Below are 144,179 nucleotides of genomic sequence, written 5' to 3' on the forward strand. Positions count from 1 at the left end.
AGGTAATGCTGGCCTCATAAAATGAGTTTGGAAGTTTTCCTTCCATTTCTATTTTTTGGAACAGTTTCAGAAGGATAGGTATTAATTCTTCTTGAAATGTTTGGTAGAATTCCCCTGGGAAGCCATCTGGCCCTGGGCTTTTGTGTTTTGGGAGATTTTTGATGACTGCTTCTATTTCCTTAGTGGTTATAGGTCTGTTCAGGTGTTCTATTTCTTCCTGGTTCAGTTTTGGTAGTTGATACATCTCTAGGAATGCATCCATTACTTCCAGGTTATCTAATTTGTTGGCATAGAGTTGCTCATAATATGTTCTTATAATTGTTTGTATTTCTTTGGTGTTGGTTGTGATTTCTTCTCTTTCATTCATGATTTTGTTGATTTGGGTCATTTCTCTTTTCTTTTTGATAAGTCTGGCCAGGGGCTTATCAATCTTGTTAATTCTTTCAAAGAACCAGCTCCTAGTTTCGTTGATCTGTTCTACTGTTCTTTTGGTTTCTATTTCATTGATTTCTGCTCTGATCTTTATTATTTCTCTTCTCCTGCTGGGTTTAGGCTTTATTTGCTGTTCTTTCTCCAGCTCCTTTAGGTGTAGGGTTAGGTTGTGTACTTGAGACCTTTCTTGTTTCTTGAGAAAGGCTTGTATTGCTATATACTTTCCTCTTAGGACTGCCTTTGCTGTATCCCAAAGATTTTGAATAGTTGTGTTTTCATTTTCATTGGTTTCCATGAATTTTTTTAATTCTTCTTTAATTTCCTGGTTGACCCATTCATTCTTCAGTAGGATGCTCTTTAGCCTCCATGTATTTGAGTTCTTTCCGACTTTCCTCTTGTGATTGAGTTCTAGTTTCAAAGCATTGTGGTCTGAAAATAGGCAGGGGATGATCCCAATCTTCTGGTACCGGTTGAGACCTGATTTATGACCTAGGATGTGATCTATTCTGGAGAATGTTCCATGGGCACTAGAGAAGAATGTGTATTCCGTTGCTTTGGGATGGAATGTTCTGAATATGTCTGTGAAGTCCATTTGGTCCAGTGTGTCATTTAAAGTCTTTATTTCCTTGTTGATCTTTTGCTTAGATGATCTGTCCATTTCAGTGAGGGGGGTGTTAAAGTCCCCCACTATTATTGTATTGTTGTCGATGTGTTTCTTTGCTTTTGTTATTAATTGCCTTATATAATTGGCTGCTCCCATGTTAGGGGCATAGATATTTACAATTGTTAGATCTTCTTGTTGGATAGACCCTTTAAGTATGATATAGTGTCCTTCCTCATCTCTTATTACAGTCTTTGGTTTAAAATCTAATTTGTCTGATATAAGGATTGCCACCCCAGCTTTCTTTTGGTGTCCATTAGCATGGTAAATGGTTTTCCACCCCCTCACTTTCAATCTGGGGGTGTCTTTGGGTCTAAAATGAGTCTCTTGCAGACAGCATATCGATGGGTCTTGTTTTTTAATCCAATCTGATAGCCTGTGTCTTTTGATTGGGGCATTTAGCCCATTTACATTCAGGGTAACTATTGAAAGATAGGAGTTCAGTGCCATTGTATTGCCTGTAAAGTGACTATTACTGTATATTGTTTGTGTTCCTTTCTGGTCTATGTTGCTTTTAGGCTCTCTCTTTGCTTAGAGGACCCCTTTCAAGATTTCTTGTAGGGCTGGTTTCGTGTTTGCAAATTCCTTTAGTTTTTGTTTGTCCTGGAAGCTTTTTATCTCTCCTTCAATTTTCAATGACAGCCTAGCTGGATATAGTATTCTTGGCTGCATATTTTTCTCATTTAGTGCTCTGAATATGTCCTGCCAGTCCTTTCTGGCCTGCCAGGTCTCTGTGGATAAGTCTGTTGCCAATCTAATGTTTCTACCATTGTAGGTTACATATCTCTTCTCCCGAGCTGCTTTCAGGATTTTCTCTTTGTCTCTGAGACTCGTAAGTTTTACTATTAGATGTCGGGGTGTTGACCTATTTTTATTGATTTTGAGAGGGGTTCTCTGTGCTTCCTGGATTTTGATGCCTGTTTCCTTCCCCAAATTAGGGAAGTTCTCTGCTATAATTTGCTCCATTATACCTTCTGCACCTCTCTCTCTTTCTTCTTCTTCTGGGATCCCAATTATTCTAATGTTGTTTCGTCTTATGGTATCGTTTATCTCTCGAATTCTGCCCTCGTGATCCAGTAGTTGTTTATCTCTCTTTTTCTCAGCTTCTTTATTTTCCATCATTTGGTCTTCTATCTCACTGATTCTTTCTTCTGCCTCATTTATCCTAGCAGTTAGCGCCCCCATATTTGATTGCACCTCATTAATAGCCTTTTTGATTTCTACTTGGTTCGATTTTAGTTCTTTTACTTCTCCAGAAAGGGTTTCTCTAATAACTTCCATGTTTTTTTCAAGCCCAGCTAGTATCTTTAAAGTGATGATTCTGAACTCTAGATCTGACATCGTACTAATGTCCGTATTGAGTAGGTCCCTGGCAGTCGGTACTACCTCTTGTTCTTTTTGTTGAGGTGATTTTTTCCGTCTTGTCATTTTGTGCAGAGGAGAATAGATTAATGAGAGAACAAAATGCTAGCAGGGTAACAACGTCCCCAGAAAATATACTCTAAACAAATCAGAAAAGACCTGAAGCAGTGGGAAAAGAAAGGGAAAGAGAGAAAAAAGAAAAGGAAAGAAAAAAAGAAAAAAGAAAAAGGTAAAGATAAAAACAAACAAAAGCAGTACAAAACAAAACAAAACAAAAACAGAATGTGATCAAATATGATCAGGCTGGATTATAGATCAGTGTCACACACTAGATTTTGGGTGTATTTTGGTCTGTTAAAAGAAAGTCCCTCCCAAAATTTTAAAGAAAGAAAAACTTATATATGTACAAAAATAAGGGTTGATATGATGAAGGGATGGAATATGACTGTAAAGATGGAAATTATAAAAAATTTTAAAAAAGGATTTGATAAGTTGTTTGAAAAAAGAAAGAAGAGGATTTAAAAAAAAAAAAGAAAGAAAGAAAAAAGGGAGAGAATGTGATCAGTCAGGGGAGTAGAAAAAAACCATACACTAGAGATTTAGAGTATATTTTGATCTGTTAGAAGAAACTATCTCAAGATTTTAAAGAGAGAACAACTTATATATATATGCCAAAAATACGGGTAACTACTATGAAGGGATAGAATATGACTTTAAAAATGAAAAATAAAAATGTTTTTTTTTAAAAAAGGGATTGATAAGATGTTGGTTGAAAAAGGGAAAAAGAAAAATTCAAAAAAAAAGAAAAAAGGAAAAAAGAAAAAAAGACAGTTAAAAAAAATAATTAACTTTGAAAGACTAAAGAATCATGGTAAAAAAGCCATGAATTCTATGTGCAGTGTTCCCCTAGCGCTGGAGTTCTGCCGTTCTCACTGATCGGTAAACTTGGTCTTGGCTGGCTGTTCTCGCTGATCTTCTGGGGGAGGGGCCTGTTGCCGTGGTTCCCAAATGTCTTTGCCGGAGGCAAAATTGCCCCGCCCTTGCCGGTCCGGGCTAAGTAATCTGCTCGGGTTTGCTCTCCGGAGCTTTTGTTCCCTGCGAGCTTTCCGTACAGCTTTGGAGGCGGAGAGTGAAAATGGCGGCCTCCCAGTCTCCGCCCCAGAGGAGCCGAGAACTCGGGGTCCCGCTCCTCAGCGAGCCCCCAGAGAAAGCCGTCAGTCACTCCCATCTCCCTGGTCTCCGGCCACACTCCGCGCTCACCCGGCCTGTGACCGCGCCTTTCTATCTGGCACCCGACCCCGGGTGGAGTCTCCAAACCCAGCAGATCCCCGCTGTGCGCTCCCGCGCCGCTCCTCCCGGGGGAAGAAGGTGAGTCTCCCCGGATCTGCCGCTTGTTGGGTCCCTGCTGGAGGAGCAGTGGCCCGACTGTGCCGCGGATCACGGTTTATAGCAACCCCGAGCTGAGAGCCCGCGCCTGGGCTCCGTCTCTGCAGCCGGCTTCCCCGCTCCGATACCTGGGAGCTCTGCCGCACTCAGGCACCCCCGGTCTTTCTGTGACCCTGAGGGTCCTGAGACCACACTGTCCCGCGAGGGTTCCACCCCCCACTTCGCCACCAGAGTGACGTCCCTCAGCGGAGCAGACTTCTAAAAGTTCCGATTTTGTGCTCCGTGGCTCTATCACTTGCCAGAAGCGGCCGACGGAGGCCCCTCCCCCGCCGTCTATCCTCCCGAATATCGCCTCGGATTCACTTCTCCGCACGTCCTACCTTCCAGAAAGTGGTCGCTTTTCTGTTCAGAGAGTTGTTGCTCTTCTTTTCTTTGATCTCCTGTTGAGTTTGTAGGTGTTCAGAATGGTTTGATCCCTATCCAGCTGAATTCCTGAGAGGAGACAAAATCCAGGTCTCCTACTCCTCCGCCATCTTGCTCCGCCCCTCCAGTCAAGTATTTGTTTTATATTCATTAGCTGATGAAGTCAGAAGAGTCATTGCAGCTCCTCAGGATTTTCACTCACTCATTTTTCAAATCATTAAATTCTACATTCCTATAGTCTGGTTTCCCAGCTCCTTGTTCACCTCTTTGCCGTCCATGTTGTAGGATTTCTGGGGATCGTCCCTATCCTATCCAGTTATGTTTGCTTGTATTTGCATGCCTGAGGTCATGTTTCTGAGGGGTCTATAGTGGCATAAAATACATGTTTTGAATGTCATCTTTCCCTGAAGTGGGGGTCTTTGGCTGAGAAAATGGTTTTACTGAGTAATAACTTATCTTTCAGACCCATCTCCATCTCCGAGTACTTTTTAGTTTATTCAGGATGTGTGCTTCTCTAACCTAGGGAAAGTGTGGAGAGCCTGATCCAGAAGCATTCCTATGCCCGCTCACCCATCCGTACCTATGGAGGAGAAGAGGATGTGCTGGGGGATGAGGTTCAGACAACACAGAATCGAGGTAAGACAGCTTCCAGGCTACGTAACTGCTGGGAGCAAGAGCACCCAGAACGAGAAAGAAAGGTAGGTGATGAAACTTGTAGTCCTCAGGGTGCGGTCTGCCCCCAGAGTATTTCAGGAGTCTCTTGAGGAAAGGATAGCCCCTGAGGCTGATTTCCATACAGTTCATTATTTTGCTTCTGAGTCTTAAGTGATTATTCTGCCTGATGGTTTCCTGTGGTTTTCTAGTGAAAGGACATCAAGCCTCTGAGTCAGGGCTCAGGAGTTACTTGTCCGTGATCTACCACCAAAGACCTGTTGGACTCTGGGGGGCAGTCCTTTAGTCTTTCTGAACCCTAATTTTATAATCTGAAAATCGGGGACTATATCTGTTTCTCTTATAAGATATTCTAGAAATATCTTATTAGGATCGATGACTAAAATGACTTTACTTTTTAAAAGATTTTGAGAGCGTGTTCACGCACATGAGCGGGGGTGGGGTGGGAAGGGACAGAGGGAGAGGGAGAAGCAAACTCCCCACTGAGCAGGGAGCCCAACATGGGGCTCAAACCAGGACTCTGTGATCATGACCTGAACTGAAGGCAGATGCTTAACCTATTTAACCACCCAGGCGCCCTGGAAAACACTTTTTAAAAGAAGATTTTCTTATTGAAGGGCATTATGTACAGGCAGTGGCCCCAGCGGTGACAGTAGGGGGATACTGAAAAATTCCTCTGTCCCAAAGACTCACAGAGGAGCACTTTGCACTTGGGAGTCCAGAGGGTGCCTAAACCTGGGCACAGGGATGTTTGTGTGGGGAAAGAGCCCTCTGTCATAATTTTATGACTCTTATATGGAATACCATAATCTGTCAAAATATAGGACATCTCTTCGCACTAAATCCAAATGGACTACTAGTAATTAATTATACAGTTGGAAAATTCAGTGTCAACTTTTGTTTAAACTTGTGGATGCTGTGATATAAGAAAAACTTACACTTGTAACTTGTCAAATATTTAATAAGGAATTATGGAATCTAGAAAAAGAAAAACATGCTTGTGGGTTTTCACAGTGCCTTTAGAAACCCAGTAACTTTGTTGAGGCTCATATGTCCAGCCTTCCTTATAAGGATGTTGTAGAGGTCAGGACAGATACCAGCTATTTGGAGCTCTTTTAAAGGGAATCCAGTTATTACTTCCAGGCAGGGTTCTAGTGTTTTGGCCATTCTCTGGGAGTATGTAGGCCATCTAATGAGTTAAGTCTTTTTCTGTTTAGTAAAGTCTCTCTTCCATATATGGTAGAAATGATATCTTACCTGGAAAGGTAGCTGTGACTCATGGTTGACATGCTTGTCTTTTTAAATTGCAGATCTATTATATTTTTAAAAAAATAAATCAATCCTTACAGATAATGTAATTCTTGATTCGCACACTGAAATAGAGTTTCTAGTCTAATGAGTTGTTTTTCCTTTCAGGGTCAGCCTTTACAACGTCTGATAATTTGTCTCTCAGCTCCTGGGTATCATCTTCATCCAGTTTTCCTGGATTTCAGCACCCCCAGTCCCTGACTGCACTTGGCACCAGCACAGCATCCATAGCAACACCCATTCCTCATCCTATACAAGGTTCATTGCCACCATACAGCCGACTTGGGATGCCTCTGACACCATCAGCTATTGCCAGCTCAATGCAGGGGAGTGGCCCGACATTCCCCTCATTCCACATGCCTCGGTACCATCACTACTTTCAGCAGGGGCCCTATGCTGCTATCCAAGGACTGCGCCATTCCTCTGCGGTGATGACACCGTTTGTATGACTCTTCTAAACCTTGGAGAATCCAGATCCAGAATGTGCAAATGGGTATGGAAATATGGGACAGGGTTGGGTGGGTGGGATGTGGGGTGTTAGAGCAGGAGCTCTCCAGGAGACATGGGACCTATTAAAGAGGAGAGCTGGACTCACAGTAAAACCTACTGCTGAGGGAGTGCACCACAGACCAGGAGTCATGTGTAGTTTGGGAACAGCTCTTGGGTTCGAGAGAGAATCAGTATAGACTTAGCCAGCCTAAATCCTGCAACCAATAGTATACTAACTTACCCAGGAAATTTCATAACACAAGGCAGATGAATTTTAAGGTGCATTATACCTAGCAGTTAAAAATGCTGTGTCAATGCAGTAATGTATAAAATCAATGTGTAGAGGTTTTCTTTCTGCTTTCCACAGGTCAAAAGAATCTTCAAAGAGGCAATATATATAACATACCAACCGTAATGCATAGTGACTAACTTAAGTCCATTTCTCCCTGTAGAAAATGAGAGCCAATAGAGAAATATTTGTAGTGTTGTAGCTTAAGCATGTTTAGTTTTCCTTTGTATTAGTTTGCTTGGGAAGGGGCTGAGATAATGCTGAAGCATCCTATTTTGTGGATGAATAGGCGGTAATGACTTCACAAAGTTCTTTTTGTCATACTGAAGGGCCAGTACCTGACAAGCTCTTTTTCCCTGTCTTGGCTTCTTTCTTCCTAATTCTCTTTCTTGCAATTACTTGCCATTTATGTAGGAAAAACCTTCTATACACAATTTTGAAGAAAGAGGCTCTATGTGTTACATTGTAAAACTGAGGTTTTATTTTTCTGGGCTGCATTCTAAGTGCACTACTGACTTACTCATGGAGGAACACTTCTAAAGCCTCTATGCGATGACACGTGAGACTTTCTCTCAGTCTGCAATAACAGAACGGTTGCCCTGTTCTGAAGGGAATTTCTCTGCCATGGGTACCAAAGGCCCCTTCATTTTTACTTCAGCTTTGGGAGATCTTTTGGATGGTAAAATGGACTGGGCCAAATTCTCATTTTTGGTAAATCTGCTTTGTTATTAGATTAGCTGTTAACCACTGATTGACAAGGATTTGTTAATGATCATTCTGAATGCCCATATAGCCACCATTTAACCTACGCTTACAAGTTGTGTGTCCATATATCTGGTTTGTCCTTCTTTCTTACTGTTCCATTCAGTGACTCCTTTACCATTTTTCTAGTCCATTATATGAAATTGTATGTCAACTCAATGACCCCCTGACTAAAACACTGGCAGTGCTTGTAAATCAATGTAAAACATTTATCCTCTTTATTTTGCATTCTTACTGTCTTCTTAAGCCTTCCTTTAGTGTTTAGTAATTAATTATATTTTAGCTATATATAATCATTATATTTGGGGGGCAACATATATCTAAGCATTTACAGTCAGGGTAGTATATTTGGCATTTTGCAACAGTTCGTTTCCCTAACAACAGAAATTTAGTAAAGTTTACAGTCCTTCAACTTTAGATTGCTATGAGATATAACTTGTCTTCTTTACAGTGTTCCCCAAAACTCTATTTTAACCTAATTTAGATTTTGTATCTACTTTGTTCTGACTGTAAAAGTACTGAATCTGTTAAAAGAGATGGGAAATATCACTGCTGAGAGTAGAGTTGGGAGTAAATGCAACATACTGATCACATCAGACTGCATGGAATTTTATTTGGTTGTTCTATTAGGCTTTCCCATACCAAATGCTTCTCCGGGGCATTTCTAGTCTAGGAGACGAGGCATAATGGCAGAGCCTGTCTATGTGATGCCATTGTTGCTGGACTTTGCAATGGTTTTTCTCCACTGTGGCCCCATAGTTTACTTATGGAGAAGCGTGGGCTGTGCCAACCGAGCATCTCAGAGTCCTACGGCAGACACCACAGGCTAATTTCTAACTTCTTGCATGTTATGCTACAGTATCCACAGGTAGTTTGTTTTCAAACACAGCATAAATAATGCGTTTCTTTAAAAAAGCAGCTATGACTAATGTTGAAGTATCCATAGAGCTTAGGATAGGGATTTGATACTTAATAGTTGGCCTGTTGCCAGTACTCCTTTTAATACACAGTACTGCTGTTTATAGCAGGAATAACAAAACTAGATGCTATTTAACATGATGCTACTTGATACTCTGGTAAATTACTGGTCTACTAAAGTGAATCTGTATCTGAATTTTCTTTTCGATGAGAATGAAAGGATCATTTTAATACTATTTAGACATTTTCCCCAGTTGACGTGTCTTAAAGTAGGTGTTTTATGTTTTTGTTAAATATGGTTTTACACCAGTATTTCCTGACTTCATAACTTGATTTTGTAATTAAGCAGAATAAGGCTAAAAATAAGTAGAGTGCTTAGAGAAAAGCAAAGACTAAGATACCAAAGCATGCTCTTCAGAAATAACACCTGAAATTCTAAATTGGATATATTCTTGAAATAAAAAGCACAGGGTACATGGAGCTTAACTTGATCAAAGTCACCCTAGCCATGAGAACCAAGGGTAGAAATTTACTCCAGCCTGGGTCTTTCTGAGCTATTCTGGTTGTTGATTCTTTCTTAACTCTTTGGGCATTTAAGATTTTAAAGTCTAAAGTCTATCCTACCAAAAGTAATTATTAGAACTAGATAGTTAGTGGAAAAGCCAATTGAATAATTAAGAGCATGAGTTACAGTATATTTGGAATAAATTCAGGGTTCCCCCCCGCCAAGTTATATTACAGTATCAAAATACATGGCTAATGTGCAGTGCTGCTAAAAAGAGGCCCTTTCAGAACTGCTTTATCTAACCTGAAGGGATTAATTCATATCTTAGTAGGTTCTGCAGACCTGATTTGTTTTTAAAACATTTATCAATAATGTTCAGTTATTTCTTTTACTTCTTTTTCAAGTCTTGCCCCTCCTCTGTCCACTCTTAGCAATATTATATAGGTAAAGTATATCCATCTTGTGTCTAATATATCACAAATTATTAGGTTACAAGTTCTATATTAATGAATTTAGGTTGCACTGCTGGTCCTTTTGAGTTTATAACAAAGGTTTGTTGTTCTTCCTAGTAGATGGGCACAGAATGGGAGGTATTAAAAAGATACTAAGAAAAACCCTGTGTAGAGCTCTACTATAGGAGTTACATTAACGTCTGGGGTATTCCAAGATCTTCCCTCCCTCACTCTCATCCACGTCTCTGTTATAACACTTCTCCAGCCACAACATCCCCAGCCCCCCATGCAAAAAAAGAAAAAGATGCCCTCCAAAAGCCCAAGAAAAAAGTATTTTTACTTTTATTTTATTTCTTTTTATTATGTTATGTTAGTCACCATACAGTACTTCATTAGTTTTTGATGTAGTGTTCCATGATTTATTGTTTGTGTATAACACCCAGTGCTCCTTGCAATACATGCCCTCCTTAAAAGTATTTTTAGAAGAAAAGGATTCCCCATTCCCATACTGCCTATGAATTTTTCAGAGAGATGTTAGGATATTTAACCCATTTCTAAATTTCATGGCTTTTCAGGCTGTCTTGCTAATATTTAAGCTGAATTATATTGAGAAAAATGAGCTTCAAATAAAATGGATAGAATGACTTTATCACCCCATTAAATATGCAGCCTAGCTTAGCCATGACTCAGCAACTAAAGTTCAAAAAACTCAGTTATGTAATATGCAGGGTCACATATTACAAGAAAAACAATATTTTAACTCAGTCTTCCATTGAGTAAGGAAACTATTTACATTATTAAACATGTATGGAATTGATAATTATTACAAACAAAACAATATTATACCCAAAGAAAGCACTGGACAGAAAAGATTTTCAGCTGGCTCCTTTAGACAGCTTGGATGGAGGAATGGATTTTACATGTTTTTATATTATTTCAGAATGCAAGCATTTTATGTAAACAAGCAAAAGGAAGGTTAAAAATTCTTAAACCTTTAGAAAACCATAAAATAATTTCTTCACTAATATTCCATGCCAATTATAAAATATTCTAATATTTCTCTTTCTTCAGCATGCTTAAATATGCAAAGGTTCATTTATAAATATTTGATAGGCAAATAATCCATAAGTATTTTCTGGCCCTTCTTTCTCTGTCCCTCCCTCAATTCTAATCCTCTCCCCTGATAATAAGAAAATAAAAACATTGGTAAAATAATACATCTGGACAAAAAATACAATTTGTTGTATTTTACTTCTGATACATTAAAATATGTATTCAGTTTTTTCCTTATTTTCAGAAACCTAAAAGAATGTCTTTTATTTCCTAAAGGATGATTTTGGATATAGCCTCTTTAGTAGACTCTATCACAGTTCTATTGTTTGCTGTGTTCATTTGCTTAATGAATTGCGTGAGAACAGTCACTGTAATGAAGTGTGTGTGTTGGGGGCGGGGGGAAGGGCATGGGAAATGTTTTATGAAAAAGAAGTTATAAGCCTAATACTATGAAGTAACATCTAATGAAGTTCTTTTTAAGTGCAATATATTTATTTCTGCTAGAAATGTATTATCAACATTATGTAATATTTGAAGCATTACATGTTATTTGTAAACAGCTTAAAATTATATATTACCCAAAATTGTACAGAAGTACAAATGTGTGATATTAATTTCTTTCATTAAAAATGGCGTGTTTTGATATATATGCACACATTTACACCTTTCATTATCTTACACACTTGTTTCATGACTTTTGGTACCTGTTTGCTCACTTGGGAAAAAAATGGATTAGGTAAGATTAGGGGTCATAGCTGGCCACTCCCAGACCAGACACAGCCAACGGGATTACTATACAGAGTTTGATTTTTGTCTTTTTTTTTTTTAAAGATTTTATTTATTTATTTGACAGAGAGAGACACAGCGAGAGAGGGAACACAAGCAGGGGGGAGTGGGAGAGGGAGAAGCAGGCTTCCCGCTGAGCAGGGAGCCTGATGCGGGGCTCAATCCCAGAACCCTGGGATCATGACCTGAGCTGAAGACAGACGCTTTAATGACTGAATCACCCAGGTGCCCCTGGTTTTTGTTTTTAATTGTATTTGGAAGCCTATAGAGAAGACATTGCTCTCAAGTCCCCACTGGTTCCCGTTTTCCTACACCTAATCCCCTTCACTCATTTACTCCACCTGATGAGTTCTTAGAATCATGGGATTTTGCACCTCTCTGTATGGAAAGATACTGAAGACTCCATAAAGCTTAAAGCTTACCGCTCATTTCAGCCATGAACTCTTCGATGCGCTGTAATGGTATTACACAAAGTAGGCTGATACAAAATAAGATTAGCCAATTTCAGTCTTAATCCTTCCACATGACAGTCCTTCAGAATATTTGACATTATCATACCTTCTGCTTTCAGAAGTCTGCTCTATTATCCTTAATTTTTTGTGCATGCCAAACACCAACCTTTTAAAAATCTTTTATTTGGAATAATTCCAAGCTGACAGAAAAGTTGCAAGGATAGTATAAAGAACACTGTATACTCTTTACCCAGATTCACCCATTGTGAACTTTTTGCCCCATTTGATTTATCATTTGCATTCACACTGAGGTAGTGCATGTACTACCCCCTACACACACGTAATATATACAAATTGTTTTCCTCCATTTGAGAGTAAGCTCCACATATCATGCCTCACTATCCCTAAGTAATTCAAAGTGCACTTCCTAAAACCAAGACAATTCCATTAAATACCCACAGGAGAGTTAGCAATTTGGGGACATTTAACAGTGGTAAAATGCTGTGATCTACCATCTGTATTCCAATTTTGTCAAATGATCCAATGATGTCCTTTGTGGCATATTTCTTCCTTCAGTACGGATCCAGTGCAGGAGCACATCTTGCATGTAGTTATCATGCTTCTTCAGTCCTTTAAACTGGTACAGTTCCTTGGCCTTTATGTCTCTTTCATGGCAAAAGAATTCCTATTTTTCAATGTTTTATAACTTACTACCATTCTTAGTTATCTTAATGCTCAAATCACCCCAGTATGGTCATCAGGAGCCCCTCAAGTTGGCTCCTGTGTCCTTTTGACATGCCCTAATTGACTTTTTTTTTTTTGCACTTCAGTTTCTGGCATAATACATTAAGGCTCATCTTGTACCCTTTCTGGAACCAGCCATTTCTCCAAGGAATTCAGATTCCTTTTAGTTGAGGAACTATATTAGAAACCAAAATCTGGGTGCCAGATGTGCTCATTGGGGTATATTTGTGTCCAGGCCCTCTCAGACAACAGAACTGGGAATGTATATGTATATAAGCACACACGCCTGTGTGTGTGTGTGTGTGTGTGTGCGTGTATACAGCATGTATAAGACATCATGAGTTTATGCTGCTATCTCCAATTCCAGTGCACTCCCATAGGGGACTTTTTCCCTTGCTTTGCCCCATTCCATAGCTGTATGTGTCTTCTTCCACAGTGAGACACCCCTGGTTCCCAACCTCAACATATTTACTCAATTCTACCATATGCCCCAAATAATTTCATATTGCTTCACTCATAAAACTGCAATAAACAAACCTTCTAAAAAGAGTTCAGATTTTGTTTGCAGTTGTTCCCTGCCGCCCCACCCCCGACTAAGGGAATACAGTCAAGTCACATATTTAGCAGTTACTTAGATTAGTTTCTTTTTTATCCTACTGTATGGTTATGTCACTCATTCATAATACAACTGGGTTCATTTGTTCAGTTTCTTACAGGTTTTTTTTTTTTTAATAATAAATAAATAAATTTATTTATTTAGTAAGCTCTATACCCAACGTGGGGTTTGAACTCATGATCCCAAGATCAAGAGTCACATGCAACCAAGCCAGCCAGTTGCTTATAATTTTAAGGATTTTTTCCTTTTCATTCTTACTGATTTTTAAAAAAATATAGAACACTAACATGCTTCCAACAAAAAAGTCATAGGACTAATAAGAAATTATATCAAGGTTATGGGATGCAAGATTAATATAAATAAATAAATAAGTATATTAATATAAATAAGTAAATTGTTTTCCCATATATCAGCAATGAACAATTAAAATTTGAAATTAAAAACATAATACCATTTATATCAGCACCCAAAAAGGGAAAAGAAAATACTGAGGTATAAATATAATATGTACAAGATCTATATGAGGAAAACTATAAAACTCTGATGAAAGAAATCAAAGATCTAAATAAATGGAGAGATATTCCATGTTTGTGGATAGGTAGACTCAATATTGTCAAGATGTCAGTTCTTTTCCACTTGATCTATAGATTCAACATAATCCAATCAAAATCCCAGCAACTTTTGTAGCTATCAACAAACTGACTCTATATGGAAAGGCAAGAGACCCAGAATAGCCAACAAAATACTGAAGAAGAACAAAGTTGGAGGTTGACAATACCTGACTTCAGAACTTACTATAAGCTAAAGTAATAAAGATAGTATGGTATTGGTGACATAATAGACAAGTAGATTAACAAACAATAGAGAGTCCAAAAAATAATCCTTGTACCTTGGTGTTGGGAAAATGGTGCACCGCTTTGGAAAACAGTTCATCAACAGGTTAAACATAGAGTTACCATATGGCCCAGGAATTCCACTCCTAGTCTACACCTAGGAGAAATGAAAACATATGTCCACACAAAAACTTGTACATGAATATTCATGGCAGCATTTTTCATAATAGCCAAAAAGTGGAAACAATTCAAACATTCATCAACTGGTGAATGAATAAAATTTGGCATATCTATACAATGGAATATTTAGGTATAGAAAGAAATGAAGTACAGATAAATATTACAACATGGATGAACCTTGAAAACCAGGTAAAAGAAGCCAGACACAAAGAACCACGTATTGTATGATTCCATTTATATGAAATACCTAGCATAGGTATAGTGATAGAAGGCAGATTAGTAGGTACCAGGGGCTGGGAAGGAAGGAGGAATGAGAATTACTGCCAATGGATATGGGGGTCTCTTTTGGGGGTAGTGAAAACATGGAACTAGTAGTGATGATCACACAACCTTGTGAATATACTCAAGTCACTGAACTCTATAATTTAAAAGAATGTCTTCTATGGTATGTGAAGTACAGATCACCGTTACTTTAAAACATAATAGAAAAAGCCATGCAGCAAATCTTTTATTTCCATTTTTAGTGCCCAACTTGTCAACTTTGAGGACTTCCAGGGGAGTAAATCTTACATACTTGTGAGTTAAGAGTGGGCATTCTAGAATCTTCTCTCTGCCTCATTTTTTTTAATCTGTAAAAGAAGGATAATACTGCCAATTTGATAACATTGTATGGCCTTAAGCCCTCCATTTATATTAATTTATTTTTATCCCCTCCTGGTTTTTTTCCTAGAAAGAATCGTAACTAGTTCTTTGGACTCCCTAGGTGGGGAAAAGATGATATAAATCATTCCCTCTCTACCCTGAGCCTTGATATGGCATTAATTGCTACCTTTTATAGGGCATTTGCTATATCTATGCACTTTATATACATTATCTTATTTAATCTATGAAACAGCTCTCTGAGGTAGGAACTAGTATTATTTCCATTTGAGGTATGAAAAAGCTAAGGTGTAGAGAAAATTAGTGCTCAGAACCTAGATCGGTGAGATAGCCAGGATTCAAATCCTGTCTGTACTCATAACTGAGATACTGTGCTAACCCCTCAAATATTTCTAAATTTTAAGAAATTTTTTTGAAAGTCTACATTGCCTTTACCGAACCCATATAAACAACCTTAATCAAGAAACATAAAAGCTGCATAACCCTAACAAATTTTCTCTTAGTAGATTACATAATTGTCACTGGTAAATGTCTCAAGAAGAATTTTAGATGATGGCAAAGAACAGAAGGGAAATTATCTTTTGGGGATAGGTCAATATCTATGTGAAAGCAGGACTCTGCTGCCCAAAGCAAGAGTCTGGTGGTCTTGATGTAAACACTTATTACTCATTTAGGGATATTTTTCCTTCTCCCTTATACTCCAGTTCCAACTTAGTTCTGCTAGAGCAAAGAAATAATTAGAAAATAGGAACAATGAAGCCCACTATACTAAAAGACTGGACAGCAGTGGAATCAGGGAGGAATCAGAACAGAGGCCAGAGATGGAGTTGAGGCCAGGTTGGGGCTGGGCTGAACAGGTTAGAGAGAGATAGGCTTAGCTCATCTGGATTGACAGTGAAGTGTAGCAACCGGAGTACAGGATAGGGATAAACTTGTGGGGTAGACTGCAGAGAGGAAGACCCTCAGGGTGGAATCCAAACGCAGCTGGATGCAAATGAGGAGAGAAGGGAAGCAGTGGTAAGAAGAGAGCTGGGTACAGGGCATTGTATGACCCAAGAGCCATATTTTTCTTGCTACTTAAGTATATGCACAAATACTAATCAGAATCAGATAAAAGACTCGAATAAGGCCATGTAGTCCAAAGTCTTTATATTCCATAGTCAGGGAAATAAAAGCTAGAGAAGTAAATTGCCCAAAACATACTGGGCCCAGTACAGTGATATTTCTAGACTATGTCATAATCAAAGTTAAATCAATCTAGGATATTATGGGATATAAAACAGCACACAGATGCCTTATATATCTTTGCTGTTTTGCTATGTTTTGCATTTAATCTGCCCACACATATTCTACAATTCACTCCTTAATATAGTCTAAGACTTTTGTTCATTAATATTGAATGTAGTAATTCTTTTAATTGTTACTTCGGTGGTAAATGAAACTAATCTTGGTATTTTTGGGTTTGTACATGGAACTATCATCATTCGTTTCATGGAAAAATAGATTTTGGGGGGTGTGGTATATATGTGTGTGTGTGTATATGTATATATATATATACACGTATGTAGTTGTGTATACATTGCTTAAGTCATTTAATGATTACTGAATACCTTTCTTCTCAAATCAGTGTGTACATACTATGCAATTAGGCAGTCTCCCCATGTGGTATGGGTGTGGGTGAAGGAATTTTCCCAATTAACTTGTGGATTATCCCCTTCCTTTGAATGAACTATGCCTATATAAATCTATCAAGGGCAAAGTGATCTCATTTCATCTAGTATAGGCTTGGTAACAACTGACCAGAGTATGGGTGGCGGAAGGAGCTCCAGTTTTTAAAAGGAGAATAAGCCCCTTGTGGACATAGAAAGTAGACTAGAACTCCTAGAGATTCCAGCTTATCGTAGGTACCTTTCTCATGTGGATGAAAAGGCAGCCGCATGCAAAGCACTACATACGATGTGTTTACGTTCAAGCTGTATGCTTCACTGCACCTGGTGACTTTCCATTTTCTCCTATGAAGGAGCACCTGCATCCAACTAGAATTAAAGCAGGATCTATAAAGTAAATCAATAGCAGCAAACATACTATTTAAAAATGAATCAATCCAAGGTGTGTAATGGTTTTAGACTGAAGTAGTTGTTTTATAAAATACACATGTGCAAAAACATTTCTTTTAGTGGAGGCAACCTGCGAAAAGATCTTTTAACATATAAAACAGACCAATTAGAAAACACATAGTCACCAAGAAGCACATACCTATAGTTTATCCTATTTTTTGGAGACAAAAACAGAGATACATGATTAAATAAAAAAGTTTTTTCATCTTTGCAAATTTATAGGAAGTCCTACAAAAATATAAAAAAAGAGTCCCATTTGGTTCACTCTTTTAAAACTTCTTAATTGAAATGAAGAAATCACTAAATAAAATGGCTCTAAAAGAATCTTGGACATGCAGTTCAATTACAGTTGACATAATTATGAGATCCTAAAAACTCTGCTACCACCTTTGGAACTATCTAATGGTGATAGGCTAGATACACACTTTGACGCCAATTCCAACTCCTTGTACTGTCGAAGGGAAAAAAAAGTACTTTAATGTATGAGAAACTGTGAAACAACACAGATGAAAACCCATCTTTTATGCAGAAAAGTATCAATTAAAGTGAAATTAGTATGTTAAGTTATCAAATTATAGTGGAAAATATAACTTTTTCAAAATGATGGTTCACTGAACTACCTCTCTTTCCTGATCCATATAACCAAGCTACATATAGATGTAACTTAGCTATCCACTTCAATTTATATCTATTTGTGTAAAGTTAAAACATTTAAATTTGATAAAAAAAAATTACTTGAATCCATTTAAGCAGTCATTATTATTTCAAAAACCAAATGTTGGCCATAATGAGTATCTTTAATTATTTGATATATGAAATATGCAACATAATTATTTTTATGTGGGATTAAATTTGGAGTTCCCCTACGTTTCATATTTAGTAAACTGATTTATTACAAGAACAATGATTTTTTTTCTTTTTAAACCTACCTAAAAAAAAATTTTTTTAAATTCTGATTTACAAGTCATTATTGCCATCTGCTGGTTATTTTGTTTCACTGCACTTTTGGGTAAAAATTACCAATTGCTTTACTAAGAGACAGAGAAAACAGATGAGTTTTAGATACAGACTGAATTAGAAATCTCTATGTAAGAGAAACAATTTGCTAAATCCCGAGGCATATTCACTTAAATAGAATATAATATGCAAGAATATATTGTATTATATCAAATTATAATGTGTTATTTTACTTGTCAGTTCATCATAGAATAAATATCAGGCATACTGATTTAAGTTATTGTCATTAATAAGCATGTAGCTAAAATACAACTCAAATAACTGTCTGTTCAAAATAACTAAGTAGGGGTGCCTGGGTGGCTTAGCCAGTTAAACGTCTGCCTTCAGCTCAGGTCATGATCCCAAGGTCCTGGGATAGAGCCTCGCATTGGGATCCCTACTCTGCAGGGAGCCTGCTTCTCCCTCTGCCTCTGCCTCTGCCTCCCTCTCTCTCTATCTCTCTCTGTCTCTCATGAGTAAATAAATAAGATCTTAAAAAAAAAAACCCAAAATAACTAAGTAAAATAAGTGACTGCTGTTGGAAGTTATAGAAAGATGAAAATGTGCCATGATTCTATTCAGACATGTTTTCCCTCACATATACAAATCTATTCCTTTTTTTTTTAAGAGAAACTAGTTTTATTTTATTTAATTTATTTATTTAAATTTTATTTTATTATGTTATGTTAATCACCATACATTACATCATTAGTTTTTGATGTAGTGTTCCATGATTATGGACTCTGAGAAACAAACTGAGGGTTCTAGAGGGGAGGGGGGTGGGGGGATGTGTTAGCCTGGTGATGGGTATTAAAGAGGGCACGTATTGAATGGAGCACTGGGGGTTCTTAGTAAGAAAATGCATAATTATTTATGCAACTGTCTCTCAGTTTTTTTAAGTTAACTAATGAATCTAGCACTCATATTACTGTCTAATAATAGAACTATACAGAAATATAATTTAATGAAAAAGAATCCAGGTTAGCAAAATATTAATTGTGAGTAATACTGACCAGTATACTTTTAATATGGTCAATCTAGAGCAAGATATAGGAACATTTTTTTAAATTAAGCATGTATTTTGTTTTAGGTGCTTTAGCATTTTTCAGGTGAGAAATTTTAGAGTGGCTAAGTTACTAGCTCAAGGTCACACCACAGTAATCTTCCACATATGAGTCCACTATTTAAAAGATTTAAAATGGAACCTGGCATATAGTTAATTATGTGTGGCTATATGCCTGAATCATATACATCCTGCTTCTTATACCTTAAACACTATATCATGAGTATTTTTCCATATTATTAAATATTCAAATGACTTTAGTCAATTTAGGGATGCTTCACTGCATGAGTGTTCTATAATGTATTATTTGATGTGGAGGTTATTTCTAATTTTCACCAATAGAAATAATAATACAATGAACATTCTTATAAAAATTATTTTTTAAATAGAAAAAGTGACCAGATTAGTACTTTCAAGGGCTAAACCAAGGGTAAGAATATGTTTTATTCTGTTAGTGCACTGAGTGATCCAAGAGGCGACTGGAAATTCCAGAAAACAAATAAACAAACTGACCAAAAAGTGTAACATAGGAAATAGGCAAAATAAACTGAAGGGTAGGAAACCAAAATCAGAAAGTTCAGTTCAGAACTGTATAGGAAAATGGCACTGAAAATGACGTCTGGTCAACATTCCAGTAGCAGCCACTCCTTCCTTCCCACAAAAATGCCCACCCCTCATGAAAAAAACATAAAGTGTGTAAAATCACCTGAATAATCTATTAACAAGGACCCTCAGAGTATCTTAAAAGTATTCAACAATATACAGCTTAAAAGAAACACACCTATTAAAATCACAGAGAGTTGAGGGATAAACAGATTCATCGGGCAATTTCTAATTTTTTTTTAAAAAGCACACATAGCCATATTAATCTCAGGTAGAGTAGGGTGTAGAATTCAGCCAACTTGAAATGTCTATGGGAAAACAGAAATTTCACAAATTGACCCCAGAAGAGGTAGACAATGTAAATAGACCAATAATCATGAAGGAAACTGAAAGATTAAAGAAAAAAAGAAAGGCTCCTAAACTAGATGTTCTAATGCAAAAAGGTGCAAATCTACCCAGTTCATTTTATGAATCTAATATAACTCTAATAAAAAATAATCATAGCCTTTCACTTACTGTTCTCAAAAATATTAAAATACATAAAAATAAGGTATTTTGAGTTTGCATATTTATTCAGTAACATATTTTTATCAACCACCCATAAATACCTTTCATTTTAAACTGGTTATTGGACAATTTTTAGCTGTTAAAACTTGGGCAAATTACTATAGCCCTGATCCTCAGTTTTCTAATTTGAACAAAGTTATTGTATGAATTAAATGAGAAAATATTTTAAGCACCAAACAGTACCAGCAATGTAGAAATTCTCCCTGAAAAAAAAACTTATGAAACAACAAATTAATAACAGTATTTATTGAATTTAAATAAGTGACAAGATGAATACTATGGTCAATAGTTGCTTTAGACCTTTAGAGAAGGGGGAATTAATGTGGGCTGGGGCTTGGAAGGTGAAAGAATTCAGATGTGCAGGGAGAAATGGATGAAAAAGCTAGGGGACTAGGGAATAGCTTTCTGGTATGAGTAAAGGGATAGTTACAGAGTCTCATGCTTTGCACCTCACTCAAGATTACTGGAAGATCTGTGTACAGAGAAGTGGAAAAGGCAGATTGGGGCAGGTTATTGAAGGCACTGATGCGCAAGCTAAGGAGTTTACATTTCATTTGTGGGTTATGGGAACCATGAATATTTTTGAGGGATATTGTATCAGGAAAATTAATCTGACCATAATGAGCCATAGATTATTACATGGGGGAGGTGGGGATGAGGGAGTTCAAAACAGATGGGAAGTGAAGCGGTGTGGACTCCAGCGGTGCCAGAGGACATGGAAAATGTCAATGAACCCCGTCCATCTTTGCTAGCTGCTATGGCATGTTTGGCTATGTAGCGACTCTGAGGCTGGGTAGGGTCTGGTTTAGGAAGGTGAGAGCACTGAGCACAATGATTCTATGCCCAAGGAATTCTATCTTAGCAACATTGTTGGGACACATACTTTCACTTGTGAAAATTAATAAAGGGAAACCTCATTTCAAATAGAGTCTATAGGCCAGAAGGGGGAGCTCCCTCACTGTACCACTGGAGGTGAATTACAGACCACAACCGAAGACGGAACTAGAAAGAATCCTCAATTACAAGCCCTAACAGGAAGAAATGTACATTTTATCTCCCACAAGAACTTTGCTAAGCCAGCAACTCCGCCAATGAGAAATCCTCATCACCCTGCACTCTTAATGTTCTCCAATGGGTTTCTGTTCAAAATAACCCTGCCCAACTGTCTCCTTCTCATAAGTTCCTCTCCTTTGCTGTACTTGCCTATCGTTTTGCCCATAGCTTGCATGTCCTGAATTGCATTTCTCTGCTATTCCTTAATAAACACATTTTTGCCTGATAAAATAACTTTCAATTTCAAGGTCCACATACTTCAAGAATGGATTTATAAATGCCGCCCTCCAAGGGGAAAGGCGGTATCAATCAACTCTAGTGCCAATCCGAAGCCTTGAGGTTAGACTCACCTGGCTCAGCCTTCTCTGCCACATGTTGCCTATGGCCTTGGGCCAATCCCTCTATGTAGGAGACACTTAATGTCCATTGCAAAGGTGTTCATAGGAGGGGAGAGAGATGTTCCCAAAGTGGGAGGCGCACCTCTTTCTTCCCTCGCTCTCTTTCTATGGTTCTTTCTTTCAACTAAGATTTCTTTCCCTTTTAATTACTTCCAGACGTGCAACCTTTTGGTAAAAATAACAAAGCTATGCCTGAACTCGAAAACAAGAAGTAAATCAGAGAGAGCTCCTTCTGCTTCCCCGCCAGCCGGACCGTGGAGCCCCCCGGGGCACAGGTCGGCCCGCCTGCGAGGGTGCGCGCGGGGATTTGCGTGGGGCAGTGCGCCGGCGCCGCGCGGGGGACGACGCGCCTGGGGGATGCACGTGATGCAGAGCGCTGGGGCTGTGCGCGTGGGCTGCGCGCCGAGACGGTGCGCGGTGCGCGTGGAGGACGCACGAGCAGAGCAGGGAGGCCTGGATCTCACGCCCCGCCTTCCAGGTTTCCCGGTCGTCATGACGACCAGGCGGCCCGCAACGGTGGCGGGGACGAGTCGTTGAGGCTGTGAGCCGAGCTAGGCCCCTGCGGACCTCGCCCGACTGGGCTGGGCCGGCGCCAGAGAGAGACCCAGCTCCCTCCTAACAGGGACTATGAGAAAATGGTCGGGCAGACGAGGAGTAAGCTCAAAGAAGCGGCTTCAGAGCCGGCGCGCTCCTCCCGCTCCATGCCGTCCAGGCGGCGGCACCGGCCCACCGGAGCCGGGGAGCCGGAGATGGAGGAGCCGCAGGCGGAGGTGGAAAAGCCGCAGCCTCCTTTGCCCGTAGGCGGGGGGAACCTGCCGGGGGGCGCCCGGAACTACTCGCCGAGGAGGACCCGAAATATGAACGCGCAGAACTGCATGCAAATGGAGGTGGTCGCGAAGACCCTTCTTCTCGGCCGCTTCCAGTTCCTCAACTGTTTACTGGATCAGCTCCGCGACAAGGTGCAGCAGCTGCGGAGACGTCAGGTCAACAGCAGGACCTCTTTGGGCATAGGTGAGCAGAAGAGGCCGGGAGAGCCCGTGGCAGGGCGGGAGGATGCCCTCTGAGCCTCGGGTTTCAAGTGGTTTGGGTGAGTCTTAAAGATCAGCTTAACAAACAAGCTGGGCAGTCCTAATGACAAGGTCCAAGGTCGGGAAAATCCCTGACAAGAATTCCAGCTCCCTTTGTTCTTGTTTTAAAACATTTTCCAGGGTTTGGGGGCATAGTGATCACCCCTGTGTCACCAACAAAATGTCATTTTGCTCAGGGCAGCCGTTTATCGCAGGCTGTAAAAATGATAGGCTAGTTCTTGGGAGCAGACATGTTCCTTTTGCACCTTAAAGCAAAATAAAGTGTTGGTTTAATTAGTTGAGAATCTTTAATAGTGGAAATAAGGTCAGATTAGACAATATATTGCCTCATGTCAGTACTCATTTATGTTCATTTTGCTGTGGAACTTCACTGCCTAGATTTGGGGAATTTTCTTCTAACTTAAGCACTTGAAAGATTTTTCTTTATTTACATTCTTCGTTTTCTGTTGCTTAAGAGTTAATTTAAATGTTATTGCTGTTGTATTAGAATCAAATTTGAGCCTAGTCCTTGGTCAGACTGGCTACTGATACACGTTGAAATCTAGAGAAATGTCTGCTAATGTAAGTTGTGATTTCTTTTCATCCTAAGTTGACTGCTGATGTTAAAGAACAATGAGTCTCCACATTTGGGGTGTTACAAGTACTAGAGGAATAATAGATGGGAATTCACACTTACATTTTATCAGATGTCTAATTGTGGCAACAGATAACATCCCACATCAAGAATCAGAATGGTCTTGGATACTGGAGCCGTTTTGCCATCCCAAACACAAGCTCCTGAGCACCCGTGTCTGGCAGAGCGAAGGCACTCAGTGAGTGCTGGGTGAAATAATGACTGAGTATATTAAGTGCTAAGGAGAGTTCAGAAGAGCAAACTAATACTTTAGGTTTGGAGGTGGGAAATGAGATCAGAGAAGACTTTTAGGAAAAGGTGGGATTGGAATTGTGATATTAAGCCTAACATTTGGATGTGTGAGGCAGAAAACAAGTATTAGAGGCCAGTAAAATGGCATAATTGAAGTCAAAGAAGTGAGAAAACATAAAGGTAAAGTAAGGTGGAAAGGAAGGATACAAAAGGAAGAGGAAGTGGAAAGTCAAGTTAAAAAGGTTGGCTGGGACCAGCAGTGGAGAATCTAATTCAAAACTTGGTTTAAGGAATTTGAATTTCATTCTGTAGAAGGCACTGATTGATTCTTTAAGAAAAAAATTTTTTTAAAGGAGATGAAATGCACATCATATAAAATTAACCATTTTAAAGTGAATAATTCTGTGGCATTTAATACATTCACACTGTTAGCATTGAATAATTTTTAAATAGAGTGACATCATTAGCCTAGCAGTGGTTTGCAAAATAGACTGGAGATGGATGGAAAAAAGAAGCAGAAAAAAAATAATTGAATACTGGAATCCAGGCAATAGTAGTTTTAGAGAGGGTAGCAACAACAGGAATGGAGAAGAGCGGACAGAGGTGAGAGTCAATGGAAGCATTTTGTGAGGGCTGGGTAAGTGGTGAGGTGGAAGGACAGGGACAGAGAAAGTTTAGCAATGAGGACTGTAGATTTGGGAATTATCCATGTAGAAGTGAATTAAAACTTTAAGATTAAGATTCCCAATGAGAGAAAAGTGGGCAAAGCAGAGATATTTGGGAAAACCTCTTATACTTAGTTTTAAGAGATGAGAGGAAAAGGAAAAGTCAGAAAAGTATATAAAAACAGAGTGGTCAGAAGCATGGAAGAACTGGAAGAGTTGGTATAATAAAAGATGAAGAAATCCAAGAATCTGGTCAGATGCTACAGAGAAGTTTGAAAAACGTAAGAGTTTAAAGAGGCCATTGATGTTGCTAACTAAAATGTCACTGGCCATTTTTTTAAAAAAAGTTATAAGAACTTAGAAGAAAGAAGCTGGCTAAAAATCTTGTCAGCAAATGGGGTTATGGGTTGGGTGGGGGAGAGAATATGTCATAGTTTGAAGGGCTTTTAGATCAACGGAAGTGTTTTAATGCCTAGGAGAATTGAAGGCTGTAAAGAAAGGTCTTGGGGAGAGGGTGAGATTCAGGTTCCAAGAGAGGAAATAGTTGATGGAACAAAGTCTTGGAATTTTGAGAAGGGTGGAATTACAGGAACAAATTTGAGAAGCTAACTGGAAAAGAGAAGAGATACTTCCTTTGCTGAGATGGTAGGGAATAGAAAAATGAGGATTAATATGTAGAGAAATGTTAAAGTAGATATAAGAGAAGTTGGGAGTGCTTGCATCAGATGATCTCTGTTTCAGTGAACTATGAGGCTAGGTCACTTTCAGAGGTAAGATTGACAGATACAGGGGTCAGGAGACATGCTTTTTATCACATCTTTGGAAGAGGCTTCGTGCATTTAGAATATTGGAATCATTACACTTTACCATTTTTTCAGGTGTGGAATGTGGGGTTGGGGAGGGAATGAAAGACACAAGAGTATTTTGAGGATTTTTGGAAGGCTAGATGGATTTAGTAGGGTATTTGATCTTTTCCCTTTCCTTAAACATAATTTTTAAGAGTTTTTTTCCAGTACATGTAATTGTTAGAGACTAAGAAAGAGAGTAGAAATACAGTTGAAATAGGATGGTGTATGTATCTTAAAGTTAATGAAGCCGGATCAAAGGGACATCCATTTCAAGTTGGGAAAGAAGATACAGGTTTAATTTCAAAGTGGTTCAGAGTATATTACATATTAGAAAGAGCTAACGTATGTAGTGAGTATGTACTTTTTCTATAAAGAGCCAGGTAGTAAATATTTTAGGCTTCACAGGCCACATATGGTCTCCATTGCTTATTCTTCTTCTTTCGTATTTGTATAACCCTTTAAAAATGTGACAAGCATTTTTAGCTTGTGGACAGTACAGAATCAGATCATGGGCTGTAGTTTGCTGATCATGGTATAAAACAAGCAAGTCTTCTGAGAAGTACTGAAGAGTGGTAGGAATAAGCCCAGGATGGTTAGGAATATAGAGAACAAGAGCTGGAGAAGCATGATTGGGAATTTTTTTTCAAAATTATAATTTGTTATTATTATTAATATATCAATTTACATTTATTTTGTTAGTCAAGGTAATTTCTTGAATTTTTAAGAGGCTGAAGTTGGTGGTTTGTTAAAATGACTTGCCAAGTATATTTGGGACAACCATAAGAAGTACTATTATAAAATAGTACTATTATAAAATAGGAGGGGAGGCAGGAGTTTAGGAATAGCTGAGTAAATTCACTCCTCTGTGATAGTGACAAAAATACTTGGAAAATTGTCAGAATCAACTTTTCAAAACTTTATAAATTAACCAAAGGTTCACAACATCCTAAAGAGCATGTATTCAAAAACATTACTGCAATTGTGTAAGAACAATGGGGTTTGTGGCTTTTTAATTTGGCCTCATCCTGTGCCCCCTTCCCAGTTTTATGGTGTCCTTGAAAACAAGCAGCATCCCAGCCACCAGAGGGGACAGACAGTGTTTGCAGCTCCTCAGAAAGACCCATACCCACAGTAGTGTTCCTCTTTTACCCATCTCCACACCCTCTGATAAAGCCTCATGCATAGGGTGCAGACCGGGCGACTCTAGATGAATCTCCCAGTAGTCTGGGAACAATCAAAACTCCATAAATAGGGGTTTTCAGATGTGCTGCTGAGGAATCGACTTCCTGCGTTTAACAATTTCTGACGAGCACAGGGAAGGTGGTTTAGAGTGAATAGCCTGTAGGCTAGAGTCACTTCTGAAAGGATTGAGCTGAGCACGTGTATATATGTGCTTGTTTTAAAAAATGTATGTAAAGAAATAGAGAAAAAAGAGGGAGAAGAGAGAATAAAGTGAAAATCCCCCCAAAAGGTCAAAATCATTAATAATTTCATCACTTTTTTTGCAAGTTTTGTAAATGAAACATAGTCTTCCAAGCTTCCCTTTGCTCCTTGAACCCCCCCAGAGGTAAACACTATTCACAATTTGTTTTATGTCTGTTTGTAAATTTTTCCTATTTTATATAGAGAGAATTAGCTAGCCATCTTCCTTGTGTGTACGCTCTCTTTAGGCATATAAGGGAATGCATTTGAAATAGTTGTTTTAAAGGTATATTATAATAAAGCAGCTTTTAATGACTTTTTGTTTTTGTTTTTCCAGCTGCATTTGTGGGAGTTTTACACTGGTAAGATTTGTTTCAGTTTTAAATAAAAATATTTGGATTAAAAATTGACATTGCTGTTTGCATACAATAAAATAGCCACTTGCTATGTGTATAGAATGTGTTTGTGCACATTCTGTGTACATGTAATTTTTTAAAAAAAACACGTGAAGCAGAATTTACAAAATGGATGCGTTAGAGGAATAGTATTTAGGAATTAAAATATTTTTGTGTTACCAAAGAATTCACCACTTTATTTCTTTAATCTCTAGCTTTTCTAGCGTACTTTGCATGTTTATTTCATCTTAAACTCTTATTTTACAGTAATTGTGTGTTCTTAGTGACATAAGCTTAGAAATAAAGTTTTAGTAACACCTGTCAATTAGAAATCAGGTAGAAATGAAAATAAAGCCTCAGCTGTAGTAATACAGATTAAATGAGCCTTTCAGCGTGTGTGTACATGTACCTTACTTTACACAAGTCACCTATTTGTAAAAATTATAAGTAAAACAATATTTTTTCCTCTGATATATTTTCATTTCTACCTGAACTCAGGGATTTTTACTTTTGGGAAGAGTGGGATCAGATCCTTTTGGGACAGTGCTGTTCTGGCCATATAGTCTCCCCTGCAGAGAGATTTTGACTTTAGAACTAAGGCTATACTAGGAAGAAACATTTCCTATAGCTGTTGTTACCCAGACATATATCTCACATGTGAATCAAGCTGAGTGGAAGACAGGGTTGATACTTGGAATTTGGCTTTCTATTTATTTGGAAAGCATCTACTAGTAAATTAAGGGTAGCATAATTGCTGACTAATTTTACTTACCACATATGCTCCCATTTTCACTGCCTACAGCTGTTTTCTTGAGTTGCACTAATCAAATATCTTGAAGTACAGTTCTGTGTTCTTTGGTACTTGCAAGTTGATCCCTTACATGGTATTCTATTTTTAAACTGCTTTAATCTAAAGTAATTTTATTTAAAATTATATTCCAAATGCTTTTCAACAGTCACAGAGGCATTTCTCAAAACTGTTACAATAGAATCACTTGTGAAACTTAAAAACTTGGTTTTTTAAGTTTTTTCTAAACTTTGATTTAGAGGCATGGAGTGGAAGGGGCAGAGATACCACAGGAGTTTTAGTAAACAATTACGATTAAGAACCAAGGAGTTAAGGAATTTCAGCTGTGTGCTACATGAAATCATAAATGCCTAAAAATATGCAAATTACTAAGCAAATTATAAAATTATCTCATTTATTCTTTTTCCTTTTATGATTTTTGTACTTTAATACTTAGTTAACTATTTTAGTACTGGTTTTGAAATGTTCTTATTCTTAGAATATGGTGCTTCATTTTTTTCTAGGATACATTTAGTAACACTTTTTGAAAATGATCGTCATTTTTCCCACCTATCATCTTTAGAACGGGAGATGACTTTTCGAACTGAAATGGTTAGTTTCTTATAATAAATTAATTTGTAGTTTAAGAACAGTAAGACTGTAAGGTAGACATTTATTAGGAACTGAAATGAATTTTTGTTGAACTGCACTTTCTCAAGCTATAACCTAGGTTTATTATGTAAATAGAAAAGGTTTTAGGATTCTTTTACTTACCTCAATACTCTACTTTTCTAATGCAGACTTCTTTTAAATATAAAAAAGATCAATTAGAATAGCTAGGGAAGAAGGAGAGCAAAGACAACATTTAAGAAGTGGTATAGGGGTACTGAATGTTATCAGAAATTGCTTGTCCTCACCACCATTCATCTCCAGAACTTTTTTATTTTCCCAAACAGAAACTATATCCATTAAACACCAACTCCCCATGCCCCTGTCCCCAGCCCCTTGTAACCTCTGTTCTACTTTCTGTCTCTGCAGATTTGTCTAATGGAGGTATCTCACCCACTGCTTTTTAAATCTCACCCTAATATCCCACTTAATCCTTTGAAAAAATGGGTACATTAGCATTTGCATGGCATTTAAATTTTTAGTATTTTATAGGTATTATTTCCGAAGAGAGGATATACGATATTCTTAAGTAAATTGTGTAGCTGTGGCAGAGTCTGGGCTTTGATGACAAATAACTGGGTTCAGATAGCAGGTCTGTGCTTCCTTGTGTGATGGCTAGTCAGTTAACCTCTCTGATTCTCAGTAATCTCATCTGTTGTCTAGAAATAATGCTAGCTTTACAGGATTTTATTGACTATGAAGGGAGATAATGAATGAAGCACATTAACACAGTACCTGGCACAAAAAACGGTAGATGTTATTAATAAAAGCGTATTTGTGTATTTCCTATTTCTCTAAATGTAGACTTCTACATATTAAATATCCTTTCGCTGTAGTATTGTCTTATCCTTCTAAGCCGAAAGGAACAATCCTTATGTGCCCTCATATTTACCAATCAAAAATATGAGGAAAAGCTCTTTCAGACATCAGCTAAAGCAGAACTTCAACTTAGTAGCCACTGGCTTTGCTTCATCTGTTAAAACCAAGTCCTTGTAGAGGCATGAATGAGTGTAGAGCTAAAGATTGTTTCTAATGTTTTTGGGAGCATGTATTACAAACAGTGTGGCCCTTTATTTGCTTTTAGATTTTAGGAAGAAAAGCAGGAAAGTGATGAAGAAAGTAATATGAAACCACATGCTTTTGTTAATCTCTGAATTTGAACTAAACAGCACTTTTGCTGGCCTAATAAAGTCATTATTTCCTGTGCTGGAATAATACACTAAGTTAATCCCTTTTTCAGGACTGCATTTGTGTCATGAACAACAGTAGTCAATTGACATTTATTTTGACATAACATTTGACATGTGCAGAGCTGTTAGATGGAGCTAGGAAGTAGGTTGCAAGCATTAAGTTCTGTCTCATTTTTGCTTATGATCATTGCATGTTATTTCTTAAGAGGTGGAAAAAAAGTAATTATCTATATACAAAGTTGCACAAAGACATGAAGGCATCTCTATTTATGCCAGAATTCATCAGATCTCAGCCTCTAGGCATCTCTCGTAATGTGGCAAAATCAGGCATGCTGGTACTAAAAATATATTGTATTCATGTTTTAAGCCATGGTCAGAAAAACTCCTTAAAGCATTTAACCACCCCTCCCACTCTTTTTCAAACATACAGAAAGTATGAAAGTATAGCACAGTGATAACCTGAAAAGGCATGCCTTTTTTTGAGCCCAAGAATGCAGTAGCAAGGAGAAATTAGGAAGTCTTATTATTGACCTTTTCCTTTTATTCAGAAGAAATTGTTCTAAAAATGTTCATATTTAATTACATCAACAATTTGTGCATTTTTAAGGGACTTTATTATTCCTACTTCAAGACCATTATTGAAGCACCTTCATTTTTGGAAGGACTGTGGATGATAATGAACGACAGGCTCACTGAATATCCCCTTGTAATTAATACAGTGAAACGCTTCCACCTTTATCCAGAGGTGAGTACCATTTGGGGGAAAATATTTGTAGAACGATCCGTTTGTATCAGATAAAAACAGTAAGTACAATGATGTTATAAAAAGGAGGGAACCTTTAAGGTTTATTGATTGTATGTGTCCTTATAGTTGAGCAGAGTATCAAAAATTCCTCTCCTAAATTTTAAAGACCCCAGAAACTATGCTTACATAAAGTCAAAGAAACGAATCTTAGTGTGGAAGTAATGACCAGCATAATTAGAGGAGCCAAATGGGAAAGAGCAAAATGTGTTCTAAATGGAGGTGGTCTCTTGGCTTTGGAGACCCTGTGAATGGACATACTGGTCTCATGAAGGAGCACTGAAAGTTATGAGCAGACCAGTGACCTTGGAGTTACATTAATAGAGCAAGATTTATTTAGTCACATAGTCAGAGGTCTATGAATATCTTCCAATGCTTAGCCTAAAAGAGTATGGATTTTATGGTAGTCTGCAGATTCTAGAAATTGGAACAATGACAAAAAATTAGTAAGTTCAATTTTTGAACTGTTAAGATAAATGCTAATTTGATGTCATGGTATGCACTACTTTTAAGTTATCACAGAATCTAGCACATTTTTAAAGATTAGTGCTTCTTAGACTTTTCTTCTTATTTTATAGCTTTAAAATTACTATTTTTTTGATTTTGAAATGTTGAAAATTACAGAAACTTTGAGAAAATAAGCAAAGGTGTGATCAACCACCTCGAATGAATAAATGCTACTCTTTTGTAATTTTTGCTTTAGGTATCTTAAAGCATTATAAATACAGTCAGTCATCGTTGTTTTGCTTCCCAGTTGAGTTTGCTCCTTTCCCATTCCCACAAGTATCATCATCATGGATGTAATGTGTTTTCATTGTTCCTTATTTTTAAGGATTGTTTTATGTGTTTTTGTAAATCCACATAAATGCTCTTATACTGAATAAAACACTCCATAACTTTTTCCTCAACGTTATATTTTTGAATGCTGTGTATATGTATATTTTTTCTTTAATTTTAACCATTTTATGAATTCCAAGATTATTTATACATTTCCCTCCTCGTGGATATTGTTTCCAGGCTTTAAATTATAAATAGTTCCAAAACATATGTTCTAGTATGTGTTTTCTAATTGTGTATATGTGCAAGATTTGTTGTAGGATATTCTAAAAGTAGAATTGTTGTGTTACAGAGTATATATTTTGCTGACTTTATCAGATATTGCTAAATTGCTCTCTGAAGCAAATGTAGCCATTCACACTGCTGTGTAGGAGTATTTACTTTTCCTCATATCCTTATTAGATTTCAGTTTATCAAAATTTCTGGGTTTGCTCTTCTAATGGGTGTGATATACTATTTATTTTAATTTGTACTTCCCTTATTATTTGTGGAGCTAAGAATATTTTCATGTTTAATAGTCATTTGGATTTTTCTTCTATCAATAACCTGTATAAATCTTTATCACTACTTGGTAGTTGTTTTCTTATTGATTTGTTGGCAAAATTTATGTATTTTGTAGAGTAATCCTTAGTAATATGTGCTGAACATATCTTGTCTCTGGCTACTTTTTGTTTATTTAATTTTTGTTGAGGTATAACTTACATGCAATAAAATACACCTGTTTTGAATGTACCGTTCTTTGAGTTATACATTTGACACGTGTAAAACTGTATAGCCACCACAGTTGAGTTATACAACATTTTCATAATTCTAAGAAGTTTACACGTGCTCCTTTGTGATAACTAGCCTGTCCTCTATTGAGTCGTCTCATCACAGGAGTGGTGAGATGGGACATCATTGCTCTGTTCCTGATCTTAGTGGGAAAGCTTCAAGTTTCTCATCATTAAGTATGATTTTAGCTGTGGGCTTTTGGTAGATATTCTTTATCAAGTTAAGGAAGTTCCCTCTATTCATGGTTTACTGAGAGTTTTCTTAAGATCTTGAATAGGTGTTAAATTTTGTCAATTGCTTTTTCTGTTGATACGATCTTGTAATTTTTTTTCTTTAGCCTGTTGATACGATGGATTATATTAATTGATTTTCAAATTTTGAACCAGCTTTACATACCTGCAGTAAATCCCACTTGGTCAGGGTGTATGATTTTTATACACTGTTGGATTTGATTTGCTAATTTTTTTTTTGAGGATCTATGTTCATGAAAGATATTGTGTGTAGTTTTCTTATAATACCTTTTTCTGGTTTGATGTTAGCATAATGCTGGCCTCAACAAATGAGTTCGTAAGTGTTGCCTCTGCTGTATCTTTTGGAAGAGATTCTAGAGAATTGGTATATTTTCTTTGGTACAATTCACTGGTGACCCCTTCTGGGCCTTGTGCTTTCTGATTTTCAAAGTTATTAATTATCAATTAAATTTAATATAGTCCTATTCAGATTGTCTGTTTCTTTTTATGTGAGTTTTGGCAAGAGTGTGTCCTTCAAGGAATTGGTTCATCAAATTGTGAAATTTATGGGCAAAGGGTTTTTTATTATTCCTTTATTATCTGCTTAATGTCCATGGGATATGTAGTGACGTCCTCTTCTTTCATTTCAGATATTTGTAATTCATGTCCTCTTTTTTCCTCAGGCTGGCTAGAGATATATCAATTTTATTGATGCTCTGTTGTTAGATGCATGCATGCACATTAAAGATTATGTTGTGTAGAATGGACTCCTTTATTATTATGTGATACCACTCTCTACCCCGATAACTTTTCTTATTGTAAAGTCTGCTCTGTTTGGAATTAGTATAGCTGCTCCCACTTTCTTTTAATTAGTTTTAGTGTAGTATATCTTACTCCATTCATGTACTTTTAATGTATAGGTGTATTCATTTTTAAAGTTGGTTTCTTTTAGATAACACGTGGTTGGGTCTTCTTTTCTGATCCACTTTGACAATTTCTATCTGTTGATTGGTACATTTATATCATTAACATTCAAAGTGATAATTGATAAAGTTGGATTGGTATCTACTATATTTGTTACTATTTTCTATTTGTTGCCTTTGTTCTTTTTACTGTTTTTACTTCCATTCTTTCTATGCCTTTTGTGGTTTTAATTGAGCTTTTATATTACTGCATTTTCTCTCCGTTTTTAGGATATCAGTTATAATTCTTTTTTTACACTTTGTGGTTGCCCTAGAGTTTATAATATACATTTATGACTAATCCAGGACCTCTTTCAAATAATATTAAACCACTTCCTGGGTAGTGTCAGTACCTTATAATAACAAAATAATTGTAATTCCTCCCTCCCAACCCCTGAATCCTTTCTGTCATTCATGTCACCTATACACAAGCATACACACATTCATAATTATACATAGTTGAGTACATTGTTGCTATTACTATTTTGAACAAAACTTATATGTTAGATCAGTTAAGAATAAGAAAAAGGAAAGTTTCTATTTTTATCTTCACTTTTCTTTTTTTGATGCTCTTTTTTCTTTATGGAAATGTAAGTTTCTGATCTATATCTTTTTTTGTCCCCTCTAAAGAACTTTTGTACAAAGTCCCTCAATTTTTGTTTGAGAAAATCTTTATTTCTCCTTCACTGTTAAAGGATAATTTCACATGATACAGAATTCTAAGTTGTTTTTTTTCTCTCAGCACTTTAAATATAGCAGCCCAGTTTCTTCTTGTTTGAATGGTTTCTGAGGAAAAGTCAGATGTAATTCTTATCTTTACTCCCATATAAGTAATGTGTCTTTTTTTTTCTGGCTTTTTTCAGAATTTTTTCTTTATCTTGGATTTTCTGTAGTTTGAATACAACATGCCTCGGTGTCATTTTTTGGCATTTATCCTGGTTGGTGTTCTCTGAGCTTCCTGGTTTGTGGTTTGGTATCTGACATCAATCTGAGGGACTCCTGAGTCATTTCAAATATTTCTTCTCTTCCTTTCTCCCTTCTCCTTCTGGTATTCCCATTATGTGTATGGTACACCTTTTATTGTCCCACGGTTCTTGAATATTCCAGGGGTTTTTTGTTGTTACTGTTTGTTTTTAAAGATTTTATTTATTTGAGAGAGAGCATGTGCATGAGCATGAGGTGGGGGAGGGGCAGAGGGAGAGGGCTAAGCAGACTCCCTGCTGAGCAGGGAGCCAGAACCTGGGCTTGATCCCAGGACCCTGGGATCATGACCTGAGCTGAAAGCAGAGGCTTAACGACTGAGCCACCCAAGCACCCCGTGTTGTTGTTGTTTTTTTGTTTTGTCTTTTTTATTTTGGCTTTTCAGTTTTAGAGGTTTCTATTGAAATAAACTCAGGCTCAGGGATTTTTCTTCAGCTATGTCCAGTCTACTAATAAGTCAATCAAAGGCATTCTTGATTTCTGTTACAGTGTTTTTGATCTCTAGCAATTCTTTTTGGTACTTTTAAAGAATTTCTTTCTTTCTGCTTACATTACCTATCTGTTCTTACATGCTATTTACTTTATCCATTATAATTTTTAACATATTAATCATAGTTGTTCTAAATTCCCAATTTGATAATTCCAACATCCCTGCCATGTCTGGTTTCTGATGCTTGTTCTATTTCTTCAGCTGTGTTTTTGGCTTTTAGTATGCCTTGTAATTGTTTCTTAATAGCTGGACCTGATGTCCTGAGTAATAAGAACTGCTGTAAATAGGCTTTTAGTAGTGTGGTGATAAGAAGTATTCTGTAATCCTCTCACTAGGTGTCAGTCTTTTATGAACCTGTGCCTCTGGGCTGTGAACGTCACAAGTTCTCAGGTTTTTTCTCCTGCTTAGATGCAACAGGATGGCTAGAAGGGGCTGGAATTGGGTATTTCCCTGCTTCCCTCTCTGTTAGGCTCTGATAAAACCTTAGTAGGTTAGGCTCTAGTAAAATAATTTCTACTGAGGCAGGCTTTGTTAAGAAGAAGAGAGTGCTCTGGTGTATTTCAAAATGGTCTTTTTTCTACTACCCCTTGCCAAAAGCAGGAGATTTTTCTCTGATATTCGCTGTAGGAGCCTGGTGAGCTCCTAGAAGTAAAACTCATAAATGTGCTGGCATTTCCCCTATTACGGGGTCTCCCTGGAATTTTTGACTCTCAGACTTGTCTACCTTATGCCTCCAGCAATTTATCAATTATAGTTTAGCTTTTCCCTACTCTCCAGCTGCTTCCCATGGAGGTTTTTGCTCATGGGTTTCTGTTCCACTAAGTTGTGATTCTCTCAATTTGCCTGTCAGTCTCCAATATGGGGAATAGGAGTTTGCCCTGTGACCTCACTATATTATGTATATTACCTATGCATAACTTACTACAGTCTACTCCTGCTCTCATTTTACTAGTTCAAATGAGGTGCAGAAACCTTACCTCTCTTTACATCTCTTTACCCTTCTCCCTTCATAACATCATCATCTTAAATATTTCTTCTACATCCATTTAAAACCACATCAGATAGTACTATGATGTTTCTTCTAGCCTTCAAACTTATTTTTAAAAAACTCGAGAAGTGAAGTTTATTTTATCCATTTTTTAAATTTCTTCCTTATGTTCTAAGATGCCTTCTTTTATAATTTCATTTCTGTTTAGAGAATTTTCTTTAGCCATTCTTTTAGGGTAAGTCTGCTAACAGCATACTTTACTAGTTTTGTTTCATCCTTCATGTAAAACTCCCTTTAATTCTTGAAGACTTTTTTTTTTTTTTGCTGTATATAGGATTCTAGATTGACAGTTTTTTTCTTTCAGCATTTGATAACTATGCTACTTTATTCTGGCCTTTCGTGGTTTCTGATGAGAAATCTATTGTCAGTTGAATTGTTTTTCTTCTTTAGATAAGATTTTTTTTTTCTTCCTTGTTGCTATCTATCTGTCTATTTATTTATTTTTTTAGTTTTCACAAGTGTTCAGAAGTATGATGTTTAAAAGTTTTCCAAAAGTGTGATGTGTCTTGGTGTGGATTTCCTTGGTTTTATCCTATTTTTGTTTTGCTCAGCTTTGGTTTCTTCTTTCTTTTCTCTTTCCAAGACTTCAGTGATAACAAATGTTAGATCTTTTCTTATAGTCCCAGAGGTCCCTAGGGAACCTTATTATTATTATTTTTTTCAAATCTTTTTTTTCTCTGTTGCCCAGATTGAGCAATTTCTATTGCTTTGTCTATGAGTTCATGGATTATTTTCCTCTATCCTTTCATTCAGCTGTTAAGCTCATCCATTGAGTTTTAGTTTTGGTTATTGTATTTTTCAGTTCTGAAATTTTTCTTTCTTTCATATCTTCTGTTTCTTTCCTGAGACTTTCTGGGTTTTTGTTTCCAGCACATTCATAATTTCTCATTGGAGCAATTATTCTAATATTTTTGTCATCTCATTTTTGGAATCTCTTGATTTTTTTCCATTCAGTTTGAGATCCTATGGTTCTTGATATGATGAGTGAGTTTCATTATATTGGACATCAATGTCCATTCATTGATGGACATTTGATCATTATTTTATGAAACTGGATCTTATTTAAACCTTAGTTTTAGCTGGCTTTCTTTGGCATCACTCCAGCAAAGGAAGGAGGACGTCTGCCATCTTGTTATTGCCAGTTGGGTATTGAAGTCCAGGTTTCTCTCCTGGCCTCTGTTGACCCCAAGGTAGAGGTATTCCTCGTTACCTTTGAGTGGGATCAGAGTTCTGACCAACTCCGATCTCTGTAGACACCATGGTGTGGATAGCCTTGTTACCCCTGGGTGATAATGAAAGCCCTGACTCCTCACTAAGCCTTCTCTTACATTACCACACTGGGAAGGGGAAAGGATGACTTATTGCTGGTTGGGGTAGAAGTCCAGGCTCCTTACATGGTCTGTACTGACACCGTGGGGATAGAGAGCGTCCTACTTGGCTTTCTCTTAACAACATCTTAGTGGGTGAGTTGAGATGACTTATTAAAAGCTTAGAGAAGGTTGAAGTCTAGTTCCCAATTTGACCTTTATTGGTGGAACCATATGGGTTTTTGTTGTTGTTATTGTTGTTTTCTGTGGTATTTGGGTGAGGGGAGAGATTATTGTTTATAAAATTTTTATATATTCCAAGGCTGCCACTTTCCTGGTCCTTTAGCTAGAGAGAACAGGCTTTTGTCAGTCTTTTTTTTTGTCTGAACCCATTGGTGTTTCTGGTTGTCAGGCTCTTTAACTCCAAATCTGAGAAAATGAGGCAAAAGGAAAGTCCAGGAAACTCATCACCATGTTGTTCCTTGGGTCCTAAGATCCCTAGGTAGTTTGCCTTCTCTCTACCTTTCAGGGTCTTCTTATGTTTGATTTATATAATTCCCAGAAGAAATAGCAGAAAGTACGTCTACTCCATCTTCTCCAAAGCAGAAATTCGTATTATTTAACTATTTATATATTGTTTTTCATTTTTGTTCTGTTCAAGTTATTTTCTAATTTCCCATTGATTTTTCTCTTTGATCTATTGGATATTTGGTATTATGTTGTTTAATTTCCAAGTACTTGGGGGCTTCCCAGATTTCTTTTTTTCCTTTTTTTTAGAGAGGGAAAAAAGAGGTGGGGGAGGGGTAAGGGGAGAAGGAGAGAGAAAATCTTAAGCAGGCTCCATGCCCAGCGTGGAGCCTGACACGAGGCTCAATCTCACGACCTTGAGATCATGACCTGAGCCAAAATCAAAAGTCAGACACTTAAGTGACTAAGCCACCCAGGTGCCCCCCCTTTTTTTTATTTCTGTAAGTATTTTTCAATGTAATTTTTAGTAGTAACAATTGTATAGTATAGACCTAAGTTCTAAGATGAAAGAAGCTGTTTTCTGCACCAGCTTTATATCCCAGCTTACCTTCAGAGACACTCTTCTGTTCTTATTTCCTCTGATGATTATCTGTATGACTCTAGTGTAAGTGCAAAAATTTAAAAGACAACCGATTTCTCGAATCTTCAATTTTAGTTAATGTTGACTTATTCTGTGTGTATAAGATGAGGATTTAGCTTATTACACTAGTTTTAGGGTTATTTTTAGAACTTTAGTAAAATCGTGTTTCTTGTTCCATTAATTTCTAACAGTATGTTCTCTAAGACATTAGCTAATTTTTTCTTTTTACTTATTCAAAGATATTGAATAATTAGCAGTTTTCAGTCTCCTTGATGTTATGAAAAAGTAATCATGATAATGTAAATAGTATCATAAAGGATGAGGCAACAAGGAATCATTCGGTCTTATTTCACATTGCATAGATACAATATGGAGAAGATCTAGATATGGTTGCAACCTTATATGGTACTTCAATGTTGAAATGAATGTCCATACTTTTTGTGTTCATAAGGAGATTAATTTCTCACCCAAAGCTAAAAGTGTTAAGTTTGGAATAATGTATTTTGAAAAGGCAAAGCATTTAATGCTTAACTATATGCCAGCATGTAAGCTCTAATCCCTCATCACTCCTGCAAGGTGGTTATTATTAACATCATTTTAGAGATGAGGTGGCCAACGTTCAGAGGTTGAAGGATTTACTTCAGGATATCAAACCATAACTTGCAGAGTCAGAATTTGTGTTCAATTCTGACTTTAAAGCAGTGTTTTCTTATTATATCAAGCTATCTCTCAGAAAGGAATGTAATTCTAGATTTAGTACATACATTTAATGTGGTAAGTTTTTGTACATGGATGATAAATACACAAGAATATATTACAATTTTTTTGTATAAGGTCAGGTTTATAAGAGTAAGTGATAAAATAATAAATTTATACTTTTTGTATATGGAAAGATGTTTATGATGTTTGGTGACGTTTATTATGTTAACATCTTACATAATATTATAGGATACCGGATCTAGCTATGTGTTTTTATATACCAAGGGGGAGACTGGAAGGATGATCACCAAAATATTAAAAATAGTTAGCTCTCGGTGGTTTTCACTTTTCACTTTGAACTCTTTATTTTTTTATTCTTTTCCCAATGATCTTGCTTTATTTTTCCCAAATCTATAAATTATTTAAAAAAAAAATCTCCCAGGCATGACCATTTTGTTTGTAGTTTTCTATGGTTGTTCTTTTCCTTTGTCTTTAAACTTCACAAAGTGGTTTGCAGAATGGGAAGAATTGGTTAATTAAACCTGCTTGGTCAAAGTTTTAATGGGCACAGGAGCTATTATTCCATATGCAGTTGGTTTTATATTTTTTAGACTGTGAAGCAAATAAATTCAATAAATGAAATGTTATGAAATATTCCTGTAAATCATTGTATTTTCCTATTAATCACCATCATATTTTAATTATAAGCTATTTACTTATTTTACAGCTACTGTTTTTTATGTAGAATTGATCAAAGAATATACTACAGAGATGGTGATCATAACAAATTTTTGTAGATGTGCACTAATCAGTAATATACAAATTTAGTTTATTGTATGTGTATATATATAATTTTAAAATGACTGTTTTCCAAATGAAATGATTTAAATAAATTTGTCAAAGTTTATAATGTCAAAGGAAACCATCATAAAATAGTATTTTGGAAAAATTATTATTATGAAGATAGGATCTTTTCTTCCATCATCTCTTTTTGTTTTTGTCTTTGTAGGTGATTATAGCCTTCTGGTATCGCACATTTGTGGGAATAATGAATTTATTTGGGCTAGAAGCTAAGACCTGCTGGAATGTCACCAGAGTAGAACCTTTAAATGAAGTTCAAAGTTGTGAAGGCATGTTTCTTTCTAAAATGTTGCTGTGTTGTCATTAATTGTATATATGTGCATATATGATATTAAGTTGTCACTGAGTGATAAGTTAGTATTTACTGTTGGGATCAAGATGACCCAGGTAGTCATGGACCTCACCCTCACAGAGTTTACACACAAGAAGAGCATTAGTAGTTACAATTGCGATGGGTATTACAAATAAGAAAATGAGGTTGCTAAGGTTAGGAGTAAGGGAGAAGTGTTTCAAGAATAGGAACCAGAATATTCAGAAGTCCCAAGGCAAGAGAAAACTGAAAGAAGGCTAGACTTCTGGGTGCAGAGAGAGAAAGAGAGAAAAATGGTGTGAAATGATGCTGGGAATGTAAGCAAGAGTCAGAAAACAAAAGACCACTTGCTGGCTAAGGATTTTATACTTTACTCATTGAAGAATTTTAGCAAGTTAACATTTTAAAAACATTATTTTGCCAGTTATATGGAAAAGATACTAGTAAAGGACAAAAGTGGGTTCAGTGATGCCAGAGAGGAGACTGTTATTCTCTCAGCAGCTGATTGCAGGACAGATAACTGGAAAATGCAGATATATGGGAGATTTTGGAAGCAGAATTGACAAGATTTGGTAATGGATTGATGGGAGAGGGGAAGGAGAGTGAAGTCATGTAACACCGGTTTCTGGCTTAAGTAATTGAGTTTCTTTGAATGGTAAAAACATTTTAAAAGTAGCAGGTTTGAATTGCTACGGTAGTTTGAAGTACCTGGGAGACCTCAAAGTGGAAGTGTCAAGTGGCTACCTGCCTGGACATATATAGGAAGAAGAAAGTTCTGGTCTAATATAAACTTGGAGTCATCTGTATACAGATGATCATTGGAGCCTTGGAAGTATAAGAATTTCCTTAAGGATTCCCATATGAGACCTAGCAATTTTGGGGTGGAGTCTTTTGGGTTTTCCACATAAAGTTATCATGTCATCTGTGAAGAGAGAGAGTTTTACTTCTTCTTTGCCAATTTGGATGTCCTTTATTTCTTCTGTTGTCTGATTGCTAAGGCTAGGACTTCTAGTACTATGTTGAACAGCAGGGGTGGGAGTGGACATCCCTATCGTGTTCCTGACCTTAGAGGAAAAGCTCTCAGTTTTTCCCCATTGAGAATGATACTCGCTGTGGGAAGCTTTTTGTATATGGCTTTAATGATATTGAGGTATGTTCCCTCTATCCCTACACTGTGGAGAGTGGCTAAAATTAACAAGTCAGGAAACGACAGATGTTGGTGAGGATGTGGAGAAAGGGGAACCCTCTTATGCTGCTGGTGAGAATGCAAGCTGGTACAGCCACTCTGGAAGACAGTATGGACGGTCCTCAAGAAGTTAAAAGTAGAGCTACCCTACAACCCAGCAATTGCACTACTAGGTATTTACCCAAAGGATACAAACGTTGTGATCCAAAGGGGCACCTGCACCCCAATGTTTATAGCAGCAATGTCCACAATAGCCAAACTATGGAAAGAGCCCGGATGTCCATCAACAGATGAATGGATAAAGAAGATCTGGTATATATATATATACAGTGGAATATTACCCAGCTACCAAGAAGGATGAAATCTTACCATTTACATCAACATGGATGAAACTGGAGGGTATTATGCTGAGCGAAATAAGTCAATCAGAGAAAGACAATTATCATATGGTTTCACTCATATGTAGAATTTAAGAAACAAAACAGGATCAGAGGGGAAGGGAGGGAATAATAAAATAAGACAAAATTAGAGAGGGAGACAAAACAACCATAAGAGACTCGTAACCATAGGAAACTAACTGAGGGTTGCTGGAGGGGAGGTGGGAGGGATGGGGTACCTGGGTGGTGGACATTAATGAGGGCACATAATGTAATAAACACTGGGTGTTATATGCAACTGATGAATTACTGAACTCTACATCTGAAACTGATGATACACTATGTGTTAACTAATTGAATTTAAATAAAATAAGTGAAAATATTAAAAAAAGAATTTCCTTAAGGAGAATATGCAGATTGAGAAAAGAAGAGGGCCTATGACAGAACCTAAGGTGATCCAACAGTGAAGAGGTGTGGTGTGTAATGGAGGAGGTTATTACAGCAGACTGAAAAGGAATGGTGAGAGAAGTAGAAGGAATCAGAAAAGCCAGCCTTCAGATATTGGCTCCATCAGTTACACCTAAATAACTTTTGGCAAGCTATTTAAGTTTTCTGTGTTCTGTTATCTCAGTCAGTAGTAAGAGTATTTTCTTACTAACTAATCTCATAGATCCGTTCTGAGAATTCTGTGTGATCATTGTACAGCACCTAATAGACTATGTGTGTGTTTACACACACACACACACACACATTGTTTATACATGGGATATATTAAGAATTAAGGTTTTGTCTATACATAATAATGGATCAAGGAACTAGGTCATCTCATATGGACTAAAGGTGCTGCTTGAGGTCAGGGGCCATATCTTACTCATCCTAGAGCCTAGCAAAGGAAAAAATAATGCAGTGGGTTTTCTCCTGTAATGTATGCGGTGACTCTCCACAGAGAGTTGTAGATAATGAACAATAGCAGCATCACCTAAACAAAGTGAAGCACCAGCTAATCATTACAGTATATAATACCTCAAGTAAAAGGAAAGTACTTCTGTAACTCTTAAATAGAGCAGCAATCTGAACAGTGAATGTTTTCAGCAAGTTCATGAACCCTTGATTATAAAGCACTGAGATAATTATGCCCAATTGCTTTATAGTCATTTATTCATTAAATACTGAATAATCTGTTTTTTTAAAGGATTGGGAGACCCTGCTTGCTTTTATGTTGCTGTGATTTTTATTTTAAATGGAGTAATGATGGGATTGTTCTTCATATATGGTGCATACCTGAGGTAAGATTACTGTATTAAAAGATCTCTCAGTGGGCTTATAAGGACTGGCTGACATTTTCTGATTAAATGAAAAGGATAATTATGAGATTAATTGATTAATATGGAATTTTATAAATTTATTTTTTTCAGAAACTTAGCTGGTATCGTGCAACCAGAAACTAGAGCTGTCACTAAAATATCTTAAAGGCCAAAAAAATAAAAAATAAATAAAATATCTTAAAGGCCTCTCTTTTATCCTTGTGGGGATTTTTTTTTAAAAACTAATTAAGATTCCTTGAAGTTTTTATTTTTTTTTATTTTTTTATTTTTTTAAAGATTTTATTTATTTATTCATGAGAGACAGAGAGAGACAGAGACAGAGGCAGAGGGAGAAGCAGGCTCCCCGCGGAGCAGGGAGCCTGATGCGGGACTCGATCCCAGGACCCCGGGATCATGACCTGAGCCGAAGGCAGACGCTTAACCGACTGAGCCACCCAGGCGTCCCGATTCCTTGAAGTTTTTAATGAGAATACTTCTAGACAATATGTAAAATTACTGTAACAGGAATCTTTGGTTGGCATTAGTGGCAGGTTATTTCTAATTTTAGTGTCTGTAAATGTGAAATTAAGAAAGAAGTAAAAGAAAACGTGTATCACTGTAGCAGACACTTACATTTGATAGCCTATCTTTCTTGTTAATAGTACCACAATTTGGTTTGGGGTAGCAGTGTGTCCAGTCTCAGGTGATAGGTTGAAGTTAATTATGACAATTACGTATTTTGCTTCCCACTCTCCATTGCTTCTTGGGATATCCATATGAGCTAGTTTTTTTCAGTGAAAAATATGGTGAAATCAGTCTTGTTTACACCTAGGAAAGCATTTGTCTTTCTCATGAAAGGATAGATTTCAGCTGTCCCTTCTCTGTCTCCTGCTTTTAAACTCAAACGTGATACCTGGAGCTGCTGCGGTCATCTTGTGACCCTGAAGGAAAGGCCATAAACATAGCATAAGTCTGCCCTAACGTCCTTGTGCTGCTGAACCAATGCCAACAGACACTTACCTTTCATTTTCTTGTTGAATGACATAATAAACATCCATGTTATTTAAGTCACTTCTGTTAGGTTTTGTTTCTTACAGCAGAATATATTCCTAACTGATCATCAGCTTTCTTTATAATGTTATTCTTGAACTGCACAACATTTAAAGTTAAAAATCTAGATCTAATCTTTCAGTAAGTATTGAGTTCATATTGGGTTTTCATAGGGTTTATGTCTATGTAGAGATTAATATATATACACTTATTGTTTTAGGAAATTTTCAGCTTAAAAATACTAGCATAGTACCAATAAAAAATTGTGACATTTGCAACATTGTACCAGGTATCCTATCCAGCACAGTAAGTCAAGAAAAAGTAGTAGTAAGTATAAAGATTGGAAAACTTGGAAAAAAGAAACAGTGTCTGTCCTTAAAAGCAGATCACATGATTTTATGTAGAAAATCCAAAAGAATCTATGGGTAAAGTGTTAAAATAATAAAATTTATAATGTTACTGAATACAAAAATTAATATGCAGACATTGTAAATCTATACTTTGTTTTTTTAAGTGAAATTTTAAAAGGATGCCATTTAGAAAAGCATTGAAAGCATGAAATTTTTGATAAATATTTGACAAGAAATATGTATGACCTCTTTGGGAAAATTGTAGAACTTTTTTAGAGACTTTTGGGAAATCTAAATAAGTGGATATCTAAATAAATATAAATAAATTATGGATTAGAAGACAAAATTAAAAAGTTGAGAGTTACTCCAGTTGATTTATAGATTCGATACATTGCCAATTTTGTTTGCCTTGGTAAACTGATTTTAAAATTGTTCAGAAATGCAAAGGGCCTAAAATAGTGGAGACATTCTTGAACAAGATAGGAGGACTTGCTTTAGTAATCATTTCTGTATTATAAAACCGATATAAATAAGGCAATGTGATTGTGGCATAGGGATAGGCAAGTAGATCAGTGGAATAAAGCAGGTCTCAGAAACACTTGTCCCATTTAAAGACACTTGATGTATGATAGAGTGGATATTGTACATCAGTAGGTAAGGACCATCTTCTCAATAAATGGTGCTGGAATAATTGGAAGATCATAAGGGACAAAGAGAAGTTGGAACTATATGAAAATTAAATTCAAGTTAGATTACAAAATATGAAAGACAAAGTTATAAAATGCTTAAAATGTTATATAGAAGAATATCAGTAACTTGGGATAAGAAAAGATTTCTTTTAAACTTAAGAAAAGTTTTGCCATGAAGAAGAAAACTAATAAATTTGATGGGAAGAATTTAAGTTCCTCAAGATAGTATACAATAAAATGATAAGCCACAGACTGGGAAAAGATATTGCAAAGCATATACTGAACATAGTATCCAGACATTATAATCATTAATTTGATGATTTAACTAATTTATTGAATGCTTACTGTGACCAGAAGCACTACTCTAGGTGCCAGGAATACAATCTCTGTCCTCATGGAATGTATATTCTAGAGGGTAGACAAAGACTAAGAAGACAGCCCAATAGAAAACTGCACAAAATATTCATGATCAAACATATACCAGAAGAATTCCAAATTACCAATAAACATATGTAAAGTTGAGCAACATCATTAGTTATCAGAAAAATACAAATTTAAACCATGACATAGTATTTCACATCTACTAGATTGGCAAAAGGAACTTTTAACCATGGCAGATGGACATACAAATTAGTAAAATTATTTTGGAAAGGGCGCCTGGGTGGCTCAGTTGGTTAAGCGACTGCCTTTGGCTCAGGTGATGATCCTGGAGTCCCTGGATCGAGTCCCGCATCGGGCTCCCTGCTCGGCGGGGAGTCTGCTTCTCCCTCTGACCCTCCCCCCTCTCATGTGCTTGCTCTCTCTCATTCTCTCTCTCTCAAATAAATAAATAAAATCTTTAAAAAAAAAATTATTTTGGAAAAACTATGCATAATTTAGTAGAGTTGAAGGTGTAGATACCTTCTAACTCCACAATTCCTTTATAAAGTGTATACATACAGGGAACAAACTTGGTGGTTGCCACTGGGGAAAGGGGGTGGGGATACAGGCGTCCAGTTATGGAATGAATAAGTCACAGGGTGGAAAGATACAGCATAGGGAATATAGTCAATGGCATTGTAATAGCGTTGTGTGGTGACAGGTGGTAGCTGCACTTGTGAGTATAGATGTTGAATCGTTATGTTGTATACCTGGAGCTAATGTAACATTGTGTGCCAATTATACTAATATATATAAAAATATGTATGTATACATATGCCTAAGAAATTTTATACATGTACACCAGGAAGTATGTACAAGAATATAACAGTATTGTTTGTAATAGCTGCAAACTGAAAACAACTCAAATGTCTAACAACAGAGAAATGTACACATTACAGTTCATTAATACAGTGGAATACTATACAATATTGAGAATGAGCTATAGCTACATACATCAACATGGACAAATCTTACAAATATAGTGTTGAATGAATGAAGGTAAGCACAAACTTAAAAGATGCAACTTCCATTTGTGTAAAGTTTAAGAACAGATTAAATCATACTGTTGATATGTGTATAGATGTGGTTATGTTAATAATCACAAAAATCAGGATAGTGGCTGTCTGAAGGGGTATCAAGTGGGGACTCAGTGTGATGATCAGTTTTCTATTCCAATGATATTATGCTTTTAGTTACAAGTATGTTCACTTTATAATTGTTCTAGGAACTAGAAAATTTTATGTACTTTTTTATTTATGCCTTATAGGAAAATATAAACTCATCAGTATTTTGAGGGAAAATTACTTTTAGATTATGTTGGCAGGCTTTAAAATGTTCTATTTTTGAAATTAGCTCCTATTATACTTTTTTAATATGGAAAATGTTACACAAGACTAAATTTTTTTTTAAATTTGTATTTTTCATTGGGAGAGCTCCTCAGGAGGTGATGGTCTTCTCTAAATTGGTTACACAGTTCTGTAATATCAAATACATTGTTAGGCTCCAGTCTTTGAGAAGGATATGTAGATATAAAAAATGTTGGCTATAAAAGTGTTGCCAAAACTGTGAGGAGATTGGAAGTGATGGCATATGAGAAACAAAAGAAATAGGAATTGGGGGTAAATTTTTTATTTCTTACCCTGGCCACTCTCCCCTGTTGGCGTTAACTTGGAAGGAAGAATAGAAATTTTCCATTTCTCTTCTTTTGGTGGTTAATGATAAAATGGTAACCTGCATATCTGACTTTATCAAGTCCAAAATTAATTGAGATCTTTCCCCTTCTGATTAGTACAAAGAATTTTAGGACACTGCTTCAAAACAGCCCCTCACATCTTATAATTACTATCATAGTTTAGTGCCTCTATTACCCTCCACAGCAGGCACTATTATTGCTGTTTATATTGTCAATTCTTTTTTTTTTTTTATATTGTCAATTCTTGCTTAGATTTATATCCACATGATCCTACGTTCTGTAGGCTGCATTTGTTCTGCTTCTCACACCTTCCTCCTCGCAATTTCTTTCTTTTCAAAGACATCCTTTGAATTTTCTTTAGTGAAAATCTATTAATGGTAAATCACTTCCCATTAGCTTTGCTTGTTTTGAGCTCATTCCATCTGTTCTTCCATCATTCATGTGATATTTATTGTCTTCCAAGTGTGAAGCTGTGGATACAGTGATGAAAACTTACAAAGAAAAGGCAACTTTAAGAAATGGTTCTTAATCTTTGATGATCATCAGCCATTCAGGATCTGAGTTTTGTAGTCTGCATGGTGGTTTCTTTGGGACTGAATCAAAGAATGTTTGCAGTAATTTAGACCGTTCAAAGTCACTGTTAAGTGAAACTGCTGGGCTCTTGTCTTTGTCTCTCAGTCACTGAAATCCAATTTCAAAAAAAAACTGGCCTCCAGAAAATTCAGAGAATGCAATATAGACTTTGAAGTCCTGGCCTGCCTGTTAAAAATTTTTACATTCACATCTTATATGTTTTATTTAGAAAATATTTTAAATACAACAAATTATAAAATTCAGATTACTTTGTATGTATATTTTGTATACTTGTACATTCAAGATTAAAACATTACATGCATACTTTTGAAATTTTTGCATTATTTTGTATGGGGTTTAGTACTATAGCATTTTAAATATGACTTTAAATTCTAAGATAATTTTGTAAAAAACTCACTATTTTTATGAATTATTAATGTATACTCTTTTTTTTTTTTTTTAACAGTGGGACTCAACTTGGAGGTCTAATTACAGTATTATGCTACTTTTTCAACCATGGAGAGGTTTGTTTTCTAGAAAATAGTTTTTAAGATAGAGGGGCTGTATAGGAACAAGGAAATATATTCATCAAAACAATATATAATTTGCATATTATTTAGGACTTTGCAATATTTTATCATGTTAATATTCATATTTTAATCATGTCTATCCATATTTTACATAATTAGAATTTATGATGTGAAATATCTTGCCTGATTTTTAGTGTACCTATATTTTGTAGAAAATCCAAATACTCTATTTTGTTGAAAAAGGAAATACTGTACTTACTGAGTTCAGGCACTTTATATAAACATTATCTCATTTACTCCCATGACACTTTTATGGAAGGTAGTTATTATCCTCACAGTAGAAGATATGAAATTGAAATTTATAGTTGTTATGTTACTTATACAAGATTCCACATTCAATAACTGGTGAAACTGGGCTTCCCATTTTCCATCTGTCTGGCTCCAAAACCTTGCTTCCTTCTATTACATCATGCTGCCTTTTCAATTACACAAAATGCTGAATTCAAAATAGAAGTTTAGTAACTCAGTCCAATGGGATATAGTCCACCTACAAAGAGCTCATAGAAACTTACTTAGAATATGTTAGATTCATTCAACAGTATACTGAGTATGTAACCTGTGCCAGATTCTGTTCGATGCTGAGATGTAGCAATGAAAAGTGAGAGAATATGACTGCTAGCTTTTGGAAACTATATAATATGTTGTGGCATGGATTACATAGGGTTGGTTGAAGTTTTTATCCATTACTACTAGAAAAGGTAAATAATTGATGAATTTTAGAAAATCAGACAAAGGAATCATAAAAATTATACATAAATATGTAAACTTAAACAAATGCATTCATTTACCAGTGTGTTCATGTAAAGACAAAACCTTTTCTTTGAGTATGCCAGATGAATTGACTTTCTTATACATACCATAATCCATCTTTTAAAGTTTAGTTTTGGTTTCTTGGAAGAGGAGTAATAAGAGTTTATAAGAGTTTCAATTCTTTCTAGAATTTTAGAGTTCTTGATATAAAACTTTTATAATATTCTCACTCATGTCTTAAAAATAATTAGTTTTAAAGTCTATACAAAATGTCAGTACTTTAATTTATGTATCACATTAGTGATTTCCAGATACTTCCAGGTGTTTTTAGAAACTTAACCATTAACTCTTTTGAAGGTGTATTTCATAAATTCAGAGACAATTTTAATTACTTGTAGTGTGTGCTTATACTCATTAAACTTGTTACGTTTAAACTCTCTTGGTGTTTGTGAATGCCCTAGGTGACACTTGGTTAGATTTTTTCTGGGCATACATACATGCCAAAGCCCTGGGATGCCAGGGTCCTTACTGCAGAGCTGGAATGTGGATCTGGTTTTTCAGTTCCAAAATCCTCACCACTCCTATACCTACCATCTTGTTTGCCCTTTAGGTTTCTTATGTTTGGCATTTTTGGGTTTTACTTGCTTCTGGACTTGGTAGTTAATGGCTCTCTACCTAATGCCTGTATGCCCGTTAAGAGAGCTCCAGAAACTGAGAAGCTATCCCAGGTATTCATAAATTAATGAGTCTAGTATTAAAATTATTAAAACCAACCTACTCATGATTTTTAGATTAATATTTATTGCGATGGAACATAAAGTGAAGTATTTTATTGATTTCAGGCTACCCGTGTAATGTGGACACCACCTCTCCGGGAAAGTTTTTCATATCCATTTCTTGTACTTCAGATGTGCATTTTAACTTTGATTCTCAGGTAATTTTTATTTATAAAATAAATCTAAATAAATTTTAAGTTTCTTAAAATATACTTCAACCTATTAAGTAATAATTATCAAATTTTGTTTTCCCTTTAGTTACTTTAAAAATAGAGTATCCAGTTGAGAAAATAATCTAAAATTACTATGTAAAAAGTTGCTTTCTACTTAAGAGTCTAGACTACAGGTTTTAGGTAATCTAAATTCCTAGAAAGATGGTTTATTTTCCAATTTTTGGAAGTGATTTTAGTCTAACCAGTCGGGTTTCATGGAATGAAATGTGTTAACTACAACATTTAGGACTGTAGCCTTTATATGCTTTATACTCTGTAGTTTAGCCAGAAGTCACTTTTGTTTGGTAAATATAAGATAACAGAACATAATATATTTTGTGATAATATTACTAAAAATATGAACATTTAAAATTTTGCTTTTGAAAATTTATATACCATAGTATAAGGATTTATCAAAATCTAATACTTTTATTATTTACACAAAATGTTTACAGCTGTTTTTTCATATTCTAAAAGATACTAAAACCATCTGTGGTAAAAGGTGTTGGTTACTGATACATCTTTTAATTGCAGACTGGGCAGTTTAAACTTCAACATGCAGTAGTTTATAACTGCATTCTAGAATTTTTTTTCAGTCATTGTTTTAATTTTTTTCTTTAAAGTGTTCTCATAGTCATTAATTTAATATTGCACCAACACTTATACTTTTCTTCATTGCTTTTTGAAATCTAAAAGCAGTGGTATGTAAAACTGTTGTGGCTCGTATAGGCTACATATTTTGAGATATTGGAGGGTCAGTTCACACTATTTTCTGACCATATTGCTGGAGTATTAAATTTCTAATATGTTTAGTGAAAGGAAAATAAACTTTTATGTTTAAAGTATTGTATTTACTGATAAACGAGATACAATATTTAAAGCTCTAATTAAGATTGTTTTATGCTAAGCATTTTTATAACCCAGGTATTTTCACTTCTTTTTAATGGGGTTTTAAATTTAACTATATTTTGTTACCTTATATCAAAGGTAAGGGGTCATTAGATTTCATCATTTTTCAGTTAGCTTTTCTGTTTAGTGATAGGCTACTTTTATGGTAAAACTTATTGGTATCAATTCTCTCTATTAAGGACCGCGATCAGTAATAGAAGGCATTTTATTGCACTCTGTCTTTCCAATGTTGCTTTTATGCTTCCCTGGCAGTTTGCTCAGTTTATACTTTTTACACAGGTAAGATGATTTTAAACTAATTTAAGTTCAATGCAAGATGTACTTGGTTGTTTTTATAGAAGTTTTATAATGTCATTATGTTTCTGCCCTAATAGATTTTCAAAATGTAGAATAATTATAAAGTTTACATATGTGTATGATTTTTAAAAAAATATGTAAATCTACATTCTATTAATGTATTGGTTTAGTTAGGCAGATCAACATGCAAAAGACTTTTTCCTATTACTTTATTTTTTACTATTTTTTTATTTTATTATGTTAATCACCATACATTACATCATTAGTTTTTGATGTAGTGTTCCGTGATTCATTGTTTGTGTATAATACCCAGTGCTTCATTCAATACGTGCCCTCTTTAATACCCACCACCAGGCTAACCCATCCCCCCAGCCCCTCCCCTCTAGAACCCTCAGTTTGTTTCTCAGAGTCCATAGTCTCTCATGGTTCATCTCCCCCTCCAATTGCCCCCCTTCATTTTTCCCTTCCTACTATCTTCTTCTTTTTTTTAACATATAATGTATTATTTGTTTCAGAGGTACAGGTCTATGATTCAACAGTCTTACACAATTGACAGCACTCACCATAGAACATACCCTCCCCAATGTCTATCACCCAGCCACCCCATGCCTCCCACCCCCCACCACTCCAGCAACCCTCAGTTTGTTTCCTGAAATTAAGAATTGTTCATATCAGTGAGATCATATGATACATGTCTTTCTCTGATTGACTTATTTCGCTCAGCATAATACCCTCCAGGTCCATCCACGTTGTTGCAAATGGCAAGATTTCATTCCTTTTGATGGCTGCATAATATTCCATTATATATATATATATATATATGTATATACACACACACAGACACATATATATATGTGTATACCACATCTTCTTTATCCATGCATCTGTCGATGGACATCTTGGCTCTTTCCATAGTTTGGCTACTATGGACATTGCTGCTATAAACATGGGGGTGCACGTACCCCTTCGGATCACTACATTTGTATCTTTGGGGTAAATACCCAGTAGTGAAATTGCTGGGTCATATGGTAGCTCTATTTTCAACTTTTTGAGGAACCTCCATACTGTTTTCCAGAGTGGCTGCACCAGCTTGCATTCCCACCAACAGTGTAGGAGGGCTCCCCTTTCTCCTCATCCCCGCCAACATCTGTCATTTCCTGACTTGTTAATTTTAGCCATTCTGACTGGTGTGAGATGGTATCTCACTGAGGTTTTGATTTGGATTTTCCTGATGCCGAGTGATGTTGAGCACTTTTTCATGTGTCTGTTGGCCATTTGGATGTCTTCTTTGGAAAAATGTCTGTTCATGTCTTCTGCCCATTTCTTGATTGGATTACTTGTTCTTTGGGTGTTGAGTTTGATAAGTTCTTTATAGATTTTGGATACTAGCCCTTTATCTGATATGTCATTTGCAAATATCTTCTCTCATTCTGTCGGCTGTCTTTTGGTTTTGTTGACTGTTTCTTTTGCTGTGCAAAAGCTTTTTATCTTGATGAAGTCCCAATAGTTCATTTTTGCCCTTGCTTCCCTTGCCTTTGGTGATGTTTCTAGGAAGAAGTTGCTGTGGCTGAGGTCGAAGAGGTTGCTGCCTGTGCTCTCCTTTAGGATTTTGATGGACTCCTGTCTCACATTGAGGTCTTTCAACCATTTTGAGTCTATTTTTGTGTGTGGTGTAAGGAAATGGTCCAGTTTCATTCTTCTGCCTGTGGCTGTCCAATTTTCCCAACACCATTTGTTGAAGAGACTGTCTTTTTTCCATTGGACATTCTTTCCTGCTTTGTCGAAGATTAGTTGGCCATAGAGTTGAGGGTCCATTTCTGGGCTCTCTATTCTGTTCCGTTGATCTATGTGTCTGTTTTTGTGCCAGTACCATACTGTCTTGATGATGACAGCTTTGTAATAGAGCTTGACGTCCGGAATTGTGATGCCGCCAGCTTTGCTTTTCTTTTTCAACCTTCCTCTGGCTATTCGGTGTCTTTTCTGGTTCCATACAAATTTTAGGATTATTTGTTCCATTTCTTTGAAAAAAGTGGATGGTATTTTGATGGGGATTGCATTAAATGTGTAGATTGCTCTAGGTAGCATTGACATCTTCACAATATTTGTTCTTCCAATCCATGAGCATGGAACGTTTTTCCATTTCTTTGTGTCTTCCTCAATTTCTTTCATGAGTATTTTATAGTTTTCTGAGTACAGATCCTTTGCCTCTTTGGTTAGATTTATTCCTAGGTATCTTATGGTTTTGGGTGCAACTGTAAATGGGATCAACTCCTTAATTTCTCTTTCTTCTGTCTTGTTGGTGTATAGGAATGACACTTGATTTCTGTGCATTGATTTTATATCCTGCCACTTTACTGAATTCCTGTATGAGTTCTAGCAGTTTTGGGTGGAGTCTTTTGAGTTTTCCACATAAAATACCATATCATCTACAAAGAGTGAGAGTTTGACTTCTTCTTTGCCGATTTGGATGCCTTTTATTTCTTTTTGTTGTCTGATTGCTGTGGCTAGGACTTCTAGTACTCTGTTGAATAGCAGTGGTGATAGTGGACATCCCTGCTGTGTTCCTGACCTTAGGGGGAAAGCTCTCAGTTTTTCCCCATTGAGAATGATATTTGCTGTGGGTTTTTCATAGATGGCTTTTATGAAATTGAGGTATGTACCCTCTATCCGTATAATCTGAAGAGTTTTGGTCAAGAAAGGATACTGTACTTTGTCAGATGCTTTTTCTGCATCTATTGAGATGATCATATGGTTCTTGTTCTTTCTTCTATTAATGTACTGTATCACATTGATTGATTTGCTGATGTTGAACCAGCCTTGCAGCCCAGGAATAAATCCCACTTGGTGGTGGTGAATAATCCTTTTAATGTACTGTTGGATCCTATTGGCTAGTATTTTGGTGAGAATTTTTGCATTCATGTTCATCAGGGATATTGGTCTGTAATTCTCCTTTTTGATGGGGTCTTTGTCTGGTTTTGGGATCAAGGTAATGGTGGCCTCATAAAACGAGTTTGGAAGTTTTCCTTCCATTTCTATTTTTTGGAACAGTTTCAGAAGAATAAGTGTTAATTCTTCTTTAAATGTTTGGTAGAATTCCCCTGGGAAGCCATCTGGCCCTGGGCTCTTGTTTCGTGGGAGATTTTTGATGACTGCTTCAATTTCCTTAGTGGTTATAGGTCTGTTCAGGTTTTCTATTTCTTCCTGGTTCTTTGGTAGTTGATACATCTCTAGGAATGCATCCATTTCTTCCAGATTATCTAATTTCTTGGCATATAGTTGCTTATAATATGTTCTTATAATTGTTTGTATTTCTTTGGTGTTGGTTGTGATCTCTTCTCTTTCATTCATGATTTTGTTGATTTGGGTCCTTTCTCTTTTCTTTTTGATAAGTCTGGCCACGGATTTATCAATCTCGTTAATTCTTTCAAAGAACCAGCTCCTAGTTTCGTTGATCTGTTCTACTGTTCTTTTGGTTTCTATTTCATTGATTTCTGCTCTTATCTTTATTATTTCTCTTCTCCTGCTGGGGTTTAGGCTTTATTTGCTGTTCTTTCTCCAGCTCCTTTAGGTGTAGGGTTCGGTTGTGTATTTGAGACCTTTCTTGTTTCTTGAGAAAGGCTTGTATTGCTATATACTTTCCTCTTAGGACTGCCTTTGCTGCATCCCAAAGATTTTGAACAGTTGTGTTTTCATTTTCTTTTGTTTCCATGAATTTTTTAAATTCTTCTTTAATTTCCTGGTTGAGCCATTCATTCTTTAGTCGGATGCTTTTTAGCCTCCATGTATTTGAGTTCTTTCCAACTTTCCTCTTGTGATTGAGTTCTAGTTCTGAGAATACGCAGGGAATGATCCCAATCTTTTGGTACCAGTTGAGACCTGATTTGTGACCTAGGATGTGATCTATTCTGGAGAATGTTCCATGGGCACTAGAGAAGAATGTGTATTCTGTTGCTTTGGGATGGAATGTTTTGAATATATCTGTGAAGTCCATTTGGTCCAGTGTGTCATTTAAAGTCTTTATTTCCTTGTTGATCTTTTGCTTAGATGATCTGTCCATTTCAGTGAGGGGGGTGTTAAAGTCCCCTACTATTATTGTATTGTTGTCGATGTGTTTCTTTGCTTTTGTTATTAATTGGCTTATATAATTGGCTGCTCCCATGTTAGGGGCATAGATATTTACAATTGTTAGATCTTCTTGTTGGGTAGACCCTTTAAGTAGAATATAGTGTCCTTCCTCTTCTCTTATTATAGTCTTTGGTTTAAAATCTAATTTGTCTGCTATAAGGATTGCCACCCCAGCTTTCTTTTGGTGTCCATTAGCATGGTAAATGGTTTTCCACCCCCTCACTTTCAATCTGGAGGTGTCTTTGGGTCTAAAATGAGTCTCTTGCAGACAGCATATCGATGGGTCTTGTTTTTTTATCCAATCTGATGGCCTGTGTCTTTTGATTGGGGCATTTAGCCCATTTACATTCAGGGTAACTATTGAAAGATATGAATTTAGTGCCATTGTATTGCCTGTAAGCTGACTGTTACTATATATTGTCTGTGTTCCTTTCTGGTCTATGTTGCTTTTAGGTTCTCTCTTTGCTTAGAGTACCCCTTTCAATATTTCTTGTAGGGCTGGTTTCGTTTTTGCAAATTCCTTTAGTTTTTGTTTGTCCTGGAAGCTTTTGATCTCTCCTTCTATTTTCAATGACAGCCTAGCTGGATATAGTATTCTTGGCTGCAATTATTCTCATGTAGTGCTCTGAATCTATCATTCCAGTCCTTTCTGGCCTTCCAGGTCTCTGAGGATAGGTCTGTTGCCAATCTAATGTTTCTACCATTGTAGGTTACAGATCTCTTCTCCCGAGCTGCTTTCAGGATTTTCTCTTTGTCTCTGAGACTCATAAGTTTTACTATTAGAAATCGGTGTGTTGACCTATTTTTATTGATTTTGAGGGGGGTTCTTTGTGCCTCCTGGATTTTGATGCCTGTTTCCTTCCCCAAATTAGGGAAGTTCTGTGCTAGAATTTGCTCCAATATACCTTCTGCCCCTCTCTCTCTTTCTTCTTCTTCTGGGATCCCAATTATTCTAATATTGTTTCGTCTTATGGTATCACTTATCTCTCGAATTCTGCCCTCATGAACCAGGAGTTGTTTATCTCTCTTTTTCTCAGCTTCTTTATTTTCCATCATTTGGTCTTCTATATCACTAATTCTCTCTTCTGCCTCATTTATCCTAGCAGTTAGAGCCTCCATTTTTGATTGCACCTCATTAGTAGCCTTTTTGATTTCGACTTGGTTAGATTTTAGTTCATTTATTTCTCCAGAGAGGGTTTCTCTGATATCTTCCATGCTTTTTCAAGCCCAGCTAGTATCTTTAAAATCGTCATTCTGAACTCTGGTTCCAATATCTTACTAATGTCCGTATTGATTAGGTCCCTGGCAGTCGGTACTGCCTCTTGTTCTTTTCTTTTCAGGTGATTTTTTTCCGTCTTGTCATTTTGTCCAGAGGACAATAGATGAATGAGAGAACATAATGCCAACAGGCTAACAACGTCTCCAGAAAATATACACTAAACAAATCAGAAGAGACCTGAAACCAGCGGAAAAGACAGGGAAAGAAAGAAAAATGAAAAAAAAAAAGATAAGGAAAAAGATAAAGAAAAAAAAAGAATATGATCAAATATGATCAGGCTGGTGCATAGATCAGTGCTACACACTAGATTTTGGGCGTATTTTGATCTGTTAGAAGAAAGTGCCTCCCAAAATTTTAAAGAAAGAAAAACTTACAAAACTTACAAAAGTAAGGGTAAATATGATGAAGGGATGGAATATGACTGTAAAGATGAAAATTATAAAAGATTTTATTTTATTAAAGATTTTATTTATTTATTTGACAGAGAGATAGCACAGATAGGCAGAGTGGCAGGCAGAGGGAGAAGCAGGCTCTCTGCTGAGCAGGGAGCCCGATGCGGGGCTCGATCCCAGGACCCTGGGATCATGACCTGAGCCGAAGGCACACACTTAACGACTGAGCCACTCAGGTGCCCCATAAAAGATTTTATAAAAGGAATTGATAAGAAATTGGTTGAAAAAAGAAAGAAGAGGATTTAAAAAAAAAAATAGGGAGAGAATGTGATCAGGCAGGAGACTAGAACAAAGCCATACAGTAGAGATTTAGGGTATATTTTGGTCTGTTAGAAGAAACTGTATCCCAAAATTTTAAAGAGAGAACAACTTATATATATACCAAAAATAAGGTTAACTACTATGAAGGGATAGAATATGACTCTTCTGGAAAGTGGTTGCTTTTCTGTTCAGAGAGTTGCTGCTATTCTTTTCTTCGATCTCCTGTTGAGTTCCTAGGTGTTCAGAATGGTTTGATCCCTATCTAGCTGAATTCCTGGGACCAGATGAAGTTTAGGTCTCTTGCTCCTCTCCCTCCTATTACTTTAATTCACAATTTTTCTTGTTTATATTTGAGATGATCTCTATAAATTTGCCTGTAGATTTTCCTTTTATCTTAGGAATCATTTTGGATACCAAGTTACACAACATGGTAAGGGCTAATCCTACTCTTCATGGTAAGGGGTATCTGCTTCTAATCTAGCTGTTGGCTCTTTTGTCTGAAGGGCAGAATCTTACTGGACACCATTTCTCAGAGCTTCAATCATGACATTATTTGAGTGAATTTGGGGCCATATCCTGTTTCCCCAAACAACTAAGTAACTAATGGCAAGAGACTGAGCTGGGGAATTAGTTGAAGGTTAATTTTGATGAAATTTCATGATAAGCTAAATTTTACATTAGAACTCCTTTCCACCTAACTAACCATCACTGATAATAATAATGTTCTCTATTGGCAGTGAGAAATTGTGCCTTCAAGAAGGCTTGTGCTGCTAGTTATTTACAAAAATTAAATTATAACCTCAACTTAATTGGAGTTTTCTCTCCATTCAAAAGATGTGTTAAGCTTTTAGTTTTCTTTTTTGTCTTTTTTCTTTCATTATTGAGATATAATTGACAAGTAACATTTTCTAAGTTTAAGGTATACAGTATGTTCATTTGACACATTATTATATTTCAATATGATTACCACCTTAGTGTTAAACATATCTGTTAGGTCACATAATTATTATTTCTTTGTGGTGGTGAGAGCATTTAAAATTTAGTCTCAAAGCAACTTTGAAGTGTATAATACAGCATTGAATATTATCACTGTGCTGTGTGTTAGATCTCTAGAACTTATCCATCTTCTAGTTGCAAATTGGACCCTCTGTCCAATGTCTCTCTTATTCCCCCATCCCTCAGCCCCTCATAACCACAATTCTACTCTTCGTTTCTACAAGTACGGCTTTTTTAGATTCCATATGTAAGTGATACCATAGTATTTGTCTTTCTCTGTCTGACTTACCTCACTTAGCATAATGCCTTCAAGGTCCATCTATGTTAAATTCTATGTATAAGTAACAGAGAGTCAAAAGTTTACAGAAGAGTTTTATGTTCAATTTCAGTTTTTATGTTTTCAGTGCACAATGCACTCATCTCTGATTTCAGGAACAAAATTGGTCCAAAGCCTGATCTGATTCAAAATTCTTTTTTGTTTCCTGAAAAAAAAATTTCACCCACCCTCAGACCTACTCACCTTGAGGCTAGTATCTGCAGAATCATGAAACCTTCATCTGGAGGGAAGAAGAAAACCGTTTCACAGCATAATGTTGACTCTGTTGCTTGTATTTAAATGAGAGGGTTCTCTTTTCAACCAGCAATTCAAATAACATTTCAGCAACTGAGCAGAATTTTCACCCATGAAGTGTTTCTCTTAGCCAAAGCTTATTTGTGATAGTTAAGAAAGGTGGTCTAGACTTGGATATCCTAACAATATTGGTCTATGAGAGGAAAGAAAAGTAAACTTAACATATGCTAGACTTCAGTATTAGAGTTTATTTCATTTAACCCTCAAGGAGTCCAGTCAGATGGATATTACAGATGAAGACACAAAGGCTCAAAGATTAAATTAAAATCAAGTCTGTCCAGTTGCAAAGCTCCAGCATTTTCCAGTTTATTTTTGTTGCACCTCTAAGGCCTTTGAACTCTTCTCTATTGAAGGTTATATACTTGGCTATATTATCTTACTTCCTTGCTAAAATGCCTTCAGGCTTCATGCAGCATTAATAAAAGAAATATGTATTTGAAGAATATTTCTGTACCTTTTGTGAAACTATCATTAATTGAGTGTACTCTGTTATCTAATTGCTTTCCTATATAAGTACCTATATGACACATTTTTCCATAATTAGCATCAAGATTAATTTTCCTCTCCAGGTGAATTTATGAACTTCCTTTTAACAACTGTAACTATTCTATTAAATGAGGGGAATTCAACAGACACAAGCAGAAAGCAACTGCATTTTTATACTCCTAATCCCTCTTAAAACCTGTGTTCTAGACTTGTTTCTGTCCCACCCCCCAAATTTAGATGAAATCTCAGGAGGTTCCATACATATTCTTTTCCTTTTCATTTTGAAGAAAAGTTCATTTCAGTAAAAAATTTTTTTTGAGATCTTTAAAATGTTGTGTCTTCTGACCATTAAAATGATACATATCCATTTATTTAGTTCTTGTTTAATTTCCTTCAATAATGTTACATAGATGTTTCATTAAATTTGTTCTCAGATGTTTCATTAGATTTGTTTCCTTATATAGGAAAGCAGTTAGATAACAGAGTACACTCAATTTTCTATTTTTGATGCATTTTAAAAGATTGGGTATTTTGTATTTGTTAGGTATATAGTCCTACATGTGTTAATTAGGCAAAGTCTGTTAATTGTGCTGTTCAAATTTTTTAGGTATCTGTTTTTGTTTATTTCAGTTACTAGAGGAGGAATGTCTTAGAATCTTCCACTTTAACAGTTGATTTGTTGATGTCTACTTTTAGTTCTGCAAATTCTTACTTTAAATATTTTGATGCAATATTATGATGTGCACAATTGTTAAACATTCTTTTTATTTTTATGTTTTGTGCTTTAAAAAATTTTAAGTGCATCTGTGTGTGTGTGTGTGTGTGTGTTTGTGGTAAGAACACTTAACATGAGACATCTCCTCCTCACAAACTTGTTAAGTACAGATAGAGTACAGTATTGTTACCTACAAGCACAGTGTTGTGCAGCTGACCTCTAGAGTTTTTGATATTGTATAACTGAAATTGTATATGCGTTGATTAGCAACTTCGCATTTTCTCCTCTCCACCCAGCCCCTGGCTATCACTATTCTATTCTTTGCTTCTATGAGTTTGACTATTCTAGATACCTCATAAGGTGGAATCATGCGGTATTCGTCCTATGACTAGCTTATTTCACTTAGCATAATGCCTCATTCATATTGTTCCATATTATAGGATTTCCCTCTTTTTTAAGGCTAATGATATGCCATTGAATGTGTATGGCACATTTTTTAATCCATTTATTCATTGATTGTGATTTAGGTTATTTCCACACCTTGGATACATGAATAGTGCTACAGTGAACGTAAGAGTGCTAATATCTCTTCAAGATTCTATTTTCAATTCTTAAAATTAAATACCTAGAAATGTGCTGGATTATAGGATAGTTCTAGTTTCAATTTTTTTTAGAAAAAATTTTTTTTAAAGATTATTTATTTGGGAGAGAGAGAGAAAGAGATCACGAGCAGGGGGGGAAGGGTAGAGGGAGAAGCAGACTCCCCGCTGAGCAGGGAGTCTGATGCAGGACTCTATCCCAGGACCCTGGATCATGACTTGAGCCAAAGGCAGATGCTTAACCGAACTCACCCAGGCGCCCTGTTTTCAATTTTTTTGAGGAACCTTCATACTGTTTTCCATAGTGGCTGCACAATTTTGCATACGCATCAACTGTGTGAAAGAGTTCCCTTTCTTCCACATCTTCATTAAGGCCTGATGCCTGTTTTTTGATAATAGCCCTCCTAATGGGTGTGAGATAACATTATCATTGTGGTTTTTGATTTGTATTTCACTGTTAATTAGTGACATTGAGCATATCTATTAGCTATTTGCATATCTTCATTGGATAAATACCTTCAAGTCCTTTGCCCATTTTTTAATAAAGTTGTCTTTTCCCAGAGTATTATGAATTCTTTATATATAGTTTGGATATTAACCTCTTATACCTCTTATCAGATAAATGGTCTACAAATATTTTCTCCTATTCTATACATTGCCTTTTTACTCTGTTGATTGTTTCCTTTGCTGTGCAGAAGCTTTTTAATTTGATGCAATCTTATTTGTCTATGTATCTGATAAGGGATAATATCATCAAGAAGATAAGAGATAGTGAGTGTTGGAGAGGATGTAATGGGAAGGGAGTAAACACTTCTGCTCTATTGGTGTGAATTTAAATTGTGCAGCCACTATGGAAAAGAGTATGGAGGCTCCTCATAAAATTAAAAATAGAACTATCATATGATCTAGCAATTCCATTTCTAGGTATATATCCAAAAGAAATGAAAACATAATATCAAAGAGATATTTGCACTTCCATGTTTATTACAGCATTACTCACCATAGCCAAGATGTGGAAACAACTAAGTGTCTGTCAACAAATGAATGCATAAAGATGGGATATATATATATATCTCACATACACATAAACACAATGGAATATTCTGCTATAAGAAAGAAGGAAATCCTGCCATTTGTGTCAACATAGATGGACGTTGAGGGCCTTGTGCTAAGTGAAATAAGTCAGGCAGAAAAAGATAAATACTGTATCATGTCACTTATATGTGCAAACTAAAAAAGCCAAACTAGCAGAAACAGACTTGAATGATGGTTACCAGGGTGTGGGGGTGGGAAATAGGGAGCTATTGGTCAAAGAGTACACACTTGGAATTAGAAGATGAATGGGGGTGCCTGGGTAGCTCTGTTGGTTAAGTGTCTTACTCTTGATTGGCTCAGGTCTTGATCTCAGGGTCCTGAGTTCAAGCCCTGCTTTGAGCTCGACGCTGGGTGTGGAGCTTACTTAGAAAAGAAAAAAGAAGATGAATGAGTTTTGGGGATCTAATGCACAGTGAAGTGATTATAGTTAACAATTTGTTTTATGTACTTGAAAGTTGCTAGGGGAGTAGATCTTAAATGTTCTTACTGCTAAAATTAAATGGGAATTTTGTGAAATAATGGTTTTAGCTAACACTGCAGTGGTAATCACATTGTAATATATGTGTATCCAATCAACAGGTTGTACACCTTCAACTTATACAATGTTAGAAGTCAATTATATCTTAATAAATCTGGAAAAAAAGCAACAGGGGAGTCCTTGGTAGAGATTCTAACTACAATAAAAAGGGTAAAGTTCTTAAATCCAGTTAGGTTCTCATTATCCATTACCTGGAATATTACCTGGAACCACTTTAAACCTGCCTTACCTACTTTTGGGGGAGATGGTGGGTAGTGGGGAATTTTATGCTGAGAGAACAAGAAATGACAAAGGGTTTGAGAGTAAGATTTTAGCCCCAAACTCCCAAATTCTGGGTAGTTGATCTATAGAGCTTGTAATAATTTATGCATTCTCTGACTCTGAGATTTGATGGTAGCTTTTACTGTGCTGAACCTGCTTTATGAGGCACTTGATAATGTGTTGAAGAGAGGTTTGCTGAGCTATTTGTCCTTGCCTATTTTTCCCTACCACCAGCAAGTCAGTTCCATTAGAGTGGAGATAGCATTGGTACTCTAGTATCCATTGAAGGGATTTGAATTTATAGCATTGTTTTTAAGAAAACTGTGTTTTAAGCTCCAAGTAACTAAGGTATAAGCAAAGCTCTGGGAAACTATAGTCAGGTAAATTGATTATTACTTGAAAGTATTACCATCTTCAGCTGTTTAAAACAAACATCTCTTGGGGATTCTTGAGTGAATTATCCATTGTTTTTGTGCTTACAAATTTTTTGAAATTGTACAGTGAACTACTAACCTCATTACTACTGAATGTTAAATTGTTTGGGACTTTTCTCTCCAAAGGCCCAAACTAAAGAATTCCTGGGCCCAGTCAAAATAATGACCGTGAATGCAGTCCTCTAAAATAAAAGAAATGGTAATACTGTAATTTGCAGTAGAGCTCTGTAATCTTTAATATAATAAAACATAACCCAAATAAAATGTTGGCTAGTTGGAATCATAGAGCATATTGCCTTTTCATCCTGGCTTCTCTCATTTAGCAATATGCATTTAAGGTTTCCCCATGTCTTTTCATGACTGGATAGCTCATTTTTTTATACTGCTGAATAATATTTCATTGTACGGATATACCACAGTTTGTTTATCCATTCACCTCTTGAAGGACATCATGATTGCTTCCAGTCTTTGGTGATTCTATAAACATTTGTTTGCAGGTTTTGCATGCATATAAGATTTTAACTCAGTTGGGTAAATACCTAGGAGTGTGATTGGTGGATTGTAGTGTAAGGCTATGTTTAATTTTGTAAGAAATTGCCAATTTTATCAGGTTTTTGGATTTCAACCATTCTAATAGGTATGTAGAAGTATGTTCTTGTTGCTTTAATTTACGGTTGCCTGATGGAATATTACATTTACCATCTTTACATGTGGTTATTTGCTATCTATATATTCTTTGGGTAAGGTATTTGTTCAGATCTTTTGCCCATTTTTTAAATTGGGTTGTTTTCTTATTTCTGAGTTTTAAGAGTTCTTAGTATATTTTGCATACCAGACCTTTATCAGATACGAGTTTTGCAAAGATTTTCTCAGTCTTTTAATTTTCTTAATAGTGTCTTTTGCAGAACTGAGGTTTTTAATTTTAAGAATGTCCAATTTATTAGTTTTTTTCATGGGTCATGCTTCTGATTTTCTATCTAAAAACTCATCAAATAAGGTCATCTAGGTTTTCTCCTTATGTTTTAGAAGTTTTATAGTCCACATTTTAAATTTAGGTCTAAGATCCATTTTTATTTAATTTTTCTTGGAAAGGTGTAAGGTCTAGGTCTAGGTTCATCTTTTGTGGATGAATGTCCAAGTCTTCCAGCCCATTTCTTGAGAAGACTATCATTTCTCCATTGAATTACCTTTGCTCCTTTGTCAAAAGTTTAGTTGCTTGTAATTGTGTGGCTTTGTTTCTGGGCTTTCTGTTTTATTGCAGTGTTTAATTTGTCTGTTATTTTTCCAATGCTGTGCTGTCTTGATTACTGCAGCTTTTTGGTAAGTCTTAAAGTCAGCTAGTGTCTAGCTTTTTTAGAGTTTTCTTTTTGTCTTTGGTTTCAAGCAGTTTTTACCATGATATGCCTAAGTGTGGTCAAGTTTTTGTTTGTTTTAATTTATCCCTTGTTGGGGATTTGTAATACTTTATGAATCAGTGTTTTATTTCTTCTGTAAATGTTGGGAACTTCTCAGATATAATCTCTTTAAATATAGCTTTTATTTCATTCCTTCATCCCTTTCTGACATATACAGTATAATATATTAGACCTTTATATTATATGTTCTGTATCTATTATGTTCTTTCACCTATTTTTCATCTCTTTATCATTTTATAGTTTTTTCTAAATGTTTTCTTCTGACCTATCTTCCAATTTATCATTTCTTTGGTTGGTTGTGTTTAACTTGCTTTTAAATCCATCTTTGACTTCTCAGTAGTGATTATTATAATACTTAGTTACACATTTCACTTTCTATTATGGCTTCCAATACTCTCCTGGAATTTTCTTTTTTTTTTTTTTAAGATTTTATTTATTTATTTGACAGAGAGAGACACAGCGAGAGAGGGAACACAAGCAGGGGGAGTGGGAGAGGGAGAAGCAGGCTTCCCGTGGAGCAGGGAGCCCGATGCGGGGCTCGATCCCAGGACCCTGGGATCATGACCTGAGCCGAAGGCAGACGCTTAACGACTGAGCCACCCAGGTGCCCCCTCTCCTGGAATTTTCAATATTATATGTTATTTCCTTGCACATATCAAAAGGAAAGTCTATGTCTGATGATGCCAAACATGTTTTTGAGTAGTTTGCAAGCAAAGATTGGTTTTTACATTTTTAAAGTGTTTAAAAAAATAGAAGAAGAATCTACAACAGGGATTGTATGTGGCCCACAGAGCATAACACATTTACTGTCTTTTTACTTAAAAAATCTACTGACCCATGAAGTAGATTCTATATGGATCTGTTTCTATTGTCATAGTGATAATGTCTTATCTCCTGTATCTGGTTAGTTTTGATGTGGTGTTGGATATTGTACATGAACAATTACAGAGTTAATTTGGGACTGTGTTGATATTAATTTCTTCCAGAGAAGATTAAAAGTTGCTTCTGGTAGGCAAATAAAGACACTAGCAATCTTGAATCACCCACGTTCAGTGAGAGAATGAGCTAATTCAAAGGTGGTCTTTAGTCTCTCTGAGGGCTGCTTAATTTCTGGTTCTCTCATATTACAGCCCAAACCAAAGCTTGGGGACTTAGCAGAGATCACATTCTTGGTGTGCCCTGAGTAAGGAGTCCATTGAAATCTCTCAACTGCCTCTATTAGAATCTGCTTCTATTGGAATTGGCAGATGCTTCTGGGATAAAAGCAACTTAAAATGTCACGCTCATCACTGTAGATTTTCATCTCTTCTCTGGTTTTAACTTCCTAATACTTTTTTGCTTTGTTAGTAATCTGTGGCTTTTGTACAGGTTTTGAAATATTTTTTCTAGCTATTCTAGTTGTTAATGATAAGGTTGGTTCAAATTATTTTGATTGTCATTATTGGAAATAAATTCCACTCTTATATTTACTTATGAATAGTGAAGTGTTTGCTTTTGACTTTTTTTCATGTTTGCTTTTTTAATATTTTTATTTCAGATAGCTTCATTATTTCCCATGTATGTTGTGGGGTACATTGAGCCAAACAAATTTCAGAAGATCATTTATATGAACATGGTAACATTTTTAATATTCATAAGTTAAATATTAAAACAAGATTTCAGGATTTATAAAACAGAACTGACTCTTTTTTGGGGTACCTCCTTGCAAGTAGTATTTAATTAATATATATGATGTTGATATTATCCAGAAGGAAAGATTACATTATTATATATCTGTATCTATAATATTCAGATGTTTTATGTTCTGTGAAACTTTTAAAAATTTTAATGTTTTATTTATTATTGTCACTACTTTTGAAATTGCTTTTTCTCCCCAAGACCTGAGACTTTTAGCACTTTGCATTAATGTGACACTGTAAATTTTATGCTTTTGAATTTTTTAAATCTTGGTTTCCAAACACATACATAGACTTTAGATAAAATAAAACAAAGCTTTGTTAGTGATGGAAATCATCAAGTAGTCCAACAAAAGTAAGATTAGAAAATTAATACTTATGACTAAGTCTTTCTTATTATTATTGAATCAATAGAAACAATAGTGCTTTTTTTCTGTTTTCTTTATATCAAGTATCAGAGAAATAAGATTAAATTCTGCTGTATATAATTTATGGTGTTGAAAAACTTTGAACTTCTATTATCATTTGGCCAGGATCTATCTATTTATTAATCTTATTTATGCATATGAAGTTTATATTAGAAATGACTATGCCTGTAGACAAAGTATGCATTATGCTATATATCTAATAACAATAAAACATGTTTCCTTTCTTCAATTTGCAGGTTTCAGTTCTCCTTTGTTTTGTGTTGATGTTTGGAAATCCAATGTATTTATCTTCTTATTATTCTTCATCTTTGTTAATGACTTTGGTAAGTGTTTGCTAAGCTCATGAAGATTTTTTTTTTTTGCCTGTCAAATAGTAGGTTTACACATGTAATATAAGTTTAGGAGAATAAATAGTGCCCTTCCCTGATAATTGCTCACGTGAAAAACTTTTCCCCAAATAATGCTTTTTTTTCTCTCTTATCCTTGAAAAATGAATACAATACAAAGTTTATCTCTTTAAAGTAGTGTCCAGGTAAATATTTTAAAAAACAATCATAAGGTAATAAGACTTACTTTAAAACTATGCCATAATTAATAATAAAAATTATTTATTTCCTTCTACATCACTTCAGTACACTAAATAGTTATTGCAATGACATTACCATTTTCCAAAACATTTTTGGAACGTCTCTGAAATGCTTTCACAGACTGTAGCACATTTTTTGAATATCTTCATTGGTGGCAAATCTTCATCTTTCAAGGGTGGATTTAATTTTTGGAAATGACCAAAGTCTTGTGAACAAGGTGGGTGATTAGATCTTGGGTGATCTAGATCTTGATCAAAATATGGTATGACAATAATTAGATTGATTTTCTTGGCCATAACTAAATTATCTCTGAAGGCAGTTTGGAAAGAGGAGTTTCAAACTGTTCTGAGCAATGGCAACATGATTAGAATAATGTATGGTCTCCTCATGTGACTTACTTCCATGGGATAACACTTATTTGGATATGTATTTGGAATGTGGCTCAGTAAAATTGTTTTATTACTTTATAGTCACACTTCTAATATTCATGAGCCAGAACATGGAGTGTTTTCCTCCACTGGAATGTTTCTGGGATATTCTCTTTCCACTATGATCAGAGATGATATGAACCACAGTAATACCAAAATATGGCACTTTCTCATGTATGGTACATTGATTGACTCTTGAGATTATCCCTATATTTTAACATTTTTCTCCCCAAACCTTTTTTTCTTTGGCCTCATAGTAAGTAATCCCTCCTTTTTCTTTTTCCCCAAAAACATTTTCAACATTTTATCAAACTTTGTTAGCATTACAAAGTAGAGGACTTACAATCATCTACCTCTTTTTATGAAAACATTTTATTTTGAAATATAGCACACATATAGAAAACTGCATAAAACAAATGTTTTGTATACTTAGTACCCTATTACTAGTAAGTACTGATAAATGAATTGTTATTTGACATACATTCTTAAACTACCGTCAAGTCAAAATTAGAACTTTTCTAACCATTCTAGAAGCCCTCTATGTGCCCTGCCCCAATTATAAATCCCCTGCACTGGTATAAAGCATAAATAACTATCTAGACTATGGTAATTTCTCTTAGCTTTCCTTTATAGTTTCCTCACTTAAGTTTCTATTTTTATCTATAGATTTCCCATATATCTTCCTGGTGTTATTTCCAAGAAATTTATTTTTTAAGAATTCAGGTCATTGAACATGTGAGGGTTCTGTGTTCTAGATTTTGCTCTTTGAATCCTCATGGTGTAGCTTTATGTCTTCCTTTGCCTTCTTTATTTATAATACAATTGATCTTTGAACAGTACAGGGAGGGGGTTAGGGACATTACACTACCATGCTGTTGAAAATCCACTTATAATTTTTGATTCCCCTAAAACTTCTGATAACTAACATTGACAGAAGCCTTGTTGATAACACAAAAAATTGATTAACAGTGTATTTTGCATATTATATGTATTATGTACTGTATTCTTAAAGTAAGCACTAGAGGAAAGAGAATGTTATTAAGGAAATCATAAGGAAGAGAAAATACATTTACAGTACTGTATTTATAAAAAAAAATCCATGTATAAGTTGATCTGTGCAGTTCAAACCCATGTTGTTCAAGGGTCAACTGTATATTAATAATTGGACCTAAAACTTATACAGGTTTGATCCCTTTGGCAAGTCTATAGTATTGTTCTTTCATCAGGAGGCACATAATATCTGGTGCCTCTCTTTTTATGATGGCAGCCATCAGTGCTTAGTGCCAGATCCATTCATTAAATAGGAATTACAAAATGGTGATATATCAATCCTTCACTTACAATTCATATAGGAAAATAAAGTACATGTCTAAATAAAGAAGTTGGGAGGAGGTAGAAAAATATTTGAAGAAATGATGGCCAAAAATTTTCCAAATTTGATGAAAATTATTAACCAAGATATGAAGACTTTTATTGAATTCCAGTAAAAGAAACTGAGAGAAAGCTATAATAAAGCACATTATGATCAAATTGCTCAAAATTAGTGATAAAGAGAAAATCCTAAGAACAGCCAGAGAAATAAGACATATTAAATATTGAACAGAGGGTAAGGTAAGAATTTTTCATAAGAAAAAATTGAAGCAATAAATAATACAGTCAAGCAACATCTTTATAAAATAGGGGCGCCTGGGTGGCTCAGTCGTTAAGCATCTGCCTTCGACTCAGGTCATGATCCCAGGGTTCTGGGATCGAGCCCCACATCAGGCTCCCTGCTCAATGGGAAGCTGCTTCTCCCTCTCCCACTCCCCCTACTTGTGTTCCCTCTCTCACTGTGTCTCTCTGTCAAATAAATAAATGAAATCTTTAAAAAAAAAAAAATAGGGTGCGTCTACAATTCTATACCCAGCAAACATATCTTTCAAAAATGAAGGCAAAATAAAGACTTTATGACCAGCGGATTTTCATTAAAATAAATGTTAAAGGAGGTCCTTCAGATGGAAGGAATAAAAAATTAGATGTCATTCTGGTTCTACACAAGTGAAGGGCACTGAAAATGAAAGCTAAATGTAAATATGTAAGGTTTTCCTGCCATTTTTAACAACATGGATGGCCCTTGAGGGCATCATGCTATGTAAAATAAGAAAGACAAATACTATCTTTCCATTTGTGTCTTTAGTTTCTTTCAGCAGTGTTTTGTAGTTCATTGTATTAAGTCTTTCACTTGTTAATACTTTATTCTTAATACTTTATTCTTTTTGAGGCTATTCTAAATGGGAGTGTTTTCTTAATTTCCTTTTCAAAGTGTTGATTGTTAGTGTGTAGAAATGCAGCATATTTTTGTATGTTGATTTTGTATCCTGTTACTTTACAGAATTTTTTAATTCTAACTGTGTGTGTGTAATCTTTAGTGTTTTTACATAGAAGATCACATTATCTGCAAACAGATAATTTTACGTCTTCCTTTACAGTTTTTATGCCTTTTATTTATTTTTCTTGCTTAATTGCTGTAGCTAGGACTTCCAGTGCTATATTGAATAGAAATCATGAAAGTTGGCATCCTTGCCTTGTTCCTCATCTTAGAGTAAAAGCTTACACTTTTTCACCATTTAGTATGTTAACTGTGGGATTTTCAAATATGACCCTTATTATATGTTAAGGTAATTTCCCTCTATTCCTAGTTTGTTGAGAGTTTTTATCATGATAGGATGTTGAATTTTATCAAATGCTTTCCTGCTTCTATTGAGATGATCTTGTGATTTTTAATTCCTCATTCTGTTAATGTAGCATGTTACATTAATTGATTTGCGTATGTTGAACCATCCTAGTTGCAAGATAAATCTCACTTAATCATGGTGTATGATCCTTTTAATGTGTGCTGTTAAATCTGGTTTGCTTGTATTTTGTTAAGAATTTTTACATTTATGTTCATCAAGGATATTAGTCTGTAGGTTAGTTTTCTTGTAGTATCCTTGTCTGGCTTTGGTATCAGGGTCATGCTGGCCTCATGAAATATGTTTGGAAATGTTCTCTCCTCCTAAGTTTTTTGGAACACTTTGAGAAGGGGCGACATTAATTTTTCTTTAAATGTCTGGTAGAGTTCACCAGCAAAGCCATCTGGTCCTGGTCCTCTCTTTGTTGGGAGTTTTTTTGATCATTTGTTCAATCTCCTTACTAGTTACAGGTATGGTCAGAGTATCTGTTTCTTTATGATTCTGTCTTGGTAGGTTGTATGCTTCTAGGAATGTGTCTCTTTCTTCTATGTAATCCAGTTTTTAGCATCTAGTTGTTCATAATAGTCTCTTATAATCTATTTTGTTTGGGTTTAGTTGTTTCAGATGGGAGAGTATGTGTGGTTCCTGTTATATTAACTTGACCAGAAGCAGAAATTCCATTTTGATTGATTTTAATAATTTATTTTTATTATTATTATATTATTATTATATTATTATATATATTATATATATATTATATTATATTATATATATATTATATTATATTATTTTTGGGGTGAAATATTATGTTTCTAAGAATAAGAAATATACAAAAAGTTATATTTTGAAAATGTCACTCCCTCCCATTTCTTCTTACTCCATTCTCTCTACCCTTCTTTTTACCTTGGTCCTACCTTTCTTGTAAGATATCTCATTGGTTTTCTGGTTTGCCCATTTAGTTGTTTTTTTTTTTTCACTAATAAATATTGCATATTTTTAAAATTATATCTCCTCTTATTTACATGAAAGGTAGCATACTATAGGTAGTTTTCTGCACTTTGGTTTTTCTTTTTTTTTTTTTTAAGATTTTTATTTATTTATTTGACAGAGAGAGAGAGCACAAGCAGGTGGAGTAGCAGGTAGAGGGAGAAGGAGAAGCAGGTTCCCCACTGAGCAAGGAGCCCAAGGTGGGGCTTGATCCCAGGACCCTGGGATCATGACCTGAGCCAAAGGCAGTTGCTTAACCCACTGAGCCACCCAGGCGGCCCTGTACTTTGGTTTATCAGCCTATTGTAGATATCTTGTAACAACCTATCCCGGATATCATTCTATATAATTTCATAGAGATCTTCTTCATTCTTTTTATAGTTTCATAATACTGCCCTGTGCATTTTCCATAGGTAATTCAACTACTGTCCAATGTCTGGGCATCTAGGTTGTTTCTATATTTTGTATTTACAGTGTTGCTGTATATAATCTGGTACATTTATATTTTCCTGTTGCTGGAATTTCAGGAATCCTGGCTCACCTTGAACTAACTAGATGTTGCAAAATTCCACTCAAAATCTAAGTAATACACAGACCTAAGATTTCAGTTTCTCATAGGAAGCTTTTTTTTTTTTTACCCCAAACTTGAGAACAAACAAATACCTTATCACCTTGTAGCAATGGTAGGAGGAGTATTCCTAGTAATTGAGTGTCTGTCAGTTTGGGCTGCTATAGTAAAAATACTATAGACTGGATAGCTTACACAGAAATTTATTTTTCACAGTTCTAGAGGCTGGGAAGTCCATGATCAGGGTGCCAGCCAATTTGGTTCTTGGTGAGGGCTCTTTTCTTGATTTGCAGACAGATGCCTTCACTATATCCTTACATAGTGGAGAGAGAGACAGCTCTCCCATATCTCTTCTTATAATAGCACAAGTCCCATTCATGAGGGCTCCACCCTCATGGTTTAATTACCTCCCAAAGGTTTCACCTTCCCATATGTCACATTGAGGATTAGAGTTTCAACACATATGTTTGGTGGGGAACATAAACATTTAGTTGATAGCACTGAAGGGTATGGTTTGAGAGGACCCCAGCTTTATGCCTGTCTCAAGTCCACTTTCTTACCTTCCATAGTCCCAAGCCCTTTTCTACTTTTGATGCAAGCCCATAGTTAAAACTTTATTCTGCAGTTCTCCTTTAAGACTGCCCTGGATTCTCTCCTAATTGTTTCAGTTTTTTAAAGTCATCTGCTTTTCTCTGGCACCTGGAAAATTCATTTTCTTTCTTATAAGTTCACTTAGGCGTATTTTAAACATTTTTAAATATTTTATTTAGGAATTCAGAGAGGAAGGGTTTTCATGTTAATTTAGACCACTAATTTTGCTGGGTGACTTACATATACCCTTGCATGCACACACCTCCCACATACCATCTACACCCTCAGAGGAGTGGCCTGCACAAGTAACTCCATGAGGAATTAAGTTGATTCTAGAAGCAACTTTTTGGCACACAAAGCATTTAGCTCTCACTACAAGGAAATTTGCCAGGTCCAAATTTTGAAAAATCAACAATTAAGGAAAATGGGTGGTTACAGCCAAGATGGAAGCGGGTGACAGTGTAGTTTTTGAAATGTATCATTCATATAAAATGTAAATTTTATTTAATTGTTTCATTTTATATCATGTGCATTTTAGGTGATAATTCTAAAGAGAAATAAAATTCAAAGATTGGGAGTGTCTGAACTCAACTTTTGGGTAAGGTTCAACATTTTTAACCATTTCTTCAAACTCTATTTCTATAAACTGAATACAGACAATATACTTTAAAAATTGAATGACTATGGCCAATAAATCTTACTAATACCTACTCACATAGGGTGAGAAATAGCCCTTAGCAACATCTACAAGTCATTATCAAGAAATGAGTTCATTTATTTCAGCAGTCTGCTCATGCCTCTCTTTACTTTTCATCTTGCTGTACCCTTACTGCCTTGCTTTCTAAATTTTGAGTTTCTCTCTTTGGATTTACTAACCTTCTCTTCAAAATAACTCAGTCTGTAGTCCTGACCCCGCTTTCCCTTTTTCTTTTCTCTACATCTGTCATCTATCTGTTCTTCTGCTTCCACTTTAGACTATTATTTTTTTCTCTGTACCATTTTCCCTACAGTCTCCCAGCCCCTTCTTATTTCATCTCAGCCACTACCTAATCTATTTGACTTCTTCCCAAATATGCAAATGGATGGCCCATGTACCTCTATATTTGTGTGTTTTGTTTCCAAGTTAAATAAGTATATTATTAGGTAGGCACTGCAATTACTAATTCTCGTAATATTGGACAGATGACATTCCTTGTTTTTCTCTTGGTCTTTAATGTAGATGTATACCTGTTAAAAAAATAAAACCTATATTGAAGAGCTATGTGATTACATATGATATATTAATAGGGTAAAACTGAGAAGTTATGGTAAGATCAGGTAGATTTCTATTCAGAATGCAAAAGAAGGAAATGGACAGAGTTGCTAGTTACTCACTGCTGGAGGCTTTCTCCCATCCCTAATGATGAAAATATAGGGATATTTGGGTACTTGAATTATTAGATGACATGCCCTTCTAATACATGATTTTTTTACATCAGAAAAATTAGCAATTTTTAAAAGATTAAACCAAGAAATCAATGGAGAATTCAAAGATCTTCATTTAATAACTGAACTCAAAAGAAAGTCAAAATTTCCATTACAAACTATTGAAAAATGGAAACAAATAGAACAGCGTCCATGGACATTTAGGGAATTGTGTCAAAGCTGCACTAAGAAGAAAATTTATTTACAATTTAGACTGGAAAGAGTAAAATAATCAAGCTTTCAACTCAAGAATTTCAAAGAAAGAAAAATCCAAGGAGAAAAAAGTTGAGATATAATTAATGTTCAGCTTACATTTATATTTTGAAGTTGATATATTGTCAGTCTTTTGCAAAAGGGAGAAACAAATCATGTTAGTCATCTAGACAATGCAAAGGATATTTTGCCTTTGTATGGCTTTTTTTTTTTTCATAAAAGAAAGGAAAAGCAAAGATGTTTTGTGAGCTAACACTTTTTTTATATAACCCCCTCCCCCAAACCTTTTTTAATCCAAGTAATTCTTTCATGCCTGTGGAATAAAAATTATATTGCGTATCTTACTCTGTATGGTATTTAGAAACCAAAGATCTGAGTGCTGAGTGTTCTCATTGTTACCACTGTGTCCTTGCTTCTAGACCCATACATACAGATACATATACATACATACATCTAAATATTTGTATCATTGAAATTCCACAAGGAGAGGTAAAAGAGAGCGGGGCTGAAAAAATGTTGAATAAGTAATGGCTGAAGACTTCCCAAATTTGTAAAAGACATAAATCTACAGAGTCAAGAAACTGAGTGAATCCCAAGTAGGATAAACCCAACTAAATCCATACTAGGACACATGATAATTAAATTTCTGAAAACTAAAGACAAAAAAAAATCTTAAAATCAGGCAGAGAGAAATGATGTGTTACCTATAAGGCAAAACTGATTTGGATTACAGTAACCTTCTCATCTGAAACTGTGGAGCCAGAAGGAGATGGCATAACATTTGTCAAATGCTGAAAGAATTGTCAACCACAAATTACACATCCAGTGAAAGTGTCTTTTAGGTGTAGGGGAAATAAAAGACATTCTCAGATGAAAGAAAACTAAAAAAATTTGTTGCTAGCAGAGCAACCCTTAAAGAATAGTTAATGGAAGTTCTTGAGCAGAAGGTAGATGACCAGAAGAAATCTTAGAACATTAGGAAGAAATAAAAAACAAAATAAAGGATACATAAAGGAGTAAATATAATAAACTCTTGAGTATTTCCTTTCATGTGTTTTCTCTCGGTTTATTTTGTTACTCTTTAGCTAGATGTTTGAATCAAATTTTAACTTATTTTTTCTCTCATTTTTATTGATATGAGTTCTTGAGGCCATGGATTTTCTTCTGATCATTGTTTAAATGACTTTCTTCATTTCTAATATGTACTTTTCATTATCATATTTTTAAAAAATTTGTTTCTCTTTCACTTAAGACATGTTTAATAGAAACTTTGCTAATTTCTAAGAGGAAGGGCTTTTTGGTTTTCTGACTTTGTTATTAATTTCTAGTTTTATTACCTCATGATGACAGAGGGTTGTTTGTAATATTTTTAGTTTATGTAACTCCTAGATGCTTTCTCTCTGACCTAGTAGATGATCATTTTTTGGTGAGTATTTTATGTTTGCTTGAGATGAAAGTGTATCCTTTATTAATGGGACATGTTTTGATAAATTTATCAACAAGATTTATTTTTAAATGTTCTGGTCTTTTATAGCTTTATGTATTATTTGCCCATTGACCTATCTTGTATTGAAAAAGTATACTTAAGTCTTTAGGTATTAGTGTGTTTCTATTTCTCCTTGTATGTCTAGTAACTTCTGCTTTATAAAGATGGTTGTAGTGCATAGATGTTCATACTTATTATATTTTCTTCATGAATTGTATCCCTTGATGTCAAAATATGTTTTATATCTAATGTTTGTTGGTGTGAACCTTAGTGATGACAGGATTATAAACTATGACTCCTTATTTGCTTTGGTCACTCTTGTCTTTGTCACCTTTTTGAATCTGTTTCAATACCTCTTCTCTGCACAGCACACAGCAGGTCTTGCTTTGTGAGAATTTAAAGATTTTTATTAATGTCATAAATGTTACATATATTTTTATTGTATTTACTATTTCTCTACATATTTCATTACATGGTTCTCTTTTATTTTTAACTTTCTATATTCAGGAAGGTTGTTTCCTCAATTATTTCTTACTTGAAACTGGTTTTCTATAATCTTTATACCTGAATGACAGATGAGCTAGATATAAAGTTCGTGGTTCCCACTTTCTTGAGTGTCTTGAAAATGCTTCTACACCGTTGACGTGCTTTTATGTTTCTTTTAACATGTATGATACAAACCAAATTCTCTTGCCCTTCTAAGTTATGTGGCCTTTGTGCCTAGAATTGTTAAGGAATTTTTCTTCATTTTTAAGTTTTACTAGGCTATGTCTTGAGGTAATTTACCATATTGGTCAATTTCCTCAGTACATGGTAAGTTCTTTCCAAATGTAAATTCACGTCTTTTATGTCTAGGAAGTTTTCTTGGATTGTAGTTTTTCTTTTTCAGGTACTCTAATTATAAATATGTTGCCTGTCTTCTGTTTCTACCACTTTCTCTGATTCTTTAACTACCTTCTTTAATCTCATTTTTATTCTTCTGGGGTTTTTGTTGTTGTTGTTTCTGTCTTCAGTGCTCTTTTGAATTTTTATTTGAATTTCTTCTCCTTTAGTTACCTTGAGATTATCTTCATTTTTCAATGGTTTTCTCCTTTCTTTAATTTCTTTTCTATATTTAATAAGCACTCTCAATTTTTTTTCTGGTTTTGTCCATTTCTGTTCTTAGTTTTAAAATTTTTTGGTGTTATTTTAATCTCTGAATGCTTATTTGAGCTTACTTAATTCAACTTTTACTTCTGCATTGTAGGTTTTTTCTGCTTTGTGAGATTTTTATTCATTAGAGCAGAGATCATCAGCTGAAATGTTTGACTCTCATTTTTTTTAACTTCTTATAGAAGCTATATTATAGGTATTATAGACATCTTTCATCTAATTATTTTGTGGTTAGAGCAGATGTTTCCTAATCCAGGTGCAACCTCTTTTGTCAATGTAACAAGATGTGGTTTTATCAATTAATAATAATTTCCTTCATTCATCTTTCGGTGACAGTAAGTAGTAATTGTTTGTTTTTTGTTTGGTCCTCATTTATTTTTCTGGATACTTAATTTTTCTTTCTTGCTTATTTCCTTTTCTACACATTCTCCTAGAGGGTTTCTCTCTTTTTTCTTTTCTCTTCCTCTCTTTCTAGAAGTAATACCTTTTTGGGATCAGAATTTTTTATACTGAACCCTTGAAGTCCCTGCTCTATAGCCCATTCTCCAATCTTCTCACACATAAGGTGGACTTTCTTTTTCTAGAGTTATTTCAGCTCAGTTTGGGATCCCTCATTTCCCTCTCCCCTCTTCCACATGGTTTTGAGACTCCCCACATTCTCTATAAAGGCTTAGATCAGGACTTGAGGTTTAACTTTGCTGTATGTGTTGTTTCTTCCTATTTACAGGTAATTTGAAGTTTGTACTGTTACCTGTTTTTTATATTTGTGGTTGCATTGTTTTACTTGTTGGATAAGTGTGGAGAGATTTGGATTTAGGCCACTATAATTTTCCTCAGGTTATCTAGAAGTTCACATTTGTGTTCTTTCTAATCAAGGTTAACCAAAAAAGAAATAAAAGACAAACAGAAACCCCCATGTAAGTTTTAGTTTCTATTTTTCTCTTTAAAATGAAAGCTTACGTTTTCAGATTTTCCTTTCTTGAAGAGGAATTTATATAATTTTATTTCCAAAAGAGTGGTTGAAGAATTTTTTATAATTTAATTCTACTTTTTGAAAAAAGGACTTTTCAGCTAGGAAATAATATTTGGAAACAAGCATATAGCTCCTTTTTTCACAGAAATTGAAAAGAAACAACTTTAAAAAAATTCCTTTAGAATTTGTAGAACTCTAGTGTTGTTATGTATTTTATAACAGTGTCATCTCTTTCAGTTCTTTGCCTTTAAACAAAATTTTCTAAAGGAATATCCTTTTTTAGACTTCATCATTAATATTCTTTACATGATTAAAAATTTCCTATACCATTTGTTGATATAATTGAATATTTTAACTGGGTAATTTTTAATTTTTATATTATAATTTTATTTTCTAGCTGATTCAAGGTTGTGCTTGGTTGTGTGGAACAATTATTTTGAAATTTCTGACATCTAAAATCTTAGGTGTTTCAGATCATGTAAGTACTTTCTAGTTAAAGCATAAAAATTTCTGCAAATATGTAGCTAGATGAAAACTTTGAAACCATCTATTTTTACCTATTTATTTTATAGAGATTAAGTGCCTTCATCAGAGTCCTAGGGGTAGTTATTGGCTGAGTCAATAATAAAACTGCAGTTCAATGATCTTTTCAACCCACTAAGAAAAAACTATCAATGAATGCTGACTTAGCCATCCAGGAAAAATATTAATAATATCTTAAGTAGTTATATGTTTGTATTTCAGTTAAAATACAAATAGGGGCATCTGGCTGGTTCAGTCAGTAGAGTGTGCAACTCTTGTTGGGGTTGTGGTTTCGAGCCCCATGTTGGGTGTGTAAATTACTTTAAAATCTTAAAAAATATTTATTTATTTAAAATAATAAGTTATTTATTTATTGCAAGTGTTAACATATAAGCAGGCTGTACTCAGCTTTGAAATATAAAACTCACAATCTCAATGTAGTTTTATATATGTATAATTACAGACTAAAATTAAGATGTGACTTGATATTTTTAAAACTTGTAAAAGGAAAATTGGAAATGTTAAAAGTTCTCTATCTTTTCATCTTCTGGAAAATATATGGACCTATCCCTCATGTGTGGTGTGTGTTTGTTTTAAAGCCAATGTCTTACCGAATAGCCTTTGTCTAAGCAGACATCCCTACTTAGCTAATCAGTTCAGGGGAACAGAAAACAGTGCAGGAATTTATTTTTGATTCTTGACACTTACTGTTTGGATAGAAGTGCACATGAATGTATCATATAATAACCTACTCTGAAATGTACTTCATCTAGGACTATCCAATTAGGACCCTGTCTAATGCTGAAATTTCTTCAACTTTAACAAGGGATTATGATACTCTCTGGAAGGTCAAGTGCTTTCACTCTCCAGGAGAATTGAGCTTACATACATGTTGAGGTTAAATAAAATTTTAAAATGTAAGAATTTATTCACCATTTATTGCTAGCTCTGCATGGTGATTCCTTAGGTTTATTTGTTACTGCTGTTCTCTGGTATGTCTGACACATTTTCCTTTTTTCTTTCCCTTTTCTTAACTTTTCATTCTGTAGGGGCTGTACATTTTACGGTAAACTTTACTGAAGCCTTCTGATTCATTTATTTATCTGTTAATTTGGTCTGTGCTTTTCTTTTCTGCCTTGCTTCACATTGTCACCCAATTGATTACAAATCTTACACACACACACATACACATCCCTTTGGTGTCCTCTTAAGTGACTTCCTGTATGTAACAGTTGTGAGAAAGACTTGAAATGAAAGTGGTTTGGTTAAATTATTATCAATCATCAGGCCTAGTCCAAATTAGAAAAATAAAGTCTAAATTATCTTTGCTATTGGTAGATAAGGGGAACCATAAATAAATGAAAACCACAGACAGTTGTTACATTTGATACAAAATAATTTTTGTTCCTGCAAAATAATTTGAATTAAGGTTTACATACCAAATATTTTCTTTTTTTGGCCTTCTGAGAATGCAGTGGAAAAATAATTATCTCACTGACATTAGGTAATAAGTATTCAGTAGAAAATAGAAGTTCTACATTGAGTTTGGTTGGTGCTGTTTATTTCAAAGCCTTGGAGATCAAGTAACTAAACCAAAGTTGTGTGCATAGGTGTTGTAATTCTTATGATGAGTAGCTCTTATGTTTAATGGCTTGAATTTATGTCTGAAAAATTCAACAAGCACCAAAAATTGGAATCAGTGTATGAGGCTTTGTGAAAATGACAACACATAGAAAATTTATTCATGATTTGCAGTGTGTAGTGAAAGGGTTAACATGAGATTGTTTCCTTCTTAATAAATGATGATTATAAAATCTCATGATTAACTGCATGGTGGTTTCTGTCCAGTGAGTGTTGATCTTAGCTCACTCTTTATATTATCATCTTTATTTTTTCTGACCTCTTTCTTCTTTTCTTTTGATATTTCTCTTTGTTTTCAGTTTTCTTCATAATTCAGTGCATAGCAATGTATAGTTCACTGATTTTTCTTTAAATTTTCTTTGAGGGGCATCTATGTACCTTGGATTATCTCCTTTGTAGACTTTAGTAATATAACAAATCAATTATTATTGACCATAATTCTTAGTGTAATTTTAATTTGTTTTACTTTATTGTCTTCCCAGATTCGCCTGAGTGACCTTATAGCAGCCAGAATCCTAAGGTATACAGATTTTGATACCTTAATTTACACCTGTGCTCCTGAATTTGACTTCATGGAAAAAGCGGTATGAATATTTTTTTGATTTTTTCCTTCTCTACAGGTATGATGGTTTTTTGTTCTTGAGTTTTCCTTTTAATCTGAAACTCACAATTTTTGTTCAGAGACACCCAACTTTATCATTTTTTTTTACTATAACTTTTATTAATCATATAGCATTCCTCACCTGTTTTTTTAATGTGTAAAATCAATAAACAGTGACCTCTATCTTAAAGAGTTATTGATGATGATTAAATGAGATAATCCAGGAACAGTGCTGAAAATACTATTTGATCCACAGTGAATTACTATTATTATAATTCAATTACTTTTATTTTTTTAAAAGATTTTTTAATTTATTCATTTGAGAGAACAGAGCAAGCCAGAGCATGAGCGGGGGGCAGGTCAGAGGGAGAGGGAGAAACAGACTCCCACTGAGCGTGGAGCACATGTGGAACTTGATCCCAGGACTCTGGGATCATGACTGGAGCTGAAGGCAGACGCTTAACTAACTGAACCACCAGGTGCCCCATACAGTTCAATTACTTTTAATAATCTAGGTCACTTAGAGGTATGGGACTGCTCAGGAAAAATAAATCCAAATTCTTGTTTTGGTTTTCAGAAACTTTAGTTTTCTTTCACTTAACACTCCAAATATTGTAAAAAATTTTAACAAGATGTTGCCAAGAAAGGTATACTACTACTAAGCATACATTATTCTCTTATCTATCCAACCAGTCATACATTCACTCAAAAACTATTATGACTACTGTTTATTTATCTGTGAGGTAGTTTGCTGTAGGACTGACTACAAAGAGGAAAATGTCTTGGTTCCTGCCTTCAAGAAGTACTTAATTTAGTGACATGGTAAATCACTCCAACCACAATAATGGGTCATGAGAATTATTTAGCTGCTGATGTCATTTTATTGCTTACTCATATTTACAGTAATTACATTGACTGGCTTTCTTCCTTGTTTTTTCTAGCTTCACCAATGAAAATAATGGAATTTTGCAGCCCAGGAAATGATAATATAGGGTCTGGGGATCAGTAAACATAAAATTTAAGAATTAATATTATGTAAATAACAAAGATAAAACCAAAAAAAGGAAAAAATAATAGACATAACTTATTTTTGGTTTAATGGCTTTTACTGTTAAAATCTTTGGTACATTTGTATAACTTTTTATAATTTTCATTCTTATATTAGAAGATGAAGGTTGATAAATACATATAATGTTAATGACAAAAACATTTTTACCTTTAAGAAATTTCATTGTGATAGTCAATTTGACATAGATTTTTACTCATTTAATGTAAAATTTAATAACAAATGGCTATTTTGAAATAATTTGCTTTATTTCAGACTCCATTGAGATACACAAAGACATTATTGCTTCCAGTTGTTATGATGATTACTTATTTTATCTTTAAAAAGGTATTTTTAAAATATTTTATCATTTGCTTTTGGGTTCAAGATAAGGACTAAAGTGGATTAATGCTAATAGCTCGGAATTCCATTTTATTTTTAAGATGATCCCATACCCACTAAAAAAAATTTCTTATTCAGATCTCTCTTTATTTAGTATTACATGGGTTTTTTAGAAAGCCTCATCAGAAATGATATTCTTATTCTTTCAAAAGAAATTTATTAGTTACCCACTATGTACCATGAACTACATTCACAGTGTTAGTCCACTGGGGCAAATAAAACAGGCCTGCTCCTATCTTGGAACTTACAGTCTCAGTGGGGGTGCAGGGGCATTAAGCAAATAATCACAGAAACGACTAAAGAATTAAAATTGTCATAGGTGTTGTGAAAGTAAAACAACAGTTCGGTATCTTCTAAATATAAAGGACATTCAAGGAAGTCTTGATCCATTTTAAGACATGCACAGGAGAAATCTGTATAGATACTCTTTAAAACATTGTCTATGTATTCATTATTTTCCCAACGAAAGAAAATATTATTATGAGAGAAAGAATAACGTTCTAAAATACCTCTGGCAGGTTTTCTTGGTCTGGGAGTGGTGTATCTGAAAGCCTAGCTAAAGACACTGGGTCTTAGTTTTTAGCATTTTTGAACTATCTTTATATTGTTTAAGTCAGTATGTATTTATTTTATACCTTCAAGTAGATAGCAACATTTCTCTACTACTCTACCAGGTGTGATCCTGTTGAAACTAGTTTTCTTTATTTAAAGTCAAATTGCATATCTTCTCTGTATAGTTCCAGCTCCCACATTTCTCATTCCTGTGTTTGCACATAAAATGTGAATAATTTATGAGTGAGAAAGGCATCTGCCTCTACATCTCTGTGCTTTTTCCCTTGATCCAGTTCCCTAGGGACCACTTGGAAAGAGAATAGAGGTAGTAAGAAGGAATGGGTCATCTACACCCAGTGTCCCCTCGGCTCCACCTAGCTCTCCACTAGCCTCTTTCTATTCCGTTATGACAAATGGTGCTATTCTTTAAGGCTCCACTTAGAGGAGCTAATGCAGGAATTAACTCCAGTGGGGAGATAGTGAACATGGGAGAAGATGATAGCTAGATCTACTATTACTATTTTTTTTTTAATTAAGATCCACGACTCATAAACATAGTACTAGTCCCCAAACACACCACAGCCAAACCATGCATATGCATTAACAGGCATTTTTGTGCATTTGCTGCGTGTGTATACACATGTGTGCACACAGACATGTCCCCATCCCTGCAGCTATTAAAGCTTAACACCTTTCTGTCTCCATATAAACCCCTTCTCTTTATTTGTCTCATTGTGGCTTATTTTTTTTACCTCAAGAATACTTCTGATGTTCATTTACTTTTTCACTTGTGTGAAATCGCTTCTGGGAAGAAAGAAGAAAAGCATATTGTATGATTTTTCTGTGAAATTACTGAATCTTAAACTCCTATAAGCGCATATATTCTATTAACTAAACCCCTAAATAGGCTTTTTGCTTGCCTAAGTGATCAGAATCTCATGTGTGTCACTTGAAACATTCATCCATAAAAAATGCTCTTGAATGAATGAGAGAAATTAAAAATTCTAAACTTAGATTTCATTTTAAAATTCAAGTTTTACTATGTATTTTTTCATTGTTTATCTCTAAGTTATAAACCACCTGTTGTTTACAGTGTAAAACCTGAAGTTCCCTGTAAATGTTTTACTCTACCTTTAAGTTGCCTAGGATTGAAGCTAAAGACTCTTTGGCCCAGTTAAGCCCCCACATTCCCCTTCACTCCTCCCTCTGTCCCTCCCTCACCATCACGTGGTACATTGTGGTAAGTGCTCTTTGACCTTCTGCAGGGGTTATTTCTGGCTGAGCTAGATCAGGGAAGAAGATATGCCAGAGCTAATTTTATAATAATCAGAAGCTTTAGTGAAGCAGGAATATAAATGGCGTGGGTGGGAGGAGGGGGGCTGGTGGGGCGAGGGAGAGTTGGGGGGAAGGAGAGAGAGATTACTACCTTGCTTGGAAGGTTAAGATAAAATAGTCTCTGAAAGTACATGGAAGAAGCTGCCTCCTTGGTGGAAACCAATTCCCCACTTTCAGCCCACTTCCCTCCCAGTAAAATATAAACTTCAACTCTAATAAGGAGTTGCCCACATGTAAGAGCTTAGAATTTTAGAGTTGAAATGGACCTTAAAGATTAAAGAGGGCACGTATTGAATGCAGCACTGGGTGTTATACGCAAACAATGAATCATGGAACACTACATCAAAAACTAATAATGTAATGTATGCTGATTAACATAATAAAATAAAAAAAAATTGTACAAAAAAAAAAGATTTACCCCAATACCCTTTTCTTTCTTTTTCTTTTTCTTTCTTTCTTTCTTTCTTTCTTTCTTTCTTTCTTTCTTTCTTTCTTTTTTTTTTAATAAAAGAGGAATTTAGAACTTGAAGAAAATATTTGCCTGAGGCAGAGATGGGATTAAAGTGTTACTGAGGACTCACTTTAACAATAAAAACACTTCTTTCTAGTGAGGGTGTTTATGTTAATGAATCAGAGCATGTTAAATGTCACATAATTCCTTAGAAAAGCTTAATTTATTCTATTCACAGGTTTATCGTGATATTTTATATGTCTTATCTGCAAACACTTATCTAAGGTAATTATATCATAATTGTTTTTAAATCATAGTATATTCAGTTAATAAATAACTACTGTAATATCAAATGAATGTATATTAAACCAGCATTTTGATTAAGAAAGGAGACATGAACCAATCTTAGATGTTCTCTTTAAAAAAAAAAAAGAATGTATTATTCTTAGATATCTCTTTTATGTGTTTGGACTTGTTTTGGAGATATTTCTATTTGAATTAACTCAAAGTTCAAATCAATTTAGTTTAATTTTAATATATGACTAGAATTTAAAGTCCATAAACAGAAGTAAGCTAAAGTTTTGTTTTGGCAATTCTTTTTTTTAACTTTCAGAGAAAATATAATTATTTTTCTGTGTATTCATGAAATAGTTTTTCTGCCGTTTTTGTTAAAACCATTTGTTGTATCACATTTTTTTGGTGGTTTAAGTGAAGTCACTAACTTCACTGGCATAAATTATGTGAGGAAAACATAACTCAAATCACACATTGCTAGAGGACTTGAGAGATTGTGAAGAAAACTTCCTTATGAGGAAAATCTTAAATTACATTTTATACTTGTAGATATATGATTAAATTTGATGTATTAATGAAGTTTATTTTTTAGGACAGTTTCAGATTTACAGAATAATTGTGAAGATAGTACAGAGAGATTCCATGAGCCCCGTACTCCATGCTTATATTTTCAGTTGACAGTTTCATATGGTTGTCAGAAGGGCTTAATAGAACTTTATGGTTGAAATGGTTAAATCTTATTTGTGGAAATCCAAATCAAAGGGCTTAATAGACCCACTCTACTTTGTTCTGGTCAGATGGAGCCCAGAGGAAAATGCCTTGACATTGTAAAAGGAGTGTTTTTAGAGCTCTGAGAATTATTCACATAAGGAATGCATGAAGGCACCTGGGATATTTAACTGAATAATAGAAGATTGAGAAGTACATGACAGCTGTCTTCAAATATTTGAGAGGGTACAGTGTAGAAGAGGACAGACTCAAGGGGACCAAAGGGTGGAAGATATTTAGCTCAAAATAAGGAGGTGATTACATTCCTAAAAGTGATAGCCTTGTGTGTGTGTGTGTGTGTGTGTAGAGGAGTTTTTTAAATTACAAAATAATACATGCATATAGTAATGCATACAGATGAAATAATATTTCAAGAAAAGAGGGAGTGTTTCTCTCCCTTAGATCTACTCCTCACTGGTGCTGATTGTAAATGGTTTGTATGTATCATTCTAGAAAACATTTCCAAAAACACAATATTTTTATAAAAAAAATAGAATCAGTATTATTATGTAACTTTTTATTCTTATTTAATAGCGTATCTTGGGTGTCTGCCTAGATCTTCCTCATACTTTGTAGTGGTCTCCACATTTTATTGTTCATCATATAATGAGTGATTACCAAGTATTTAGCCATTCCCACAGCGATGGGTGTTAAGATTATATTTATCTTTTTGTCATAACAACCAGGGCTAAGAGTAATGAACATATCTGTACATATTTCTTTGCATACTTATTTTAGTGTTCAAAATATTTGAAATGGGACTGCTAGATCATAATATGAATATTTATAATTTGATAAATACTGAGAACTTACGCTGAGAGTGTGAACACCAGTATTATCAAACTTTAACATTTTCTTTCTGACAGGTTAAAAAAAAGGAACTCATTTTATCAGTCTTCACCAGTGAAGTTTTACATCTTCCAAATATGTGTGACATATTTACATTTCTTGACCATTTGAAAATTGATGTGTGGGATATTTTAAATTATGGACAGTAACCTTTTGCCTATTACATGTATATAACATTTCTTCTAGGATATCAGTTTATAGTTTATTAATGGTTTTTGATAGAAGTTTAAAATTTCTATACAGTCACAACTATACATTTTCTGTGTTAATTTATTGCTTAGAAACACCCACATCAAAATCATTAAATTATTTCCAAATATTTTCTTTCATAATTTTCATTTTTTGCCAAATAAGAATATATTTAAAGCATACAACACAATGATTTGATATATATATTTATACACATTATGAAATGATTACCACAATCAAGTTAATTAACACATCTAACACATCCATCACCTCAAAGTTACCTTTCTGTGTGTGAGAACACTTAAGATCTACACTCTTAGCAAACTTTATATAATATGGTATTATGAACTGTAGTCACTATGCTGTACATTAGTTTCTCAGAACTTCTTCATCTTATAACTAAAAGTTTGTAGCCTTTGATGAACATCACCCCTGTTAGCCCCCATTATGCACCCACAGCAACCATAATTCTATTCTGTTTCTGAGTTTGACTTTTTTCTCTTTTATAGATTCCACATATAAGTGATACCATAAAGTATTTGTCTTTCTTTGGCCTATTTCACATAGTATAATGCCCTCCAGGTTTATCCATGTTATCACAAATGGCAGGATTTCCTTCTTTTTTATGACTGAATAATATTCCATTGCTTATATGTATATACCACATATTCTTTATCCATTTGTCCATCAACAGACACTTATGTTGTTTCTATATCTTGGCTATTGTGAATAATGCGTCAATGAACATGGAAGTGCAGATATCACTTCAAAATATGGGTTTTGATTCTTTTGGATATATTCCCAAGAGTAGGATAGCTGGATCATATGGTAGTTCTATTTTTAATCTTTTGAGGAACCTCCATACTGTTTTCCATAATGGCTGTACCAGTTTACTTTCCTACCAACTATGCACAAGGGTTCCCTTTTCTCTACATCCTCATCAACATTTGTCTTTTGTCTTTTTGATAATAGCCGTTCTAAAAGGAGTGAGGTGATATCTCATTGTGGTTTTGAATTGCATTTCTTTATTAGTGATATTGAGTACATTTGCATTTTTCCTGTTCTTTGGATAAATGTCTCTCCAAGTCCTTTGCCCATTTTTAAATCAGATTATTTATTTTTTTTGCCATTGAGTTGTATGAGTTCCTTATTTACTTCAGATATTAACCCCTTATCAGATACAGAGTTTGCACATATTTTCTCCCATTCCATAGGTTGCCTGTTCATTTTGTTGATTATTTCCTTTGCTGTGCAGAAACTTTTTAGGTGATGTCATCCCACTTGTTTATTTTTGCTTTTGTTGCTGGTGCTTTTGGTGTCAGATTCAAAAAATCATTGCTAAGACCCCTGTCAAAGAACTTTTCCCCTGTTTTTTTTTTCTCATTGTAACTTTAAGGTTTGAGGTATTACTTTTAAGCCTTTCATCCACTTCAGCTTAATCTTCGTGACTGGTGTAAGATAGGAGTTTAATTTCATGGTTTTGCATGTGAATATCCAGTTTTCCAACCATCATTTATTGAAAACACTATCCTTTACCCATTGTGTGTTGGTGCCCCTATCAAAGATGAATTGACCGTATATACATGGGTTTATTGTTGGGTTCTCTATTCTGTTCCGTTGTTCCATGTGTCCATTTTTATTCTTGTACCATACTGTTTTGATTACTGTAGCTTTGTGATATAGTTTGAAATCAGGAAGTGTAATACCTGTAGCTTTGTTCTGCTTTCCCAAGATTTTCTTGGAACTTCAGGGTCTTTTGTGGTTCCATATGAATTTTAGGATTGTTCTTTTTATATCTGTGAAAAATGTCATTGAATTTTGATAGGGATTGCACTGAATCTCTAGATTGCTTTGGGTAGTATGGATATTTTAACACAATGTCTTCCAAACCAAGAACATAGAATATCTTTCTATTTATTTATGTTGTCTTCAGTTTCTTTCATCAGTGTCTCTCAGTTTTCAGTGTAGAGTTCTGTCTTCTCCTTGGTGAAATGTATTCCTAAGTGCTTTATTTTTTTTTTTTTTGATGCTATTATAAATGAGATTGTTTTCTAAATGATCTGTTCAGATAGTTCATTGTGATTGTGTGGAAATGCAACTGATTTTTGTGTGTTGATTTTGTATTCTACAACTTTATTCGTTTATTAGTTTTAACAGTTTTTTGATGGAGTCTTTAGGGTTTTCTGCATATAAGATCATGTCATATGCAAACATAGATAGTTTTACTTCTACCTTTATAATTTTTTAAATTTCTTTTTCTTGCCTAATTGAATGGATTAGGACTTCCAGTACGATGCTGGAGAGAAATAGTAAGAGTGGGCATCCTTGTCTTGTTCCTGATCTTAGAAGAATAGCTTTGAGATTTTTCAACATTGAGTATGAGGTTAACTTTGGGCTTGTCATACATGCCTTTATTATGTTGAGGTACATTCCTTTTGTACCTAATTTGTTAAAAGTTCTTATCATGGAGGGGTTTTGAATTTTGTCAAATGCTTTTTCTGTGTCTACTGAGATGATCATACGGTTTTTATCCTTCATTCTTTTAATGTGGCATATCACATTTATTGATTTGTGTATATTGAACTAGCCTAGCATTGCAAAGATAAAAATCCCACCTGCTCATGTTACACGATCGTTTTAAGGCAAATCGTGTTGAATTTGGTTTCTAGTATTTGTTGAGGTTTTTTGCATCTATGTTCATCAGGAATATTGGCCTACAATATTCTTTTCTTTTATCATCCTCATCTTACTTCAGTATGAGGGTAATGCTAACCTTGTAAAATGAGATAGAACATGTCCTTTCCTCTTAAATCTTTTGGAAAAATTTGTGAAAGATTAGCATTAATTCTTGTTTAAATGTTTGGTAGAATTCTCTAGTGAAGCCATCTGGTCTTCCATTTTTTTTTTTTTTTTTTTTAGATTTTTGATTACTGATTCAATCTCCTTACTAGTTTTTTTTTTTAAGATTTTATTTATTTTTGAGAGAGAGAGAGATAAAGAGAGAGTGGGGGTGGCAGGGGGCGAGGAGCAGAGGGAGAGGGACAAGCCAACTTCACTCTGAATGCAGAGCCTGATGTGGGGCTCAATTCCACGACCTGAGATCTTGACCTGAGCCGAAATCAAGAGTCAGACGCTTAACCCACTGAGCCACCCAGGTGCACCTCCTTACTAGTTTTAAGTCTATTCAGATTTTCTATTTCTTCGTGATTCAGTCTTGGTAGGTTGTATGTTTCTAGGAATATGTCCTTTCTTCAGGGTATCCAGTTGTTGGTGTATAATTTTCATAGCAGTCTCTTATGACCCTTTGTATTTTTGTGGTATCAGTTTTAATGTTCCCTTTTTCATTTATGATTTTATTTATTTAAATCTTTTTTTCTTAGTCTAACTAAAGGCTTATCAATTTTGTTTATCTTTTCAAAAAACCAGCTCTTAGTTTCATTTATGTTTTCTATTGTTTCTTGTCTCTGTTTCATTTATTTATCTTACAATCTTTGTTTCTTCTTTCCTTTTACTAATGTTGGGCTTAGTTTGTTGTTCTTCTGGTTCCTTGAAGTGTATAGTTGTTTATTTGAAATCTTTTTTTCTTAATGTAAGCATTTATCACTTAAAATCCCCTCTTAGAACTTTTGCCGCATCCCGTAAGTTTTGGTATGTTGTGTTTTTATTTTCATTTGTTTCAAAGTGTTTTTTATTTTCTTTTGATTTCTTCTTTGACCATGTATTTGTGAATTTTCTCTCTTTCCTACTATTATTGATTTCTAATGTCATACTGTTGTGGTCAGAAAAGATACTTGATATGATTTCAGTCTTAAATTTGTTGACTTGTTTTGTGACCTAACATAGGATCTATTGTAGAGAATGTTCTGTGTGCATTTGAGGAGAATGTGTATTCTCCTGCTGTTGGATGGAATGCTGTATATTGCATTTTTCATTTTCATTCATTGTATTCTTTACCTCTAGATGTTTCTCGTTCTTTTTTTAATAACTTCTAGCTCACTGTTAAACTTGTTTTATTCATGGATTGTTTTCCTGATTTTACTGTATTGTCTACATTCTCTGTAGTTCACCGATCTTTCTTAAAACAATTATTTTGAATTCTTTGGCAATTCACAGATCTCTATTTCCGTGGGGTTAGTTACTGGAAAATTATTGTGTTCCTTTGGTTGTGTCATACTTCCTTGATTTTTCATGTTTCTTATAGCCTTTCATTGATGTCTTCACATTTGATGGAGCAATCACCTCTTTCAGACTTTAGGGACTAGTTTTGGTGAGGAAAGACTTTCACCTGCAGGTGGGTGTAAAGAGCCAGCTGGGTAAGGTGTGCTGTTTCCATTCCTGGGGAAGGCTCAGCAGTATAGTGCCTGTGCAACTTTATCAGCGAGGTTAGCATCAATGAAGATTGCAGGGCTCCTCGATGACCAAGGCTGTGGATACCTGTAATGGTGGTGCTCTGTTAGGATTTGCAGTGGTGAAGCTGCCGGGGACCACCCAGTCTTTCCCCCATGGAGCGTGTCATGGCCAAGGGGATCCCCCTTGGCACTGGGTTCATCTTATGGATGCCCTGGTTGTAGTGGTGACGGTGTTGTTTGATACATGGGTGCCCATGGAGCAACTATGGGGATTGGAATTCGTGTGCTTGCAGAGCAGTGGCAGCTCTGGGGTCCAGCAGCTCTGGCTAGCCCACAGTAGTGGTGGACCTGCGTCCTGAGATGAGAGCGTACATGGAGCAGCCATGGATTCAGGGACTATGGCCCAGGCACTCATGGAGCAGCAATGGCTTTAGGATGTGGGCCCCTGGCTAGCCCACAGTGGTGACAGTTTGTGGGACATGGGTATGCATCAAGTGGCCACAAAGCTGGAGTCTGGGGTGCAGGCACTCAGAAAGTAACAGCGGGCTTGGGGTTCTGGCTAGCTTGCAGCATTGGTTTCACACCTAAGGCCCTGGTGTGTGGGGTCGGAAATGCTGGCATATGCAGAGCAGCTATGTCTCTCTAGCTGACCCACACGGGGCTTGTGCCCGGGGTTGTTGGGGACAGGCAGCCCAGGTTCCAGAGTGGTGCCCCAGCAGCTCCTACTGGGTGGTAGTGCCGCAGTGTCTCCCTCCCAAGGGTTGCTCGGTGCTTTTTTACGTGAAAAACACCTTTACTTCGCCTTCACATTAAGTTGATGGTTTGGTTATTAGGTATTTCTGGGTTTTTTTCCAGCATTTTTAAGGTAATTATTGTTTTCTAACATTGAACATTATAGATGAGAACTTTTATATAAAGTTTTGCTCTCTGGAAATTTATGGAGTTTGAGATATGCATGTGCATATGTACACATGAGTGTGTGTGTTTTGTATGTTTATTAATTCATGGGACATTTTAATCTGAACATTCACATCTTCCTTTACCTCAGAGAATTGTTGGTTCTCTTAATCTTTTGCTTTAGCCTCTCTTTTTTGAACATCTGTTATTGCTCTTTTATCAATTTATCTGTTTCATTTGTATGTTTGCAGATTTGGTTGTGCATTCACATTTTAAATTAGCTACTAGATTTATTTGCATCAGCAATTATTGTCAGGGCCTGTCCTCCCTTGCACACAGCGGCTCACCGCAGGGTCCCGTTGTGACCAGTAGATTTCAGGACAGATGAGAAGCGCCCTGCCCCACCCCCTCCACTGGGCAAGTCAGGGCCAAGCTGCAATGGAGGCAGAGTAATTTGGCGATTGTACTGCTTTTCTGACAGGCTCTCCCCTGACTAGCCTTTAAAACAAAGATCTCTGGATCTTTGTGTGCCCTTGAACTTCCTTACCTCTTAGTGTTTTACTTGAACTGTGTTACTTTTCTCTCCAACCCCAAAATCCATAGTAGAAGAATATGGATTTATGCATATAAAACCAAAGTCTTCCATCTTCTCGATGGAACGATGAACCAGGCAGTCCATACCTCTTGTACGAGTCTAACGTGCAGGCTAAGAGGAGAACAACATCGACACTATTCAGGCTGTGTTCACTGCACAGTGCCTAGAGCTCAGTAGGTTCTTTAGACATACATTTTTGTAGAACTAAAAATATTTATATGCTTTACCCGGTCACTTTTCTTCTAGAAATTTATCCTGAAGAAACACTTAAGGATGCTCAGAGTTTTATGTACAAAGATGTTCATGGTACTTATAGTTGTAAAAAATGAAAGCAACCCAGAAGTCCAGCAGTACTTATCTAAAGCAGTGTATATATTCTACTTGGCTGAATATTTCATAGAAATTATTTTTCTTTAAATCCTTCTAGAGGTACAATCTCCAGCAATCAGTAAAACCTATTTTATCTTAACCAAAGCATGGCTTTTTTACATACCTTACATAATCCTATGTAAATCATGTAATCATGCCTTTCAAATTGCTATAATTTTTAGTGATATTGTCTAATATTTTTTATGTTACTGAGTAGTTTAGAGAGAATCAAATTTTTTAAACTTAAGAACAAATAAATGAAGTTTATATATATGTAATCATAATGGACATTCAGTAAATAGAGAATGTTTTTTATTTCAGAAAACACCTCCTTGAACATGGTGAGGTAAAACTTTCATTTTAATCTCTGCTGTATTTGTGTATTAAATTCTAGCTCAAGGATACCTCACAAAGGTACTGACTCGCTGCGGATGCACTGTCAGCAGTTGGCTCAGTGGTTCCGCACGGCTAATAAATGCTGATCCTTCCCATGTGTTCATCGTTTTTGAATAGTCGTCAGGATTTCTGAAAAACAGAAGGCTCATTTATGACCACGGAGCATAATTAAGTTATTTTATTTATTCATTCATTCATTTATTCGTTCAACAATAAAAGTGTTAATTCCTGACCCACTGAGCTAGTCAGCCTCAGCCCATCAGGGCAGACATCTGTGGCCCTGTGCCTGGTGGCCTTTGGCCACACCCAGACTTGATGGGCAATCTGTTACAATCTTAGAGTGTTACAGGATACAGAAGATGGTATAGCAGTGTTCTTGCCCTCAGATAATTTTTCAACAGAGACATGAAACAAATAAGACAACATTTTATATGGTGCTAAATTATTTTGTGGCATATGAAGAGAAAGCCCAGCAGGGGCCGGAAATATGATTTCCTAAGTAAAAGCACTTTGAGTCTTAAAGGAAAGGCCAAATTTACAAGAGAGGGCAACTGAATTTGGACCTAATAAAAACAGTCTATAATGATAACAAATATTTTTTAATAGTTACTATGTGCCATGTACTGTGCTGTTTTAATTCTCGTAATATTATTCCCATTTTGCAAATCAGAAAATTATGTTAATTAGAAGAAAGTAGCTGTTAACAGAGACAAACACTAATATTTCAAGGACTTAACTCAGTAAAGTTTGATTCTTTGCTCACATAAAGTTGAAACCAGGAGTTCCTGGTTAGGGGGTGGCCCTCCCAACAAGCAGTGATTAAGGAACCCAGACTCCTTCCATTTATAGCTCGGCCATCTGCAGTGTGTAGCTTCTGAGGTCGATGTGCTTGTCTGCATCACGTCAGCAAAGGAGAAAGAACAGGGAAGACTCTGCCCTGGAGGATTGATGTGCTTGTCTGCAGCAAGGCAGCGAAGGAGAAAGCACAGAGAAGATCATGCACTAGAGCTTTTGTAAGGGCTGGGCCTGGAAATGGAAATGTAAGCTTCCTGGCCTCAGCCGGACCTCAGGCACACGGCCACACCTGACTGCAGGGAGCTGGGAAATGGAGTCTAGCTGCATGTCTAAGAAGAAAAGCAAAGCGGTCTTGGCCACGGAATAGAGACCTACGGAAATTAAATAACTTTCCTCAGGTCTGCCACGAGTTTGTAGTAAAGCTTGCATTTGAACACTAACAGTCCACTTCCAGTGCCTTCAAAGTAGTAGTCAGAACTTACGGCTTCCTATGTGCAGGGCTTTTGGGGAAGTGATTTACATATAGTTATAATTTCATTCACACAACAACCCGTTGAGGTAAGTACAGTTATTCTATGTATTTTACAGGTGAAAGAAAACTATGGCATGGAGAAGTTGAGTAACTTAGGGTCACAAAGCTGAAGGGACCTTAGCTCTGTGGAACCAAGGCCTGTGAACCTAGGCCATGTGGCAGCAGAGTCCCTGCTGTTAATCATTCTCCACATGCTACCACCTAATGTGAACTGCACTTACGCACATCAGTCCTGTCACATTGCCCAGTTTTACTTAACAGTGCACATTCATACTTTATATTTATTGTATGGTATTTAAAACCCACTGCTTTTTATTTTTTTAAACCCACTGCTTTTTTTTTCTCATTTAACTTTATGTATTTTAAAAAAATTTTTTATTATGTTAATCAGCATACAGTACATCATTAGTTTTTCATGTAGTGTTCCATGATTCATTGTTTGTGTATAATACCCAGTGCTCCCACTGCTTTTTAGAAACACAATATTCCTTAATTTTCTGCCTTCTTTTCTCACATTAATTTTGCTTTCTTATTGTCTTTCATTTCTCCATTTATCCTTATTTTGCCCATTTTAATTTTTTTATGTTAATTCTGCATACTAATCAGTTCAATCTTTATTATGTGCTTATTCTACACCAGGTCCCTGCTTTTGTGGAATTTAATGTGTAGTGGAGGAAGACAAGCAATGTGAACAGATAATTATATGTGCCTTGACAAAGGAAGTAGGTAGAAAAGTAGTACAGAAGAAGTGATTAAATTTGTGTGAAGAAGATGGGGTAGTTAGGAACAGATTTTTTTTTTTTAATGACCTTAAAGGAGGAATTTACCAAGGTCAAAGCATGTGCATGTACAAAGAAGGCATAAGGTAATACGTTATGTTCAGAGCTACAGACAAATCAGGACTGCTGATGCATAGAAAATGCAAGAAGTAGCAGAAAATGACATAGGTTCAGACTATGATGACTTTGTATGCAAAGAAGCTGAACTCTATCCTGGACTTTGTTGTTAAGCAAGAGATTAGGTATAATCAGATCTGCGTTGTAGATATATATTTGTCCTGTTGGCCATAGAAAGGATGGCTTTTTAAAAGGTAATCAGAATTTCAGGGAAGAATTACTTCTTTTGAAAAATGGATTGAGTGATATATGTTGGGGGGTCTGTACACTTCTATGTTCTCAGACTAATAGAACCATGTGGTTGAATACTTTATTGTCTGGAGAGGAAGCATAGTGTAGTGGTTAAAGAAGCAGACTTGGGAGTTGGCTGGCCCCAGATCCTTGTTCTTCCACTTACTGGCCGTGTGATCATAGCCAAGTTACATTACATCTTTTTGGGAACAACCAAAACAGCAGTAATAACAATAGTTATCTCATATGGTGGCTGTGGGATTAAATGAGTTATATGTAAGAGAGTTACAATAATGCTTAGTGTTAAGTTAATCACTGTGTACATGCCCACTTTTAAACTTGCATACCTTCTGGACCAAGACCTCTGGGGCTCCAGTTAATACTCTGTCCTCTGTTAACTGTGCCAGTGAAGGGTATCTCTACCATGTTTTTAAGACATCTCCACAACTGTGGTGGAAGGTAGTTTTGACAGGGACAGTCTGCCATTTGGACTGGCCTTCTACATTTAGTCTTTGTTTTCTTTATGCTTGGGAGCTGCTACCTTATACTTTACCCAGTTGGGCTCACTTATATCAAGGATGGATAGTGAACAGTTTCCTGAGCTTCTCTTCTTCCCTTGCTTCCAGCCTCTAAAAGATGTTGTGAGGATTTTCTTAGTAATTTTTATGTGGAAAGAGGTACTAACAAATTGATGGTAGGGTAGTAAAGGATTTTGGACTGTGCTTTTTGACTGTAGCCCTCTGTCTTCTACTTAGTAGTTAAAAAGAAAACTATTTGATAGAATAGGAGATAAAATAACTATGGCAAGAGAGGTCCATGGAAAGTCAGTAGCCTGTGAGTAGAGTGGTTAGAGCATGTGGATAACAATAGAAAACAAACATAAGTGGTGCCATTTGGAATGGTCGTTCTGTGTCATTCCCCCACAAAAAAAAAAAAAAAAAAATGCAGGGAATATAAGGAAATGGTGAGGATCTTTCAGATCTCCATATGAAAACAGAGTCTTTTCAGCCTTTAGATAATAGAGGAAAGTCAAGAATTACTCCTTTGGATTTAATTCTTGTCATATGAGCAGTTGGTGCTAAAGTAGAAGTGATGGAAAAAGAGTACAAGTGATGGGATTTTGGAGAGACGATGATAGTCTCATCCTGTGGCTCAGGATAACCAAAGGAAGGCATGTTGGGAGAAGTCAGATGTATGCTTTCATAAATTAGAACCACATCTATGGTAGTCTGTTTCTAGATGCCACATTTTAACAAAACATGGGCGATCTGTACCATGTCCAGAGCAAGGCAACCAGAATTATGACACCACAGAACTAATGATCCAAGTTTCTGAATATTTAGCTTAAAAATAGAAAGCTTTCTAAGGGTGAAGGTGGGATTAGTGCAAAGTCATGAGTACAGCATTTGGATAATAGAGAACTGTCATGTGCAAATGGGTTAGACTAATTTTGTGCAGTTGCAGAGGTGTGGAAATTATGGGGAGACATTGGTTCAGTCTTAGGAAAGATTTTCTAACATTTACAGCTATCCATAATTATAATAGGCACTTCTATGGCATATTCTTTTTCAGGAATTAGTGAATAACCAGTTCATAGATTTACAGAAGAGATCCCTGCTTTGGATAGATGATTAAAGAAGATGGCCCATGTAATCTACCAGTCTGTGATTTAATGGTCCTAACCAAAAAGACCTATTTAGGTGTGAAGTGTGTTGATGTTTTTTTGTTCCCTCCACAACATGCCCCTGACTTTGTCCAAAGAGGAGTTTGACTAAAGAAAAATGAAGGATTGATTTTGAAATAAATCTTCCACATCCCAACTTTGGATTCAAGAATTATGAAAAAATTAACAAATTCATTTAAGTGAACATATTTACTTAAAAAGGAAAAACACAGCTTTGCATTCTGTTTTAAACATAAATCAGATATTTCTAATTCTAAAATAACACGTGTTTAAAAAGTGTTAGAAAATTCAGAAAAATCACCATTCTGGAAATAACCTCTATTAACTTTTTAGGTACATATTTTTGTAGCCTTCTCCACCCCACACATGCATGTATATATACACATAGCTGGCTTTCACAAAATTAATAATTTTGTATGTACATAATTATACACATTGAAAACTTTCCATGCCATTAAATAATCTACTAACATGTAATCTTTTAATGGCTGTATGCATGTGGGAAATGTGGTAACTTACTTATTCCTCTATATTGGTCACATAGGTTGTTAGTATTTTTGCTGCTAAAAATTCACTTCAGTGATCATCTTTGTACAGGCATTTTTTTGGTCTTGATTATTCCCTTAAATTAGAATGGAAATTTAAGTCAAAAGAGTTGGCTCTTTTGTAGCATCTTGATAAATAATGCTAAATTACAGAAATGTACCAATTATTTTAGTGTATGTTTCAAGGCATCTTCTTTAACAGTATGAATATTTTTCCATTTTATAGGTGAAAATATCTTATTATCTTTAATGTTTAATTTGAATATTAGCAAGTTAGAACATATTTAGTTAATATGTATTAAATTTTGGTTGCATTAATTCTTTGTCTATTTTTCTAGTGAAGAATTGGTTGATATTTTATGAATATGTCTGTTAGAAAAGTTTTGTCTGAAACCTTTGCTCAGTGGAACCCGGTCTTAATAAAATGGGTGTCCTACTCATCAGTACAAATATTTATATATATAATTCCATTACTTTAAAAATAATCTAGATTATGTTTTGCTACAATTTTTGTTGCTGACTGAATGATACGCAAATTTGTGAAGCATTCCATATTTGTGTGTCTCTGTGGCTTACTTCCTCACCTTGTGAGGGGCCTGTTCAAATGCCACCTCTTCAATGAGGCCCTCCCTGATTGTCCTACTTGCAATTGCAACTGGAACCTCACACCACACCCTGCACTCCCAGTCCCCTTTCCCTGTTCCACTTTCTTCACTGCATTTGCCACTTTCTAAGAGACTGTATAATGGATTCATTTACTTGCCATGACTATTTTTGTCTTTCCTTACTAAATGTTCTAAAATGTAAGCTTCACAAGGGCAGAAATTGCTCACTATTGTTTTGTTCACTCTTGTATCCAAAGCCCCCAGAATAGTACGTGGCATATAATACACATTTGCTAAATCTTTGTTGAATGAATGAATAAATATTACCAGACTTATTACTAAATTAAAAGATCCTTGTCCTAATGAATGATAATAGTTTTAATATATATTAATTTAAAAATATATAAAGGGAAAATATCATTTTGTTTTGTTTTTACAGCTGATTTTTCACACATTGCAACTGTTAGCATTCACTGTCCTTGCCGTTTTAATCATGAGGCTGAAGTTGTTTTTAACACCTCACATGTGTGTTATGGCTTCCTTGATATGCTCTCGATGGGTAACGTATTCATTTTTGTGTCACTGCACTACAGTAACTGTAGCAACAGCACTGTAGTTACCATGGCTTTGCTGACTAATCCAAAATATAAAAACACTTGGTTTAAATGATTTAAAAGGTTATTTCATGATCAATTATGAATAATAAAAGCAATTTCCAGTAGCTTTGAAAATTATTCCTAGATTTTAACTGATACTCTTATGATAAGTGACAAGGTACACTTTCCCCTATGTTAGTATTCTATCCACAGACATAGGCCTTTGGAGTTCAGGTCTGGGCAAGAATTTCTTGGCCCACCAAAACGATCCTCAAGTGTTCTTCTAATGCTAGAGTAGATGCAGGGTAATTGCTCTAGTATTGTCCTGTTTGGCTCAGAGAACCCCTAGGAAAAGTTGTCTGTTCTGGGATTCTCTTACCATTGATATACAAAAGAGCTAGACAAAGAAGCTAGAATTTGGGGACCAGTGTACTTCTAGAAACATCTTACTTAGTTTTGATGAAAAGAGTCTTGTGTTAGAATATCATAATGCTCATTTTCCTGAGAGGAATATATGTGTTATTACTAGTGGGGTTTCCATAGTTATTTTAGATGTCCATTAAAGCCAGATATTACAGGATTTAGCTCTAGGATGTTTCACATTTTTGTGATTTGCTAATCTTAATCCTTGGTAGTAAATCAGTACTAGAAGGATGAGGTGTGCTTCTTCCTTTAGTCTTTTGAGGATAAAGAAAGTTCCATTTTTACTAGGCCCTATAATTCCAAAATATGTACTATTTTTAAACAATAGGTGACCATAGTTCTGTATATTATTAGTGCATTGATAATATCAAATGATAATCCACCTTGGTTTAAGTAGCAAGGTAAGAGTTTATTATTGGCCCTATAGCACTCTTCATATAAGAATTAAAAAAATGGTTTCTTTCATTTCAGCTCTTTGGATGGATTTTTTGCAGAGTTCGCTTTGAGAATGTTATCTTTGGCATTCTAACAGTGATGTCAATACAAGGTTGTGCAAACCTCCATAATCAATGGAGCATAATAGGAGAATTTAATAATTTGCCTCAGGAAGAACTGATACAATGGATCAAATATAATACCAGACCAGGTATGTAGCTCTTTAGTTCTATGTCTAGCTAGGTATTTATAGACATGTAGAAACAGACGCACGCAGTCATTTATTCACTCACAGATTTTGAGCATGCTAATTGCGGTGTCCACCAAGTCAAACCTTTCCAAAAAACAATTTTGTGCCCTCTTAAGATGCCTCCTAGATAACTGTCAAGAATTTTAATTAACATGAGGAATTAATGATTGTTCATAGTTAATGTACTGTAATGCTGAGATCATTATCGTATTTTAACCCTAACAATGACAAATTTTCAATAACAAAATTTCACACCTGTGAACAGACCACTGGAGAAGATACTTTTGACTATGGGGAGGTCAACAATGCCCTTTCTATCACTTCAGTCAGTGCTGACTCTCTCATCCAACTCTGTAAAACCATTTGCACACAGATAAGTTAAAATCTCAGATATTCTATTTTCTTCACTAAATCATTTCAAAGAGATGAGTATAAATTCTACTTGTAAATACTCCAAAATATCATTTTAGCTTACCTTTTTTTTCTTCCTATCTTTATCCAAAACCACTTTAAGCAGAGATATTTATTTCATTTTTAAAAAATCTTTCCAGAGAATAAGTATATTCTACAGTATTTTCTATAAGTAATCCATAATCTTGTCCAAGCCTATTTTTGAAATTTAGTAATTTTCTGTGGCACAAGTTCTTCACTGTGGCTTATTTAAATTTATCCTGTGACTCCTTGGGGTGATTTCCTCATTTGCTTATTTGATAGTCACCATTTTATTAATTAGCCATTGTTAAGGTAAACTTTTATAAGCCTCAACTCAGATATCATGTTTTCAGAAGTGACAGTTCCTCATCACTTACAGCTGCCAGACCAGTTTAATCAGAATTTTAAAATTAATCCTCTAGTGAATTTTTCCCTATAGGAGTACAAGGTGTAGGTGCTCCCTTTACTCTCCCTTACCCCTTACCAGTTAGTTATTTTTCCCAAACTTTATGAGGTACCTACTTTAAGAATCTTTTCTTGCATCTGTCTTTGTTCCAGTGTGTTTGTCTTGGGTTCCTGGCAGAGAGGGCCTACATTTGGCAACTTATCCTAAGACAACTCCCACAAACTCCTCCTACTTCAGTTTTAGCCACCTCTTCTTTGATTTTCTTATAAATCTTCTTCATCCTTCTATTATGACTTCTCTCGTGGTTACCACATGTTTATTAAAAGCAGCATGATGGGGGCGTCTGGTGGCTCAGTTGGTTAACTGTCTGTCTTCCGCTCAGGTCATGATCCCAGGGTCCTGGGACTGAGTCCCGCGTTGGGCTCCCGGCTCAACGGGGAGTCTGCTTCTCCCTCTGCTCCTGCCCCTACTTGTGTGCGCTCTCTCTCTCTCGGAAAAGTAAAATAAAAAAAATTTAATAAAAAAAATAAAAGCAGCATGATGTTCTGTAGTATGGGTGAGACTAATGCTTGTGTTCAGGTCCCCCATGTAGGGTTGTATAGTTTGTGTACTGCATAAGGGTGTTTAGTTGAGAGGACAAGGGGAAACTGAAATCCAGCCCATGGTCTACTGACCAAGTCATGTATTAGTGAGGCCCTGTCAAGTCAGAAGGATGTACATTTTCTAATACATTTGGTAGAGTGTATGTGGAGACTTCAGTAAACATATAGCAAAGTATCCTATTCTTTCCCCATCTTGTTCATATTTATCTCACCATCAAGAGTGAAGACTGTGCAGAGTATTTCTCCCCCTCTCTCTGCCATAGATGGTTTCTCTTCAGTGAGTCCTGCTCTTGCTGGACAGACCCACATACTTTCTTCCTGATAACTGTGTCCCTGGGCTTTGGGTCCCTCTAACCCACATTTTCTCAGCCTTGGCACTATTGGTATTTAGGGACTGGCCTGTGCATTGAAGAATATTTAGCAGCATCCCTTCCCTCAACCCACAAGTTGCCAACAGCTCCTCTCTCCCCCACAGTGTGCCAATCAAAAATGTCTCCAGAAATTGACCATATATATCCCTAGAAAATAAAATCCCATCTGGTCGAGAACCACTGCGCTAGCCTAAGAGCTTTCCATCGTTAGTTACTGAACCTTGTGATAGTAAATACATGTTTCTACACTGATTGACTTACATATCTTCAAATTTCAGTCATATGTGAAGATTTTCATTTGAAGTTACATTTAGAATACTTATATTTGCAAGTAAACATTCAGTTATTTACAGTAGATGTGAATGACATGCCTTGTTCTTATTCGTAATTTTATTATGCTGATTAAAAATGATAGTGACCTGGGCGCCCAGGTGGCTCAGATGGTTGGGCGTCTGCCTTCGGCTCAGGTCATGATCCCAGGGTCCTGGGATCGAGTCCCGCATCGGGCTCCCTGCTCCTTGGGAGCTTGCTTCTTTCTCTCTCTCTCTCTCTCTGTCTCTCATGAATAAATAAATAAAATCTTTAAAAAATGATAATGACCTTCAAAACTATGTAATAATTTATTATAGAGAAGTGCCAGAAGGTAAGTAAACATTTTTGTTTTCCAAGATACTACAGTTCACAGTTTCACCTTAAAAGATGTAGCATGAGACTTGCCCTTTGTAACAGTCTGTCAGTTCTTGGCTTTTTAAATTATTAGAACAAGATATGAAGATTTATAATTCTTTCTGGTCACATGTGCTTTTGTAGTATTGTCTTTTACATTGAGCTTGAACATGGCAGGAAGTTGTACTGAAGTGGCTGAGGGTGGGCTCTGGTGCCACCTAGGTGTGTAGTCTTGGACAAGTCACTTACCTTTGTTGGCTCTCAGTTTCCTTATTTACAAAGTAAGAATAACATAGAACCCACTTCATAAAGTTGTGCAAATTAAATTGTTTAATCCTAGTAAACTTACTTAACACAGTTCCTGGCACAGAGATAACAAAAGTCAGCTGTTATAGTAGACAGTATTGAACAAAGAAAAAGAATAATGCCAATGGTGGTTATTTAAATGTATTTCATTTTTCTTAATTTGAGTTCAAATATTATAGATAAGTAATGATCTTTGGTTTTCTTTAAAATATGTCACTAAGGAATATATCCTTGTTTTTCAGATGCTGTGTTTGCAGGTGCCATGCCTACGATGGCCAGTGTCAAGCTGTCTACCCTTCACCCCATTGTGAATCACCCACATTATGAGGATGCAGACTTGAGGTTGGCAACTGATTGAATGTTTCAACCAGACATGCTTAAAACTTATATTGACTCTTAAGAATAGGGAAAAATTTACATATGCACACACACACTCTCATCTTCATATTCATGCTGGAAGTTTAAAAATATATAAGAACCTTCCAGAAATCATAATTTGTACATTTCGACTCTAAAGGAAGCTTAATAAACCTCTGAAAAATGAAAAAAAGCCAGTTTTTCTCAAAGTGCAAATGTCACGTATTCATGACAAAGCTGTGTATGTCTGTTTGTTCCAGTAGAACTGCTGAGTACTAGTACTAGGAGATGGGATGGATCTGGCCCAGGGCCATAGTTTGCCGGCCCCTGCTCTGAACCCCACAAGCCCCTCCCCCTGATTTAAGAAACCATTTTCTATCTTACTGGTAGCCTATAACTAACCTTTTCTAACAGAAAAAGTACATGACATTAGCTATGTTACATGCTTTTATGAAAATTTAGGGTGTGTTTTGCTAGCTAGTTATGAGAACTCTGGTTTTCATTGAGGTATGAAAGTTTTGTTTTCCTTAAATACCTTTAAAAATTATTTTAATCATTTTAGTCATTGTCAGGGTAATCTTTTCCTGTTAATGCATCTTTGGCTTATTATTAGAGGTAAAATTTTAAATCATTTAAAGTTTTATATCTGGTTTTGGACATTGCACATCTTATATGTTTGAAATTTTAAGAAATGGCCAATGCTGGGTGGGGGATGGGGGCACTGGGTGATTGGCATTAAGGAGGGCACGTGATGTACTGAGCACTGAGTGTTATATGCAGCGGATGAATAACTGAACTCTATGTCTGAAACAAATGATACACTATATGTTAACTAATTGAACTTAAATAAAATAAGTTAAAGAAAAGAAATATCCAGTGCATAAATGGTAATTATTCAGGATTTCATAAAAACTCCTATTTAGGACCAACTTGTCTGCTGTACCATATTTTGGTGACTAATCCTGTTTGTCAACCTTCCTGACTGCTACACTAGGTGCCCTCTGTCTGAATGTATGATTTGCTACATTTCAACTTCAATTCATATGCTTTTCGGGTAATTTCAGTAGGTGAAATTATCTACCAAAATCTGTTTTCACTCTGTTCACCTTTATCTGAATGTGTTCCGTGAGCAGATTAATTTTATGCATATGCAAAGCAAATTCATATCCTGAACTATTATCCTGCTACCCAGGTCTAGAGTCTAAACCAGTTTATGTCTGTCTGTTCTGGTAAACACTAACAAGCAGTACATATAACATATAAAATTCAAACCACTGTAAGTTTTAGCATACGCAAAGTATAAGTAGGAAGGTGGAAACTTCTCTCCAAAAATAATCTATGCTATCCCCAAAACAATTCATGCTCCTTGAGGTCATATATATGAATGCTCCATCCAGTGAGTGTTGAGATTTTAATTTACTAGCAAAATTTCTTTAGTCCATTCTATTATGACTTACTAAAAAAATTTTTAACTTCTGTTTTGAATTTAAAGGGCCCGCACAAAAATAGTTTATTCCACATATAGTCGAAAATCTGCAAAAGAAGTGAGAGAGAAATTGTTGGAGTTACATGTGAATTACTACATTTTAGAAGAGGCATGGTGTGTTGTGAGAACTAAGTGAGTATGAGCCCTATGCTATATGATATGGAATATCTTTAAGCAACAACTGTTTTACTTTATTACAATAGTTGTGATTCTTTAAGAATTTTTATTCTAAATAAATTCCATTAAAATATTATCCTAGTATTTTATTTAAAATTATTTCATGTAGGAAAGTAAATATCATTTAAGTAGAATCTAATTTCAAGAAACTATAGTGTATTTTAGCTCCCAGATTTTTTCATTTTAATTTAACATCTTAAATAATGTTGCTTTCCTTCATACTTTTTCAAATTCTTATGATAATTTGTATTAGATGTATGAAATACAGATTTGAATTTACAGCAGTGTGAAACATCAGCATTCTTTTACTACAACTGGATAACACTGAAGTTATAAGATTTATGAGAAAAGTTTCAGATAACTCAAGAAGTCATACTAAGTAAAATATTCCTAAGTATAATTTTTAATTTCTGAAAATCACAAAATTCTAAAATGGTTAATGGATATCTTGAGGCCTTTTTTTAGACTCCTTGACTTAAGAGGTTCTTAGTTGTATTAAGTCTAACATTAAGAATTTTCATTTCTCGTATGGATAATTAGGAATTAGATCATAAAACATTTTGGAAAAGTGAGGTTCATAAGTTCTAGTGGCTAATTTTAATATATAATTTTAATACTATATTTAATTTAATTTATAATTTAATTTATAAATTTATATATTAAATTTATAATTTAATATATAAATAAATATATATAAAATAAATAAATATAAATAAAATTTATAATTTTATTTATAAATTTATATATTAAACTTATAATTTAATATATAATTTTAATACTATATTTAGTATATAATTTTAATAATTATATATCTAGGAAGAAATGGCATCTTGTAAAAGAAGAAACAGGAACATCATAATGTTGATGTGTGTGTACATTATTTTAAAATTTAATAAGACAAAGTAGACTTCAAATCAAGGCATATTACCACAAATAAAGATGGACATTTTATAATGACAAAAGAATTAATTCATCAAAAATATATAACAGTTCTAAAATGTGTTTAAACAGAGCTTCAAAGTGCACAAAGTAAAAATGTGCAGAATATAAAGAAAAAATAAGCAAATTTTCAATGATAGTTGGAAATGTTAACTTTCCTTTTATTACTGAGAAAATTAGATAAAAAGAGTGTAAGGATTAAAAGATAGAAACATCAAACAGTATCAAATAACCTGACCTAATTACTCTTGTAGAACAGTACAGAAAAATACATTCTGCAGAATACACATTTTTTTAAAGGGTACATGGAATTTTCACCAAGGGAAGACATATGCTGGGCCATAAAAATAGCTTCAGTATGCTTAAAAGATTTGAAGTCATACAGAATTAAATTAAAAATTAATAATTAGAAATCTAAATATCTGGTAAATCCATACATATTTGGAAATTAGGCAGTAAACTTATGGATAACTTATGGGTCAAAGAAAAAAACCACAAAGGAAATTAAAAAATAATATATATTTTTTTTACTTGAGTGCAAAAAGAGGTGTTTTCAACAATGTTGCTGATCTAACTGGATATCTGTACAGAAGAAAAAGTGAACCATGACCCATACTACACTATACACAAAAATTAACTCGACATGGATTACAGAACTAAATGTAAAAGCTAAAATTAAAAGATTTCTTGGAACACAGAACACTAACCATTAAACAAATCAATAAATCATACACATCAAAATTGAAATCTTTTCCTCAAAAGATGTTAAGAAAATGAAAAGGGAATCCACAGACTGGAAGAAAATGTTTGTAAAGTGCGTGTCTGATAAAGGAGATATATATATTTTACATGAGGAAATTTTACAAATTAATAATAAATTGACAATACAATTGAAAATGGACAAAAACTTGGGAAGATATCCTTCATGAAAGAAAATATGTGATGACTAGTAAATACATGAAAAGATGCTCAATATTGTCAGTGTCCAGGGATATGCAAATTAAAACCACAATGGGATACTATAACATATACTCTAGAACAGATAAAATCTTAAAAACTGAAATGCCAGATATTGGCAAGGATGCAGATTAACTAGAAATCTCTTACATTGCTAATGGGAGTAAAAATGATACAACCACTTTGGAGAAGTATTTGGAGGCTTCTTATAAAAATTTAAGTATATATTTGCCCTATTACTCAGCAATTGTACTCCTTGTGGAATTTAAACAAGAGATATAAAAATATCTGTCCATAGAGGATGTTCATAATATCTCAAACTGGAAACAACCCAATGATCAAGAGATAACTGAATAAACAAATTATAGTATATTCATACAATGGAATGCTGCTAGGCAATAAAAAGGAACAAAATACTGATGTGTGAAGAAAGGATGAATCACAAAAACATGCTGAATGAAAGAAGCCAAACACAGAAGAGTACATACTATGTGATTCCATTCTATGAAGTTCAAAATATGCAAAACTAATGGGAACAGAAATCAGAATAGTGGTTGGCTATGGTGGAGCCAGGGGGTAGAGGTGGTGGTGGAAATACCCTCTGGAAAGGGATTCAAGAACTTTTTTTTCTTAGATTAATGACAGTGTTCACTATCTTGATTGGCATGTTTTTTATATGAGTATATGCATTTGTCAAAACTCATGGAACTGTACACTAAGATCTGTGTGTTTTTACTTCTGTAATTGTACTCTAATAAAAAGTTACTCTAGATATACAAATAAATATTTATGCAAAGAAGAAGTCTTCTAAAATTCTGGGACTTAGGAAATCATTCTACAGCTATCACTAATAGCCTTCTGAGACACCAGGAACAAGTTCTAAAGAAGGAATAGCAAATTGTCTCTCAAGGCAATTCTTTTTACAAAATTGGCTTCTTCTACTTTTCTTCACAACTCTGTTCTATTAAGTATTACATACTCCTTACCTAACGGCCTAAGGCTATGTTAAAGAAAATAATGAAAAGTGCTAATTGGATTTTATAGTTTGGACAACCTGAATTTAAGAGTTACTGGTCTGTCGAAGGCCCAAAGAAATTGAACATAGGACCCATAAGAAACAGTTTTGGAGGGAGTTCAGTTAGTATTGGCAAGAAGAGTTTGACTTATTGCTCCCAGAGATTACAGTTTTAAGAACTGGATGAAAACACAGGCACTCTTCACTTTGTGTGGTACTATATTAGCTGAAACTTGAGCATGTCAAAATTATGTTTTGCTTTGCATGGTTCCATGGAGCTCAATGTCATGTGAATGTGTGTGTACATTACATTATTTTAAAATTTAATAAGACAAAGTAGACTTCAAGGAACTGTGAATTGGGACTGTGTCTTAAGAGTTACCGTGGCACTACTTAAAGCAAAGACATAGTTCCAATATGCATATACTTCAATTAACAGGATGCATCCAAAGTTAGGTTTAATGGTATTAAAAACAACCACTTGAAGTCTCTGGAAAGTGACACAAAAGCAGGGAGAAACTTAGAAACATTTGCTCTTGAAGGATTTCTCTGAATTTGTGAACTTGCCTGAGAGCACTTCCTAAATCATCCCCTCCCTGCTTCTATTATAGCAGAAAATCACAGCCCACTGGCTTGAGGGGACAGATGGTGACAGATGAGCTGTGAGTAGCAAAGCAGCTGGATATTTGAAGGGGACATTTTAGAAGCAAGAGCACTACAGAAAGACCAAAATCTAAAATCTGAATATAAATTCTGCCTAAAACCTATTCTACACATGCCTGTGGGAAACCTCTGGGAACTTGGGAAAAGGGCAGGTGGAAACTAGGGCAAGATATCTATTCTTTTTATTTATTTTATTTTTATTTTTTTAAAGATTTTATTTATGTATTTTAGAGCATGAGCAGGGGTAGGAGCAGAAGGGGAGGGAGAGGGAGAGAATCTCAAGCAGACTCTGCACTGAGCACAGAGCCCAACATAGGGTTCTGTCTCACCACCCTGAGATCATGACCTGAGCTGAAACCAAGAGTCAGGTGCTTAACCAACTGAGCCACCCAGGTGCCCCAAAATGTCTATCCTTGAAAGAGAACTCCTGGTGAGATTTGCAAATTCCTGTCCTTTTCACCATGTACATTTCCCAACTTGCACACACCCTAGGAAGCAGAAAGCAGAGTCATCACTGGTTCAAGGTGTCAGGGCAGAAATAAGGGATAACAAAGCAACTACACATTCTGGGGAAAACCCCCAAAGCAAGGGAAATACGGAGAAGATGGATTTCCAAATATAACTCTGCCCAAATCCTTGGCTGATAAAAACACAAGGAAAATCCCAGGGCTAAAAGAAAGAAGTAGCTGGAATCTGAAAAACTGAGCAGAGATAGCTGCTGCACAAGACAGGAGATCCAGACAAGTTAATTATCTACCAGAACAGAAACAAGAAAGTAACAGTCATCAGAAGAACAAAATAGATTCCAGACTCACTGCCAGGTATTTTCTCCAGTGTTTAGTTTCCAACCCAAAATCACCAGACCTGCAAAAAAATGGGACGGTCTGACCAATACTCAAGAAAAAAGTTAGTAGAAACTGATTCAAATAGGTTGAGATGTAGGATTGAGCAGGGAAAGACTGCAGAGCTGCTGTTATGATTATATTCAAGGAATTAAGGAAAATATGTTCAAAGAACTAAAGGAAGACATGGTATCAATAAGGGACAAGATTTGATTCTCAACAGTGAAATCAAAGCATCCTCCCTGGAAAAAATGGGAATTCTAGAACTGAAAAGAATAATAAATGAAGGAAAATTCTTTAAAAGTTCTCAAGAGATTTGATATGACAACAGAAAAAAATCAATGACTTGAAGGTAAATCAAGAAAAAGCAACCAATCCAAAGAACAGGGATCAAAAAGATTGAAGAACAGCAAAAGCCAGAGAACTGTGTGTTATTAAGTAGTTCAACACATGGGTAATATAGTAACAGAAAGAATGAAAGAAGAGAAAAATGGCAGAAAAAAAATACCTGAAGAAATGTTGGCCAAAAATTTCTTGTTCGCTGAAAGCCATTAACTTAAAGATCCAGTTAAGCTTAACAAACGCAGCTAGGTTAACCCAAGGAAATCTGCACCACGGTACATCATAGTCAAACTGGTGAAAAACAAGGAGAAAAGAGAAAATCTTGAAAAAAGCAAGAGAAGAATGATATGATAAACATCTGACTTCTTTTCATAAATAATAGAAGTCAACTGACATTGAAATGATAATTCAAAATTCAGATAATACAGGATAGACTAAAATGCACTGGAAATGGTAAAAATGTGGATAAATATTAATCACTATATGTATATATATATTTACTCTCTGAAAATCTTTTAAAATCCTGTGACTAGTTAAAGCAAAGATGATACATTATATTTTTGAGTTTATAAGTCATATATATGAGACAGCAATAGCACAAGCAAGGGGAATAAATGAAAATAGAATGTATGACTGTCTAGAAATAATCCGAGTTCAATGTTAAGTAAATTGTGGTACATTGAAGATGCCTGTTTTAATATCTAGAGCAACACAAAAAAAGGCAAAAAAAAAAAAAAAAGAATGCATAAGCCAATAAATGAAATAGATGATGTAGTAAAACTTTTTGCTTGACATAAAAGAAGTCAAGAAAGAGAAACACAATCAAAAAAGAGAGGAAACAAACAGAAAAAAGGGAAAAAAGCCTAAGTCAAACAGTATCAGTAATAAAAAATGTGAATAGGGACAAAACACTCCAATCAAAAGGCAAAGATTGGTAGACTGAATACAAAAGCAAAATCCAACTATGTGTCGCCTGTGAGATGTGCATTTTAAATACAAATACATGTATAGATTGAAGGAAAAGGGATGATATTGTTATCATGTGAGTAACATATGAAAGCTGCAGTGAGTATAAACATCTGGAATATTCTAGATAAGGCAAAACTATATTGCAGAAAGATGAGTGTTTGCCTGGGCTAAGTTGGAGCGAGGGGACCAACTGCAGAAGGGCTCAAGGGAACTTGTTTCAGTGCTGGGAATTTTCTGTATTACGATTATGGTGGTACTCACACACTCACACTCACATAGACATTTCCCTGTATTTATCAAACTTTACTCATAAATGGGTGCATTTTTTTTTTATAAATGGGTGCATTTTATTGTACATAAATGATTCCTCAATATAGCTGTTAAAAATAATAGCCAATTTTGCCTGACTTCTTCCCTTTACTGCCTCTAATGCAAGGATATTCCCTAGTGAGAACTAGTATCCCAGTCAGTCCAATCATAGAGCCACCCAAAATAGGAAAGGGTGGAGGAGAACAAATCTGGCAAACAAGAGCTTTCCTTCCTTGCCTTGGACTATATGTTTTCATGCTAATCTAAGTTAGGTGAAGCCCCAAAATATGAAATTCATCAGGAATTAGATTAGCTTTCCTTCAATTTGTCTCCTACTACTCATGGGCCTTATGTTTGGATGGTGATACCACCTAGAAAATATATTTATTTATATTTCATTTTGAAAATAAATTTTTAAATATGTATTTCTGAATGTATATTGGACCTTTACTGTTAAGTTTAATAATATATTGGTTATTTAGTTAAGTGGAACATGAAAATGCAACATATACTTAATTTCATTTTTATCCTTAAGTGTTGAACTTACATTTTTTGAAATGATGCTTTAAAATCTTTATTAATTAAATTAGTCTCAGGGCGCCTGGGTGGCCCAGTCAGTTAAGCATCTGCCTTCAGCTCAGGTCATGATCTCTGGGTCCTGGGATGGAGCCCCGCATCCGGCTCCCTGCTCATTGGGGAGCCTGCTTCTCCCTCTCCTCCTCACTCATGCCTCTCTCTTGTTATCTCTGTCTCTGTCTCTCTCTCAAATAAAATCTTTTAAAAAAATAGTCTCGAAAAATCTTAGAGCTACTTTATGTATTCTCCCCGTATATGAATGCATTTTTAATATGGATATATATGTGCCTTTTTTTTTTTTAGGCCTGGTTGCAGTATGCTGGAAATTTGGGATGTGGAAGACCCTTCCAATACAGCTAATCCTCCCTTATGTAGCATCTTGCTCAAGGACGGGAGGCCTTACTTCACCACAGTATTTCAAAATAGTATGTACAGAGTACTAAAGGTTAACTGAAAACAAGACAACCCATCACACTGTGTGTAGAAAGCAATCACTTTGCCTTATTTACGTTAATAAAAATCACAAGCTTTAATAAGGGACCCTTAAAAAGAAGATAATAAAAATTATTTCAAGTTATTCTGATTATTAAAAGGTAAATTATTTCATTGTTTTCCATTGAATGTCAGCCTTATTAAGCTTGTTCTTTAAATGATTAAATCATTTCATACTGCATAAACCAAATGTCCATCTTAAAAGTTCTAAAGAAAAAATATATGTAAAAGAACAATGAAATTCAATAAATGAAAGGTATTACATAAGTCCTTTTGTATTCAACTAGGTGCTTCAGATTTTCTCTAGTACCAGCATGTACCAGCTCAAACTCTTTAAACCACTTAGAATAGACTAATGCAGTTTCTGAAATGACACTTCCTTAAAATCCTGATGCTAATCACAACTTCTATACCTCTGTGAGGAAATTTGTGTGTAACCATGTGTCTCTTAAGGTTGTTTTTGCTTTTATTAGCCCTCGGGAAAGATCTTCAATAGCTTTTAATATTTTTTTATCATTTCAAGTTAAATATTTTCAAAAACAACTTATTTTGTAATGTTTTGAATCTCTTGAAACTTATTTACTCAACCAGATAAGTATTTTCTATTGATTAATTCCCAACCAAAGTTCAACAGGTTATTAACCTGTCTTTGTAATCCAGTGGATTTTCTTTTAACATCCAGGTAAAATAAAAATTGCTATGGTACATGACCAAATTTGGGGGTTAAAACATAATCAGCAAAGAAAATCCAGCTAAATTTATCATATGAGATTTTTAGATCCTAGATCCTGAATGAAGCAAAGGCATTTTTCATCTTGATAGCCCTATAGCTCATTGGACATAGTCTTTCTTTCTGATTACCATCTTTCTGATCATCATCTTTCATAATAACATATTTCTGAATCCTCATTTATCTTTGGTTTTGGATGAGGAAATTGATGTTTTATAAATCTCCTCCTCCAGTATAAAATCTATGCAACAATAATGCTTTGAAAGTGGGAAATAGTTATCTTGAAGATGTTGCCAAATGCAAAGATAAACACTCTTTCTCTGCTTGAGAGACAGTGAATATGCTACATCTGAGTATTTTAATATCTATCTACTTTAAATTAATCATCTCGGAGTTTTTGTAATTCCCTTATGTTCTTGACCCTCCACATTTGGGAAAACAAAATGACTTAATTCTATAGGTTAGTTCATGTATAGTAGGTAGGAGATTATATTCAAGAAAACCAATAAAATTATTTTTCAACTTTTATGATTGTAAAATATTTTAATACAGGATACAAAACTTCTAAGAAAGCATGCCCCATTTTATCAGTATTTTCAAATAATTTGTTTGGGCCTAGGTATGGGGCAAAGAAGGAAAGGAGACTTAACATCTAACATTCATATAAACTAAAACATTCTGGATGATGTTTTCATAGGAAATATTTTTAAAAAGTTGGTAGAATTTTTTTTAAAAGAAGAGCTGTATTAGCTAATAAAGTATTTTATAAAAGTGTACTTATGTGGATTTATATATAGGAAAACCAATAAAATTATTTTCAACTTTTATAGTTGTAAAATATTTTAACAGGATGCAAAGCAGCTAAGAAAGCATGCCATGTTTTACTTATTTTAACATTTTCAAATAATTTGTTTTGGTATGTGGGGCAAAGAAGGAAAAAAGATATATAAAACCCAACATTCATAAAATTAACACATTTTCGATGGTGTTGTCATAAAAAATAGTTTTTGAAGAAGTTGGTAGAATTCAACAACAAAAAGGGAAGAATGGTATTAACTAGTTAAGTATTCCATACAGATAAAATGTATTAATATGGATTGTGTTACTTTCATGTACTATGTATATTTGAAAATTAAAAAAGCCCTTGAAGATCCTCTGTGTATTTTCTATCTTTTCTCATCCTTTCCGAAGCATACATTTTGACATTGAAATAATTCTGATATGAAGGTAGAAATCACAGGTCCCTGAATTAATTATTAACTGTGTTTACATTGGCAATGATCTTTCTTAGCCATTTAAAAACAATTCTGCATCATCTTACACAGAAGGCAGTATACTGTGATGGAAATAGTGTGGGCTTTGTAACCAGATGGGTCTAATTTTAAATCCTGGCACTTCTATTTACTGGGTGTATTATCTACCATCCATTCAAAAGATATTTATTGAGTACTTACTGTATGCCAGGCACTGTGCTAATTAAGCTTGGTCATGTTGCATGACTGTGAGCTTCAGTCTCTTCACCTGGAAATTAGAAGTCACACTACCTTACTTATTTACCTAAAATAAGTAAAACATGGCATGCTTTCTTAGCTGCTTTGCATGATGAGGATTAGTAAGATAGTGTGCTAAAGTGTGCTAAAGTGTTCGGCACATGTAGATATTCACTCAACAAACGTTAGTTCCATATGCTCATTCTCCCTGCCCGCTAAATAACCAGTTTAGTAATATCAAGTTACATGGTAGGTTATTTCATCTCAGAATTTCAAACAGTTCTACCTTTATTCTGTGTCAATAAATAGGAATACTGGGCTACAGCTTGCTTTTGTACAAATAATGCTATTGGCTTCTTCCCTGCATTTATTTTATTGTTTATTTTTTTGAAATGTGAAGACTATGAGTGAACACTGTGGGTTGGGTGATGGGTAGATTTTCCTCAGTGCAATGAAGTGTTTTCCTTAGTTTCCTATGATCATATTTATGCACATCTATTTGAAACTATAGCTAGAGGTGAGTTACACACAAGCTACAACAATCCCCCCATCTTCTGCTTGTCAGAAGCTGATGTACAGCTTCAGTGAATGATACGTGTCTTCTACTCTTTTGCTGCTAATAGACACCACATCAAAAAACATTGAGTAGTTTTCATGTAAATTTTAATTTCTTAAAAAAATTGTATTTGAGAGAGAGAACATGAGTGGGGGAGGGGAGGGGCAGAGGGAGAGAGAGAAGCAGACCCCCACTAGGCAGGGAGCCCGAGGCGGGGCTCGATCCCAGGACCCTGAGATCATGACCTGAGCTGAAGGCAGACATTTAACCAGCTGAGCCACCCAGCGCCTCTCATGTTGATTTTAATAATAAAATTATATTTCATTTGGTATGTGTCTATTATACAAGCAATACGAAGTCATGGAATTTTTGTTTTGAAAAAAATTTGAAAGAAGGAAAAATATTCAAACAAGCACAGTTACTGTCTTACTGTTTTCTTCCAACTTGTAGGCATATTTTGCTTGTTTTAACATAATTTAAACAGTTTTAGGTTTTGTTCTTTATACAGACAGCAGATACGGAAATGTTTTACAGAGACTATTTTTAATGGCTACCTAATAGCCCCTCGTGTGTGTGTGGCCAGAGATGATGTATCTAAACCACTGCTGAGCTATTTCCATTTCTGCTACTGCATGTATGTGTATGTGGAACAACACTATGATGAATACCTTAGTGCGGTAAGATTTTCTGATTTTCAGATTATTTCCTTAGGATCGGTTCCATAAAGTTAAATTTCATTAAAAAAATGTGCATACCCTTAAAGCCTACAATGCAGGTTGCCTCAAATTACCTTTGCAAAAGGATTATATACACCACCCGAAGTCAATGTATGACAATGCTCATTTCACAACACCCTCACTGACATTGGTCAGGCTTATTAAAATTATTTCTTGCCAATTTGTGACACTCAGAGTTATTCATTATTATTTTAATTTACATTTGTTCCATGGCTTCTGAGGTTGGGTACCTATTCATGTTTGTTAAAAGACTGCATTTCCTTTTGTCTATTGCCTCTTTACGTTCATCCACTTTTTTTTTTTTTTTTAAAGATTTTATTTATTTATTTGACAGAGACACAGCGAGAGAGGGAACACAATCAGGGGGAGTGGGAGAGAGAGAAGCAGGCTTCCCGCTGAGCAGGGAGCCCGATGTGGGGCTTGATCCCAGGACCCTGGGACCATGACCTGAGCCAAAGGCAGACGCTTAACGACTGAGCCACCCAGGCGCCCCTACGTTCATCCACTTTTATGTGGGCCTAGCCCAGCACTGAGATTGTCTGTGTTACAGATACTGATTTTTAGTGAGTCTGTCTCATCATTGAGTGCTTAGTAATGTTGATGAAGATGCCATGTGAGTTAGTATACTCTTACTACTCTGTAGGCTGGAGATTATGCTTCAGCTGTCTAAAATAGTTTATAATTTGTACCATATTCAATATGTCATATTTAATATTAAATACCAAGTTTCAAAATCTCAGTGCCTCACCTGTTTTAAAGATTCAGTGATCATAATTTCATGGTTGGATACTGTCAACTTTTTAAGTTATGTTTATGTATGAAATTTCTTAAACCATTATTACTCTAACCTGGGTTTCTCTTTATAGGACATAGAAAGCAGGATTAGTAAATTTTCAACAGTTTTTGGCCTCATGTGAACTAGTGGAGTTTTATGTCCAGTAATAACTCCCTATATTCTTGATCTTTAGAAAGTATATTCTCTGTAGCTCTGTTCATATTCTTTGATAAATCCATTGAGTATCCTCAAAAGAGGTAGGGTTAGAGATAATGGGAAGAAAAAATCTCTTTTTGAAAATTCTTTTTTTAACCATGAGAAACAAAAGGGAAATCTGAAAAGAATAGGTAAGTATATAACTTCATGCATAAAAATAAAATTTAGATGGGTCAAGAACTTAGAAAGCCAGCACTTTAAAACTTTTAGAAGAAAATGGGGAAATGCAAATTAAAACCACATGACAAAATGTACAAGTCTTTTTTTTTTTTAAGATTTTATTTATTATTTGAGAGAATGAAATAGAGAGAGCATGAGATTGGGGAGGGTCAGAGGGAGAAGCAGACTCCCTGCTGAGTAGGGAGCCCGATGCGGGACTCGATCCTGGGACTCCAGGATCATGATCTGAGCCGAAGGCAGTCGCTTAACCAACTGAGCCACCCAGGCGCCCCCAAAATGTACAAGTCTGATAGTAATTGGTGAGAGCAGGGAGCAACAAGAAATCTCATGAAATTGTAGTCGGAGGACAAATTGGTATAGCTGTCTTGGAAAATAATTTGTTATTACCTAATAAAATTTAAAAGTATGTAGTCCCTGCAACCAACAATTTTACCCTAAAGAAATGCTTGTACAAATATGCAAGGGAAAACAATTACAAGAATATTTATGGAAACGGGGCACCTGGGTGGCTCAGTTGATTAAGCATCCAACTCTTGATTTTGGCTCAGGTCATGATCTCAGGGTTGTTGGATCAAGCCCCGTGCTGGGCTCCACGCTCAGCACAAAGTCTGCTTGTCCCTCTCCCTCTGCTCCTCCCCACCGTTCATGCTCCTTCTCTCCCTCTCTCAAATAAGTAAAATTTTTAAATCTTTACAAAAGAATATTTATGGAAGCATTATTTGTACCTGGAGAGAAAAAAAGCTGAAAATAGTCTAAAGGGCCACCAATAGATCAAATAAAATGGAATATTGTACAGGAGTGAAAATGATCTATTCATGTATCAGGAGGACTGAATCTCAAATATAATAATGTTAAGAACAAAAAACTAAGTTATCAAGGGTGGGGCATGTGTGTAAATATGTATGCCACTTATATATAGCCTAAAAGCAAAGAACACAATATTGTTAGGAGATCGATGTGTGGCAAAACAATAAAAACACAGGCATGATTAATGCAGAGCGTAGGCTGGTGATCACTTCTAGGAGAGAACGCAATCTAGGAGGGACCCTGGGTGCTTCCAACAATCCTGTTCTAGTTTTGACTGGGTGTTAAGTACGTAAGTGTTCATTTTATAGTTCTTTAAGATCTACATATACTTTATAATGTTTAATATATTTTACACCCTTCAAAGTAGGGCTCTGATATCACATCAGTGGTTCTTAAGCGTCAGGTTCTCTTTCAGTAGCCCTCGTGTGCTTAAACAAGCATCAGGAGTTGTTCTGATGACTGAGGTCTAGCTAGCCAAACAAATTGTCAGACTGTAGATTTCATTGAGCTTCCACTCGTGTGCTTTATTAGTTTCTTGAAATAGCAGATGATGTGACCGTGCCTTTATTGAATAGCACAAACTTAATAGAAATTTTGATAGAAATTTGATTATTTTAAAATTTTTTCTATGAAAGTAATTCACGTGCATTAAGGGAAAGTTGGAAAATCCTGAATAGTAGTGAAAAGAAAATATGATTTTCTAGTACAGCTTTTAAAAATTGCCTTGTTATGGTTCATTGGACTTTGAAGAAAGACATCATTCATAGAAACTGTATTACAATTCATAATTCTTTTTTGTTGTCAAGATGAGCAATATAATGGCTTTGTCGTGGCCTTAAAATAGCCTCCATAGGATGAGAACTCTGTTTTTGCAACCCAGCACAGTATATTTGATGGCCTATGTCTATTAAACAAACACCCATGTTCTATAATATACAGGAAAATTACAAATTGAATTTGTTTTTATTTTTTTTTAATGTCAAGATTTTTATTATCCAACTTTAATATGTTGATTAGGACCTCAAATTACGCTCCCTGTTTCTCTTGAATTGTGTTAAATTATTTTCTCATCTCTTCTGGTAGTTAACTACCAAAATTAGAAAAAATACAAAATGTACCTACTTACTAACACATCCATAAAGAGATGTTTTTTTCCAAAAGAGAAAAACTTCTAGCCTGGGTTTCAGCAATATTGAACAGGAGACATTGCTTTTCTTTGAAATGAGGTCTAATCCAGCGTTCAGTTTTGGTACCCCGCCTACGGTACAGGTGCAGTGTGCGAGTCTGTCCACGTGCACTGTAATGGGATTCTCTGGCTTCAAAGAGCTTAGATGCTAGTGGGTGATAACCACCTGTGACCGACACCCTGGCACGACAGAAGGGCCACTTGAGCAGACCACGTCACTTCACAGAAGACTTTTCTCCTACAGGTGCTGCTTGATCTGTATCTTGAAGGTAGGAAGTAACCAACTAAACGGGATAGGGGAGGGGGGAAGCACCTTTCCAGGTAGGGGGTAGCAGCATGCGCAACAGCCCAGAACCACTGAGGCCGGTGGCTCGGTCCAGGACGTGCATTTTGGTTCAGTGAAAGCACGGGCACGTTGAAGTACCTCCTGTAAACAGGAGAGAGAGACTGGCAGGTCAGGCAAGTAGCAGGGTTTAAAGGAAGATACGCCTCTGCTGTGGGCAGATGGTACCCCCGCCCTTACTCTGCAGTCTGGCGACCCTGGGGCTCCATTTCTTTGTAAACTGTCGTACCTTCCTCACAGACTCGTGACGATCCAACAAGATACTCCACGCGGAAGTGCGTTATAAAGTATTATACATGGGATCCATTTTAATACACCTAAAGACATGGAGTCCACCTTGAATTGGACGTTAACAAAAGGAGGCTCGGAAAGGTATTAGTCATCCAAAAGAGCAAATAACAAGATCATTTTTATTTGGCTTTGAATTGTGTTAGAGGAGCTTCTGCAGATACTGACTCTCTTACTAAGCTCGGCTGAGATTGAAATTCATTTGTATCCTTTGAACACATATAGACAATGGCCCTTATTTTAAAAATTCCACAGAACACCTACAGCTAACTCAATGATAGATACTGAGATTACTCAAATGAAGCTGCAAAGCCCCTTCATGGAATATCCTGAATTGAACCATGACCCAAGGGCGTAGAAACTGACATCTATACAAAAATAGCACCTCAGTTATTGGGGGGAAAAAAAAAAAAACTTGTTCACACAGCTTCATCCGAGAGACCTCAGGAATACAAAGGGGGTCTTATCAAGAATAACTTTTTTTAGACTAGTATTACGTGGCAGCCACAAAGGCACGCCACCCTTAGCATATTCCTCCAGGGAGGAACTTACTTTTCAGTTGCAGGAGTACAGTTCACCGACGGCCTCTAATCCGAGCGCCTGCAGCTTCTGGCCTGGTGGGCAAGCAGAGGCCCCACTCTTCTGGGCAGTCCCGGCCCATGACAGCATGGTGGGTACGAGGGCCTGGCCATTGCTGCCCAGTGCTGGACTCCTCAAACAGGCAACCTTTTCTCTGAAGCTCCTCACTGAGTCAGCCAAGACGTGGTCTCCCTTGCTCCCCCTTTCCTGGGCATGGGATGCACCTTGCAGCCCGCAGGCTTCCCCACCCAGTCCCACTTCCTCTCATGGTCATATAACCCCTTCCATCAAGCCTCTTGCCCTTCTTTCTCCGTCTCAGCTTCTGTTTCCTGGAGAACCTGGCTAATCTAGGCAGATTGCCAGCCCAAATCCTAGGCAGAGCAAGTTTGGACTTCTGTTTCAGTCTGGAGGGGTGTCTGAGAGATTCTGCCCTTCCCTGTGTGGGGGGGGCTTACAGATACAGAGAACCTTACTGACCACAGGAAAACTTTCACTCCTTCACCCATGCTAGCTCCCCACGAATTTTCCCGACCACTCGGAGATGGTGCCACCAAGAAAATGCCTCTCTTTTTAGAACCTTGCTGGGGGGGTTCCCAGGGTAATCCCTAGGAGTCTATCCCACAAGAGCGACTGTCGAGAGAAGGGACCGGATGCCTATGTGGTGCCCATCTTTTCTCACAGCTCTGGACCTTCATCAAATTTCAGGGTTCCCCAAACAGAGAAAAGTCCTTGGAGAAAGGTAGAGTCCAGGCGTTCAAACCATTAAGACACAGTACGTCCACACTGTGCAGTTATATGAAGAGTTAAATGCTGAAATTTGGTCAGAAAAGTAATCTAGCCAAGTCCAGTTATTTTAAATGAAGAGCTGGGCTTTGCGAGACTCTCTTCATGATACTGTGAAAAGCAAAACTATCTTAATCTGAAATATAGACTTGTTTATTCCCCATACTTATCAAAATGGTTTACTATATTATAAAAACTGGATTAATTTTTTTAATAAATATGAAAGACCCACTAAAGTTAGTGTGCAGAAATGTTCATTTTATGTATACTTAGTGCCATCTGCTGGCTGTGATGGATCATAACATTTGTCATGAACTACCTACAAAAATTGTAAAGGTGCTAGTTTGCATTTGTTTTAACAGAAAACAGGAGAAATTCCGGGAGAAACAAAGAGAACTCACAGACATGAACTGCACTTTTAGTTGTGATTATGTCGGCAGACAGTAATAGAACAGTCATTCCTGGCTCTTCTTTGCCTTACCCCGTCTGTACTATGTCTTCCATCTATCTCCCTCCTTCTCCTGTGTCTCCGGAACTTCTCTTCACTTTGGCCCTTGCCTCCCTGTCCGAGATCACGGGCGCTGCCAACATCACACATTTCACTCAGCAATAATGAACTGCTGGAAATCTCCAGCATCTCTTTGTCCCATCTGGGCTCACATCGATCCTTCAATCTAGTAAGATGTCACCTGTCCTCTCGCTTCCTCTTGCTGCTCATCTTCCCATCTCTGCCCAGAAGTCCCCTCCTCTTGGAAGCTGGTCCTGTCCAGCTCCTCCGTGGTCTGCTAGCACCACTCCAACTGCCATGTTGTATTACTTAAAAATTATCTGTCTGCCTTCGGAAGTCTCTTATTGAGCTACACACCACTTAAATGCAGGATTTGTGTCTTAATTATTTCTGGGTTCCTCCCAGCACAGTACCGGGCACATACCAGATGCTCAGTATATGTTGCATGAAGTCATAATGTGGAAAATGTTTAGGCTAAAGGAAAAAAATAAAGATGGAGTGGTTGGTGATCCCCTTGGGTCATTTTTTCCCCTGCTTTCTGCCTGTACTACATGGCTAACTTACCCCAAAATGGATCAATATATTTTTAATTATTTCTTAGGTAGGCAGCACCCTATTGGATGTTCTAAGGATCAAATACAAACTATTAGGATGTGGATTAAGACTGGGTTTGAATCCCTGCTCTATCACTTACTAGCTGGGCAATTCATTTAACGTTTAAAATTTTTCTCATATGCACAATGGAGGTATTAAGGGGTATCCCTCAAAATGATCTTTTGAAGTAAAAAGTGAGGTAATACACCTAAAACATATAAAATAGAGTAAGTGCCCAGCAGGTTGCTTGCTGTTGTTCTTTTTGTCATTGTTCTTGCTAAAGTCAGATCAGCACAGAGCACCTGCTGAGTGGATTGGGTTTCTATTCTCCATTCAATACTTTGCTTATTCTTCAGGGACCGTCTGTCCCTTCTAGAGTCTACTATCAACACTTCACTATGCCAACTTGGGAAGCTGTACTATGGTGGTGTTTCTCTGATGAGGGCTAACTTATATCTTTAATTTTAGGAGGTCATTATGCTAGACATAGAAAATGCATACAGCCTAAATATATGATTATAGCTTATCTGGCAAAATAGCGATGGCTATGGTATAGTGGTATTTTAAGTTTTAAAATAACTGACTTTACTCAGATGGTCTTTCCTCCAAATATAAAAAAACACAACAACACAATCTTTGGACTTTGGCTTCTGACAAACTCCTCACCAGTAAAGGCAAAGCAAATTGAAAAAGAGGAATAACTGCTTCTCAAGTGGAAACAAATCTAAATACCATCAAGGGAGTTGAGGTGCTGTGCACAAATTTTACCTAATGTCACAGCCTAGTTGAGTAGCAGCTGAGGGAAGGTGGCTATTTCTGTTTACTCTTGGAAGGACTTTGTAAATGCTTCTCTAAATTTCTATTTTTACAGCAGATGATCTTACCTTGACAGAATCAGAAAACAAAAAGGTAAACAGAGGCAAAGGTTTGTGGCTTGGTTCTTTAATAAGTGGTTCTGTTGCTCTTTTTCCTACCTCCTAGTCCCACTGCCTGAAACAAGGTGAGAAGGAGAGGAACGGTGAAGAGAGAAGATGTGGAGGGAAAGGGAAGGAAGTGGTGGTCGACAGACAGCAAGTGTCTGGGTTGCGCCATGTTGGAACAGTTTCCCAGAACCTCTTACTGGGTAGAGCCATGACATGGACATTTCCAGTGGGAAACATGGGGTTTAAGATCAATCTCTCAGATCATCCACATAGGTTGGAGAGTCAGTCTAGCCTACCTCAGATTTTCCACATTCTGCTCTTTGTATTAACCATGGCTTTTACTTATCATAACAGGTGATTCTCTCTGGGCATTATTTTCCCACTAGTACCACCACCCAAGAAAAAACAAACTTAAATTTCAATTTCAGAATATTTTAGCTAATGCCATTGTCTCATCTTAGGTGGTTTATAATTATGGATTCGCATACACTCCTATGAAATAAAATATTCTATGTCAAACACTTTCATACTTTTAAATCTTCTGATACACAAAAGCCCATACTTCTATTCAGTAGGTCCACAGTATGCCAGAAGCAGGGCCATAGAGAAGTAGAAAGTAGAAAGAGATCCTCCATGAAGAGACTTTTTGTCAACGCCACTCCCTCCTGCGGGAAAATTAATATAGTCACCATAGTAAAGGCAAGAAATCTGGTGTTATAACAAGTTTCTCAACTGAGTCTCTGGAGACATCAGACATTAGAAGATAAATATGAGGATACAGCAAAGGTATACAGAGACTCTCTACAAAGTCCCCTATTTTGTTCTCCAGATCAGAAAAATAGGCAGGAAGGAAATTTCTGCTTCCTGTTTTAGGTCCCCACTATGCTGATAAAGACTCCCATTGCAGAATCTACAGCATTTTGGTGTCTTTACTCTCTACTTACTTTCATTTTCCTTGAGGGTACAAAAAGCGCCTTGATAGGAAAGCAATTTCTTTGCATGCCTGAGACCAAGTTCAATGCCTGGCTTCTCACAAGCACTTCGTAAATGTTTTCAGAATAAATTTATATATTCAAACAGATCCCACATGCACGGTTCCCATGGAGAACCAGATCTGGACAAATAAGGGAAATCAATGGGAGTCTTGAGATTAAAAGAGAAAAGTAGTTGAGCATCTTATAGTATTGCTCTGACGGAGTCCACTCTTGGAGGACACATATCTAGATTTTCTGTTTGCAGCTGCTTCTCTCCTGCCTGACCAGCGGAACACCTCTCTTGCAGGCAACTCACTCTAGTTTAGATGATTTCTAAGGGGCTTTCAGCTCTAAAAAAGCCCGTGCTCTGTGTATGACTCATTGGCACCAATGCTTTTCCTTCAGGGGGAGGGGGAAGAAGAGAGAAGCAGCTAAAAACACACAAAAATGACAAAATGACCAAAGCTTTTGGATTGGGGTGGGAAATATGTGAGCCCTGGAGTTCTGAAGAGGTCTATCACCACAAGAAATTTGAGGACATAGATGAAATAATGAAAATCCTTACGGTTGAAAAACACAAGCAAAAATGGGTCGCGAAGAGACCGGAGAACAGCATAGGCATCATTTTGAAAAGTAGGGAAGTTTCCATTCAGTGTTTTTTCAAGGTAGCTCCGGAAGCTGAAGTGGGTGATTTCTTAACAACACATCCAGAACCAGAATTCAGTCCAGTTTAACTCGGTGAAGTGCTTCGTAAGTACCTCTCACATGGCTGGTGACAGAAGGAGCAGTGGTAAAGACAGGGTATTAACCACGATTTTTATTTTCTATATTTTGATGCTTTGACATCTGGGCACCTGCTGACCCAGGAGGCACGGCCCCTCTCGGGGTGAGCTAATTCCTGGAGACAATAGGCAGCTACAAGGGCGCCTTTCATGTACACACTAGCCAATCCTTGGCCCTTGCCCCTGCCTGTTTTATATGCTCCCATGATCCGAGCCATCACCCACCTGCCCTAACCACCAGAGCCAGGGACCAGGCAACTAGGGACAGCCCCTTTACCCCAGCTCCAGCTGGAATTATTCAAACTAACCAATTCCAAATTTACTTCTATTTGCTTGCCCATTCCTTCCCATTGAAACCACAGTAAAGCCCCTTGCCCACATTCCCCGCCGCTTCCCTCCGCCTCCTGATTGGCCTCGGTACTTCCCCTGCAGCCTGGCATGGGGTGCCCCCTCCGCTGGGGGAACTGTGAGCTTTCTGCGTGAAAGTCATTGCCATGGCCACGTGTCTTGCCACGCACGATTAAAACGAATCCCGAAGGCCCAAATCCCGGACACGGACCACCAGGCGGTGAGGGAGACGAGGAACAAGGACTGGCTAATGAGCAGGGAGCTGCAGAGACATTCATGCAGTCGCACAGCTCCCCGCCCGGCCGGGGCTCGCGGTTAAAGGAGAGCATCCTGCTTCCGTCGGGTGTCTGCTCTCCAGACGACGGAGATTCCCCGCTACCTCGGCTCGGGCCGCCCCCTTGCGTGAAGCCCAAGTCCATGGTACAGGCCTTTGAAGCGTTTTCTGTTTACCCGCACCCATTTGCTGGAATTTAAAATTCTCTGGAGGAAATCAAATTCCCCTCTGCAGCAATTTTGTGACAGTGTGAGGTGTGTGTGTGTGATTCAGTGTAGTTCCTGAGGGTGCGGAGCTGTTCCCAGAGATACGATAAATGTCGCATTCAGCCAGACAGGGAAGGTTCTCAATTTAGAACATGCAGGTGAATGGCTGATATGACATCTTGCTGATACCTCTCGGATGCAAAGTTCCCCGAGTCTGGAAAAGCCTTGGAAAATAACGCGAAATTGCCTTGCCTGCGCTCACACGCCAGCAGAATGTAAATGCTTTTTTTTTTTTTTTTTTAACTAAAAAAGCATTTTTAAGGCTTTTGTTCCACCACAGAATGGCAATGCTACAGCCGCCCAGGTGCGCAAGGATGTGGGTGAAGCACGGCGCACCGTGCGTTTGGTTACTAATGCAGTCAGAGACACAGGAAGGCAGAAAGTGTATTCTTAAATGATGTCTTCATGCAAAAGTAAAAATGAGTGACTCGTAAAAAGGTCTGTTGAGCTGTCTGCTATGCAGCTGAGGGAAACTGAAATCAGAACTGCCATTATGAGTCTGGGTTGACTCAGATCCTCCATTTCAATTTCCTCATGGTGATTAATAATTGTAGGTTGAAAGGACAGACATCTGACTCCCCGGTGCTTTAGCTGACCTGTCTCTGAAGTAGAGAAGATTCAGTGGGACCACTCCCGCGAGCTCCAGGATGCTCGTGTTTGTGAAGTGCTGACCCTTCAGGGGTGAGACATTGTCATTACAGGGCTAGTTCTCAGAGATGGGTGGTATATTATTGTTAGCAGGCATGTTTAAGAAAGCCAGAAAAATAGCACTCACTGGCATCACTCATGATGCCAAGAATCTGGAAGTCAATTTTAAGGCAAAGTCAGACAATTAAAAATATTTTTAAAATCACATTTCTGCTATGTGCCAGAGACTGGAAGGAGCTCAGAAGGCAGATATAAATTCTCTGCCCTCAAGGAACCTCAAGGAGGAAACAGACATACAAACCAACAATGGAGCATGGAAGAAGTCCCCATTATTGTTTTCACTCTTTTTTTCCCTCACCATTTTGCCCAGAATGCAGCACCAGTCATAAGGAATTGGATAACAGAGTGGCCTGAATAAATTCTCCGAGGAACAGACATACAAACCAACTAAGTATTACGGGTCATGATTGTAGTAGCAGTAGGGTATGTTTCCAGAATGGGAACATAAAATTGGAACACTGGATCATTATGATTCCTGAAAGGTTGAAAGCTAGCGATATGCAAATGAGTCACATGCGGACTAATGGACAAAGCAAATCAGATTCCCTCAAAGTCTCTAAAATTCCCATATAACTAGCATTCCTAAAAGCCTACCCAAAGAGGGAAGGACTGGGAGAGGCAAGTTGTATATAGGATTCACTAATTGTTGGATGTCGGGTTCTATTGAGCCTGGCATGGCTGGCCAAGATGGAGTGAGCCCTCAACCTCTCTCACAAATTGTAACTAAAAACCAATACAAAATACCCCAACTCCTTAAGGAATCTGAAAATTCGGCAGTGGAAGGTGGGTTGGAGAGGAAAGACAAAAATTTAAGAAAAGCCAGTATTGGGATATTTGGGGTTATTTTTCCTTTCATCTCAATGCTTTGACCTGATAGTGGCCCCAGTTACGGAATGGCGCACACTCACCGTGTCAGAATTCTGAGAGAAAACTCCTCTCTTGACCAGAGCAGGAAAGGGGGCCCCGTGAGCTGACAAGTGTGCCACACATCGACTTTTTTCCTTCTTTCCCCCCTCCTACCTCTCACACAAGAGTGGCCCCAGTCTGGAACTTCACCGCAGTGGCTGTGGGCCTGAGCCCTAAAGCACTGAGGAAAGACTAGGCTCTCTTGTCAGAGGAATCTGGCAAAAGGGTTCCCAGTGGTCCAAAGAGTACGGAAGAAGTCCCCATTATTGTTTTCACTCTTTTTTTTCTCACCATTTTGCCCAGAATGCAGCACCAGCCACAAGGAATTGGATAACAGAGTGGCCTGAATAAATTCCCCGAGGAACTCATCTCTCTGGCCAGAAGAACCAGCTGCAAGTGTTCCTGAGAGTGTGAGGGAAATCCGGGAGAGGTCAGAACTGGAGAAGGGAAAACTCTGGTTCTGTGTACAAACCAACACAACGTCTGGGCTAGTGACGAAGCTGCATATGCATGAAAACAGACCCAAAGCAGCGTGGCCACCACTTAGACCTGACCTAACAGTGAAGCCGCGGTCTCACAGGACTGGTGATCTGTATCTAACTAGGCTGATTGGCTGATGCTGAAGCAAGCAAACAAACAAAACCAACATTCTCTAGATTTCTCTCTGGAGGAAAAAAAAAAAATAATCCAACAATCTCCAAAGGATTTTAACAGGACCCAGAGCTTCACAACATCGTATCAAATTGTTTAGAATACAATCGAAAGTGAGTTAGCAAAGAACCAGGAAAATGTGGCCAATTCTCAAGGGAAAATCTATCAACAGATGCCAATCTACTCCAAAACAGTAAAATGCACATTCTTTTAAAGTGCCTAGATAGGCCATGTTCTGAGACATTAAATAAACCTTAGAATTTTTTTTAAAAGCATACCAAGTATGTTGACAATAATATGTATAACCATAACAGAATTAGAGAAAAAAGAAATAAAAACAGAAAGATACCTAGGACATACCAAAACACTGGGAAATTAAGCAAGGCAATGCTAAATAGCCCACTGCTTATTTAGTGGAAAAGAAGTCTCAAGGTAAATAAAGTATTTTTAAATGAATAACAATGAAAACACAGCTTATTCACCACTGTAGGAAGGACTTAGAGAAAAAAATATAGGACAAAATGCTCATATTAAAAAGAAAGTCTCAAACCAATAATCTGAGCTTACACATTAAGAGACTAGGAAAGAATCAACTAAACCCAAAATAAGTAGAAGGAAGGAAATAATAAAGATAAGAGCAAAAATCAATGAAAGAGAAACCAGAAAAGGGAGAGAAAGAGAGCGAGTGAGTGAGAGAGAGCGAGCCTGTGTGCATGATCATCATAGCAGTATCAGGGATCAAAGAGTAGATACCACTAGGAAGAGGAACACCAGGAGACCCTTGTCCTCGGGGGACCTGGGCCCCATGGAGAAACTGGAGGTTCGTTGGAGGAGATTATCAGGACTTCGGACCTCAGGACGAAGAGACACACTCAAGGAGGGGCTGTGGGTAGTTAGCTGCAGCCTCAGAATGGTGCCAGACTGACGAATGGGTAGAGCCACGGTCTGGGGCCAGTTTAAAGGCCATGTCGGAGGAGAAACATGGTGGCCAGAATTTTGTTATCCCGAGTCATGTTCAGCCTAGCTCTTGAGGGAGTTCTATTACCTCTCATGACACCATGAGGCATGACTGTTTATAAGCAGAGATTCCCTCAGGGGACATAAAGACAGAGAGTCTGTGAGAAGCCTGACCTGATTTGGCCAGAGCTGAGCTGGAAGCCAGGACAAAGTCAGCATCTATCACCCCTTTCTCTCAAAGGGGAATCCTAGCACAGTTAGGAGAGAAGGTGGCTACCACAATGCCTGGCATTTAGAAGGTGCTCACAACACACTGGTTTCCGCCCACCCCCCTCAGAGGCCAAGCTCCCTAAGGCCATGTGGGAGCTGTCACTTCATGGCAGAAAGAACCAAGTCCCAGCAGAAGCCAGCAGAACCTGTGGCTGCCACTGTGGCCGGTCCCTTGAGGAGGATGAGATCTAGGAGAGGTGCTCCATAGGACAGCCTCGAAGTGGGCGGGGGAGGCCAGTGGACTGGCAGGCGGCCCTGCTGCAGCCTGTTTGCCCTCATGGAAGAGCCTCCGGGAGGAGGAACAGGTGGGGCCCACTATGGGGCTGACTCCCTGTAGAGAGCCGCGAAGACCCCCAGGGGAGAAGACCGCTCAAGAGAAGGGGTGAGGGGGCAACGAGCAGAGCCTGGTAACAAAGCCTTCACTGTCGAAGGAAGTGGGGATTCCGGGTTCAGTGTGGAGGCAGTTACACAGCCCCGGCCCAGCCTAGCCTCTGGGAAGCAGGTGCTTGTCTGTTTCCTCTGAAGAGGAAAGACACTATATGTTTTTTTCAAGAGTAGTTTTGTCTGTAAATTCTAACTCAGGGGGTCACAAGCCACCGTGGTTGGCATTCCTCCAACAGCCAGTAACGCAGAGCTGCTCCTTCCTCCCCACACCTCAGCATCACAGGCCCCCACATGGCTCTGTTCTCTACACATCTGTGCGGGGGTGGGGGGGGCAGAGAGGCTGTACCTCCCATCAGGAGGAACCCCCCCAGCTGTGAGAGCCCCGCAGACAGGGCCTTCTGGGGACGGGCAGGGCATATGCAGGCCCGCAGGGCGCAGGCAGCAGCCTGGTTCTTGCACGCCTGTGACACACCTTCTGGAGAGTCCCAGAGATCCCGGGGGCTGGAGCTCGCAGGTGGAGAAGGTGTGAAGGTCCTGCAGATGGCGGCCAAGCAACCGGTCGGTGAAATTTAAATTGTCCTGCTAGTTTGACCTCTTTTTTAACTGCATGTTGGAGGAAAACTTGGAAAGATAAGGTAGGAACAGTAATGATCAGTAGTTCTCATTCACTGAGCCACTATCTTGGGCCAGAACTATGCTTAATGTTCTAACCATGTTATTTACTCCTTATCACAGCTCTGAAACTCTGCCTTCTTCTCCCCCTCCTCTTCCTCACTATACGTAAATGCCTTGATTAAAGGAAACCTAGAAAGCAGAAATATAAATTTGGCAATGAATCTTTTAATCAGACTTTGATATTATGACAGGCAAAAATAAGCTGGTTCTCATTTTAAAAAAACAAACCTATTTAACAAAGTCAACACTTGGTAAATATTTGTTGATTCAATTCACGAAACATATAGATGTCAAATGAAAATACATATGCCCCAGAAATGAAAAAGATAACTTATTTTTGCCTAGCACACAGTACCAGAGCAAGGCTGTACCCCAGACGGCGCCATTCCCGTGTGTGTGTGTGTGTGTGTGTGTGTGTGTGTGTAAGTGGCGCCCCCTGCAGGACATCCCTGGGACACCACCCGAGTGCAGGCCACCCAGCAGCCCTGAGTTCATTACAAGTGAAAAGGATTTTTATGTATTTTATGCCTTTTTGCCAATCTCTTTGGAAGAAGCAGATGAACATTTACAATTTTAACAGAGAATGTTTATTTTAGAACAGAGAAGCTAGATTAAAAGATCAGCTGGGGCCCAGAACACACATATTTTTCCTGTAGATCCAGCCAAATGTGAGAGCAGGGACTGGGCCTAATTCATCAGAGCCAAGCAACACTGCAGGCAGGTTGTACGGCACCCCCCTACTTTTGCCACACAGCCCGTCTTCAAATGCAAGCACAGCCAGCCAACTGGTCGGAGAAGGACGGGGGGTAAACCAAGGCTGCCTGCAGGCTTGGCGCCTCTCCGTGCCAGGAGCCACCCGCACGCGGCATGGTGCAGAGGAATAGCCATCGTGCCCTGGAGCCGTTTCCTTCTAGAAACCAGCAGCGGTGGGGCTCATCCCCAGCAGGCAAAGGCTGCTGGGAGGGTGAGGTGGAAGGAGGAGGCCCAGACTGTGGAGCGGTACCTCAGTCTCCTCTGGCCCTCAGGGCCACAATGTCTGGTTACCACCACATTGAATGGAATGCACTGATTCTAGCCCCAGGTCCTCTGGGAGGTTCCTGAGCGATCTGGGAAAGTGACTTCTCCCGGAGCCTGCTGCACAACAAACCACTCCAAACTCAGTAGCATAAAATGAAAATAAGCATTTATTATCTTTCACTGTTTGGGTGTTGACAGGGCCCCGCTAGGCAGGTTTGGGTTCTTCTGCAATTATCATTACACGGTGGCTGGGCTACAGTTCTCGCGAAAACCTTTCCATCCGCGTGTCTGCTGTCTGGCCCGGGGAGCCCTGAAGAGCTGGGGCTGGAACATCTCGGGCTTGTCGGACTCCCCTCCCTAGCACAGTGCGGTCCCTCCATGTGGACCCTCCAGCAGGGTGGCTTTGGGGCAACTGCACTTACATGAAGGGTGCTTCTATTGCAAGGGCGCTCGTCCCAGGAGAGAGGCAAGCGGAAGGCGGTTACCCAGCCTCACAGGCCACACAGTGACCTGTTCACCACATTGTTTTCCTGGAGGCCTTTGAAAGTCCTGCTCATGTTCCAGGGGCGGAGATGTAGATCCTTCTTGATGGGAAGAACGTCAAAGAACTTACAGAGATGTTTTGAAAGCTCCACAGAGCCTCACTTTCTCCATGTTAACTGGGATACTAATACTTCCTGGAATAGATCTTTTGGGGGGGGGGTGGATGGGAGGATAAAGGGGGCTAATGCAGATGAACTCATGTGGCAAAAGTTAAGGCATGTCCAGATATAGAAGATGAACAATTAGAAAAAGCTGTCTGGTGTTACTAATTTTCAAATTGGACCATATTATAATATTTCAAAGGCTGAAAAGCAAACATAGTTTTCTCATTGACATTGTACTGTTCAGTAAACAGATCACCTAAGCCGAAAGAATATAATTTCTCCCATAGGATCAACAACAAAGCCATTTTGAATGAAAGAGAAATACAGCCTGTAAGCATTTGTGTTTCTTCCTGAGTTTGCCCTTGATCAAAATAAGGTTGCCCAACATTGCTATGCATCTTGTTAACCCCATTGACAAGCTCAATGTCTTGCAAATGTTGCTGCTGAGTATGAATGTTTATAAAGGAAAGAATTTAAAAACAAATATGAACTGTCATTGGCCTATTTATCATGAAATATGATTGTTATTTTTATTCTACATGTAGCAATAAGACAAGTAAAAAGTTTTCCTTTGATGAGGCAGGCTGAGTCCGAGGCCCAGGGGGTGTCCCTCAGGCCCAGCCAAGAGGGTTCTTGGCTTCATGCAGTAGAGAAATCAAATGCAAGCTGGAGAAAGTGAAAGCAGGGTTTACTGAATAGCATGAGTGACAGAATAGCAGATGGAGTGTCTGGCAGACTCAGAAAAGAAAGGAGAATGAGTCTCACTCTTGCCTGGGGTTAGGGATTTATACTGGAAAGGGGTCTAGGGTACGTGTTCCTCCGGGAATCCAGGGTAGTGTCCAGTCAAAGGAAATGTCCAGTGAACAATAGGTGTTATTCCTTAAGTCACTGAAGGTAGGAGTCTCGATGCAGCATCGGCCGAGGTTTGTTTGAAGCGAATGTGCTGGATCATGTTTGGGATCCAGCTCTTTTTTGATGTTATCAGGTGTCTGGGGCCTAGGACGAAAGTTAGAGAATGATTCACTTTCTTGCTTCCCCCTTGAAGTGGGAACATAGCTTCTTTGGCTTATTCAGAGGCAAAATATAGAACATGAGTAAATGGGGCCTGGCAGGAAAACAGCAGAGAGGGAGCCATCCTAAAATGGAGCCTGTTCCGCTTTCCCACCTCACCTTCACCCATTTCAATTGTCATATTAATAACAATTCACTCATTTATGAGTTAGAACTCTTTGTTGTAAGCATTTTTTTTTTAAAAAATGTGAGTAGGCTTAACAGAAAAAAGAACTGCAGGGCGCCTCCAGCCCCGGAGTGTTGGAACATGGCCGGACCTCAGGCAGGGTCAGCGAGCCTACTGGTAGGAAGCATGATTCTTCCGGATCCATTCCCTCATCCATTCTCTCTCTCCCTCCCTCCCTCCCACCCCTGTTCTCACGCTGTCTCTCGCATTCCACTCTTCCTGCAGATTGATTTTTTTCTACTTCTCAGCTGACATGACAAGCAGAAGGTAGCTGCTCCGTCATTTTCTATTTTGAGTCCTCCGTTCAGCCGACTTGGTCAAACTAAATTAGACGGAATTCTTGGGAGAGATGCTGTGCTTGGCCCTGTGTGGGTCAACGTCCATTCACCTGGGGCGAAGGGTCAAGCCACAGAGCACGGCTGCAAGCTCCTGGGTGTAGGTGGGGAAAGGTGGAGCAAGGCCCGGGGGTGCTGGTGCGCAGGGAGACACTCCGGGGGTAGCTGCGACTTATTTACTCACACAGTTTTCTGCTTTCCTAGACGAAAGGGCAGGACTATGTTTTATTTATTTGTTCCGTCCATATCCAGCACACTACCCAACCCACAGTAAGTACTCAGAGCGTGCTGCATGTATGAGGAAAAATTTTACCGTCACATTTACCTATCTATCATGAAATATGATTGTTCCTTTTATCTTACACATAGCAGTAAGACAAGTAAGATGTTTTCTTTTGAGGCAGGCAGGCTGAGTCCGAGGACCCAGGGGGTGTCCCTCAGGACCCGCTAAGAGGGTTCGATAACAAAACCACCTAGAGCTTGGGTCATGGGTACAGCCTTTGAGAACCTTGTGATAATTAGCACATGAAGTGGGACTGTCTCTTTTACGTTCACCTGGATCATTTGAAATGTAACCGAAAGGTATGTGCTAGTGTGTGAAAAACTTCTCCGTATAACTTCTTCTCTTTAATTAAATGTCACAAAATGCATTTTAGGTGGGATTCTTTCTGTTTGTAATTAATGGCATAAAGAAAAAGTGCACAGTGATCAAGGGAAGTCTGAGGACGTAGCATTTGGATATATAGATAGTTTTTAGGCTTATCATCTAAATAATGCTAATATGGGTAGAATACAAGCAATGTATGCTTTAGAAGTCTGTGGGCCAAAGACACACTAGGGCTTTACAAAATCTATTCGTTGGAAATGAAAAAGAAAACGATACTGAGGATTACAGGGAGAAGATTAAAGGCGGGAGGAAGACACACAGTGAAAATCTAGCATTCAAGCTAGCCCTTCTCAAAGGGAATCAAAATTTTGCACCAGTCTCATTTTAATAAAAGCAACATAGGGTTTTGAGCAAGAAGGGATTTAGGGAAGCATATATTTCATCTTCTCATGGTAATATTAAGTGACTTGACCAAAGTCACCTCGCTGACCTGAAACATCAAGGGACCAAGATGTCCGGGCATGCGGATATCCAGGAGAAGTGGCTCATTCTTCCCCCAGAACCTGCTGTTTGCTGTTTCAAAGGGGAAAACTCTTAGCCAGCAGTGATTTAATCTTATGCAATAAATGCTGTGGATTCTGGGACTCCTGTCCTGTAGTCTTGGCAGGCAGTAGGATGCCCTGAAGCTTATCTCTGCAGCTCAACTGCAACCCTGTGGTGTTTGTTCTTCGGCCAGCTACTTTCCTTGCCCACTTTTCCAGAAAGGCACAGAGCTGGGAGGTCTGACACAAACTGCTGATGTCTAGTTTTACGCATCTTCCAGCTACCTTTTCCAACCCAGTCACATAAATATCTTTCCATTTAAGTCTATTCGCCAGCCTGGTGCTTCCCAAAATGGTGGTGTTGCAACCCCCCTGGGGGGTTGCAATCGGCTGTCAGCAGTAGGGCAAGTCGTGTCTTACTAAAAATAGAGTCCCAAAGTCTGCAAACAACTTACTTTTCAATACATAAATTAAAGAGAACTCAAGTTAATCCCTGTGATATATCACACTCAGTCGCCCTGAACATACTCTCTTGTGAAAGCCCATAATCGTTGGATGGGCGTGGATAACCTTTATTTTCAAGGAAGCAATTTTTAGCTCTTAAGGGAAACCACAACTCACGGTGCCTGTCTTTCATGAATGTTCCTCCTCACAAGAGAGTACAGAGTTAAGGATTGGGCAGAATGGCCCCCCATCCGGGTTCATATCCCAGTCCCACCTCTAACTAGCTGCCTGACCTTGGGCAAGTTACTCAGCCTCTCTCTGTTTTCCCCCTAGTAAGATGGAGAGAATAAAAGTATGCACCGTGTAAGTTGTTGTGAGGATTAAATAATGTGTATGAAAGACACAGAACTGTGCCCAGGTCCTGGTAAAGGCGAGTTTTAGAGTAGTTGTTGCTATTTATTATTGAGAGGCTTTTACTTTTCTGAAGATTTTCCTTGATGTTTTACCAGTAGTTTGGTCTCTGCGCATAAAGAACAAATACTTCATTACTGTGTTGAGTAATGCCCGCACATAACTACATAGGGTGCCTCCCCCTGGATTTCTTTTGTTTTCAAGATATTTTATATCCCATGGGCCTCTTCCTCGGCTAACTCCAGAAATATGTCTTGGGCTTGGGTAGCTCCAGGAAACCGAGATCTGGCACAAGGAGCTGTTCTCCAAAATGTTTCTTGACTCTCTTCACTGGCTCCTCACACTCGCACCTTGGTTCATTTCTCCTTCCCTACTTCCATCAGCTTTTCAGTTCTTTCTGTTTCTGGCTGGTCCAGGGAGTGGGGGAGAGAGGAGATTCCTGCTCCAGTCTTCCAAGCTGTAGCAAAGCTGGGTCTGAGCCAGGGGGAGAACAGGAGTCTAGGAGGCGAATTCCAGGTTGAAGTTCCAAACGATTTTCCAACCAGCGCTGTGTACTACTGTGCGCTGTGGGTTAAGGTGAAGTCTGTGACAGGTTTAAGTGTTGGAGAGGCTACACAAGAGAGACTCAAATAGAGACGGTGTCCTGGACAAAAGTCTGCCTCTGATGTGTGAAAGCCACTCTTGGCTTTGAACGGAGTGACATCTTGCATTTCTTGCTACCTAATTGCTTTTTCCTTTTACCACACAGACCCTACAGAAAATAAATTAATATATGTTAAAGTCCATCATGTAACCAAGGAATACAAATAAAGATAATTTCTTTCTTCCCAAAGGTTGTGGGGTCTCAGCCTCACCATTGGGCAGAGTCACCTGGGGAGCTTCTAAGAGGTTCAGATGCCTCCCTTTGTGATTTCATTAGTTTGGGTGAGGTCTGGGCACTGGCATTTCTTCAAGGCTCCTGGGTAGTGTTAATGTTGCCAAAGCTCCAGGGATGGGAGCTGCCTGAGCTTTGGTATTCACTGAGCGGCTGTGGCCATCCCCCCACACCTTCTTCCCCCACTTCAGGCTCCAAGAAAAGGGCTGGGTGACACCAAAGACACCTTCCACAGAACTCAAAATCATATATCTGTGTAACCTTTTAACAAAGTTTTATAAATAGTACCTGGTCTATTGTTATCTACTTCGTTTTTTTTTTTTTGGCGGTATTTTCAAGGCCTGTTTCCAAGATCCATCTTAAACTACTAAAGAAGAATTATTAGGGACATTCAAGAGCTATTTCTCCACAATATGACTCCAAAAAAAAAAAAAAAAAAAAAAAAAAAAAGAAGAAGAGCGAAGGGTAGATTTTGTGAAAATGTATCTCTATTGCTTTTTTCCATTTTTTTCCCTACTGGCAAAATCTGTCTGCTTCCTCTGAATGTCTCCTTCACAAATGTACGGGTTATTAAATAATACAAGAGGAACTTGAGAAAAATGTTTGTCTTCAAAAAATGAAAAATGGAAGCAAAAGCTAGAATACGTGCCCGTGGTGTGTCAGGTCCTGAGACACCCAGTGTGGACATGGGTGCTGGGTGTGCCACCCAGATCCTCCCTTCGGGTCTGTAGGGGAGGGTGGCTGGGGTGTAGGCTGCTGAGGGCTTACTGCTGAGCCCCTCTTCGGGAACTGGGGAATTGCTCTTGGGTGTGTACACTGCATGGAGCTGCCTTGCTCAGCTCTCCCCATCCCCTCCCCCCCTTGCAAGCAGCCAGCATCAATAGCTGGTTGGTGTGCTATCAAAGGCTCGGGCCCCTTGCGGCAAGCTGGGATGATCTTGAAGGGCCATCCCAGCTCCTGAGCTCCCTGTTGGGCTGGCTGAGGCCTCAGTTGCATGTGTGCTGTGGCTCAATTCCTCTTCTGCCCTCGCTCCCTTACAGGTTCTGTTCTTGAGCGCGCCCCCCAACAAACCACCTGCATGCGCCTTTTCACCTCAGAGTCTGCTTCCTGCGCAACGTGACCTACTACAGAGCTTTCCTTCAAGAACGTGCAGTCTAACAGAGAAGTTGGATCAATAAATGGGCAAAGAGACTGTGTGGTAAGTAATATGCCAGAAGAGTCTATGTTACTGGGTGTATAGCCCAGGGGGCGAGGAGAGGTGGGGGAGGAAAGTTCCTGCAGGAACTGGTTTCTAAGTGAGGTGTGAAGGATGAGTCAGTTGTTCTGGAGAACTGCTAGGGGCTGGGTAGGCATGAGTGGGACAGTTCAAGAGAAGAGCACATGTACAGGTCCAGGGGGATTGAGGGCACAGAGTATTGGGACAAGGCAGGGATGAGGCTGGAGAAGAAAGAGAAGCGGGAGAGCACAGTATGGCACAGATCGTGATGGCCTAATACGTCATGTTGAGGAATTTGGGAGGGCTGAACGATTTTTTTTTTTTTTAATAAGGAGCAACATTATCAAATTTGCATATTGCATTCTCCGGAAGATTGATGGGCAGCAAGAGAAGATGCAAAATAACCAGTTTAGGAAGTGCTGCTTAAGACCATGGGAAAAATAATAGTGGATCATGGCCATAGGATAGAAAGAAAGGAATTTATTTGAGAGACATTTATGAGACAAATCAGTAGGATTCTGTGACTGATGGGATGATGGAAGAGAGAAGAAATAAGAATGACTCCCTGGATAGGGGGATAGAAGGATTTGTGGTGCCATTTACTGAGATTAGGACACTGGAAAAGAAGCAGGTTTGGATTTGGGGGTTTAAGGTGCCAAAAAGACATGCCAGAGTGATATCGAGTGTGCAGTTGTGGACATGGGTCTGAGATTCTGGAAGGAGATCTGGGCTGGAGACAGAAATATTCATCAAAGAGAGCAGTGAGAATGCTCAGGGAATGTATGTAGAGTAAAAAGGGGGAGAAGCTCATTTTTGAACCCCAGGGGAGATCAACATTTAGTGAACAAGAGGGGATTTTAAGGGAGATTGGAAAAGAACAGCCAAAGAGACACAAAAACCAAGTATGTGGGTCAGAGAACCCAAAGGAAGGGTGTGGTCAGATGATAAGATGGAGACTGGGTGGCCTATAAACAACAAAAATTTATTTCTCACAGCTGGGAAGTCCAAGATCAAGGCACTGACAGGTTTGATGTCTAGTGAGAGTCTCTTTCCTGGTTCATAGACACCCTTCTTTTTGCTGTGTCCTTCCATGGAGGAAGAGGGTGGAGGAGCTTGCTAAGTCTCTTTAATAAGGGCACTAATCCCATCCCTGGGGTGTCCCTTCTCATGATCTAATCACCTCCTAAAGGTCCCACCTCCAAACACCACCACACTGTAGATTAGGCTTCAACACGTGACTTCTGTAGGGACACTCCATAGCACTAGTGAACATTTGCCGCATCTCCTCTGGAGAATGGGCCCAGGGGAATATGGAAGGGTTTCAGGAAGCACTTAGGGTCCAGCTATTGATGGAAACTAAGAGTTCCTAGGGATTACTGCCTTCCATGCTGCGGGATTTCTCCAGTGTTCCTCAGCAGCACTGGGTACAGATCTGAAGTTGGACAGTGACATTTTGCCAGGTTGGTGAGAGAGGAGGACCATGTAGTGGGGGAGATAGAGATCTTGGCAGAGAAGGCTGTAGTGATAGGCCTTGGAACTAGACATGGAATAACCAAGAGACTTAGAGGCATTGGAGGTTGGGTTGTTTGAATTATAAAATGTAGAGGCAAAGCCAGTCGGGGTGATGACAAGGATTGGGATGAGCCCATAAGAGTGGGTGGATGACATGGAGTGGGAGTGCAGGTCACCAGAGAGAAGGATGTCAGGGAGCTGAGGGGCTGGGTGTTAGACAGGTGTGGAAGTTCCTCAGAACAGTGGAAGGAACTGAGCAGATTGGGGCCAGGGCTAGAGTAAGTGCCCATGGAGGACAGCTATGATGAAGAGTAGAGATGCCTTGGAGTTCAGAGGAGCTCTCCAGGAGGCAGAAAGGAGCTCCAGGGAGAGTAAGAGTGGCCTCATTGGGGAATGAACCTGTCGCAGAAGGGGCCTCTGGAAAGAGCTGAGGGGTGGAGACTACTGAGAAGAACTGAGTGTATCAGGGATGGACTGATGGCCTCAGGGAGCACAAGGTAAGTTTGGGTAGAGGCAACAGTTTAGGGGTGAGAGGCAAACTTGTGCAATGCATCCAGGTGCTTCCCCTGGAGCGTGGAGACAGGAGTCTAGGTCAGTCAGTCCCCTACCTGATCGGTGGCTGGAGGCAGCTGAGAGACTCAAGTCTTCTGGCTAGGAGTCAGCAGAGGCCTGCCAGATGCAAGCAAGTCCTGGCCCAAATCAGAGCCTGGGGGTGGAATTCATTGGCTCTCAGTATTTCTAAGGCCCCCTGGGTGTGAGGGTTGCTCAGCATCCTTCAGGGAGGAGTCTGCTCGGGTCTAGATAGATCTGTGGGGCTTTGAGAGCCAGGAGCCATGCTGGGGCGCTCTGGGCATGTCATGCTCTAATCATTACTTCATTTATTCACTCTTTAATCCATTTATTTATTCCTGAAACTTACATTAGCTGTTTCTTCCCTTCCTCATTCTGAAAAGGATTTAAGATGTTCCTATTAGCACCTACTATATAGCATATCAGTCACATAGGGTTTCAGAAATGTGCTAGTCCCCATCTGCAATGCCTTCTCCATCTTTCCTTCTGTTCAAACAAAATCTATTCTTCCAACAAGGCCTAGACCCAGTTTCACCTCCTCCGTGCAAACTCCCCAGTCACGTCAGCCATGGTCTCTTCTCTTTGGAGCTCTTTCAGTCCTTACACTCTGGATCACACATTTTCCTATATAACTATATTTCATTCTAGCTTACCCTGCCTCTCCGACTAAACTGTAAGCCCTTTGGGGTTGGAGACTTAGTATATGAATTTTTAATGTCTCTAACGTCTACCAAGGCACTGAGGACATAGCAGGCCCTCAGTAACAGGCATTGCAGTTTAGAGAAACATGCATCTCTGCACTGGAGTGATTCTTGACAATGCACTGTAACTAGGACTAATAACGCACTCCCCGAGTTTCTCAGGAACACTCCATTTGAGCATGAACAGTTTAAATTACAAGGTCAGCTACCAGAAAGAGGGAAGATAAAATTTGAAAAGCAATAAAGTAGCAATTTACATTTGTTCTCACCAGAGACTAAAGGAATACATTATAACACAGTGACAAGTTAATGTTGGAGCTTTGCTGAAAGTTGACTGTTACATAGATAGACTTTGTTGCACCCACCCATTTTAGGCTTCTGGGAAGTGTGCTGGGATTTTGCAGGTTCTTCTTGTTATGAGTTACTGCTGAGAAATCTAGAACTTGCCCCCAAGACACTTCTCCAAAAAAGAGATCAAGTGACCTAGTCCAAGGAAACGAGAAATAGAGGCCACAGTCAAGATTCTCCCTTTGCTTCACTCTGTGGGCAGGAGAGCGAGTGGGAGGAAATGGGGGAAATCTGAAAGTTTTAAAGGGCCTTTAAAATGCCAATGTAGAGAAATAAGGAAACCGGTTCTCAGCATAGTCTTCCCTTGACCAAATTTTGCTTTTCATTGCTCATTTAACAACGTTTCCTTGGGTGCTTACTTTAATACTGTTAAGCTTTATTTTCGGGCATTTACTTGTCTTTCTCTCTTATTTTATGCTCTTCTTCTTTATTTTATGCTCATTCCCCCTTTCTAATTAACCCTCTCTCTCCATCTCCAAAGTCTTTATAAATTATTTTTTTAGTAAAAGTTTTTATTTCAAATGCCCGAAGTGTAGCTTTTAGTGAGAAAAGGATTGGGTTTGCATCCTGGGGAACCAGACCAGGGATTCTCCATGAGTGGCTGCTCTGTTGGGTTTCTGTGTTTGGAATCTGTCTGCCTTGGCTCAGTATTTCTATAACGTCACATAAGGAAGTGCCTTCCTGCTGCATCAGTAACTCTTAAAAAGAGAAGCACATTAAAGGTGGCCACTAACTAACTTTAATGCTTAATCCACATTCATTATAATCTTGAATTGATTCATTGGATCATGATTGCACAACAGTTTTTAAAATGCAACTTTGTCTTTTTTTTTTTTTAAAGCATCCGCCACTATGTGGCAGGCACTGGCCTAAGGATACAGATACGAATACATTGCATTCCCGGCTCTTGTGGATCCCACAGTGATAAATGCAAAATGAAATCTGGCATGTAACCTTCCATGACTGTTCTAGTTTCTGCTCTACCACCCACCCTGTGTGAAATATACTTTTTTGGGGGGGGGGGGTGGAGGGAAGAGGAGCAAGAGGATATGCCTACTGTTTTATCCAGGTTTAATGACCCACCCGATGGGCATCATTTGTACAGCATGTATGGGAAGCAGGAACCTCAGGGGAGCTCAACTGCTCAGATAGCTGAGAAGCTTGAATCACACCCAGTGTCGGACTGGTCCAAAGAGCACACGGCTCTCCTTGCTTTTCTGTGCTCCACTCCCTTGCATCCTCACACCCACTGGAGACTGTCAGCCTGGCCTCTGGGAAGACAGAGGACCTACCATCCTCCTCACATACCATCCATTGCTTTGAACATTTATTGAGCAATTACTCTGATGGAAGTAATTGTTAGACACTTCACATACATTGTGTAATTTAATTTTTACAAACCTGTTGGATAGATGTTTTTATTACCCCTATTTTAAGGATGAGGAAGTTGGCCAAGGTCACAGGGCTGGCACATGTCAACGCAAAGCTGGAACTGCGGCCTAAAATCATCATGTTTTTTGACCAATATCCCACACTGCCCCTCTCTGGGATTCTCTACTTGCTCTCTAAGAAAAGAAGAGGTCTCTTCAGTAGTGGTGGAGTTGATCAAAAGCCACCGGGCGTCTTAAATATAGTGTGCCTCTTTCAATTCAATTCAACAAACTTCCAGAGCCAGGCTCTGGGTTAGGTTCTGCAGGACAATATGAAACTAAATAGGAAAGACTGTCCTCTAGAAATTTGAGACTGTTGGAGACAGCTAGAACAAGGTGACTTTCAAGTGCACTACAGAACGCAGGGTTTTGAATCATCATTTGATTATGTCATTTCCTGCATTCATTTATTCATCCATTCATTCAACATGTATTTTCTCTGGTGACAGGGTACGAGTGGAAGGGAGGCAGTTCCTGAATCCAGCCTACCATGTACAGGAGACAAAACAATCCAGCAGTTCAAATACTGAACTTCCTTTTCCAGGTGTTATTCCAATCATTAAAAAAAAGTCAGTCAAGAATTATTTGTATTACCTTTAACAGACACTGAGTAAGTTTTTTTAAAATCTAATTAATAATAAATTCAAAATTAATCCAAGAGAGCAACACTGGATCCACCTGATACATTGTTTCAGAATTCAAGCATTCCCTGATAGCACTTGCAGTCATTTTTCTTGAAAAATAGTCTCTAAAAATAGTTGTTCTCTGCTCCAATAAAAACAACAGCTGAAATCCTAATTCACAAAATACAGAGTATGAGGGATTACCAATTAGCATGGCAACATTTTTTTCCCTTTACAAAAGAATTCGCTGATCCTTAAAAAGGCGTACTGAACGCCAGTATTTAACTTCCCTCATAAAGAGCTCGCTCAGTGGAGAAACCTAAGGGTGAGGATCCATAGCCACGTGAAGCCTCTGGAATTACAATGGAAATAATCAAACGATGTGACTTGACTTACAAAATTGGGACTTAAGGACAACTTTCTGGAACAAGCCCACTGAACACCGCAAGGTAGGGAAACTTTCAGTTAACCATAAAGCTGTAGGGCTTTGTGCAAAGAATTTGGGAGTGCGGCGGAATAGAGGGAGGGAAACTGGGCTTTGCCTGGTTTTCTTATTCTTGCTGGGCTTTCTTTACTCACGCATTCCGTGCTCTGTGAGAGAAAATACGTTTCAACTAAAGTTTTGTATTCTATCAGCAAAGTTTCTCTGCTTTAAGTCACGAGATTACAGCGCTCGAAACTTACAGGACATACTTGTTGATAATCTTTCCTTCTCGGGCCGTTCAATTTGATCACCTTCAACCTGGGCTCCCAGCCTGGTTTTCACATCACCACTGTAACGTGAGGCACACACTTACTTGTGCCTCGACGCTTATCACTCTCCCTGAGCTACTTTGCTGCCATTTTAAATCGGGTTGCACCGTCGGTCGCATCAGTGGACGGAGCTGCACCGGGCAGCGTTCCCGGTTGCGAGGCCACACACTGTGGAGTCAGTGAGACCGCGGCTTGACTTTTATCCGCCCGCCTTCCAGCGGCGGGGCCCCGGAGGCTGCAGAGCGCGCGCACAGCGCCCCCGGTGGTCGTTCCCGAGCGCCTCCTCCCCGGCCCAGCCCACCCCCGCGACGAGCCGCCTGGGCCACGCGGGCTTCGCGGGGCTCGACGCGCACCCTGAATCGGGTCCGAAACTTCGCCCGCAGCCCCCGCCCCGAGAGGGCCCTTCCTTCTTCCCAACCACTCTCAGAGGGAGGGGCGGCCGCTCCCCGAAGGCGTTCAGCGCCCAAGCCCTGACCGAGCCCCACGCGGGCCCCGAGCAGGGTACGGGTCGCGGGGCCGCCACCAGGTCTTCCCCCGCCCGCGCCGGAAGTCCGCGCGTGCGCGCTGGCCGGCCGGGAGCGCGCGTCCGGCGCGGAGGGGCGGCGGGGGCGGGGCCGCGGCCGCTCACGGGGTGTCCCCGCCCCCGCCCCCCGGCGTTCCGCGGTCGCCGTGACAACCGGAGCGGCGGCAACGGCGGCGGGCGCGGGAGTCCGGCGCCGCCTCCCGGCCGTACCGCCAAAGCAAGCAGCCGCCGCCCGGCCTTGCTGCTCTCCCCGCCTCCCGGCCCGCGGGGAGGGAACGGCCCGCCCTCCGCCCGCCCGCCCGCCGGAGAGTGAGCGGCGCCCGGGCCGCCCCGCCAGCCCGCCGTTCCCCGGCCGCCGTCCGGGCGCGCGCAGCGAGCGGGCGCGACTATGCCAAGATGGTCCTGCAGGCGCGGAACAAGCACCGGGAGGCGGCCCCCAAGCCGCCCCAGCCGCCCCGCGCCTCTCAGTCGCCGCTGAGGGGGGCGCCGGATGCCGGCGCCGG

General features: G+C 37.3%; 3 protein-coding genes across 9 annotated transcripts in view; all 3 read left to right on the top strand.

Annotated features, from left to right (window-relative positions):
• TBX20 (T-box transcription factor 20) overlaps nt 1-6,693 on the top strand; it is a 59,977-nt gene extending 53,284 nt beyond the window's left edge. Inside the window, exons 7-8 of the mRNA XM_032401194.1 lie at nt 4,788-4,900; nt 6,353-6,693. Of these exons, the coding sequence (XP_032257085.1) occupies nt 4,788-4,900; nt 6,353-6,693 (454 nt within the window). The remainder of the gene's footprint in view (nt 1-4,787; nt 4,901-6,352) is intronic.
• A 15,468-nt stretch (nt 6,694-22,161) lies between these two features.
• Nucleotides 22,162-113,673, top strand: DPY19L2 (dpy-19 like 2). Of its 5 annotated transcripts, XM_032401790.1 has the most exons (22): nt 22,162-22,791; nt 27,006-27,030; nt 28,375-28,462; nt 30,317-30,454; nt 39,954-40,074; nt 42,871-42,964; nt 48,224-48,281; nt 49,940-50,031; nt 51,174-51,273; nt 66,116-66,193; nt 66,919-67,005; nt 73,093-73,152; nt 78,240-78,320; nt 80,488-80,589; nt 81,928-81,999; nt 84,630-84,676; nt 93,023-93,047; nt 98,825-98,944; nt 99,876-100,050; nt 103,115-103,214; nt 104,722-104,847; nt 111,808-113,673. In XM_032401790.1, the coding sequence occupies exons 1-22, from the start codon at nt 22,416-22,418 to the stop codon at nt 111,956-111,958; spliced, it is 2,316 nt and encodes a 771-aa protein (XP_032257681.1). In that variant the 5' UTR covers nt 22,162-22,415; the 3' UTR covers nt 111,959-113,673. The 5 variants fall into 5 exon arrangements, with proteins under 5 accessions (XP_032257681.1, XP_032257684.1, XP_032257682.1 ...); XM_032401793.1 differs by lacking the exon at nt 78,240-78,320; XM_032401791.1 differs by lacking the exon at nt 73,093-73,152.
• A 30,329-nt stretch (nt 113,674-144,002) lies between these two features.
• The window catches only part of DPY19L1 (dpy-19 like C-mannosyltransferase 1), a 96,940-nt gene continuing 96,763 nt past the window's right edge, over nt 144,003-144,179 (top strand). For 2 of the 3 annotated variants that reach the window (XM_032401796.1, XM_032401797.1), the window contains exon 1: nt 144,073-144,179. This exon is cut by the window's right edge and continues 191 nt beyond it. In XM_032401796.1, coding sequence (XP_032257687.1) covers nt 144,073-144,179 — 107 coding nt within the window. The other variant, XM_032401795.1, reaches the window with a different exon arrangement.

Source organism: Phoca vitulina, unplaced genomic scaffold, assembly GCF_004348235.1.
Source record: "Phoca vitulina isolate PV1807 unplaced genomic scaffold, GSC_HSeal_1.0 scaffold4, whole genome shotgun sequence".
In the NCBI taxonomy this organism is placed as follows: Eukaryota; Metazoa; Chordata; class Mammalia; order Carnivora; family Phocidae; genus Phoca; species Phoca vitulina.

Coding starts and splice junctions, on each gene's coding strand:
- DPY19L2 (XM_032401790.1), top strand. CDS start 22,416: ATGGTCGGGCAGACGAGGAGTAAGCTCAAAGAAGCGGCTTCAGAGCCG. Junction 40,075..42,870: donor TGAAGTTCAAAGTTGTGAAG/GCATGTTTCTTT, acceptor GTTTTTTTAAAG/GATTGGGAGACCCTGCTTGC. Junction 42,965..48,223: donor ATATATGGTGCATACCTGAG/GTAAGATTACTG, acceptor TTTTTTTAACAG/TGGGACTCAACTTGGAGGTC.